Source organism: Onychostruthus taczanowskii, unplaced genomic scaffold (assembly GCF_017590055.1).
Source record: "Onychostruthus taczanowskii isolate IOZ18803 unplaced genomic scaffold, ASM1759005v1 scaffold16, whole genome shotgun sequence".
In the NCBI taxonomy this organism is placed as follows: Eukaryota; Metazoa; Chordata; class Aves; order Passeriformes; family Passeridae; genus Onychostruthus; species Onychostruthus taczanowskii.
In genome coordinates, this window is record NW_024498795.1 from 6,376,893 (window position 1) to 6,499,009 (window position 122,117).

The window sequence follows — 122,117 nt, forward strand, 5'->3', positions numbered from 1 at the left end:
AAAGCTGACCTTTTGTTTTGTTCCTTCTTTTTGCTTTTAACTCAGGTCCCACTCTCAGTGCAGGAAGCATAAAGAAATGGTTCAAGGTGATATGAGATTTCATTTTCCCAACCTGCAGCACTGTACTTGCTGTACAAAGAGCTCCACACAATGTCCCGCTCCTTGCCAAATTGGCCTTTAGATGTGAGTGGTGGCAGGAGGCCAGCCTTTGAGACTGATGTCACTGCCAGTCTGTGACATGCCTGCAAGCAACATATTTTGTAAGGATACATGATCCTCACTCACCACTGAGACCAGTCCTCATTTGTGTTTAAATCCCTCTACATGGCAGAGTGCCACCTGCAACTTCCAGGAAATCCTCAAAAATGTCAAGTGAACTGAAAAGTATTTTCCATGATTGTAGGTAAGGTATGTGCATATTTCACGCTCTGGGTGCGAGGAAAACAGTTAAAATGTGGTATTTATGATGCTGCTAGTTTATGCTGTCCTTTTTGGCAAAAATGGGAAAGATAAATGGAGGTGGATCTGTGGATACACCCACTCGAGCTGCCCTGCTTATCTGGCTTCACTCTCCCTCGTGTGCCAACCATGCAGCACAGCAGTCTGGTGGGAGGCAGGTTCTGTCCTCTGCCTCTAGGGAGCTTGAGAGAGACAGCAGTGAAAGCCCATGGCCAGGATTCTTGGAGCCAGACCTGCTCTCTTTGTGGAGAAAGCCCAGCAGCGCCCAGAGTTGGTCTCTGGACAGTTTTGCCTTGAACAGGATGGTGCAGCCCAGAGGAATCCAGTCCAGGTCTACAGCAGCTGGAGGTCATGTCTGTGGCTGTAATACTCTGTCTGCTCTCACTTTAGGCAGTGAAGCTTTAGGCAGTATGAGATGAGACTCAGTAACTTCCTCAAGGAGCTTGCCAACTAAGTTATTTGGCAATGCTAAGACACCAGCTCCATAACACCAGAGGATGCTCTTCTCCTGCAGGTTCACCTTTTCTAGCCTGATGGCCCCTTCTTGCTTCTTGGAAAAACTCACAGACTCACAGGATTTGGAAACTTTTATTAAACCTTGCCATTGATCCACTGGAAAGGCAGTCTGGTGTACTCAATGCAGCCTAGTAAGGAACAGGAACTGGGTGTTTTCCAAACCCGAGTGCACCTCCGTAAATAAATTATTTAACATCTAAATACCTCAGTTTTTCAGCTGGAAAAACAACAACCATCATAGGAGAGCAAACAAACTTCCATACGTTCCCAAGAAGCAAATGGCTGTGTAAGCACTGCCTGAGCTCATATAAAATCTGAGCAGAGAAGCCAGCATCAAAATTCAGACAGGTACATGCCATGCAAAGCAGACTGACAGTCAGACACAGTCCTGCTGAGTTATTCACCTTGGCCCCTGGAATTTGGATGAGCAGCTGTAGTTTCTTACATCTGCTGTCACTTATTTTCTCTGTGGTGCTGCCTGACCCCTCCCGCTCAGGCTTGCTGAACTCTCTGGATTAGCACCATTTCCACTGCTGGATTTTCCATCCAAGTTAAAAAAATACAAATTCATCTGCACAGAGAGCACGCCCATCTAGAAAAATGGGCAAGAGCATTCCTGACTTCAGTCATGGGACACAGCCAACTAAAGGCCACACAGCCTGCATTATGACAATAACTAGAAGCTGATAATTTCTTGCATAGCATGGCTACTGCATTAATGTATTTCCTGAATGGCTATGGATATTTCCTATTCAAAGAGGCCAGGTTCCAAAAAGCTCCCTGTAAATATATTTCTCCTGCTGCCAAAAACAGAGAGACAAAGAAATTCCTTTCTCCTGCCTCTACTTGCTTAAATTTAATTAGTACCAAAATTTCTTCCTGTACTAAGGAAATGGCTTCTTCTTCTCCAGGTCACTCCAGCACAACAGACACTACTATAAAAACAAATTCCCAGTAAAATGCTATAATATAGAGAAAACTCCTCAAGGCTGGTAACTGGTATATGATAATTGGTCAAGTTCTTTGGATCCATATTACCAGGTACTGTATGTACCAGCTATGGCTAAAACTCATGTAAGACTCCAGATTTTCTGTAACCACCCAGTCACACTGGTTGTTTATGCTGCTAAAGACAGTGAACACCTTCCTGACACAGCTGTGGTGTATCCAGAGAAGGATGAGCTGTGTCCGGGCAGCCCCTTCTGGGGGTCCTCCTAAGCCTCAGCCTCCCCATTCTTTCCAAGTGAACCCCAGCACTCCCTGCCCAAGGTATGAGACACGTTTGCTTTCATCTTCCCCTCTCTGCCAAGCTCACATGGACGTGTGTGTGCTTGTGTAATTGCGTATTTTTCGGTGTGCATGCATAAGAAAAGCAGTCTCCAGTGCACACGGGTCTTTCCCGAGGGAGATGATGGGCAAATGCATTATGAGACAGATGTTAGTCATGCTGCTTATTAAGCCACACATGGTGGTGTTCAAAAACTGAAGCGGTAAGAGTGACAGGACTGAGTAGAAGAGGGAAAATTATTTTCAGGTGTCTGTTTCTAATAACAACGTTTTCAGAGGGGATGAGCACACAGAACCTCTTTGATTTCATTTGGGACATAATGTTCCATTCCCATTGCTCATTTGGAAAACACTGGGATAACTGAGGGTAGCTCTACCTCAAGTGATGCCTTCCCATGCAATGCAGTTGTTCCAATCAGGTGCCCCTTGAACTCTTCAAAACCTCCCAGTGAACACTAGTGCCTTCTTAATATTATTTTTATCTTGCCGCTAAAACTAGTTGCCAGAAAATTAGTCAATAATATAAACTCAAGTTAACTTGGTTTAATATGAGATTTATGCCCATTCCCTCTGCTTTCTAATCCATAAAGCATTGGGACATTTAACTGCTGTTATTTATGGCTTTTGAATATACAGCTGAGGGCATAGGTGTTCCAGGGAAGGTTTTGCAACCTGTGAAAGCAATGCCGGCCTGTTCTGAAGAGCCATCGTGCCATAGCCCTACAGAATTTGTCAGATGTTTTACATTTTTACAATCTGATGGCACGCTATAAACCGTGTCTTTGGTGGAGGAGGGTTTGCATGCTGTTTGATGTATGTGCCAGCTCGTGGCCTGCTGCTCCCTAAAGCAAAGGCTTGTTTACATAAAACATGCATCAAAATGAGGTTTGCTTACGTGGTAGCACACTCAGATGCCTGCTGGAGAAAGGGAACTCACGGTGATGGTGGTTGAAAACCTACGTATGTATCTTTTAATTGTGTCTGTATGCTCCACCTCATCAAACTGATACAGAAAAGAACCCAAAATTTATCAAAGTAAATGTTTTAGAAAGAAAAGAGAAAACAACAACCCCAGCCATGGCTTATGTTCTATTCCCCAGACATTTCTTCAGTGACCATCTTAACTAGTCCCTCATTAGCACAGAAAAAATTGCTAGACTTTAATCACAAAGACTTCCTAAGTAGATTAAAGGCCAATTTTCACTGTCCATTTAACTTATCTTTAAAGCTCTGTATTGTATTTCTCTTCTTAATCTGAGCTGAGTTTTTGCACACAAATGCTGCTTAAAAACAGCAGAGCAAATACTGTGTGGTGACTATTTCCAAAGACCAGGTTTGCAGCAGTCTGTGGTTAAAAGTTTTGTGATGCTGATATGGGATAAAAGACAATACTAAGAGGGCTGGGAAAGTCTATTTGGTCTAAAGAACATCTCCTCCACCCTTTTGTGGAAAAGGCCACTTCATAGACCTTGCAAAGTGTCTGTTATTAGGGGTCTGGTGCTATTCCTGTATATACACATATGCATTGCTAGATATAAAAAGATAAGAGGCTTTCTGTTTTACAGATAGACAGACATAAATCGATACTTTTTTTCCATCTTCCTTTAGGAGACTGTTTTCAAGATATATATTTAATTGTGCTATCTTCTGTGACTACATCAGCTGTTGGTCTTTAGCTGATGTACTTTTAGAAAGATTTAATACCCAATGTGCTGCCTGATGTGTTTTACTTTTGCATAGTAGCTGTGGAGGCGCTGCCTCGAGGCAGCTGCAAATGAACCTTCTGCATGTGATACATTATTTTCTGTTTAAATGATTGTTTCCAGGCTGTGATTACTGTGTCTGCACTGCAATATGCACCAAGCCTAATCAGTTCATCAGCATTGTCTGCTACCCTGACAAGAGACTAAAACCATTGCAGGCCTGACCTAATAGATGCCAAGGTTTAAACATGTCCTACTGCTTCTTCAGATTGACTGTTTCTGCTGCAAGGTTAGTGGAGGCTTCATAGAAAATGTGTGTGGATTTTTAAACTAGATTTTACTGAGTGACCTGACTCCCATGGAAAGAAGCATTTCCACATATCCAAAGCTTTCTAGTATGTAGGTCACAATCAATTTAGTTACCTTGCTAAGTGGCTCAAATGATAATTTAATTTCGGTGTAGGGTGGTGTGTTTTCTTTTTTCCATTCAGGTCAGAAGTGGCCTCAGGTAACAGTGGTCTAGTTCCTCACTCCATTCTCCATCCTGGCTCCACTGGAGTTTCAGAGTTGCCTCTGCCTAACCTGAAGAACCAGCACCAGAAGAATATTCTGTGCTTGTGCTGGGATGATTTCAGGGTAGCTAAGTCCTCTTGGAGAAACCAGAAACCCTGGTAGTGGGACTAGCTAAATAAACCAGCTCTGGTTCTGGGAGCTGGCAGGGGCTAAGTGGTGCTTGTGAGGGGGTCCATAGCAAGTGGAGGTTCTCCCAGTACTTCATGGAAGATTGATGTTGGTCAGAGGGGCTGCTGGTCACCTTAACCAGGCCTGCTCACCAAGAGTTCAGGCAGACTCTTCTAAGTGGGGAAATTCTAAGAGCTAAATTATTTAGCTCTGTTCTAGGAAGATGCACTAATTATTTGCTGAATAAAAATAACCCACACACCTGAGGAGGTGTTATCCCATAGTGCTGCACTTTCTGAGTAATTTTACTTCTGTTCTTGATGTGAAAAATGTTGCATAATTCAGAGAATAGTGTCCCACCATATCTCCTCCACTGAGTGTCACTGTGTTCTTCAGGACTCATGGCTTGGCAAGTCAGTCTGTCCTGCTGAAGACTCCGGGGCTTTTTGAGAAAAGCACAGCACAGTGCAGCTCATCAGATGGAGTTTCCCTGTCACTCAGATGTGGACTGCTGCTGAGAGATGCTGTCAGTGTTATAGACAGGCAACGTTTGTCCCTTTGTGTGTCCTCCCATGAAAGTGACACCACTCAAGGTTTGCTAAAGCCAAGGCACAGGTCAGGGGCTGCTCTCCAGAAAATCAGAGTGAGACTCATTGTTTACCAAACACAGTTCAGGGTGTTGGTTTCCAGGGCTCTGTCTTTCCCAACTTCTTATTGCTGTTTTCCTTCCAACTATTTAATGGTCCTATTGCTCAAAAAAAAAAAAAAATCTTTAGTTCGAGTATACATCAGAACCTACTTGTAATACATCTAAGATGCCTGTGCAACATTAACTTACATTTTTATGTGTACATTATGAAACAGAGGTGTTGTTTGTCAGAAGCATCACAGACTAAGAGGAACACAGATAATTTGTGAAGCCAGGGCTTTGTTTTTTGCTTAAAATGTGATTTCCATGACAAACCACAGTGACATTGTAGTAAGAAAACTCCCTCTCAAAAGTCTTTGGTTTTGTCATGGAAATTGCTGTGACAAAATCATGGCCTTTATTGTTCTTCCTCTCATTCATATATGCAAAGTGGATTTTTTTTTTCAGTCCTGACAATGCAGAATGCAGAAAATGCAGTGAGGAACAACACAATCCATGTCTTCTCCCAGAAAGCATCAGGAATTGAGGCTGTATTTTAAAGAAAAACACACTGAGGCTGCAATCAAAGATTTGAGATAAAAGTTCTCCCAATGTCTTAAGTTGTTTAATTCTCTTCCCTGAGCAGAAAATCAATGAGATTTATGTTCTAAATTGCTAAGCACTTAACATTGCAATTCTTAATAGCTAAAATGTAGGCACTGCTCATCTCATATTTTAAAGGGGTAATTTTTTCAACCCCAGAATGATGCCCTATTCCATTATGGCAGGGCTTGATATTTTTGAGCCAGGTGGGTTCCAACCAGCTCAGTGAGAAAGAGGTACCTGCTGCGCAAAGCCTGTGGGATGAGCCTATCCATTTGCACTCAGCACTCTCCTCTGCAGGCTAATCCAGACAGATCACAGTGGGAGACAGGAGCAGGAGGAGGATTAGGAGAGTACCTGAGTCCATGGCATTTTTGTGTGTAAACGTATTCTAAAGTCTTACTGTAGAAATTATAAAATATAATTAAGGTATACAAAAAACCCCAAACCCCAAACAAACCACCTAGAGATTTAAAAGGACAAACCAAAATTTGCTATTTGCTGTTGCTGAGATTTAATAAGATTCACATTTCATGACCTAACAGCACTCTTCCCTTTTAGTGCAGTATCTGCTTACATTGCAGGCTTGTTCCCATCTAGAGAATCACATAAAACTCAATATCCAAACACCTTCTTTCTTCTCCTCATTGAGATATCCACCTACTTGCAGCTGCAAAGTACACTGATTTTTTCTTTTTCTATGACCTTCTCTCCTCAGATCTCAGACTATCACCCTGGGCTCCCTGGCCCTGTTCCCAGAAGGGGAACATTCTGCCACCCACCTCTTGACCTCCTGAAGCTCTAACCTGCAAGTGATGGCTGTCAAATCAGGGACTTGGCTGCCAAACCAGGAACTTCTGAGTAGCTACTCTGGGCCTGTGCAGCCCCAGCCCCAGCTTTGCCTCCAAACACTTGCTCAATATGGAGCATCACCTTTCTTCAGGCCAGCTTCAGGATGAGAGTCTGCAATACCTTTGCTGAGCAGCCCATTGATCCCCCCTCAATGGTGAAATCCTGCCCAAATCACCAAGTGCTCTCAGGATTTCTCATGTGTTTTTTCAGAGGATGACAACACTGGCCTCCAGAAAGTGTTGGCATGCAAAAAAAAAAAAAAAAGAAGATTGAATAATGAGAACAGTCCTAAATCTGCTCTGATAGGGAATAAAAAGTGATTTTCAGCAACAGGTGCTAGTCTTTTATTCTAGAGACATCTATAGCAAAGCAGTAACATCTGCCACCCAAACCTGATGGCACAATGTCTCATATTCCCACAAGATGAATAAGGGGATGATAGCAGGGAAGGGAAGCAGACTTTGCTCAAAGCTATTAAGCCTCTCTGTGAAGCAGGCTGGGCTGTGTGGAGACTGAAGACATTAGCTGTCATTTTGTATGAAAATTATATGTACTCAGCAGCTTAATAATATGCCAGCAGGTTACAATGTTTTACATATAACAAAGTAAAAACTGGGGAACAGGGAGTGAGCAAGAAATGGGATACCTCCAAAGAGACCATGGAGGAGCTTGGTGGTTCAGATACTCAGGAAAGGAAGGGATGAGGGGAAAATTCATACTATGGGGTAATGTATGGTCATGGAAATTCCCTCTGTGCAGAGGAGGATGTGAAGGGAAAAGGGTAATGGGGAAGGATGGTCCAGGACTGGTCATTTTCCAGGCACTGAGGCACAACACAGGTGAGGTGTTGCCAGGTTGTGCTATTTTGGGTATTTCCTTGTGAACTTGGGTCGGTGAGTTAAGAGGCTGTACACCATTGCCACTGGTATTTATCCACTGCTATTGTCTCCCTGGCGTGCAAAGCGGAGGGCAGTGTGCCATGAGCAGGTGACTGTGAAGAGGCAGGAAGAAAAGTGGGAGAAAGGGGGGACTTCTCCTCCTCATGGTACCCACACAGACACAGCAGTGTTGTGACATGAGGGATACCCCATCACCCTGGGGTGCCACAGCCACCTCGAAAGCTGTCTGGACTGGGAGGGATGCCACAGGTCACAGTCCTGCTTCTGATCCACTCTGTATTGCAGCAGCAGGCGATAACCCAAGGGCACTGTCTCTGGCACCACAACCCCCTGGGTGAAATCCAGCTATTTCAGCCCTACCAAAAAAAGCTGTGACACATGTATTCACATCCCCTTACACTAACTTGTGTGCTAATCTGTAAGGCTTTTCCTGCCCTGATTATTCATGAGGCAATAATTCAGATACCCCATAGACACTGAGCTGCAGACTTTCTAAAAAGGCTTTTTATTTTCCCTCAGAAGATTGTAAAAGGGCTTCAGATGGACTACAGAGTTGTCATTTGTTTTATGATTTATGCAAGCAATTATGGAGCATGATGGAATAATGTGAAGGTGGGTAGGAATGTCCCAAACCCACCAGCAGCTATACTGGAAGAGAAAATCCCTGTTTCCAAAGAGTCAGTAGAAACATGGGATATTTGTTGGTGTCACTGTATTCACTAATTAGACTAGAAAGAAGATTATGCTTAATTAATGTCATTCTTTTTAAGGTTGCCCACAGAATCTCTATTTGTGCTTAACCTTCTCCTTCTTGCCATTGCTTGCTCTCTCACTTTTGTTTCAGTGACTCCTGCTGTTTCAGAATCACTTTACCTGTCAAGCCACAGACAGCTGCCTATCCTCATGGATCTTCAGGATGGCCAGCAGCTACTTCTGCAAACTGGGGCATCCTTGACTTGGAAGGCAAATACCATCCTTTGGCATCAAAGTAACAGATTAGTGCCCTGAATTTTCTGGTGCATAATTAACAAAAAAATTACAGCTGTCAGAAGAAACAGATTTTTACTTGTTGGTTGTCAACATTGCTCATTCATTTGCATCTTCCAATTGCTTCAAGAAGGACAAATAGCTTTCAAGAAAGCAGTAAACTTCTCCTTATCCCTGCAAAGCTACTTTGAAAACAAACAAGGTTTTTTCAGTTGTGGCTTACTCTTCTCCAATAATCGTTGTGACTCTTGTGGTTCACCTCCAAAACCCTTTTTGCATGTACTCCTCCTTCCACTCCCAAACCAAAATTAGTGCAACAATTCAGCAATATATTGCAAGAGGAAGATTTTCAAGCAAACAGGGTGGCCACCACAGACAATTTTGGGCATTCAGACTTGGGGATTACACTTAACTCATGCAAAAGGCTACAGTGAGGCTTTGAGACAGCTGGGAAGGCAGCAATCACTAACATGGCTATTGCTGCTCCTCACTGGCACTGGACACCCCTTGCTCTCTGTGTCACCAGAGAGCCATCAGAGAGCAGCACTGTTCAGTCACTGCCCATTTTGGTAAGTGGCCATTTTTGCAATGATGACCCACAGGTGGACATTTTGACCCCAGGTCAATAGCCACAGCCCTACCTGACACGGGAGTAATCAGAACGAAATTGGCTGCGATTTGGGAGACAGAGAGTTTGTTCTTATCCAACAGCTGAATTAAACTTCCTAGAAAGCCGGCTGTGACACAGCAGGACAGGATGTGAAGGGCTTATTTCTTGACAGAGCTAACCAGGAAGGCTTCTAGGGAGCCCAGATGGTGCTCTTCAACAAATGAGCCTCAGAAAACCTCAGCTAAGGAAACAGAATGGGAATGAGCCAGTTCAGCAATGGTGTAACTAGTCAGAGCAGTTCTGGGGCTCCAGAGAAAGCATGTGGCCAAACAGATGGTCTTAGGCAAAGTAGCTTGAGAGGTTTCCACCTCTCAGAAGTGTGAATTCTTGGCTGCATTTACTTCTCTTTGTTAGCCTTCAGTTTTACAAAAGCCCTGTTTATTGGTCTCTGTGTGTAATGCAGATGGTATATAAGCTCAGATGAATACTGGATATGTCATATTTCTGGTGTTCCATTTAGCTGGCTGGTTTTCACTCCCATGAGTGAGAAAACAACAAGCCATAGGGCCTCAGAGAAACTGAGAAGATGGGTCCTACAATCCGTGTGAGTAGATATCTTGTGGAGTTCAGGGAGGGAATTTAGAAACCTTCCCATGGTCTGATCCAGTGCTCACAGGAGTCCGTGGAGCACAGCATAATATTTGGTTTTGCTGTGATTTATTTCATATAAGGAAGATTTTTTTTCTTCCCTTATGAATAAAGGAGGAGCTCAGGGGCTTTTATGTCCCCCAGTTAAATGAACCTGGGAACTACCATAATAAAAAAAACATTATGAAGCACTCGAGCAGCTTGTAAATACTGAGGGTTTTATTTCCACTTCACATGGTCTCAAACAGACTCTTAAACAAGACCAGTTACAATTTAGTATGCCCAGAGAATTCCATGGTTTTTCCAAAACAAAGGAAGTTCTCAGTAAACGCTGTACATAGCCAGTTGAACTGCTAACAATAATTTAAAAACTCTTTTTTGTATAGTCAATGCAAGAATACCAACAATAAAAGTACAGTACAGGTAAATTCACAACAATATTACAGTGAAACAGATTGACCCACATTTATGTGATGGTACAGTAGCAGTATGTACATGCACTAAAGTGCGAGGACCCAGAGGCATGCAAGTCAAGTATTGTAGGTGTATTTTACAGCTAACTCTGTAAGACTTTCTGAGGCATTCTTTTCTTTTTTTTTTTTACACATTTACTTGTGTTTACCTGTATTCCCCTCCATCTCAATTAATTACAAGTCTAGTGAATGAGCTTAATGGCTTTCTTCACTGCTTAAAAGGTATCGCTTCAGACAGTTGAAGCATCTTTAAGAACCTTACCTTTAAAAACTGATAACACTGACATTAAAATAGAATAAAATTAACTTAAGACCCTAGTTTTACATGAAATTAAAAAAAATACCAACCCAAAATACCCAAAACCAAAACTGAAAACGTAACAGTGCAAATTTAACCAAAAGGCAGTCAGTATTTGGAGAGAGCGCGAGCACGTATTCAAATTCCCTTAAAACTTAATTTACATTTTATTTTAAATCTTACTTTATATCATTTTAACCCCTTTTTTTTTGTTGTTTTTGTTAATATACTGTATGTAGAAAAGATGGAGACAAAAATAGTTTTCTCAGCTATGAAAAAAATTAAGTTATTACAGGCACATTAACTGTTTCATTCCAGAAACACCTCTGTTTCCCAGGTTGCACATTCAGCAGCTGTGTCTGAGAACATTCTTTGACCTCTCCAAGCGGACCTCGCTCCTTCGTGGCAGAGATGGCTGGCGGGCGACCTGGCGGAGGCGAGCGGTGGCCCGCCCTGTTCCCGTGCGGATTCAGGCCGGCTCGCCTCCCTGGCTGGAGGTCTCTGCCAGCAGCTCCTTGCTTCCGCACTCCTCTGAGGAAGTCAGGTCTCCGGTGGACTGCGACTGTGAGGCAGTAGGGGAATGTGAGGCCCATCGTGACGGTGGGCGCCGGTTCGCTGGTCTCTCTGGCCGGGAGAAGCAGGGTTGGAGGGACGGGGCTAGTGCAGAACAAGGCAGTTCCTTGGCAGCCAAGAGAGCAAAACAGCAGTTAGTGACTTGCGTTAGAGACCGTCGGGGTGCGCGAAGAATTAAGAAAGAAAACTGCCAGACTAAAGCTAGGGGTGTGTCAAAAGCAAGCAGCGAACACCCGGCTGCGTGAGGGCTCCAGGTATCTGCGTGTGTGTCCGTGATTTATGGAACAGGTAAGGAGACAATGAAAGAAAGAGGGTGAGCTGGAGTAGCTGACACACTTTCAACTGCTATTTTTCCTTGTGCTAGGAAGAGAAGAGCTGAAAAGTATATTTGCATAATAATTCAGGAAAATCCACTGTTTAACACTTAGTACTCTAAGTGCTGACTTGGCAAAAAAGGCTAGGTTTGGCATTTGCAAGACAGGTGAAAAATCAACAACTGCCTCCTTTTTTTCTCCTTCAGAATTCAGACTTGACATGCAGGAGACTTCTTAGCAAAGAATAATGACTACAGGGGTAGTTATGATCTCCAGCTGGATTAAAGATGAGGCTGACCTACAGATTTCATTTTCTGGAACACCACTGCTAACTGCCAGCTGCTGAAGCCTGAATTACAGGATTCAGAGGTACTCTATGTTAAAGGCAACATTCACAGAAACTGAAAAAATTGGAAATTTTATTCCTTCACTAAGTTTCCACTGATCTGGCTTAGTTAGTTTGCCTTTGCAATTAGAAACAAACTGCAGTTGTGATTTTTCACCCTGGCACTAAGTTGGTAATGCCTCTAATATTCATGGACTTTGCTCAAAGTACAGTTATTCTTCGTGCCTTGCTCTGAATGCTTCCTACATCAAGATGAGTGACTGTAGAAGCCAGTGTGTCTCATAGGGCCAAAGCCAAACTTCTGAATTTCACTACATACTTTGAAATTTATAAAAGCAAATCAGAGCAGTTTGCCAACACCTACCAATGTGTACACCAAGCAGCAGTCACTGAAATGTACAGGGGAATTAAAAAAAACCCAAGTCAGAATGCAAACCGGTGATAAATGAAGAGAGAGACCAGAAATGATACAATGCAAAGGAAAAGCTGGGCACAGTAAGATGCAGGGATACGAAGGCAGCAGGGAGGCCAGGATCCAGCACATTGTTTCTCATGGAGAAGGAGAATAGTCTCTAAAGGTGGAGAATACTGGAGTAGGTAACATGATGTGATTGACAGTGAACAAACAAAGTGATACGACACTGAACTTCTCAATTGCAGTGGAAGACCAAACATGAATGTCATAGGACAGGACCAATTTTGAAGACACAGAGCTGAGGTATGAGAAATGGAGCTGGTGACACCTGTTTTGGAGAGAGTGCATTGTTGGACTTGGGGAGGCCTCAGTGAAGGGTCAATCCAGGGTTTTTGGGCAGCATGCACCCAGTGGGGTGATCTAGAGGTGCACACCAGTGCTTGAGAAAGAGCTACGGCCAGCTGCCCTCGGCACTCGCAGAGCACCTCAGCCTGCACGCCCTCCTCTCTGCATCCTCACTCCCCACCCCATCTCTGTGTCATTAACTTCACAACCCTTGCTAAAACAGCAGTAAGGCTTAAATGGAAATTGGTGCTAATAAAAAAAGATTGACTGTGTGTCCTTACTTCACCTTATCCCATTGTGCTGGGGGCAGCATATGGTCTGTGAAAGCTGCCACTAGACTCAGATTTGTTAAGAGAAATCCATCTGCGCAGCAACAGTCACTGGCAGCACAACACAGTGAATTGAGGCTATGAGATTTGCGGGTTTTGTCTTAGTCTCTTTCAAAAAGGAGGCTTAAAATGATATCTTTATAGTGCTGCTTGCTCCTAGCTGCTTTATCCTAGTTTCAGAGCAGTAAATCAGAGTTAGCACAGCAATAACAAAATTTATTTCCACTGCTGCCTCCCCGTTCAAAAGCCTCTCTCCAGCACGCCTGCAGATGTTGGTCAGCTTTTACCAAACAGAAAGATTAAGCTCATCTTATCTGTGATGTACACATGTCCAGCAGCACACAAGGCTGTGCTGGTGATGGATGTTGCTCCAGGGCCAAAAGTGACTGGCAGCATAATATAAAGTGCTGGCTGCTGAGTCAGTCACCCCCACCTGCAGCGTGGAAATCCAGCCATGATGAGGAAACTCTGCAGAATGGTTTGTGAAAACCCCTCCTCCCTTACTATATGTAGCTGTCATAGCTAGAAATGTTGTTTTTTTTTTTTTTAATAAAGAACCTGTGGGCAATTTAGTTTGGTAGTTGCTCAGGGGTATGGGTGGATTGGCAGCATTTCTTAGCCTGAGCACTGAAAATGGGAAAGATGATTTTAGCTTCAGTTTCTAGCTATTTCCTAAAACAGGCTGTCAGCCACCATGGCTATGTCTATATTAATAAATAAAGAAAACAATTTTCTCTTCTCTCTGAGGCAGAATGGATGGTCATAGCTTATGTCTGCACAGTGTCTTCCCTCTACTGTGGCAACGACAGCCCCTGGACAGAACTGGGCCCAGGGCCCAGAACTCCTTAATGAGCAAAGGTGACTTTAGCCTTTAGCTCCAGGCTGGTGCTGAAGCCCCTTCCCAGCCCTCTCCACCTGCTGCTGTAGCCAGAACTGGAGGAAAGACATTCTGGGGCAGCCAGAAGACCTGCGCAGTGCTGTGCATTTGTCAAAAAAAAAAAAAAAAAAAAAAAAGGAAAAAAAAAAAAAAAAAAAAAAAAAGTTTGTCATAAATCTGAATCCCTCCCCAGCATTTTTGCATACCTTTGTGTCGGGCTTAAATTTTGCCAATTTTTAAAAGCTTAGCAAAAAAACCCCAGCAGTACACATTTTGACTTAAGTGTGACGTCTTCCCAGCCTGTGCTGCTGCAGGACACAGCAGATGAGCTCCTGTCCTGACCTCTTCCTGACTGCCCCATACAAAGAACCCCACAAGGATGTCAGGTGCATGCCTCTGGATACCTCTGGAGCTGTGGTCATTTATTTCCCACTGTTAACCCACGTGTTCAAGAATGACCGCTTTCGGAAACCTCTGGAAACAAGGTAGAAAGGACTTACAGCAGTGAGGCAGGCAGGGTTAGAGTCCCCAGGGGGTAGTTAATAAGACAGTTTGGTTCTGGACAGAACAGACAGAAAAGAAAAAGAAAGCAAGTAGGTTGGAAAGAACTGTTTTAATTGATTATTTTTTTAAAGTGAAGATTTCATGTCAGCAAGGAAGAAGTCTCCCAATGTTACTACTCATTCAGATCATGTTACCAGTGTTATCACAGGGAAACTAATAATCAAAAATAAAAGCCAAGCCACTAGAAGAAAAAGACTTAGAAAGAAAGGAAGCAAACAAACCAACCTTTTATAATCCTAGCACAGTTTCAGAAGTGGACATAGCAATAAACAAACCAAACATTTCTACTCAGCAGAGAAAGGTATCTCTTTTTCTTTGCCAACCTTGATTTGGGCTAGGGAAAAACCACATTACTATGAGAGGAATAAAGCTGTATTTTTTCCCCTTCATTTGATTTCAAGAGAGAGTTTCTGCTTAGGAAATATTTAACAAGCAAGAAAATGGCTGTTATTTTTTGTTGCTTACACTTCTATTGCTCAGGTTTCATGACAACTCTTTGCCTCACCTTTCTCTGTTGTTTCTCTTCAGCAGTGATGCTGGATGGGAAACTCAAACTTAACCAAAAGCCCTTTAATTCTGTCAACACCTTCCCTGATTTTCAACATTCCCCCTCCCGTGCTGAATGGTTCAGTGACAAGCCTGTGGCAATCACTTTGCCCTGGGGAGCAGAGGGTGCAGAACCTGCTCTCTCATCTGTGGGTCTGTGTAGATGGTCCTTTCACAGTGTTGTCTCCAGAAATGAGTCTGACTCCCAGTCCAGGACTGTTGTGTAACCTCCATGATCTACACCCTCGCTAGTCACAAAATCAAAATGTTCCTAAAGCTCTTATGTTGTTAGGTGATGCTAATGTGCATTTTTAATAGTAAAATGTACAAATCCTATGAAACACACCTAAGATAGGGGTTTAGTGAATTAGCAGGATAAGACACTAGTAGGCCACACTATGTGAATATGAATTTGCCTGTAAGCAGCTCTGGGCAAGTCAGAAAACACAAAGTTATTGCACTCTGTATGCATGTACACTGACATGCACATGCACTTGCACATAAATAAATAAATACATGAGCTAGATTTCATATTTGCAGCAGGAATATAGAAGGAAATAATGTAACTAAACAACTCAGAAGCTCAAATTGAGGAAAAATTACCAACAGGTACTGCATGCAGGTTTAAAAGTCATTAATATGCCATGGCTGCAGAACCCAGAAGGCGTTTGGTGGTAAGAAGGGCACTTGTCTTGGTCAGAAACCCACAGGTCAGAGGGAAGCAGAGCAGGGGTCTACTGGAGGGTGGAAGCATTGTGTCAGCGCTGCCCCAAGCACAAACCTGCCTCCTTCAAGATCATAATTCCCTGAACAGCTGTGTCTGGCTTTGTACAAAATGTGCTAAGAGAATTTGTACAAAGTGAGTGTAATTTGTGTGGTCAGGGTAATCCACAAATAACCCAAGGCACCTGCAGAGTCTAAACTTATTTGTGGATGTTTTTTTTTTCAGCAGTAAACCCACACTTCCCTTGAGTACATCTTCCAGAGCACCACCTCAGTTAGGAAAAGCTAAGCTCGTTGTGTGAATGCCCACCAGTTTCCTTTTCAATCCACATTCCTGAGAAATGCCAGGAGCAGCCAAAGAACAAAACCTTTGCGTCTAGACTACAGTCATAACAGTCATGCAGGAGGTTCAAGCAGAAACAAGACTTAGCTTTAAGGCTCATAACTCAAAAAATTAGGCAAAAGATACTGAGAATTCACAAAAAGGAGCAATTTTCTGCCAGTTTGATGGTCAATGGGTTTCTGTTAAATAGCATTGACCCAAATCTCTCTGTGCACCACACTCAGGTACTGTTGCTAGTTTGTGTTTTGCCAACAGCAATTTGTGATGATGTGGGATGACGTCTGTCTACCTATATTTGAAACCTATTGAGGCAGTTAAAAGTTACAGGAGGAAATCAAGAGTTTCCAGGGTTACCTTGAAGGCAAAGCTGAATTGAACTAGTTAGAGTACAACACACTTCCTAATACACACCAGTAGTGTATTCCCTGTATTTCCAACTAAGGACAAAATACAGAAATAGCTGAAAAAAGTCAAATTAATGAGGCTGCTTCTCACCTTTATTCACTCTGAGGTTTGTGGACAAAGACCACTTTCACTCACTGTATTTATAATGTGCATGTGGCTTCTTTTATTTTCCTTTTTTAATTGAAAAATTTCCCTGGTTATATCTGTTTAAACTGCACATAGGGAATAAATCCTTAGGTTTGGATTGTTTGTTAGGAAACAAAGATCATATCCTCTGAGCAATACCTACAAAAAAGAAACTGACTGTACATTGAGAACCACCCACTAGGGCAAGGCGAAGTGCAGACCTAAGGTTTCAGCACTCAGGTCCTTCATGCCAAATGTTGAGTTAGAAAACAGGGTTTAACCTTCCCTTTTGAGGTATCTGAGGCGGGGGTAGTAGGAGTCTGCCCAGTGAAGGCAAGGTGGATGTATGGGGTGTGCAGGAGTGTATGGGGTGTGCAGGGGTCACGGAGCTGCTTCCCTGGAGCCAGGGCTCACCACAAGACTAGGATGCTAAAGGGGCAGCAGAGGGGATGAGGAACGCTCACCTCTGCCCTGGGGACTGTCACCAGTCAGCAGTTCACACCCCTTTTCATGGCTGCACCAGAAAGGCAACATATGCATGTAAGAGCTGGGCATAATTCAGCTTTTCTGGGCTTCTTAAGAGTGAGTCTCAAGTGGTCTCAAAGGTTCACCAGAAACAGGAGGTTTAAATACTGGTAACTGAAAGCTTTCATCCATCATTACACCTTCTTTTTTTGTTGATTGCTGTTGCACCTGAGACTGGCCCCCAACATCTGGGCACACTTGCTGAGACAGATGATGACTTGACAAAATATCAGCAAGGAGTTCTTAAAGAATAAAAAATAGGTATGTGTCTAGATTAGTTGATTATATGTGTGTTTTTTGCTTTTTGTTATTTTTGTGAGGCAGCAGCAGTCAGTACCAAACATCATGCCATTCAATCACATTCACAGACCTGAGCCAAACTTAGTCAGATACATTCAGAAAAAATATGCTGAAGGCCCTGGAGTTTTGCTCCAGGGTACTTTAGAGACTATTTTTCACACAAACTTGTTAAGACCCATTCTTGCGTAGGAGAAAGAATCTGCCTTTCCATCCAGCATAAAAATTTATTCAGACCTAGTGTCCCTAGAGCACCTGTAACATGTTGTGTATTCTGTGACAGAAAACCCTTATCCCAGCCGTTCAGGGAAGAACCATTTTTTATCCCATAAAGGATAAAACTCTTCAGATGCTTTCAAGCCAAATAAGCTGCCAGGATAGAAATTCAATTCTTTCATGCATTCTTCAGTGACTAATCCAAAGTTTCATGCCTGGAAATTGCTGGTGGTACCAGGACAGGACCAGGATATTCACTGTAAATACTCAGTAGGACTGCAAGAGATCTCATAATACATTTGCTCAAAGAAGAGTGCACTTAGCTATAGGAGGAAAAACAAGCAAATTCATTACCTCTATGGACCCTGGATCTACTTTGACAATTTCTCCTGTGCTGTTGTCATTGCTAAGATTTGGTGGGCTGTGTGAAGGTAGCCTTCTCTCTTCCTTTAAGGCATGCTCCAAAAGTTTCTTATTCAAGATCCTGGCAGCATTTTCTGCAAGTGTGTACCCTGGAGGAGCAGATAAGTCCTGCCTGATACTTGTCACCTCAGATCCTTCTTCCTTTTGTGTCTCTGTCCCCAGACGGAGAGGACTGGGTGATCTGCCACGGGCATTTGTACATGGCTCCTGCAACGTGCCCAGTTCCGGTCTGGGTTCTGCTGACCTGGACCGACTGCCAGATCTGGGGCATTTTTGGAAGGTCTCATGAAAGATGGGGCTATGGTCAATGATGTTGAACAAACTGGACAGGCCATCGTTGATAGTGGTGTGGACAGGACTCTCCCGTGTGGTAGTTGATCGAGCCCAAGCGGACTCACTGAATCCTTTCTGAGGTGTGCCAGGCAAGGCCCGGTTATTTGGCTGGTCAGGTTTGGGAAGGGCTTTTCTTTGCAACTTTGGAGAGCCGTATTTGGGGGAGCAGCATGTGCGTTCAAACTTAGCCTGGACCTTTTCAATGACGGGGGTCACCTGCCTGCTTCTGAGGCTTCTGGATGGTGAAGAGACAGGTGTGGACCCCCCCTTTGGTGTCAGACACTTGTGTGGACTGCTGGTGATACTGCGCAGCGTTTCCGTCTGCAAGCCGACGCTGATGGTCTGGGTGGTCTGTGTCCCTGTCGTTCTCATGCCGTTGGTTTGGCACGCCGTGTCCTTGAACTGAGGCTCTGTGGAGTTGGAGCGTATTGTTTTCCGGACAGAGAAAGCAACCTCCTTCATGTCATCACTCATGTTCTTGGACATCTCCAAGCTGTGCAAGGGTGAGGCAAAGCCCACAGTAGTGCAAATAGGACGTTCAATGGGATGAAGACCATTCTCCAGAAAATCCTTATGGTGTTTGGCCAGGTCACAAGACCACCTTCCAAACATGTCCGAGGAAGAACCTTTTGTCTCAGTGACGTTCCCCATAGCTTTGGTCACAGAAAACAGGAAGTCTGGCTCAGCCTGGTTTTTTCCTTCACTGCCAGCTATCACTGGGTTATCAAACCTACGGACAACTGGTGGGCTGTGAAATACCCGCACTCCCATTTTGTCAGTAACACTGTGACTCCTCGTTGGCTGCTTCTGGCAGTGCTCTGGGCTGGTCATGGTGTTGGTGGTCATAGTGACACTGGTGGTGAGGTACCATGAGGATGCCTGGAATGGATCTGAAGCAGGATCACTGCCAGCTTTTCCAATTTCTGTCCTTTCTGCCCAACCCTCTGCAGGCTTCTCAGTTGCCCCACCATGGGTCCTAGTGTTACTGTAATCCCAGTTTTTGTTGAACTCCTCAATGTATTTCAGGTCATCAGGAGACAAGGGAGGTGTTATATCATCTTTGCTGCCAGATGAAGGCAAATTTTTTTCTGGTAGAAATGGAGAAATATCCATCAGGCGCTGAAATTCGGACATGGAAGAAACGGACATTGCCCTGGAGAGAGGAACACAAGAGAGTTGCTCATGTGCCTGGAAATTGTTGCAGAACAACTTATTTTCACCAGCAAATTCTGGAAACCCAACAATCACCATCTGCTTACATATAAAACCACTTCAATAATTGAATTGTGGACTGTCCTGACTTGGAAGGGACCCACAAGGATCATTCAAGTCTTGCTCCTGCACAGGATACTCCAAAAATGACACCATGTGCCTGAGAGAATTGTCCAAACACTTTCTGAACTCTGACAGGCTTGATACCATAACCACTTCCCTGCGGAGCCTGTGCCCAAGTACCCTCTGTGTGAAAAACCTTTTTGTAATTTTCTACAAAGCCCTTTCTTTCATTTAAGTCCCCTTTTATTATCTTTGGAATAGCTGTGAACACAAACATCTGTGATGTGCCATTAAAAGTACCAAATGGTTCAGTAGAGGTTCTTAATTTACTGCTTTCTCATTGATCACTGCTAGGCAAATATCTGTAATGTGGAGCAGTAGGATGCATCTCAGAATTATACCATTCACAAGAAATTAGTGTTTGACAACACGAGGCACCCTGTTCAAAGCAAGTGTAGAGTATTTCTGACCTGCTGGGAAATCATCAAGTCCACCCTTACTCCTGAGACTGCCCAGGCTGCACAGCTGGTGTGCAGTGATGTGGGACATCCAGCAGAAATGCTGCTACATTGAACTGCTTGGCAAGTTGAGCTCATGCTGAAACTCTCTAAGTGATAATGCTGAATTCTTGTCTCTCCCACATTTCACTAACTTGTGCAAATCACAGGCATTCAGATGAGTTATCGTACTGCTTTATTTTAAGAAAAAAAAATTGACTGGGACTAAATAAAAATGCAGATGAGTGTAGTTATCAGAGTTGGCTCAATGAGTTAACTCAAGCTGGATGAGGAGTCAGCAAAGAGTGGTTTTCATGGATCAGTGATCCAAAGAATACAGCCATGTCACACTGTGAGTTTTTAATCAAGAGCTCCTGCTGGAGTTTGGGTGTGTCTCTGTTAGGGATTCAGGTGTGTATGGTTTCTAAACGGATCTCCTAGTCACATGCTCCGGTTTGCATCAGGACGGCAATCTCAGAGAGCACAGGCTTTGTTCCTTTGGGATGAAAATGAGCTGGAAGATGCTCTCCAGAAGAACAACTAATGAATTCTAGGGTGAGGTGGGTATTCAACCCATGGGATAAGACCAGAACCAGTCCAAAGCAAAATATCCCTGACATGCAGCAGCATATCAGGCCCTCAGCACCGAGTGTTTTCCTTTACATATGGATGTCTGCAGTGTGTACTGCACTGCTTGCTAAGGTAGGCGTAGATTTCACTGTAAGCTGAAGCTTCATGTACTTTCATAGAGTTTGATCTTTGTGCATGACAGCTAAATGTGGCCCAAGTTAATCAGAGTAGAATTGAAGCATATTGAGACAAATTAATCCCTGGGTGAATCCATTAATCTGGCTTGCAGGCTGTTTAGGAGGAGGCATGGCTATGTCCTGGGCTTGTGGCTTGGACGCAGAGAGTCATACCTCCACCAAGTGAGTATTTGCTGGGCTTTCCTCTGTAAGTTTTACTCACCTTTGAAGATTTCCTTTGTGTGTTTCTTCCTCCTGAATGAAAACAGAAACAAGCAGGATAAGTTATTTCTAAAGGTGTTGGTGGCATTAGCTTATGGGTATTTTGTCATTCACTTCCCGTTAGTTGCACCAGTATCTAAAAAGTGTCTGATCTCCTCTCTGATATAGATTCTTAAAGTGCCAGTGGGAATATTCTTCACTTTGTACATAGGCAGGAGAGTGGGCAATCCCATCAGGATAACACACTGCACAGGTAAAGCCTTATGCCAAATCTACAACAGCTTAGAACTTTTATATTCCCATGCAATCACAAATAGAAGTAGGCCAAAAAAGGCTTTTTTTCCCCCACAATATTTTGTTTCAGACTATATATTTTTAGCAACTTTTTTTCTGTAAAGGCAATCTACTTTATACTAGAGGCCTAGCTGTGCTGAAATAAAAGATAAACTGAGTTTCTTTGACATAATATTTCCTTATACATTTTCTAGGACCCAACAAGTGGCATCAGTTGAAATTCCTTAAGCTTGATATATTGTGTGAGAAGACTTGCTTGTTTCATAGATGGAATACCTACAGCTTGCTAACAGCATTAAGATGTTTTTATGGCAGTTATTTCCCTGTGACAATTCCCATAATGAGTTGGGGTTTTAAATAGCTACTTCTGAAGCATTTGCTCTACAGTTATTCTAACTGCTTACTTATATTTCTAAGTAAACTACAGGGAATGCAAAATAGGATTGGGTGGGGGGGAAGGGCATTGGCACCATACATATTTTTACTTGACCTTGTGAAATCAAGAACGTCACCAAAAGTGCATTTCAAATTGGGACTGTATAAAAACAGCACTGCTTAACTCAGCAAATATCTTTCTGATATTTATCCCAGGTCAGAGAAAAAAATAGTAGTAAACCGATCCTCCTTGCATTCACTGTGGTATAATTCTAGAATAATATTGGTAACTTCAGTGGAGTTTACTGCAGAGTAAATCTGACCTAACTGAATGCATAATCAGGGTGAAGGCTGGATTGACTTCTACTGCAGTTAGTACCAAAAAGAAAATAGAGTGGAAGGTAGAATCAGCAAGCTGCAGTTGCCTCTGTGCATCCTCAGTTAAGCTACTCATTAAACTCCATCAGTCTCGCTTCAGCAAACCTTCTGAGGGGAAAATTACTTTGCCCAGGTTTCCCCAAAACATGCTTTGAAGGAAAGAAGCTATGCAAATATCACCAAGGACAAATTTTGGTGCCCACCCTTTTGCTAATGGTGGAAATATCTGAAAAACAGAAGAGGGAAGAGAGATTTTCTCTGAAAATCAGACTGAATTTGAAGGAATGGGAACAGCAATCAAAATTAAGCACAAAACTTAGTTCCCTGATAGTGTTACCAACATTCTTCGCTGAGCACTTGGACATGTAGGAAAAAAAGGCTAAGAAATAATAAATGTGGGACGGGATACCACACTGCCAGCACTTATGGCATCAAGGGAAGAAAATCTAACTGGAACACATAGCTACCTACAGCTATGTGACAAGGACAGTCACATCTCTTGCCTCAGTAAATCTTTTTTTCTCTTCTTCCTCTCAAGGAACTTGATTTCTCAATTCTTTAGTTTTTGTACCAGCATCTAGGGACAGGGATGCTTGGTTTCATTCAGAAACAATATAAACAAACTGTGAAGACCTGGAATTGATGAAACGAAGCCTGCCATGGCGGAGGACACAGACTTCATTCGCCGTTTCCTGCTGTCATCTTTTAGCACTGTGTTTTATATCTTTATAGCTTTATGGTGTGACTTCAGGGTAGGTACTTTGCTGATGAATAATATTATTTTTTTAACATCTCACTTACTCATGCTGATCTGTTCAGAAGTAACCACAGCAGAACGATCAGAAGTGCCTCTCTACAGCACTTACTTCTTTACTAACAAAGTAAAGCCCATGTTTCTTCATAAATATGTATCTACTTATAAATGAAAAGATTTAAGGCCTTAAAAGCCAATATGTGGTGTCAAATATAGTTCTCATACATAACATAAATGGCCACAGGATGAAGTAATCTTTGGGACCTTCAGGCCGGCTCCCAGTTTCTCAGGTGACTGAAGCTGGTCTAATCAGCTTCCAAGAAGGAATGAAAACTTGTCCATACCAAATTTACCACTGGGTAACTGTAAGCAGTGCCTGTGACACAATATCTCACTTCCTACAGCAGGGAAGCTGTACTGATCCTGACAGAAGAGATAACATGACAGCATGATAAAATGCAGAAGAGCTCATACTTCTGTTAGTCCAGTCAAGAATTTCTCCCGCTCCAGCTGCCGAGAGCGATGCTCATCAGGCTCGTCGGGGGAGTCGAGGGACAGCGATTCCAGAAAGAGGTTTTCCGTGGCACTGCACCGGTCGCTCTCCTTCAGCTTGGACAGTGAGCGCTCGTCAAACTGAATGGTGTCGGAATCAGAGTAGGACCTGGACCCCATGGAACGGGGCACGCGGAGGTTCCCCTGCGGCGTAAACGGCCGGCGGCTGCTCTCGCTCTGGTCACACATCAAACCGCCTCCTCTCCGTGGGCTCGCTTCCTTCTGGAGCTGGAGACCAGGCAGATCAAAAGGAACAGCAATTACTTCTGCGGTGTATGGCATTTGGCAGAAATCAGCCTTCCCCAGGAGCAAGGCACCCGTGCCCTGGGGATTACAGGGACACTCCAAGGGACAGTGGCCTTGCTCTACTGGTCGTTCCACAAAGGGAGACTTCTCCAGAACTTTGATGTCATTACTTATGGAATTTTGAATGACAAAATGTGTATATGCACAGTTTTGATTATTTACATGGATACATATATACACACACTGAGTATATATGTATATACAAAATAATGCATCTGTCTGTAATCTGGTTTTTAAAGAAACAAATCAACACAGACTGTTATTTAAAAACAATCTCGACAAGCAGAAGCTGATGGAAGTGTGAGTGAATTGCCTTCTCATGAAAACAAAGACATTTGTCTTCTGGTCAGCAACACAAAGATTGTGCTTTTATGTATATCACTTGTTTCCAAAGGTGGAAAATTATGCTTAAAAAAACCCAAAAGCTTTATTTTATAAATGGCCTAGCCTGAATTCATGGCTGGAAAGTTGAGTATTTGTACAGAACAACATTGCAAAAGGGATGAATTAGGCATGCAGAACATGTTCCAAGAAAATGCACATTTATAGAAGGGGCATCAAAGCCATTAACTCTATACTTTTCAAAAACTGGTGAAGAGAGGGTGAACCATTACTGAAATTGCCAATATTAAAATTAGATTATGTGATCAGATTCTCTTTTAATTGTAAATACAACAGGATAGATTAAGTAAGTGATCATTTCAAACATGATAAATGACCGCAGGAATCTAATAAGAACTCTGATGTTTTGCTAGAGCAGCATGTTAAGATTAGTGACAATAACTGAAAATACAAGTCATTCCCTAGGGCCCTGAAAACTGAGAATTTACAAAACATATTAATCTTGCTGTTTGTGTTTGGAAAAATAAACAGACATTGTATGGCTTAATTTAGACCAAACCATTTCAGGTCCCAAATGATTAAATTTACACTTGAGCTGAAAACAGTGAGATTTTTTTCTTGATTCAGGTCTACAAAAAGGGAAATGCATCTGCAGTGTTTTGCTCGTGACATGCAAAACCTGAAAGAGTTTTAATAAAAGAAGGTGTCCTATAAAGGCAGGGGCTGGAAGGTATATATCAAGAAATCCTGGAGGCCATTCCTGAGCAAATTAACAAGATTCAAAGGAAGGAGAAATGGCAGTTACATGCTTTCTTTATAGATAGCTTCAATTACAAGCCCTTCAGAATTTTAGGGATCCTATATGGATAATGTTCTGGAAACCTTTATGAGAGAACAGTTCGATGTTGCCTTACTCACTGAACTTCAGAGAGATGACAGGAGAATTAAAGTGACAAATATTGTCCTAACTTTTTAATAATGGCTAATAATTTTGAGTCCCCATGTGTTTGTACCTTTAAATACACAACTTTTCATACAGGTGATCTTGGGGGTTGAAATATTTGCCAGTGTGCTCTGTGCACAATTAGCTTTAGGAGCACAGGGGAGGGAGATTCTCTAAGGGAAAATGAAGTGACAGAGTACTTAAAAAGAAAAAAACAACTGTGAGCTCTGAAGAAAGTAGGTCATCATGGTTTTTTCTATGCGAGCAGTATTCCCATCACCATCCAGAGTAAAGTACTTTATATATTTTATACATTGGTGTGACTTCCCTCTTATCATACATGTATTATTCAGGAGCTGTGTGAAAGCAGACTGGCATAAAGCATTAGAATGAAATGTGGCACACACTCTTCTGCTATCTCTTGAACTTTGTTTCAAACATACACAGTGGTGTAGTCTCCTCATCCTCAGTGTATTGCCATACATGGAATACACATACCAAAACCCTGGGGAGTAGGACTTCAGAGATATACTAATTGTTTCCATATAAAGCAGGGCATGACTGCAAACTCAGAGGATATTCAACTAAAAGCTTGCAAATATTTGGAAGCTTTCTGTCACACAGGGAAATGTTTGATTATAAGCAAAGATGGACTTATGAAGTTTTGTAGGCAGGTAGCCAAGGCTTCAAATGCTATTTCTGGTCATTTAGTCCTCTGAAGTTAGCTTTGTATAATATTTTTTATTTTCCCTATTCATTGCCAATTCTGTGTACAACTCTGTTGGCACAGTAAATATATAGTTAAAGCCCAGAGGTTTCAGAAACATAACAAGAGGAATCAGTTCCAGCACCAGCTATGAGCTATTTTGTAGGGTCTCCCAGGATGACACTGAGAGGTTATGTCAGGTTTTAAGAGAATTAAAAGCTAGGTAAAATTAACAGAAATCTCTCTGTGGCTTCCTTCAATGTGCCCCATTCCCAGGGAATGGAAAAAGCAGTATTTAACCTGGTTAAGTCCCTCAAGCTATTGAGGATATACCTAAACCCCCACAATTAAGGACAGGAAAAGAAACATACAAAGAGATTCTAGTGACTCTCCAAAGAAAAGTTTCTGTCTATATCCTTAGGATATTGGAAAATTTTCTGAGGGTTATTTAACTCCCATTGTGCATGAAGAATCCATAGGAGGTGGTTTGGCCACTACAACCCAACAGTTAGAAACCAGTCCAGTCAAGCCATGGAGAACTAACTAAGCATCTTCTGCCACTGAACTCTGCAAGTTAGGAACTTTTCATGATGAGCTTTGCTATAAGGCTCACAGGCTCTGATGATTTTAACTTAGGAGATTAACTTAGGTTTTTAACTTACACTACTGTGTTGCATTATAATGACTAGCTCAAAAAGCTGCATGAAATACACACAAAACCCCTCAGATACATGGGAGATTTAAAAATCAGAATATAGTTTGTTGATATTTTGAAATATAGAAGCTCAAAAATCACCTTTCTTGGTCTATAAAACCTTCATGTTTGGCACTGGCCACCCAGACCTACACTTTTAGCATTGATTTTAGAAATAGCCACATGAGCTTTAGATTTTCCTATGTGCTTCTCTGTGGGTTTAATAGCCACAGCAAGGTTTAGTCTTGTACACATAATGCTTCCAGCCTAGTCTCTTTTCTTTAACTTCTTGTTGCAGCGAGACACAGACAATGAATCCTTTTCAAAAATTTGTCATGAATTTACACTGGGCTTTCGTTGATTTAAACCTGTGAGGCCACTCTGTGCTTTTCTCAAGTATAATGCTGTCTAAAGAGCATGCACAGGTCTGGGGTGGTTCCATTTCTGATGTCCTAAGGGCAGAAAGCATTCAGTTAGTTGAGGACCCACAATTTCAGTTCTTTCTCTAGCTTTTCCTGGAATGCATGACTCAGAGCTGAACAATGTTCAGTCAAAAGCGGTGTTTTATCTCCCTCTCATAAAACTTCATTTTTTGTGCTGCTTCCAGAGTAATAACAAATTTCTTAGGTATTATTTGTCGCTAATACTAAGCAGATGAAAATACAGATAGGCATGAAAACAAGAGGGTAGGTATGTGTTTCCCAAATTTGCAAATGATAACAGAGGTTTGAACAAAATTCATGTGGCCAATATTCGTCTGAATATTTAGTCCTGATTACTGTGTTTGTTATCAGTCAGGACTCTTCAAGTTAACACCTGTGCTCCTTTGCCAGAGAAAAATAATCCAGTTGAGATTGAATAGTTGCAGCAGCTGCATCTTTGGTGGCTAATTCACAGATGAACAGCCCCTTTTGGCAAAAAGCCATGTACCAAACCCTGAGTAACTCTGTGGGTTGAGTGTTCTAGCACAGAGATGCACTGAAGCTTTCAAACAGAATGTGACCATGCTTGTCCAGGAGAATTGAAATGAGGAAATGACCTCTAACCTAGAGCTGATTTCTCATAAGTGGTCTTTTACAGGTATTATGAGCATTTTACTTTTACTCCCTTGTGTATATAAATTGTTTCATAACATGAGAAACATTGACGTAGCCGAGGAAGAAAGGTCATTGCTGTGCTGCTTCTTAATGCTGTCCCTTGAGCTTGGCCTGAGTGTAGTAATGGTGCAATGGCCTGATTCTTTCAGACAGGCACTGCTCACCCAAGATGACTCCTTACCTGACAGCTCCTTACCTGCTCTATCCGCCTCAGCAGCTCTTTCTTTTGACGGTCCCATTCTCGCCGGTCTCTATCAAGCCTGTCCAAGAGCTCCACCTTCTCCCGGTTCCAGTTCTTCTCACTGTGCTGGATTTGCCAGCGGAGGTCCATCACCACACTGTGACTGTCAGCCAGAAGCTTCTTGTGCTCCTCTCTTTCCCTTTTAAAAGCTCCCTTTGCATCTGAACCGAGACCTGTTTCTCCAGAGGTGTTCTCACTTTTCCCTTCCAGCTGGCAATAAAGTCAAATGTTACTAGGAGGTTAAACTTTCTGCAATAAAAATCTGTGCCTGACAATAGATTAAAGACCTAACTTTACAAAGGTAATGGTAGAATAATAACAATTACAACATCTTAGGATCTCAATAAATGATCAAATATGTTCAGAGTGGAAAAAGTTTTAAAATTAGTGAAAGACAGTGAAAACTAGAGGGAATAACTCCTCAAGCTCTACCAGTTCATGCTCTTAAGGCATCAGCTATGATATTTCTGATGGGAATATAGGTACCAGTAATGAAGGGAACATGGAGATAAACTCCAATCTCATCATTATCTCTGAGACAATTTTCAGGACAATGTCCTCAGCTACTGCTCTGCTTTTGTGCTCTTGCTCAGTGCACCTGAAACCTAAGGAGAGTGAATTAATCTTCTGAAGAGGCCTATCCCACAACAACCCTCAGCAGTGGTGCTCTTGTATGACTTGTCCTACCTTCCAAAAAGAGAAGGTGTTAGCAGCAGCAGCAGATGCACCAAGATCATCCCCCTCATCTCAGGTTCTGGACTCTGAACTGATTTCAAGGGCAATTATCTGATGCCACCTCCCCTCCCTTCTTCAGTTTCATGGTCAGGGGTTAGTTTAAACAGATCAGAAGAGCTGGCCCAAGGTAATAGATTCACAGGAAAATACAAGCTTCATGGGGTGTCAGGAAATCTCTAGTTGAACCCTCTCCTTCCAGCCTGGTACACTCTGAGGTCAGAATTGGTTGCACGGGACTTTGTTCAGATGGAACCTGAAAAACCTCCAAGTGCAGAGATTGTACAGCCTTTCTGGTCAAGCTGGACCAGTGCTGGACTGTTGTCAGAGGAAAAAAAGTACTCAATTGTTTTGTGTAAGTTCAAGTGAGTGAAAAATTTATCCTTGGAATCTGACCTTCTGTTGACAGCTCAGTAGATGTGTGTGTGACTCAGAATGGGATACATCTCCATCCCCTAGCTCTGCAGGTGAAATGAAGTGAAAAGCAGCAAAAACTCATTTCCATCTCTGGAGTTAACGTTGTCCTCAAAAATGAGAGTCAGCAGGTCTGCTGGGAAGCATATTCCTCTAGCAGGTGAGAAGGACAACACCTTCACCTTGCCCTACGTGGAAAATAAGCCCACGGAGGAGTGATGCTTGACTAGTTTCTGGAACAGCCTCCCCAAACAATTGACTTAGAGATATTGCTTGAGTTATTTAAATTGTACTGGGCTGCAGAGAACATCCTGGTACACCCACTTGCAGTGACAGGGAAATCTTAAAAATACCAGCATCTTCTACCACTAATTTTCAGAGTTCAGTTGTTTTCTTTGAAATGACCAAACAACCAAGCAAAAAAAATCAATTTTGAAAGAGAAGCATCCTATTTTAACAAAGATGATATAATCTTTCTCACACCTGTGTACCATATGATATGATGTATGATATGATATATTATATTCCCCCAGGCATCCTGAAGCTGGACCATTGGTCAGAGTCCTAATGAGGGACTCCCATATCCTTAATGTGTCCCATGTCTTCAATGCAAATTCTCAAAGCATATGCAGGGTTTGGCCCCTAACACTAACTCCCTAACAAATCTCACCCATTGCCCAGAAATTACCAAATGTTGTATATTATTTCCATTGTAGCAGTGGAGGTAGCAAAAAGCCTGGTAAAAGCCCCAGAAGGAAGGGTGGAAAACGCTGAGCAGGAGTGGCAGCACTGTCCTGGTGCCAAACACCAGCCAAAGAGGCAGCCTGGAAGTTTGTTGCCCATGCAAAGGCAAAGTAGAAAAGCTTAGCAGTTCTGTGGTCAAAATTTCTCCAAGTTTCATTCTTTGTTGCCATCTTGAGCTTAAAGTAAATCTGTCAACAAGTTATTTTAGAAGGAGCCAAAACAGGAACTGATTTTGTTTCCTTTTTCAAGTGATGCAGTGTTCAGAAACGCTGGTGCACTGAGAAGCAGTGGAACTAAGAATTTGAATCTTCGGGGAGAAGACTCTGCTAAAAATGAAAGCTGCCTCCTTCATTCTGGGAAAGCAGCCTGCAGTACCTGGGCAGGAAAAGCAGTGCTCACATCTCAGCTCTCTGTGTCACACTGAGTCTCTAAAATTTAGTACATCCTTCTAAATGTATCACCCTTCCAACAGTGAATATTTTTATTATATTTTAATTCTGCAGAGAAGCTCTATGATTTTTCTCAAGATCAGAATGTAATTTTCCCACCCCTTCCCTCTTCAATGTGTAAAACAAGAGCTCAGCTTTGGAAATAAATTCTTGTGGGTTTTTTGCTGATTTGTTTTCATGCTGCTCCAGAGACAGTACATATTCTGTGAACTGCCATACATGACACTGAAGCACCTGGCACCAGGTTTTATACAAATACTTCTAACAGTATCCCATGGCAGGTTTAATATCAATATATTGATCTATCACTTCAGTGTTGTTGAATCACTCTTTTCTCTGCTATAAATCAAATACTGCAGTTGTTACATACCAAGGCGCAGTGATGAACTAATTGTGAGCATGTCAACCACAAGACATTTTTCTCTCCAATAAATACAGACACCCACATGTCTCATTACCACAGTTGATACATCACCACCCAACTCTGCTGAGAAAATACAGCAAGAGGTTCAGCTCCTTTGTTCTCACCTACGTCCCACAGTGCCCACTGCATGGGCCCTTGTACTGGGACTACTGGAAATCCAAGAGGAAATTCAAAGGGCAAAGCTTTGATCAGGCTTCAGGTGAGGGTTTTCAGACACCAGGATAAAATGCATGAATAAAGTCCCTTTTCATTTTGTCGTAAATTTCCTGTTTCATTAAGCACCTCAGCTGTTCTTTACAGGTCTTGGACTTGGGGCGTGTTACCTGTTGGAGGCGACACTTGAGTTCAGTGATCTCCACCTCCCAGGCTGCCTTGTGTAGGGCATACTGCTGCTGGAGCCCCTGGCGCTCGCGCTCCTCGTCCCGTAGCTCCGAGCGGAATTCATCCAGCAAACCCTTCAGAGCGTTCAGCAGCTTCCGGTTTTCACTTGCCTGACACGACAAAGCAGAAAAAATGCTGTCATTGGATGCTGGCTTTAATCCCCAGTTTCATTTTTTAGAACAAAAAATGATTGTGTGTCCACTGCATGGAAGAGAAAGTGGCTGGGTTAACTTTTGCATGAGAAAACTAAGAATAGCAATGTCTTGTCTGTCTACAGGCTGCTCAGGAAGTGGCTGAGTCACCATCCCTGGAAGTATTTAAAAGATGTGTGGATGTGACACATTGGGATATGGGTTAGTGGTGGAATTGGCAGTGTTATGTTTATGGTTAGACTCGTTGATCTGGAAGGTCTTTTCCAACAAAAATGATTCTATGATTCTGCTTCTCATTAGCCCTAGTGCTGATGCTTCCTGAAAGCCAAAGGTACTTAAGTTACTCTGAAAAAGGCACTAAGCATCTTTCTGGACTGAGGACATCATTAATAATTAATTTTTTTTAATACAGTAAACCAAAGCTAGAGTATCATTCCTGAGGTTTGTTGGGTAGTTACGTCTGTCTCACACATACAGTCGTTGCTCTGTATCAAATGCCAAATATTTGTAAACTACATAAAAAGAAAGGAGATAACTTTTCAATGCTTTTACATTATCAGATAAAATTGTTTGGGGAAATACAGTGAGGCTTTGAGCTGAGTATCTCTGCTAGAGATGTTTCAGTAGTCTGTAATTCATATTCCTGCTCCACTCCAGGCAGTTGCACCCAGGTTACCTTTGCAGCAGGACCCTTCTGGGTACCAAAGGCTTGAAGGCCAGGGAGGCCACCTTCGCTCTTGCAGAGGGGATCAAAGAGCAAACCCCCATTCATGTCTTGTTGAGAGTGTCATGGCCATGCTGAAAATGTTGTCCGAGCTCCTGTGGTAGCCAGAAGCCAAGAGCAGAGCTAAATTTAAAGTCTACTCCAGACCTGACACCACATATTGTTACTCAAATCTTATTTCTTTTTCCTTAGTTTTGGTGTTTACCTTCTGCACATTCTCTGGGCATTTGCAAAACCTGCCATTTTTATGTGAAATATCAAAAAACATTTTCTAAATACTCATTCTAAATTAGTAAAAGAAAAGGTTTCCTACAATTTTTTTTTGCAGTCTTTGAATCAGAAAACAGAAATATATGATTCATTTGTCCAAAATTTAAATCAAATTTTCCCAATGAGCCTCTCAAGCACCAGGGGGTAGCCAGAGATTGTATCTGACAAGCTATCCTAACTAGAAAATACCTTTATGAAAATTATACTTGACTAGGAGACACAGCAAGGGGCAGAAAAATGGGAAAGCTTATTCAAAAAAATATGCAGCATTTAATTACCTGGTTCTCAGGAAAGCATTAACTCCATTGGGAAGGCCTAACTCAAATTAGTTGTCTCCATCCTTGTATGATAGTGTAATCAAATTGTTTTTAAATTTGTTTTCTGAAGTGAAGGCTTCCCGCATTCCCTCTTATCTGGTATTTCATGAAGTAACTGCATGGAGGCTTCTTTGAAGACAAGTCAAGTAAACAGAAGTACACAAAAATCTAAATAATTGTCATGTGCTTTTTTCAACGGCAACACTTATAAAATTGCATTCAGACAACTAAGCTAACTTCATACGTTCATCAGATTTTTGGCATCACTGAACCCACCTCACCCATTTTTGTAATCACTAATTATACTTGCCAAGGTGCCTTTTTTCTTTAAAAAACAAACAAACGTGTTCTACTTTTCCCAAGCCATTTGATGTATCAGCAAAATATGCCAGATGTAGGGAAATAACTGCAGGTGCTCACTGACTGACCTATCTGCTTGGGCTAATGAAAAGTGATGGCGTACAAGATGGGGTTTTGCAAGAAACGCACCCACAGAAGCAGAATTAATTCCATTAACATTTAATGCCAATTAGCAGTTTCCTGCTATCCAGCAGCAGTCTCCATCATGCATATAAGATCACCTACTATTCAATATGCAATGAGATTTTATGTTTCCACTATGCATTTTCATTCTACTACCTAATTAAGGCTAAAGTCTCCAAACATTTCAAGCCCCTTGTGTAATAATCAGAATAAGAACTCCTTTGAAGTTTTGCCCTTAATGTCACAACAGGAGCTGCTGGGTATTGGAGGCATCAAAATCTGGCCTCATCCTCTTTGAAAACCCTGACTCCAAAAGTGTATGAAGTGCTTTCATTCAAGAGCCATGTTCTGTGTTTTCTGGTGCGCTGTACAAACCTTTCTCTGGCAAAGTCATCAAAAGGCTCCACAAGAGAAATGAGGCAGAAGAAAAACAAAACCAAATGACACCAAAGCAAGTTATAACTCTCATTTCTGTGCATACATTTGATAATTTTAGAGTTCTATAAAATTTGGTTTGCAAAGAAAGAAGATAAGGACTAGTACATAAAGTACATAAAGAAATAAGAGCCTCATTGCAGGTTTTTAGCCTACTGTGTTGAGGGCATTTCTTATTTCCAGAGGCATTACATCAATGTCACTATTATGAGACAAGTAAACCAGGTGCCCCCTGGCTTGCTGGGATTTTAATTACCTTGCCAATATAAATCCAATTTTGGTTGCATACTTTGTATTCCTGCAGAGAAGTCTCTTTTGCATGACTCTGTATTTATAGTATGAAGTTTGAGAAGTCTGTGAAATTATCTTTTCTGTTTTGCCAAACTGGAGTGGTTTTGGAGAACAGAGAAAGTATTTTTGAGAGAATGTGCTCTGAAATATAAGGTTTACATCTTGCCATGCTTTAGATTTTGTTGGCAAAACAGCTTATTCAAAAGACTAAGCCCTGTTAATACAGAACAAGTATTGTTATAATCTTCCCCTTCCTTTCAGACATGTTGCACAGCAGAAATTTGGCATGGCTGTGATTCTCTGGACAGTCTTCCATGCAAGGAGGTGGCTCTTTAGCACCTTAGTTGTTTCTAAAATTTAAAGCTTAGAGGAATGTCACTGATTCACAACTGATCTAAGACAAGATAATTACAAAGGCTTTACCTTTAAGTTTAAAGACTTAACCTTGAAGTTTAAAGTCTTGAATCCACAGCTCTGGATTTATAGGAAAAACAGCTGACAACAAACAAAACCTTTATGTAGCCTCCAGTGTAGGACAATGGAGCATTTACTAAGTTGAGCCAACCACAGAAGCAGGAGCATCCAGCTCTAGAAAAGTTTTGGACAAGGGCAACTTGCAGTTTGGTTTTCTTTAAATCACAATTCATTTTCCTCTGAGAATTTCCCTTGAGAATTTCACTAAAGACTTTAGCCACAGGCTGGTATTACAAGCAGTTTAGTGGAGCAGTCAATTAAAAACACAAGGTCAGGAGCCTAAACAGCGAACCAGAAAAGTGTATTTTTTCTAATCACAGATCTAGGCAAAAGATAAGATGGATCTTGGTGGAGCCCATTTCAGTATACTCAGGGTTTAATGACTATTCCTTTGAGCTTTTCTCTTAACTAAGCTTTGAATACAAACATTGTATGAACGAAAAGAGATCTAATTGGGGATTTTCTTGACACCCCTCCCAGCAACAACACTACTGTACTGTTTTTCAATGCTTTTTCCACTGGACCACAGATAAACTCTCTACTCCTTATTCCCATATCTTATACCATCTAACAGGCATCTCACCCTTCATACTCAACTGAAACAAAGCTCTTCCTTTATCCACAGGCTGCTCTCCTCTGCTGTGCCACCAGTTCAACTTGCTTATCTCCTAAATACAAACAAACTTCCAGCCTGGCTCTTAACCTTGCCTGACACTTTCTGCTGTGTCCCCCAGCCACCAGCCAAGGGACAATGTCATGTAGGGAAGGATGAACTGACCCCTCTCAGACCCCCCATCTACTCTGCCTCTTATCAGCTTTACTTTTTTCTCCCCTTTCTGCTCTGCCTTGCCTAGATCCCTCCACTCACTGTCCAAATAAAAATCCCAGACAAGACAGACAGGTGTGTTTTTCAGCCAGCTGAGTATCTCAAATCATAGCAATATAAAATGAAAAGCTGCATGTTGAAATTATGACCTTTGGGTTTATAATTCTTCTCAAAACAATTCCACTTTCCAGGCAGGGTAAGAAAGTCAGCAGCAAGAGTGCAGTCTGAAAACACAAGCTATTAATTATTAACATTAAATGTTAAAAATAAATATGGGTAACTTCAGGTTACCGTAAGCCCTTTCTTTTTTCTGACCTAGTTATCTCAGCCACTCCTAGACTAACTAAAAGTTTCATTCCTGATGTGAAGTGTGTGCTGATGCATTTAATCTTGGAGCTTGTCAGGCAGATCCAGCAACTTTGGGTTCTTCTGAGTGGGTGCAAACCTTGGAGACTTCCAGCTGCACCAATCATTCCAATTCCCTGTATAAACACTGTTTTTTCCAGTTGTTGGCTTAAGGAATCTGTAGAAAGCCCCTCAAAACTCAGTATGTTTTTCAGCAGGGCTTGTGAGAAGATGCCTTGGTGTGTGCAAGCAGAAGAAATAATAGTGATTAAAATGAGAAAAATTTAGCAAACTTATTCATTCTTGCAGTGCCAAAATAACACTTTTTTTCTGGCTGGGGAGCAAGGAATCTGTTTTATTCTGACAAGTTCATTTGGATATCATGCACCATTTTTCATCTTGGGGAGTATCAAGATGTGGTCAGTTCCTATGGATCAATTCTTCAAGCAAGATTAGCTGGAACTGCTGTGATGTATATAAAAATGAATTATAATCAATTTGCTGCCAATTTCTGCCACCTTAAATGAGATTAATGTCTAAGCAATGATTTCAAAGAGTACATAATTTATTTGAATGTTCTATTTTAAGAGCTCTATATGGAAAGTTAGTACACGATGGACTTTGTAAAGAAACAACACTTTGGTACATATTTATTTTACTAATTCCAGAATAAATCAGTGTACAGATGGAATGCAGTCAGATGGTGTGTTCATGAGCATCTCTTGATCATGCCTCCTACAGCCTTTTACCAGCAAAGAGCTTGCTGAGAGGAAGGCAGTGATGGGTCTGGGTGACCAGCAAGGTAGAACCTTTCCAAATGCCAAACCAATCAAATGAATACTAACTTGGTAGCACCCTCCACAGAAAATAATAGTAAGAGAATATCCTTTTTATAGGATGGAGACTTCCTGCTCCCTACTGCAGCACATAGGCAGTTAGTAAAAAGGTTGTCCATAATCATGAGAGTCTGGGGAATTTAAGGTGAAGAGCTCAGATGCAAAGAGACACAATCCCCAGGCCTGCAGTGACTCCAGCTAAATATTGTGATCATAGGGAGTATGTGTTTGCCTGAGAGCTGTCACTGTGGAGCAGGCTCCCAAGTCAAAGAGAAGGGACATCAGGCATGAAGACTGAAGACTTTTTTCCCCCTGAATTTGTTTTTCACATAGAATTCTTGTTCCATTCTATTTATGATAGCAAATAAATCCATGTAACAGGATGGTCTCATATGAATGGTTTTCATTTAAAAAATGTAACAAACCTGTCTTCTTTTTCTATTTGTGTTGTTACAAATATTAAGTTAGTATATTGAATGTACAAAGGAAAAAGCTAGGATACATGGCAGTGCTCTGACACACAGTCAGGGCCCAGGAGATGCCTGGGAAAAGTTAGTATGGTTTGATTTCAGGCCTTTAAATGCAAGGCCAGTGACAGGAAGGAACTTTTACATTGTTTTCCCATCATCTCTAATGAAAACATTAAATACATGTGCTAGTTTCTTAAATTATTTAAAGGAAACAAAATCACATGTTCTTGCTAAAAGCTTGACAGTAGAGTACAATAGATGTACTCAGACAAGAGGAGCCTGTAAATTCTGCAAACATCTCACAGTGATAGATGTTTCTGGGCAAACAGCCACAAGAGGAAATAGGATTTTTCACTGATAGCATCTGTCAACAGAAGAACAGTAATCACGTGGCTCGTGATTAAATTTAAATATAAATATAATGGATGAAATCCACTTTAATTGCTGTGTAGCTAGAAGTATTTACACAAGTATAATTCTAGGTGATTTAACACAGCAGCACAGAACCCTCTCAGAAAATCCACAGTTTCCATTCCCAGGGCAAGATAGACAAATGGTGTAGTACCTGTTTCTGCTGCTGCAGTAATTCTGCAGTCTGCAGCTGTGGTCCATGATCAGTGCTCTCCATGGTGGGATGCTGGGAGAAATCTGTCAGTGAAAACACAACATCCTCTTCCTCCTCCTCTCGTTCTGCATCATTTGCCTTCTGCTGAGGCTGAATGCTGAAGTCTGGGAGGGCCTCAGGGTGCTCGATCTAGAATGCAAGGACACAGGAATACAAGAACACAGGAACACGCTTTTGCCAGTCACCTCTGGGGCCAGAAATCTACTAAAGGTCTAAGGGAAGGGACTGCATCTCTGTGGTGGCATATATTGACTTCAGCTCAGGCTACAGAACTCATCTTTGAGTGCGACATCACATACTGCATGTGTGAACACACCACTATGCAGGCCTGCAACGCAGGGGATTTATGCAACTGAGATGGGTCCTAATGTCACATGAAGGATGTAATTCATCACACATTAATCAAGAACTATACAAAACACTGGTGTGCTGTGTGATGAAGTAATGGAGATTAGGAAGTATCCAAATCTATCATTTTATTTTCTGCAAAGCATAAGGAAAACATGGCTCCAATAAATCTGGGCCGGTAATAAATTAGCCAGTTAAAAAATCCAAACAGTCAAGAAATGAAAGCTTTTCGCTATTAGAAGATGAACTAATTTACACAGAAGCAAACTAACACTGCTGAAGTAAAGTAGAAGCAAATTATTTCTAAATAGGTACTCATCTCTTGTTTCTGACTCATAATACCAGCAGATGAATCTAAAAATGTTAATTCACTCTTTATCTAAGAAAACAAAACATTGGAGTATTCAGCTTAAGCACACTCTGACCAGACCTGAAAGATTACTTGTACTGCCAAATGCAGCAAACCTTGAAAAACACTGGCATAAAAGGACGAGAAATACTGAGAAAAATTGTTTTGTTGCTTACCAAATGGCTTCAGGTTTGCATGAACCTGCAAAACAAATCTATTGTTCTCAAGAATTTAGTGAACAATATCAGAATGGGAAAACACTTTATTTTTTTTTTCTTTAGCCAAGAAGCAAATGGTAATCCTGGCTGAGCAACTCAACACTTCCTTCCCAGTGCATGTTGGCTGGCAACCACACCCCTGCTGAGATGTGTCAGCTTGGGGATTCCAGGTTGTCAAGTACTTCTGAAATTCCTGGTCTTGATTTAGCCTCTACTTAGAAAAGCACCATGATGACGACTGTACTGCTGCTGACGGCGACAGACGTGTGTATGGAGAAGGGGAACAAATAAGGATGATTCACTGTAAGTTCCCACATGAAGCTGTATAATTCTCCTGCCAACACAGAAACAGAGCTTCCCTCCATCTGTATTGCTGAAGGCTTTGTAAGGAACACACTGTGCACAGGATGAGAAAAACAACAGCACTCATTCCATCTAAACAGATTTGACTCCCTCACCTTGCTAATGTGTTTTTTTCCTTTTTTAAAAATTACTCAGGAGTCATATCTTTGAGACCTAATTAATTTCTCATTTACTGTGTTAGAGTATTTTAGGACCAGCTGTTTGTACTAGTTAAGGGTTTCCCTTTAAAGAGGGGTGATCTGTAACATATCATACAGAATACACTTCAACACAAGCCAACACCAGCTTTCATGTTTAATTTGAATCCCCTTTCAACATATGTGCAGTTTGAAAGCTGCTGGTGCCACATCATATTTCAAGTCTACACTTAAAGAAGGGACATCACAGTACTCATCTGGGTTATCAAGGTGGGACCGTTACCTCTAATGTGTCCTCCCCTTCCTCCTCCATTCGCTTGCCTTGCCGCCAGTGTTTCAGCAGCCACTTCAGTTTGACGTACAGGAGAAAGGTGTCCTGCTTGAAATGCCTGAGTTCCTGCTGCAGCAGATTTTTCTCCTGACTCCAGGTCTTCTCCTCCAGTTTGTTCTGCAAAGTCAAGCTCTGCACTTCCAAGTCTTTTCTCCGCAGGGTCTGCATATGCTCCTCCTCCAGCTTAAATGGAATAACAGGCAACATGTCAACAGAGTGGTGTCCTGGGGCCGTCTCCAGGAGTTGTTCTTCACTGGGTGAGACAAACTGAAATCTCTAATTTTCATCAGTAGTGAGTTTGGCTCAGTCTGTTCTTCAGCAGTTATGACTGCTGATTAAATTAGAGGATAGCACATGATAAGCTTTCCTGAGATAACCATATGAAAGTAACTTGCTGTGGAAGCGGGTATTTACTTCAATGATGCACAAGATCTCTGAAACTAGTTAAACATTTTACACCACTCATATTTTCCTCCCTCTTTTGATTGTATCTCTGCAGCAGGTTCCCAGCAGAGCCACCAGCCCACACTGCTGCACATATCACACCTATTAATGGCATTTGCAGTCATTTGGACAAGGTGGGACCACAGCTGCCCTTCAGACAACCTGGAATATTTGCCTTGCAACTTCCCCCCACAGGCTCAGGTTCAATCTGTCCACAGTTGCTACATCTCCCTCTGCCTCTGGAAGGGCAATATTTCTGAAGAAAACACTTCCAGTACCTCAGATACCACTACTAGTCCCTCACTTCTTGCAGTTCATACTTGAAGGCATCTGAATGATACCACAGTAAACAGTCTCTCATTCTGGCATGATTTTATCTGGGACACAAGCAGGAACTGAAGAGACAGGAACAGATTGCCACTCAGCACTCGATGTATCTCAGCCTTAGTACTAAAATCACCAAGTAAAGCTCATTCCTTAGAGAAAATGAATAACTACACCTGTTTCAACGCAAGGCCACCTGAAACATGATTCTTTACACATGACCTCTCCCTCAATATATAAAAAACAAACCATGGCATGACCTGCAGCCAACAGAACTTGTACAAGTTAGTTGCACAGTATCTCATATTGTGCATAGATGAGAAAGTTTTTCCACTTCAACCAAGCTGTGGCTTCTTCATAGATGAAGAAAACGCAGATGGAAAATGAGTACAGAGTCACTGTTTAGAGGTGCCAGTTTCTATTTTCCATTCTGCAGAACAACAGCCTCTCCTTTTCCTGACCAGCTCCATAGATAAAATCTATGAAAGCCACAGTACACTTATGACCACAACAATCCAAACCATCGGAACACGCCCTGCAACAAACAATGCTCACATAAGAATAAAGAATATTTCAGGAATTAGCACTCCCTAGAAATAAATACTGCTAAGAAATATATGGTTGATTTTCATGGCAATATTCAGATGCTTCTGAAATAGGCTGCTGGTCCATATAAGACAGTTTCCTAAGGACTTGCCTGCCATCTAATTGATGTGCTTCAGCATAATGCACACTTTTAGCACCTATGCTGTTATGCCTTAAAAAGTTCCCAATTAAATTGAAATTATTTACAGTAGTGGCTAGCTTAAATGTGTTTAAATGAAGCTTAAAAGTAGTCTGGAACAAAATTAGCCATAATGGCCCAAAAAAACATACACACAACTCCTAATAACACTCATGTAGATTATACACTGCTAGCACACATTGATTTAATGTCATTAAACATTCCTAAAAATGAAAAAGTAAAAGAAAGCTGATTTTAAATTTAGTTTTTACTAAAACTAAAAGAAAGAAAGAAGTAGATTTGATGTTGATGACCATATTTTCACCAAATAAAGTTATGGCTAAATACAGCAAAAATCTGAGTAATTTCCACCAGAAATCCTGGAAAGTGATAAAAAAAGGAACATTATCAACAGAATGGGCATAATCTGGGAAAAAAAATGAAGAATCCAGAAGATGCTTTATTCTTCTATTTCTGCTGGCCATCAACATGAACAGCTAGCTTTGATTTTGGTGCATTTTTCATCATTTTGACAAGCTGCTATATTTCAAATCCTTGTGGTCATGAATTCTTGCAGAAGACCCTAGTGGAGGTAGATTCATAGAGTGCTATGCTTTTTCAATGGATAGCAATTGCAAAAGAAAAGAGACAGGCACAGCTTCCAAAAAGCATTCATAACTGAGGCAACTAGGACGGAAATCAATTGACTGCCTTCAAAAACTCCAGTGGAAAGCTCCTGTGGAGATCAACTGGAAATTAAAGCTAGTTATAAAAAACCAGAGAAATACCACTTGGGCATAAAGAGATTAGTTGGCACAAGGAAAAATTCTTTACAGTATGCAACAATTATGCTGAATTTAGTCCATGAAGTAAATTTCAAAAGAAAATTTAATTTAAGAGCCAAACAGCCTGCAGAAATTAGCAACAGATTTTTTTCGCTCTAGGAACTAGAGATCAGAAAACGATTGACTAATCTGTTCCAGCCTTCAAAAGAGCAGGAGGAGCTCATGTAAAAAAAAAAAAAAAAAAAAAAAAAAAAAAAAAAAAGATTTATTCACCAGCAATTAGTAAGAAGATTGGAAGCACTGAGTACTGAGAAATACAAGAATGAATGTCCTGATTTGTTTCTCAGCTTTGTGCGCATAACAACTCTGCCTTCAGAGAGGTGCTGGATTTTCTTTTGGCTAGGGGTAGTCAGAATAAGGTATGGAGCCAAACTGAGCTCCCAGGGATCAAACACACCCTTCCCCAGCTCACAGAGAGCTGAAGGGTGATAGAATTCTCCATGCAGTATTTCATACCTCTACCACAATTTCCCCTGCAGAGGGGAGGACAAAAATTCTCTCCACCAAGCAGAGAAGCCAGATTTGCAGTGGCAAAATGGGCTCGAGTTTCGATTTTCCCAGATTCCAGATTCTTCATTTACTCAGATGAGGTCACACAGGCACACCCATCAGGACACAAGTTCCCACAGTCCTGATAAACAAGGCTCATGTCACACATCATGGTCATGCGTCTCTCCCAGGTGGGTTTTGTATTTACCTGGATGATCCTTTCTGAAAACTTTTCTTGTTCCTCTCGGTGAAGTCTTGTCTCCTGCTCAAGCTGAGCCTGAAGCTCCTGTATCGATACATTCTGTACAGGTAAAACATGGGAATCCCTGAGCTGATCAGCAGGACAAAGGGAAAGGTTTAGCAGAAAATGTGTCTTGGAGGTGTAAAAAAAATGAAAAAGAAAAGAGCCGTGGGACAGACATCTGCACAACTCAAGATTATCAATAGTTAAAACCAAAGCACAGTGTGCAAATAAATAACAATGTCCTAAATCTGTGTGGGAATTTCCTGTGTGGCTTCTTCTGGAAACTAAAACTGGAATGCTGATGTTACATATTGGATATTCTCCTCAGGCCTCTGCTCTGGGTTTGGACTTAAATAGATGAGACTCCTGTTTACAGGATTATGTATTTGGTGGTGCATTTCTTCATCATAATCAAAGCTGTAAAATTTTAACACCTCTGCACAAGATGAATCTAATGCATGCATATTGAACCTAATTATTTATTAATTTGCAACAGTTTTGATAGGGCAGTTAATGGGATAGCATTTATTAAACCAAGTATACATCAGATCCCTTTCATCAGATACAAGACAGTCCTTTGCAAAAGTCAACTTCATTTTGTGATTTCTACTCAAAATAATTACAACAAAAATGTCACAGTGATAAGCTGTGTGAGCCTGAGATCTGACCAAAATAATTAAGTATCCCCCCCTTCAGGTCCAATACTGTTTTAATCTTAATACCTTCAGTTTTATGTTCTCATTAAGTTTGGCATCCCATCAACTTTACTCCTGAAAGTTACTTAACACAAAAATAAAGACCCAAGAAGGCAGAGTCAGATCTCATTATTTATACTACGGTAATTAATCTTGTGGCACTTATATTTCTGACCAGAACTTTCTGTGCCTTTCACTTTGTGTCTGTCACATTGGTGCCAAAACTGATTTTGTCTCTACAAAAGAGATGCTCAGCTGGATGCCATCCTCTTCATGTGTGCAACCACAGAAAGCACTACAGCACCAAACTCCTACTTCCCAGAGAAAAAAGGTACTTAATGACAGGGTTGCTTCAGGCTTCAAAGTGCAATCTCAAATTCTCAGCTGGCCCATGTACTGCATACTCCAGTCTCAGCAGCTGCAAGGACATAACAAAGGTCGTGGGACTGCTCTCCTGGGCTGTGGTGCCATTTCCCTGCCGGCATCAGCCCCCAGCATCCACCTCCTCACCATTCCTCCCACCGCCCAGAGCAAAGCCAGCAGCTGCTGCTGTTCGGGCCACACAGCCCTTGTTGGAACATTTTTGTTATTCAAAATGTATTTCTCCCTGGAACAGACACTCCTCACCCCTCCTCTAGGGAAAAATGAGAAAAGATGAATGGAAGTATCCCAAAAACTAGCTGCAGGACCACACTCTGCTGAAAACCAAAAGTGGACCTACACAGACTTTCTGGGCCCTATCAGTTCCTTTTTCACTTGAGTCATTTATTGACTTGTGCATGTCTGTTTTGTACCTGGGGAAAAGACACTTCCATCCCTCTGAAAGGTACACATAAAGTGACTAAGAGAACATTTCCTGCCTTATCAATTTTATCTGTCTCTGTAATATGTCTGCAGACATTATGTAGTGCATAAGGTCAAAATTTGGATTTGAAAAGAACTGCTTGTGATGGGATTTGTCAGTTTTGCACAATCATTTGTAAATTCTTTATTTAATTCTCTCATGCAGTAAAGGAAAAATTACTTTCATCAGGACTTTCTGCATTATTTTATTCTGATCAGGCTTCTTTAGGAATATAGCAAACAAAAACCAATGTATCAGTTCATTAATGTATAATTTTAAAAAAATCTGCTTCTTCCCATTATGAATTCAAAATTATTAGCCTATCCAATTTTTTTATAAATATGTAGCCCATGAAAAGCCAAATTTCAGGAAACTTCAGTGCTAGAATTATGTGGGAACTGCTGGAATTACTGAAAAGAAGTTGAATATATCGTGAAGGCATACACAGTGTTATATGGATGCTAAGGCAAAATCACATCACAACTGCTTTGCCTCTTTAAGGACAATATATTTTTGTAGGTCCTAACGTAAATTTAAGTTGGAAAGCAGCTAGTGCATGAATGCAGAGCTGCACACCTTTTCCCTTCCAATGCAACCTGAGAACTCTTCACAGTCCATAATTATATATAATGTCATTTCTAGCAGAGGTGTTGGGATAGCTCCACTGCTCAAATCATGAGAGGTAAGGCTGCTTACGTACCTAATAGAGTGCTGCTATATAATCTATTAGGATTGTAAATAAAAGACTTATAAATGTATCATGTAATATTCGTGTATGCAGTTCAGGTACCTGATACTGTTCTGAGGGATGTCTGGATGCTCATATGTGGAAATCAGTCCCCTATCATACCACCAGCAGGCTGTAGTCTGTGGCACAACTGTGGTTTTGTTTTGTTTTGAAAAGGAACATTACTACAAAATGGACACAACAGCTGATAACCTGTTATATTCCATTCTTTGTTTCCTTTGTTCTCATTAAGGAGTGTGCTACATGAGGAACAGAAGACACCCCGAATATGACAGCCACTGCACGATGTGCTGACATCACAGAAAAGATGCACACTCACTACAAGACATACAAACACAACCACGGGAACTACGAGCTACTGCTACTCTACCACAGCACCACGGAAACAGCTGCACTTCATGCACAGCTCAACACCGACTAACAGTGCCCCATTATCCCCGGTATTGCATTACCAGACACACTTCCACTCCTGTCCCCTCAGACAGGCACTGCCAAATCCTTCTGCTCAGTCCTTTTATCTCACCTGTTATCACTCCAGAACAAGCTAATCCATGCTGATGGCTTTACCTCAAGAGGATGCACAGAGAAAAATCATCCTGGGGACTTCACCACAGCTCCCTCATTGTAGTGACCCCTTTCCCCAGCTCTCAGAGTGCTGACAGCTTTTAAGGTTACTTTGCGGCTCACACAATCCCACATATCTGCCATGACTTCTTTTTACAGATTGCCATCCAAGACAAGGTATGGCTGGGTTTTATTTTTCTGCTTTCTCCATTTTACCATAGCTAATTGCAAACTCAATTTGCCTGCAAACTTAATCAATTTATATGCAACAACCGTGAACATGAAATTTCATGGAATCTTTCTCTTAAGCTTTTTTTTCGCCCCCCAGAAATGATCAAACAAAATAAGTCCTGAGGAGGCAGGGTAGAATGATGCTTTCCAGCATTTGCATGCAATTCGAAGTAAGTCAAAAGATTATTATTTTATACTGCTCCTCTAAAGCTACATTATAATGCTTTGATATTTGGACATTACATTTGAACACATAGTTTAAAAATTGCTACTTTTTCACAGACTGACAACTGGCCATTGCACGTGTCAGAAAGTTCCAGTGCCTTTTGTTATACCTTTTACATGTAATTCACATCTAACTGAATTTGCAGAGGCTGCTTCTGAAGATGTACTCTTCTTCTCACCCCTTAAAAATAGACAACATATATTTCATTTGCTAGTGTAGAATAGGCAGCTGTGTGGTTATTTGTCTCTGCTTATATGAAAAGTCTCTGAGTTTGGGAAAACACAGGACACTTCACTCCAAGTCTTTAAAAATCCATCTCATTGTATGGATAGTACACAAAGTCTCACCAAGTTCAGTTAGAACTCAAATATCCAGATTTACATCATAAAGGGTCTTTTAAGCCATTACACTGTCAGCCTCTACAGAATTTTACACAGCAAGAAAGAATACAATACATCAAAGTAAATTATTCTTGCATCCCCTAATCTTGGTGGGAAGGAATAATCACAGCATCAGTTTATCTTTCTTCTTCCCACAGCTTTGCATTGGAGGAATAATGAACATAAGACATACAACTTTCTATGTGGTCCTTGATTGTTGTTGTTGGGTTTTTTTGCCTTTTTTTTACCAGAAGAAAAAAAATCACAAAGTGTAAACTGTTCACTGTTTCCTTTCTGGAAAAACAAAACCTTTAACCAGAGAAATGCACGTGCAAATTTTCAGCACATGGCTGGGAGCTGCTACAAAAACCATCCAGCTGAAAAACACTCACATGGAGTTATGAAAATTGCACAGAAACAGCACCAGTCAAAAAATAGAATTGTCAAAATATAGATCAAGTTTCTCCCCATACATCCAAAACGGATCCATACAGAAGTTTTGATTCGAAGCAGGTGGTAAATTGACTTACCTAAGTTGCACATCACTGTATCTGGTTGGTCCACACTTAACCCAGTAATTAACTTAGAGTTATACATTTCTTATTGGCATGGTAAGTAAGGAGAATGGATAAACATATTAAAAGTGGCTCATATGCTATTCCTATTTTATTACTAGACCTCGTGGAAAACTTGTTGTTTAAGACATGCTCTCACCTTCTCCAGACTAGTTGTTTTTATTTTAAATCTCTAGTGACAATTCACTCCTTTTAAATTAATTCCCTTCAGTGGTTCTTTTTCCATAACCTATGAGTGTCAGAGAGTTTGTAGTACATTTCTACACAGAAATAAGTGGTAAGTCTTTAAAAGCCATGTATGAAAACAATCAAAATCTGAAATGCAAAGTGCTTTTTCCTTTGATATACACTTGTTCAGGAAAAAGCAGAACTGAGATCCTCTGAAGGAAGAGAACTAGGAGAACAGCTCAAATTTAGAGCATCAGGTATTAAATGGACCAAGCCATATCTGGTCATTTGAAAGAGAGAATTTTTTATTCTTCTGAATGTCTTCTTGCTTCTGAATAAACAGCAAGCAATTGCTTGAGGAGACTGCCTTTTGTTTATGGATATGCCATCGGCAGAAATCACCAGGTGAAAAATTATTTATTGTTTTTCCCATTGGTTTCCATTTGTTGCCATAAGATGTTTGCTCCATGTTACCTGTTTTTAGTTCTCCTGTTTATTTTAGTCAGGGCAATTCTTACTAGTTCACCTGCTTTTTCCTTGGATAGTAAAGAATGATTTCCCTGTCCCAACACAACAGAGCTCTGCTGAAATCATGAATAATGGATGGAACATCCACCCCAATGGGCTCCAGCTCCCACAACAGCAGCTGAAAGGCTTGTTTCAGCAAGAAAACAAAGCCCTACTCTTAAGGCAATTTCAAGATATAATTTCCCTTGGACTGGGACTCTAACCCACCTCTTTAACATGCAAATACATTCTAATAATCCTGTTGGACTAACAACTAAAGTGCAAAGCCCAAACAACAGCACATGTTTGTAGTTAGGCCACAGGGTGGTTTCAAGCACATGTCTGTCTGCATTTATTGTTTTTAATAAAACAATTAAGCTCCCATGGTGCTCATTTTTAAAAATAGAAGGAATCGCTAAATGGTAGCTGTGTGGCATTGCTTGTAAAAATTTTGATTTAAAATTCAGCTTGGAAAAAATAATTTAGACAAATTAGCTTGCTTGAATAAAAAGAAAACATTTTCCTCAGTGAAATGAAAGGCCAGTGCATATATTTTCACTTCTTAAGTCAAAGTAGATAAAGACTCATGTATAGCCATACCCACTGTGGGCATTTGAGTCTCCATTTGAAATTTTTGTGGTAATAAAAAGACACCTTCAGTATTTGAATAGTATTCTTTCCTGCTCATTCACCAGGAACAACAACAACAAAAATACAGCTTTTGTTAGTGCAGTGTATGAAATTAGAAAAAAAATTAAAATAAATTGAAATACTTAAAGTGAATAATAAAATTAAATTGAATAATGAAATAATAAAATGATACTGTCTAAAATTATTTTGAGAAATCTTCTCCTTCACTTGACTGCTACAGATCTTAAGATTTCAAGATTTCAGTGGGTTGCCTTCCCACTGAAAAGTTTTAGCATAAAGCAATAAAATATTCTTTTTTGCTTAAGGGATCATGACTGTAAAAACACCTTAGTCTTCCACATTTTCTCAAGTTAGACTATTTGAACCCCAGCCTAGGTCATGTTTTGAGCACATCTGGTGCTAAACTGGTTGTTCTGTACCTTTGATTATAACTACTGGTGTGTTCCTTGCTAGGCTATGGTGTGAAAACTTTCCGTTCTCTGTTCAAGCACAGTTTACTGTACATATTTTATACCTCATCCCATCCTGAGAGAGGAAAAAAAAAGGTGCCAAAAATTGCCAAATCCCTAATCCTAACAGAGGGCATACATATACAGTCCTTTATATAATAACAACACTGATCTAAGATATGGGAGGAATCAATGAATATGACAGAATTTAAACAGAAATATTGTAATATTGAAATATTGCTGGAGAAATTTTCTGACCCTATCTACCGTAACTGTCGAGCAATATCAATTTCTGGTTGCAAAGGGATCCATGCTGAACAAGAAGATTTCTCTACCTCACTGGCCCCTTTCAGAGCTGAAGAATTACTTTACCCTTCAGTGAGAAGCTTATGGTGTCCTGGATTTATCAGATATCCTTCCTGAGGTCTATTATCACTGTTACAAGTGAAAAGTTGGAAGAGACGCTGCTGAACAAATTTATTGTTCTAATCCTACCAAAGATCTGTGCTGTTGGGATATTTGAAACCAAACCAAACAAAACCAGCAAAGAATTACCTGTGTTAAGATGAAAGGCCACTTTCCCTTTCATATCCACATCATCATGCTGCTTGGCTACCAGCTGTCCTGAAGTTTTATCTTCCTACCCCTTCTTTCTTGGCCTTGCAATCGCTTACTTGCTAACCCTGCTGTCCTAGCCAGCCGTCCCCTTTCTCCAGACTGAGCTAGGGATAAGATCTATTAAGTCTTCTTCATGTGTCTATAGAATTAAAAGCACGTTAAAACTCATCCCTCACTAGAAGCTACTCTCACCAACACAGTTTCAAGAACTGCCTTCCTAGTGGCCAGCAGAAAAGTTCCTCACTATTCCAAGCCCACCTTTTTGGAGACAGATTCGAAGTTGTTTTCTTCATGACCAGTTGCATTGTCTGGACAATCTGTGTTCATGAGAAAGCAGCTAAGGAGATGTTTACTGAGGCAGATATGGCCTCTGCATGAATGAAGATTCAAATAAAAACTGATTGATGCTTTTGACAAATGGAAAAGTACTTAACAACTGAAACAATGGAGACCTATGCTTTAAATAAGCTTTTTTAGAAGCTGCAGGGTGCTGTATTCCTGCGTGGTGTTGAGAATCACCACGCACACCAGCATCTACTGACAGGCAAAATGCAAAGGATTCTCTGTCTGTAGACTTTCCAGATTTAAAATATCCAACAAGGTAAAACCTGGAAGCATAATCAAATATCAGGGATTGCAACCTCTTCTGGAGATCTTTCATTTCTCTACTCAGTTGTAAAGGGTCCCTGAGCTGTACTTTCCCCCTTGGCAAAGCTACTTGGAGCAGGGTGATGGCTTGAAAGTTAGGACAAATTTGCTTCTCTGAAACTGCACGGGGCAAATGATATCAACGACAAATTTCACAACAGGGGTGTTGTGTTTGGTTTAATTTACTCCCCCAACCCCTGGCTTCTGTTACTCATCTCCTGGCTAAGGCAGCAGGAGGCAGTGACTAAGATGGGCTGCTTTGCTGACCTCTAGACTGAAACAGCCCTTGTCTCCTGGCCTGTAGAGTTTAATGTCTCCATCAGCTCTGCGGTGTGGGTCGGTGGTGGCTCGCTGGTGGCGAATCTCTTGCTCCTCTCCACGATCTTGTTTGAGCTGCCACTCCATCTGATCCCTCAGTTTGGACTGTTAGATGCATGGGCGGTTTATAACAAAAAAACAAAAGGACAGGAGGGAATAAAGAAAACAAAAATGGGTAAGGTAGACGACTGAAAAACTACAAGACAAAGAAAAGCGTGAACAGAAAAAACAACTTAAATACAGTGGCATAAGAAAGTGAAGAGAACAAAACCAAAATGAGGATGAGCAAAATGATGGGCTGAAACATCTGAAAAGCAAAAAAGAGAAAGAGAGGAAAAAAGAATGCAAACACTGGTTATGAGGCGCATGCAATGAGGATGCATGAGTCAAACCAACAGCAAGCATACAAGTCATGAAGGATATGGGACACAAGGCTCTTCCTTCCTTACTTGTGCGGTGCAGAAAAGCCATATCCAGTGTGGCAGTTGTGGCAGTTTAGACATGCGCCCATGGGCAACGCTTTAGGCAAGGCAGTCCTTCGCTGGCTACAGAGCTTCTCACTCGCTGCTCGGTTAGGGGAGTGAGCTGTAAGCAGGCTTTTCAAAACACATCACTTAGAAAACTGCATTTGGTTGGGTTCTTTTGGCAAGGCTTTTGAGAACATGCCTGACCCTTTTACAAGACAGCATAATAAAGACCTCCTCACATTTCTTGGCAAGGCTTCTAATTTACATTCACCAGATTTTTTTTTTTTAATTAATCTCCTTTTTTCATGGGGAAACACTGCTGTTACAGACAAAAACAAGACAGATCTCTTTAACACCAATGGATTAGCCTTTTTGCCACGAGGAACCGCCTCTGAATCAAAGGAGTTGTGCAAATAAATAAATGAAAAAAAACTATAAAGTGTTTGTTTAACATTACACACTTAATACACTGCGGGTCTGAAATCATAACAAAGCAGCTGCGAGGAAAATTAGCTCTAAAGTAGCAATTGCCAGAAAGAAAGAGAAACGATAAAGAGAAAGGAGACAAGTAAGAGGCTGACCTACCTGGAAGTCAGTGATCAATTCCTTCCCCAGGTTACCAATGGGAGAGTCACGGGACATGGAGGTCATTGTGGATAGGAAACTGGAAGACTCTGTGAGATGGGGAAGGGGGGAGAGGTCCTCCATCTGCTCCTTAAGGCCCTCTCCAATGTGATCAACCTTTTCCAGGAAGGTCTGAAGCTCCTTCCGGAAAGCTTTCATCCTGGAGCTGACAGTGTCCAGAAGCTCTGGCTCATGCTTATCTTCTCCCCTTTCCTCACCACTTCTGAAATCCTGCTCGGGGGATGGGCTGCTGGTTACGTGCACCTTCGCATCATAAATCAAGCTGTCTGTATCAGTGATAAGGCGCTCCACAGTCCTTTCCAGTCGCTCAGCCTCACGTTTGATGTTAATTAATGACTCGGTGTCCTCTTTCACTCTCATCAGCTCAGTGGAGCACAGGTCGCTGACTTCTGATGGCTTCCCACTCCCAAAACCCGACGTCTTCTCATAGACTTCTTCCGAGTCGCTCTCGCCCCCAATGGGCCCCTCTCTCTTTGGCTGTGGTGGACGACCATCTTCGCTATCACTCTCTTTTTTCCCAGCATCACTGTCGGCGTCGCTGTCCCTGGGGCTGGAAGTGCGCAGGCCCAGGTGAGAGGCAAGATCGTAACGCTGGACGTTGGACATCAGGACCCTGTTCTCATACTGGAGCTTCATCACTTTCCCACTCAGCTCATTGATTTGTGACCTGGCCGACTTCAGCTCCTCTTGCAAGGTCCCACCACCCTTGGATGCTGCATCATCCAACCAGCCTGGCTCCTGGCCCGGCTCGAACTTGAATTTGTTCAGCTCATTCGTTAGCTGCTTGTTGTGATCCTCAATTTCAGAGATTGACCTCCTCAGCAGCTCTGCTTCCTCTTCCACAAACTGCAGGTGCCTGCGTAGCTCTGTGGCTGACTCCACAGAATCTCCGTAGGGCGAGGTAGGAATGCTTGAAATGTGGTCCCTGCTGAGACACTCTTTTTCATACTGGCACCTCATATCCTCCATCTCAGCTTTAATCCCCCTGTTCTCCACCTCCAGTTCCACTATTTTTCTGCCCAGTATGTTGGCTTCCTCCTCTACCAGCTTCAAACGAAGCTTCAGCTCAGCCTCCCTGGTGCTGGGTGGGCCCCCTGCTTCCCCAGTAGGCAGGGGACTGTCCACATCTCCATAGATGGACTTGTACTTCTGGAGCTCCTGCTCCAGTTCGTCCTTTTCCCTGCCCAGTTTGGCCATCTTCTTACGCATCAGCGCTGCCTCCTCTTTGGCAAACTGGAGCTGGCACTTCAAGTCAGCACTGTCCTCCTGCCAAGAATAATCACCCCCCCAACCCAAGAAGATATTACAATACAAGAACAACCAGCAGCTTATTTTCCAAAATCTCCACCTCCCCATCCTCTGAGCTGTATCTGTTAAGTATGCAAACGATCCACAGACAGAGCTGTGTAAACCACACAGTTGGCACGTTTCATGGCTTGGTCTTGGTTAAATTGGCAAAGCAGCTTGACCAGAGTTAAAGAGGGAGAACAAAAAAGTGTGCCTGTGCAAGTGTTCAGTGATGCAAGAGTGCCAACACAATGTTTTTTCTCAAATGCTGAGCAAACTTTGTGGAAAATAGTGACTCAAATGAAAAGGTTCCATGATTTGCTGGCACTTTTTGTTCCATTTACTTTTTGTTCCATTTACCTTTAGTGACACGCTTGTTCCCCTTAAGCACCATGAAATAAAGACTACTCAGATGAATTTGCTTATCATAATCTCAAATTTTGGGCTCCTTCAGCTAGAAAGCAGAACAAAAGTGTGCTAAACTGCATGGTTGCCTTGAAAAGTGAAGAGAGTGAAGATTTTATTTACTGTGATCTCATAATGCTGTGAAATAGACGAAGTTCCTAACTTGCTTTCCAAATAGGAAACACGCTGTTGTCTCTACTGCTGTTATTATTAGGACAGAGCAGATTGTGATCTCTGTTTCTGGGATGAACAACTGTTTACAAGGGAGATGGGTGAAAACAAGTGAAAAAGGGAAGAAAAACTCATTAAATCGTGTTTACATCCAAATCCATCCCATGTGAAAACCTGCATTTTTCAGGAAGTATCAGGGTATTGAACGACTGTTTGGGGTTTTTTGTGTGCGTTGGGCATTAAAAATACTGCATCTCGTCTCAAATGAAAACTCCAGTGTGTATTGTGCTGAAATAAGAGACAAGGTTAAGTAAATTCTAAGCCAATGAACAATTTCTTTGCATGAATCACTTTCATGAATTGTCATGGAGATACAGGCACTTGGCCTCAAAAGAGACACATTTATCAGCATTAGCAGTATAATGGAAGGCAGGCTTTGAAAGATGATCCCCTGAGACAGCAGATTTTATCGTTGTTGGTAGGCCATGTGGACATATGTGCAATTATATATGGAAACTTCATTTCGGTCTCCGGAGCACTGTTATCTTTCACAAGCACCATTTTGTTTTAATTCCTAATAATGGAAACCAAATTCAGAGGAAAACATGACAGACTTTAATTGTTAACACAGATCAGGCTATGAAAAAGAAAAAAAATTTACACAACTAATTATGGCTCAGCAATCTGAGGAAATTATTTAATTTGTATAGCACAGATCCTAGCACACTGGTCTTCTATGTTACCTAGATTAATTTTGCCACATTCTATTTGCATAAATACTAATTATTACTTAATTTCAGCTGTTAATGACTGAACAGACACAAAAGTGATTGGTTTTATACTTCTGAACACAGTTAGCTTTCTGACTTTAAAATGCTAAATAGAAAAAAAGTTAACTTATGTGTTAAAAACATGATAGAGGTAAAAATCAGTCAAACTTTCTGTTAATATGTGGTTTTAATTGACAACCAAGAGTCAAACACAACTGCAATCAGCTCATGTGTTGACTAAAATTTTCGTCATCTTGTTTCTGGCATCAGAAATACAAGTTTTAAATTAATTCAAGCAAGGTACTTATGATTGATTAGAAGCAGAGCCTCTAGGAGGTGGACTTTCCATCCTCTCTATTGTCTTCTTGCACACACATTTCTCTTTTTCACATATATATTTATAAATTGCTCTTCTCTTTATAACTCAGAAATGCAAATTAAGAATCAAATTAAAACCTTGCAAAATCCAATGCAGCCTCTACTGCAGTCACTCTGAACTTTGGTTGCTCTGGCTGGATAAGGCTGTATGATTAAAGCATCATCTTTTTCCAGGGCTGTGCAACATATTACCTCTATTTTTCCTATCATGGTGAATCAGTTTATCCCCAGAGCTCTAGGCTTTGCTTTTAGGGAAATACAAAGATCACAAGGAAAGTTACAGCCAGACTAGTGCTGCACATCAGAACCCACAGGTGGGATGATTACTCCTGGTTATTTATTTATTTATTTATTTATCTGTTAATAGCTGGTCTGACATTTTCCTTATTCTGTCTTTGTAATCCTGCATTCTTTACCCAACTTCTTGTCTGCCTGTGGCTTCAAGAGCCCAGCTGTCTGTGGCAGTAGCTGTGCCTTGCACCTCCCCAGCTGCAGGCAGCTGGAGCCATGCCTGAGTGAAGGGGCAGCCTGCCCATTCCTCTGCTCTGCCTGGGAGCACCAGGGGCCCGCTGCCACCCTCGGCTCAGAGGGACCTCCAGGCAGACACCCACTGCCCCTCAGACAGTACAAATAACAGCACTTGGGACAACACACTCAGAGCTTGGGAGCTTTTGAAGAAAAGGGAAAAGTTTTGATGGGTTAGGGTCAGGGCTCCAATGTTTTTGCTCAGCATCACTGCACGACTCAGTGCATCTCTGGAGTTAGTGTGTTATTACTGCAGGAGAAAACCACTTTTAACTCCTTTAATCGAGTTACTTTATTGACAGGTTTTGTCTTAGCTATTTTTTTTTAAAGGATCAAGTTTTCACGTTTTGGTTTTTTGCAAGAGCTGAAACAAGCAAGATTTTTTCATTAAACAAACACAAGCCTCATACAAAACAACAGAGCTGATGGATGTTAATCTTGCCTACTAAATATGGATCCCATCTGGAAAGGTGAGAAAGCTCTAGATCTTCCTCTCTTCCCTGCCAGGGAACATCCCATTCCCCTGACAGCATTTTTTCCAAAGGAAAAGAATGGTCAGGAGAGATTTATCAGCCAGATCTAAGCATGCCAGAAGGGTAGGACTCCAACCTTCATGCATCTGTCCCTCTGAAACTTTGTGCACAGAAATATCACTGACTTCTTGATCAGTTCAAACCAAGTAGAAACAGTGAGAGGGTGAGACACCCACACAGGCAAAGCAGAATTTTGACATATAAGGCAAACTAAAGAGAGGCCAAATCACTGAAACTAAGAATAGCCCATTATTAGTTAAACTGTGAATGAAAATACAGGAGAGGGGAAAAAAGAAAAAAGAGGGAGAATAGCCTTTCCGTGGTTTTGGAAGAATAAGAGGCTGGAATCCCAGGGGCTGAATACGGGCAATGGCCTCCTGACTGTATTAAACAGCCAGTATGTGGATGCTTTCCTAAAATGTGTACATAGGGCAAATCATAAAGAAAAGGAACAGCAGTGCAAAGATGTGACAGTCGCGGTGCTCGGTTATGGGCTTTGAGAGATCATTGAGGATAAATGGGAGTTAATGATTACCAATGGTGGTAATTTGCATGCAATTGCACTGTGGCTCTGCATGGCACTTCAGAAGGATGTAAATGGGTAAAAAAAGCAGAAGAGAAAAACCCAGATCCTTCCCCACATAGTCTGCTGTCTAATGTAGACAAATGCAGAATGTGGAAATAAAGAAATGAAATGTATAGGAAATAAATTAACTTAATTATGCAATGTAAATGCATAATGTGTGAGAGATGTAATGAGAATGAAGAGCTGATCAAAAATTCCCCAATACAATATTTCTTTTCTGGCAAGAAGACACAAAGCTAGATAGAGGCCAACACCATCTCCTCTACCACCACCACCACCAGCTCAAGGGAACTGCCAGGCAGAAGACTGGTAAGCAATTTTGGGGTTGCAAGTCTGATGACAAGGCAGTACAACCAGCACCCAAGCATCTGGCTGAGTGCCAGCACTCCTACCTTGCGCTGGAGAACCACTTTTCTTTGTGTTTTGCCTGGTGCCTGGTATTTTCCAAGAAGCTCCGTTTTGCAATTCTGCTGAATAAAAACTTTTTTTCTTCAATACTGCTAGAGGTGGGAGAGTGCTACTACAAATTCTGCTTTACACAAATCAACTTCATGTGTATTATTTACTCGGTGTGCATTGTGGTGGGTGTGAAGCTCCAGCTAATTTTCATGACGAGCCCTCAGTAAGTGAAAACACCAGTCTTGCCGCGTGCTGTGTGTATCTGTACACATGTGGGTGCACAGAATCTAAGTTTGAGGCCTTCTCAGTCACAAATTATATAATGGGCGCTCATTCTAGGTATTTAAGGTACCTGTCCCCAAAGAGCAGCCTTTTGTATCTCCTGAGCTGTGTCTGTACCAACCCTTTAGGGCCATGCCCAGGACCTGGCATTAGGTGTGATGTGCCTTGATGTCAACCAGCAAATACCTCTGAATGGATGCCTGGGTTTGGAGACAGCTATAGGTAATATCCTAGAGCAGGGAGAAAGCCAGGACATGTACATATAGGCTTGGCTATGTTAGTATATAAGGTTATTTCCTGGTCGTTTTTACCCTAAAGAGTTGCTGAAGAAAACTGAATGGCCACCTTGCGGAGTGCTGATGCAATGGTTTTCATTTCCAACCCCAAGTCCTTTGCTTGCAAGAGTTATGATGTGTGTGTAGAGGGTAAAAGCTTTTCTCCCTGTGTGGCTGCTGGGATCACTTCCCTTTGTTGTGAGTGCTGAGTTCACACCTGGTTACCCAGTTAATTTTGTGAAGTTAATTTTGTGAAGTTAATTTTGTTAATTTTGTGAAGTCCGTTTTAAGGCTTTTCAAAGCAAACTGTAGCTGCTCTTAATGCCTGGATTTGGGTGGAGGAAGAAAGTACAAGAATCCATTCTCTTTGCACAGTTCTGTATTTCCAGGAATGAGGAAAGGAAGGACAGTGCTGCTCACAAACCCCCATGGATACAATTGTGCCTGCATGTAGCTTCATCTGTAATTTGCATATGTGTGGTCATGTGTATATATTTCATCCATATATTTTACATACTTGCAGAAAAACAAACTCTGAGCTGACTGATGACTTAAATAATTCCCCATAACAAGTGCCTCATTTTAAGGTATGATTAAGCCATGCTTGTGTCATCTTGGCGAGGACGCTCAGTCTGCTGTGTCCTGGGAAAGCAGGCTGAAGTGCCCTGGCCACTGGTCAGTCCCCCAGTATGCCCACTCAGCTGCCTGCCCAACTCCCTCAAGTTCAACATATTGTAGTGATTTATTATGGTTTCCATTACAAATCAATGGATTTTAAGACTAGACGGCCCATAGGTCTCGGCTGTGTACGCTGAGCCTGCCGAGGGGGCAGCAGGGGAAGCGCATCCCTTCTCTAATGAAGGCACAATGTCTCTGCTGGCTCCTTTCCCAGCAAGGTGAAATACTATCCCCATCTCCCTGGCTATAAACAGTAACTGTGCGGCTGCTGGGAAAAGCTTTAACTCCTACAGTCAGCACAAAAAGCAGAGAAAACCAGGCAGACTGCTTTCCTGAGAAGGACTGACCAAAGAGATTCCAGTAAAACCCGTGTCCAAAGAGAGACTGAGTGGGCAGCTTGGGCTCCCTGAGGTACCTCAGCTTTGGGGAGCACAGGTTCCTGCAACATCAGGGAGATCAAAGGGGACATGAGAGCTTGTGAGGTGTCACTGCACTGTGTGAACTGCATTCCTGCCAAGACACTCATTAGCACAAAACCTTTGGCACAGTGTATAAATTTAGTTACTCCCTAAGCTGTGATCCAATTATTTTGTGAGGCAAGGTGATTTGCTCCTCTTGTAACAAACCTGCAGCCTTAACAAGCACAATGAGCCTGAGAAGCTGCACAGTTTAGAGACTGCACTTTTGTCCTAAATTGCTTCTACATTATCTCTGGGAGGTCTCAGTAGATTAAGGCCTAATTGCACTCAAGTTAATATACCTGATGGCCCTGTCAAAACCCATAAAAATAAATTTTGAGTTGTATCATGTGATTTTGCTCAAAGTTGCATGTTCATGGAAACCATACCTGGGTAAATGTCTTTTTTTCTTTGTGGATTTCTCTGCTGCCTCTCCTCTTCAGGGAACTCTGCAACAGAAGCAACTCTGTGTTATTGATAAGCTAAATACAAAGCCTGCAAGTCTGGCAGGTTTCACCACTATACAATTAATTAAGGAAACAGAAAGAAAGAAAGAATATTCTCCTAAACAGCTGGAGATTAAATTTTTCATAATACTTAAAAGAACAAGATAATCAGGTCCTTGCCAGTGAATCTTTTAATGCCCAAAATTTCCCATCAACACAAGGAATAAAATTAGTTAAAACTTCACAGAGGGAGGAACATTCCCCTCTCCCCCCCACCCCCCCCACCTTTTCTTCTATGAACCACCACAATTTTTTGCTAAACTTTCTTTTTGCATGGGGCAATGATTCATGTTTGATTAATCCAGGGCAGAAGTCCAAGAATCTTACTCACAGTCAATGTGAAACACGTGGTGGAAACCTCAGAGGAGAGCAACCCCCCAAAAAATAGGCAAGGACATGCATGTTTAAGCTATGTGGCATAACATTATTTGTTAATCCGTGTTAGCAAACATACTGAGGAGCCCAGATAAAGACCAGATAATTCTCCAGGTTTTTTGAATTTACTTCATAAAACAGATTTTATTGGTTTTGCAAATCTTTTGCAAACCTTTTATAAGCAAATATTTTTAAGTCATGGAAATGATGTCATCATCACTGCTTCACTGAGAAACTTCTCATTTCCCAAGTGGAAAAGCACAGTTTTCCTGAGAAGTGAGAGGTAGAGCACTATCAGGATGTTACTAATGTTTACTTGTGTGTCAAGACTGGTTTCCATATAATTGTGAGCTGGGCATATTTAGAAAAGGCATACATTGGACACTTTTCAGGTTGAGGCATCAGAGGGGATCAAAAGGTATCAGAGGAAAAAAAAAAAAAAAAAAGCAGAAAGCTGGGAACAGCAGAATTTGAATTCAAAGCAGGCTGTGTTGCTCTGTCTGTGCCCAGAGCCTGAAGGCCAATAGTTCCCAGATCACCCCGACATTCTGGCCTCTTTTGTTTATTACTTCTGGTTATATTTGCCCTATGGAGGCCATTTTTCAGCTGAGGTAAAGCCTGGGCTATCATGGGTTGCCCACAGTTGGCATGATGGGTTGCCCTCCTCCTCTGGTCCATGTGATGGAGCAGTGTCCCTGGACCAGAGCCTGCTCCCACGTCAGGTGGGTAAAGCCCAGTCTCTGTAACCCACACTAACCCAGCACTGCAAACCAGGAGCAAAGAGGAAGGGACAGGAGGGAGAGGCATCCTGTTAATTAGCTAAGTCCAGCCTCGTGCCCAGCCATGAGCTGGCAGAAAACACCATGTGAGCTCGGGGACCAGCACACACACCACACACAAATCTGAACCAAAAGCTTTCCCCGGCTTTGTGGTTTCTGCCTGTTCAGCTATGCAGCTACTGCACATTATAATTATTGCACACTAAGATAAATCTCTCCTTCTACTCTTTGTTATACACAGATAAGTAGTTAAAACCCATTCATACGCAGCACCATATGCCCAAGACATACTGCAGTTTATTTTTGCTAATCTGCTCTCTACTTTAATCCAGTGATTTCCTATAATTAATGAAGCTCAGTAGGAGAAATGTCTTTTTCTGGGTACTGAAACAGTTCAATAAAAAAAGACTTTAGACACTAAAATCATCGTATGAAAACCTGCTACACAAGCTTAGGCAGGATAAACATTTACTGTTTCCTTTTTTATTTTTTTATTTTTAATGTGGTATTATTCTGGAAGCAGATAAGTAACTGAAAGCAATCACCAGTCAGCAGCATCACTCCTGGGCACACAAGAGGGGTCATTCTGGTTGAAGAGAGATGGGGCATAGCCCTGGTCCTCACATTCACTTCTTTTCCATGTGACTTCAAGCAAGAACAACTTGAGTGAAAGGAGGTTGTCTGGATACTGCATTTAATTTGTGAGCCCTTAGAGTCAGGGGTGAGGCTATCAATTTTTGTAGAGGCCTCAATGCCCAGTGGCAGCAAATAGCTACTCATCATGTTAGAAATGAAAAGCCTTGTGCCAAATGTTAAAAACCTCTTGCTCTTACCTGTAGGCAAAAGGTTACACTTAGACACATCCAGTTTGAGAAGCTAGAGGATATAAACACATGGACTATGGTGGGCAAGAAAAAGTAATAAAGACTTTGCTGTGTAGTACGGGGCAATACTTGGAAAACAAGGAGAAGGGAATTAAAATTAAGGTAGATGACATGGATGACAGGCTGGGTAGCAATCTGGCTTTGGAAACTGTAAGCTCCACTCCTCACTGGAACAATGAATTTCACAGATCCAGACTAACAGGTTTGTAACATATTGCCCTAGATGAGGCCTCATTTGAAGCATTTTCACACTGTGCCGTTTGGATTTGCATAAGAACAACTTTGTAATCACTGCTCAGGTGGGAGCTTTGTATTTCCATAAGGCAGAGACTCAACCTTAGGCTGAGTCTGTCCTCGGTGTAAGAAAAAGAAAGGAACATTTACCTTTGGGGACTGCCAGTGGATTACAGGGAGAAATATCCCATACCTGTATCAGTGGAGGACTTGAACACAAGCATGGCAACGAGGCATTGCCTGCCCATAACCCCCTAAGCCCTACATGAAAACAAGGCAATATCTCCATTTCAGCACTATGGGACCAGGCTGCACATGTGTATGAAACACCAACCAACACAGCTGCTGTTTTAGCTGGACTAAGGGCAGAGGCTGCTGCTGCTAAAAGTAGGGGAATGTGCTACAAGCTTAAATTGTTTAAAATGCAAAAATGGTCCAATAAATGAGCATTTCTCTGTGATGTACAGGAGATTGGCATCAGAAGCTGATATGAATTAATGCTAGAAGGAATATTTCTATACTATTTTCTACACTCAAGAGACCAGCCAGGGTTGGCTGTCTACCAAAAAGTCTTTCAATGATGGTTAAACAAAACTTTATTAGTCCTTTGGTTAACAGAGTTCCTTGAGAAAGTGGTTACTTGTGCAGACATTTCCTACCTCTACAGTTTCACTGCAATTTTTTGATGGACCTCTTTGCTACCAAGGAGAGTTAATGTATGGAGGCCCAGTGTTTTAAAAGTTAAACTTCCCAAAAGGTTATTGGGTGTAGGGATTACAGTATTAACAGTGGGAAGAGAAACTATTACTTTCACTTTCCCTAGGAACCTAGCAGGGATGGGAAGAGGTAATTTGCATTTTCTGGTGAATTCCATTTTTACCAGGTCAAAGAAGAGTTCTGCAAACTGAGCAGTGAAACTCACATGGGGGACAGCATGCAGGAGTCAATGCACTGGAATTGGAGGTTGAGCAAAAAAAAAAAAATTTGAGTCAAGCGCAATTGTACATGTAAACATATGATAGACTCCAAATTTTCATACTGAAGTAAGTGCTGAGTAGGATGAGAATAGAGCTGCAAACAGGCATTTGCAGAGAAGGGTTTGGAAAATGAGAGAACCAAGAGTCCCTAAGAGCTGCCATCCTGTCACTTTATTCACTGCTGCTCAGAGGAGCAAGTAATTTGGGTGGCAGTCTGACATCTGCAGGCAAGCGTGGGCTTGCTATCATATGTGCATCAAACTGAACCTGTAAAATCCAGTAGCCAGTCACTGAAGTGACAATGTCTGCAACTCAGAAACAGAGAGGCTGGATTGGAAAGTCCAGCCCTGAAGGCAGTTTTTATTACTGTGATGTGTGAAGAATTATGCACCAGCATCACTGGCACTTATGAGCTGTATAAATAATGTTCTGTGCCAACGATGGCTTGCTACTGATTGCTTTGAAATGGATAATCACAATTTTCATTTGCATTCATTAGAAGATACTGCCTGTGAGGGACCTGACAGTATTTTAAAAAATTATGCACAATTGACCGAATCCACTTGCTCCAAATCCAGCAGTAGGTGAAGCAAACCACTTGCAGACTACCAGTAACTGCAAGGCTAACAGCTTCAGAGCTGCACATTGGCATTTCATAACAAGAGCTAAATTATTGCTAGCTGTTGGGGCCTCTCATGTTCAAGAATGAACGAACCATCCAGAGAGACACAATCTCTGCCCCACAGAATGTGACTCATCAAGAGATCCTGCCAATGGACCGACTTTTTCATAGCACTTACTCTCGAAGAAACACCAGTGGTTTAAATGAAGGTAATTCTGCTTGCCATCTATGAGAATCAGAAGAAAACCAGATCTTCCTGTTAACAGATGGTCAGAGGGTGGATTTATCCCCAGAAGATGTAAACCAGCGTTCATTAACTGCACCACTAATCAGGAACATTTCACTGCGAGCGTTTTCCAGGCACTGTGCAGGACTGCATAAGAAAATTCTGTCACGAGATGAAAAAGGATGAGGAGATCTTCATGTTCCTTCTCCAGCAAACCCCATCCACACAAATGAAGCTCTGCTGGCAACTGCATGCTGTTTCCCTCTTAACTTTTTGCAGCTTTGGACTTGCCAGGCCCTGACACTGAGGATGTGCATGATTGTCCTTCATCTCATTGTTTTAGAGCTCTCCCCGTTTGTCCAGTCTTGCAGATAAAGAAAAAAACCCTTTGTGCAGAGGTCTGCCACTCTTAAATCAGTGATGAATAAACTCTCTAAGAAGAAAAAAAAGTGTCCTGGACAATGACCAGAACTTGTTTCTTTAGAAGGGGCAGATTTCATCTATCACACTGCACTGTACTTTACTGTTACCTGCCCACTTGGGAAAAGGAAGCATTTCCCATTTCTGTAGCAATATCCTTTATTTAAGGTAGGACAGGGTGACTTTCCATTCTTTCTTAGGCCTGAAGTGTCTCTAAGTCCCAAGTATACGACTGAAGATTTGCTTTGCTGCCATCCCATTCTTCTCTATTTCAACAGCTGCACAGTGAAAGTACAGCTTTTTCATTGTGAACTCTTGTACATATCTACAGGATGGTTAATGCAACTGGAAAGTACAATGAAATTCTAATTGCTTTTCAATTGCTGTAGGCCCTTGAAAAAGATATCTCACCAACTCCTGATAAAGCTGGGCTTGACGCAAGTGATCTGTATCTCCATTCATTCCCGTGTACGTTTCCTTTACTGGAAACCTCTAAATACTGTGATATTCATCATTCACATGACCTAGCGAAGCAAGCTATGTCTGAAATATCATAAGCATTACAGTTCAGGATAAAAGGCATCCCTTGAGTAAAAGAGCAGCAAAGCACACTAGCTTTCAGCACCAGCTTAAATTTCCCTAACGCTGCATTACTCTATTGTGCTAAGCTTATGAATAGGAGCCTCTTTCTTTTGCCTCTCACTATGAACACATCGCACTGTCTGTCTCATGTGGCTTCCTGGTGCCCTTCACATGCTGGCTGTGATATTAGCTGCCTTGGTGTTGACAAATAATGTGGTGTGACAGGTCTGGGAGCATGCTGGGGAGGGAAGCAGCAGGGTTGCACCTGCTGTCTGAAGCCCTGGAAGGTTAGACGGCAGCTCTTGGGAGGATGGGAGACAGCTGGGCTGGCTCTGTGTTCAGCTCACAATACACCATTTCACTTAATATTTGGTCAGTGCAGGCTGATATGGGGATCAGAAACCAATATAATCTTTCTTATTAATAAAATAATTACTAAATAATTACAGAAATAATTGGTAAAAGATATAGCCCAGTGATACAGTAATTAATTATCAATATAATAAAATAAATCTGCAACAGACAGTTGAGATCCTAACCAACGTGTATTGCTGTCTTACACAGTTCTTCTACCCAAACTCTTCCTAGTAACTTGTTAAATTCATTAAAATATATTTTAAAAGTCCCTGTCTGTCCCATTTTGTTAAGATATAATTTTATATACATTTTATTACAATTTTATTACTTTTGTCACGATACATAAAGAAAATTTTAACACGCTGAGATCAGACTTTTGTTTCTTAGGGGGACTTCTTATGTCAGGTGAAGGAAACAGGAAAGAAGCCAGGCAGATGATTGCAGACATTGCTGCTTTTCCCGTCCTGCTACACTAGTAGAGTGACACTGATGTGCCAGGAGCAAACATCCCTCTGAATGAAGGGTGAACGTTGTCACCCTTCCACTCGTGCAGCTGTTAAATGTGAGTTCTGCACACTGTGCCCGTTCCTTCACCCCGCACCACAGGCACGTGTGCTAGCCCTCTGCCCGGGCACCACCTGAGCCTGAGGAGGAAACACTGCCACCACATCCCTCACAATCCTGCCAGGCAGGAGTGGCATCCCTCCCAATCCTGCCAGGCAGGAGTAGCATCCATGCCAACCACAGCAGCGGGCTGCTGCCAGGCCTCTGCTGCTCCAGTCCCACCACACTGTGCCTGTAATGTCCATGGTAACCATTGCTAGGACCATCCTCCCCCTCCTCCTCAATGGCACCGGGGGCAGGAGCAGCACCCCAAATTCCTCTTCATCAGCTGAGCTGCAGTGACCAAGCACCAGCCTGCAAAAGGGAGCCATGTCAACCTGCACCCCTTTGGGAAGGAACTTGTGGAAGAGTCAGGCTTAATCCGAGTGGTATGCGCTGTGCTGACACTGCCTGAGCCCTCCAATTACCTCGTTAGTGTAATCCCCTAGCAGACAGCCCGTGAAAAATGTGCTGGGCACTATGTACACACAGAAACACAGAGACAGACCTGTCCTGAAACAACTTAACAACAGGAATGGTGCTCATCGTCAGCCACGAAACCCCATGGAAAGACACATGCCTGGTGCTCATAGCCCAGGCAACACTTCAGCATGCCCAGAGGGAAACAGCATCTCTCACTGTGAGGGCAGGCACCCTGCCAGCCCCTTGGCCAGCAGTGGCAGTTTGGGCTCCCTGCTCCACCTCTCTGGACCAAACAACTTGTACAACCATTTTAAAGCCTTCTCCTTCTCTCTTGTGATGATTCTTACTGCAGTAGCCTGAGCAAAATAGCTGCTAGAAAAAGCCACCCCTGACATACCTGCCCTGCCATCCACCACCCACCTCGCACTGCTTGGCATCTCCTGCTCACCCAGTGCTACACGTAAACTGCCTGAAAACCGAGGTTGACTGTCCTCCCGTCCTGTTCTCCATGAAAAAAATGCTTCCCCAGAATGCTTTACTGAACGGGACTGCAGGCCAGGTAGTACTCAGAGATAGGATTGGGAGTTTGCATTCCCAAGGGAAGACAGTGTGAGAGCATCTGTTGCTGATCACTGCACACCCTGTAGCACAGCTGACCTATTACAAGCATAAATGTTTGTTTGTTTGTTTGTTTTCCAGAAGAAGGGTAAGTAAGCAGTATATACACAGGGAATAGACACCTGCTGTCTGGTTGCAGAGGCAGAGTCTACTAATTCTGTGCACCAAGGCCTTTTAGAAAGTAATACTATGTAGCTGGCAGTACCATTATCAAGACAGACTTCCTGAGGACGGGAGGAACAAACTGGAGAGCTTGACAGTGATGGTACAAAGCAGACTTAGACATGATTTGGACAGTGCTGTTAAAGGAGAGGAGAAGAAAGGAGAGGAGCTAAGTAGAGCTCCAAGCCCATACTAGGCCAGGAGGTTACTGCAACCATTTACAAAACTGGGAGACGGAGAAAACACACAGCTCTGCAATCTCTGTAGTGTTCAAGGTATGGGCCTAAAGAGCAAATTTCACATAACATATTAAAAAGAAGATCTTTGGAAGTCTTTTTGCAGGGAAAGATATTCACACCTGCACAACATCTGTGCTGTCCACACTAATAGATCAGCAGCCACGGGATTGTTCTTTACATTGGGGGTGGAAAGGAAAATTTTCCTTGAGCAGACAACTATGAGTACAAGCATCTTCAATCTCCCCTGGATTAGAGCAACTTGCTGTTTCTATGAAGTATTAAATGAAATTCTAAAGAAGCAGAGAGATTAAAGGCAAACTTCAATGATCCTCAACAAACATATCCCAGACAGTCTTTGTAATCCTCTATTATTGGTTGCCCATCTATTATTTCACAATTTTAAGGACATTGCACTCTGAAAAAGGGCCTTATAAAAATAGAGCACAAAGACAGCAGATTCACATTTGGATAGCTGGTGACATTTTTGAACTTTTAATAGCTGCTACCTGCAGTGCACTTTCCTATACATCATTCAATGCATACACCAATTTACTGCCAGGTAATGGGTCACCCCCAAGACATTCATATTCAGCAAGTCATAGGAGCCACAGTTCAAGCCCAAATAAAGATAGTTCTGCTACAATGAACAAGGCCATCAATTACAGGAATGAAATTCAAGCCAGAGTGTAGCACTTGTAGCTAAAAAACAGCAAAACCAGGGCAGGCACAAGAGACAAGAAGGGGACAGAGATCCTGCAAGCATGTCAGTGCAATGTCCACCCACTCTCCCATCATATTCTGTGAAGAAAGAGTTGCCCTCATAGGAGAAAAGTGCTAGGCTATCTATGAACCAAACCACAGCTGGAAATGGACAGGAGGGAAAGAAATTTTTAGGAGAGCATAAAATTGAAAAATACGTAGTTCCTTAGTGAAACCAGTCCACAAAGATGTGTCAGCAACAACCCTGTAAATATCAAATGAAAAGCTCTACATGATTGATATAACTTCACAAAAATGTGCTTAGAAAGGAGTATGACAAGCTCAAGTGGGAACACAGTGTTTCAAGCATAAAAATTAAAAATGCACAGAAAAATTATAAATATTCCATAAATGCTAACAGAGAAATAATCTGTTGTGAAGCATGATTCTGAGGAGACCTCAACCTGAGCAGGTATTTTAGTTACCCTTAACTATTTTGTCTGCTCCTGGGGCTGGCTGGGAATCTCTTCTGATTGCCTATGGGGAGCTGGGGTGGCTCTGTAAGTGTGCAGGGGCTGCACTCTCTCATGTTATTGCCGCTTTTAAGCCTAAAATGAGCTGCCTCAAGCTCCTTGCTGGGATTCAGGGTCTCTCCTTCTGAATACAGAAGGATGCTCTGACTCTGTGGACAAAAGCAAAAATTAGAGACAAATTGTGCATTACTGGGTGTTATGTGGGGAAGCGAGACTCAGGAGAAGGTCTCAAAGGTCCGAGACCTCTGAGAGATGGGTGAAACCAGGGCTTGGGATAATGCTTCTTGGTTTGCTCTGTAGCTCCTGGGAAGGACAGACAGCTTTTCCATGCCTTGACAGGGGAGCTGACTGCCCTGAGCCTCCCCATTGCACTGCCTCAGTGCTTCAAAGAGCTGGTTTCTGAGGAGGCAATGGTGCTCAGCGCTTGCCCAAAGGAGAAATTCACAGCTTCAACTTTGTTGCATTTATCCCTCTCTAACTGCATCCTATTGGGGGCCTAAGTCCTGTACTTTGATTTGATACAGATTTGTTACAAATGAAAATGTTTCATCTGTTTTCTTTTTCAGTGCATAACAAGGAAAAAGAGGATGACCCATTTATAGTCCCCTAAATGAGGAAGAGAATTAGTTTCCAGACTTATTTGAGAACTTATCCCACTGTTTTCCTCTCTGCCTTGCTAATTTCAAAACAAGCACAAGAAGCCTGAAATAGTAACATGGATGCACTTTAAAAAAAACCCCAACTAACCATACAAAACATTAATCATCCCACATTTGCATGCTCTTGTGTGGGATGAGCTGCAGTCACAGAGCCAGGGCTGGTTTCAGGAGCTGCTTCTGGATAAGAACCCTCCAGAAACCGTAGGATCCACCAGAGCAGCGCAAGGTCACCACAGCCACGGTCACCACAGTCCCAAGACAAGGCAGTGAGCAGGAAGGGACCATGTCTGCACTGTTAGGCAGCTTGGGAAAATTGTACCATTCCTCTTCTTTTGAGGGAATGAATCTGTAACCCTAGTCACAGTGCACATGGTAATTTTATTATGAAATTATTATGATAACAAATGAAGACTGACAGCTAACGAGTCCAACCCCAAGTATAGAATAAAATACGAAAAAGCTGAGCAGCACTGTTGACTTCACAACACTCCCTGAAAAATGATGGCAGTCAGTGTGTCCTTGGTTGTAACCACACACCAAAACACGTGGGAAGAGCTTACGGATCCTTTTGCAGACCTTGCTGTTGTTGCTGCCTAGCAAAGGAGGTTTCTGATTTGCAAACCAGCTTCTGAAAAGTAATTTTTAGACTGTAACTCCAAAGACCTTCTAATCTCTGTGCACTTCTCATGCTGAAGTACATCAGAGCAGGAACATCCTGATGTGCTTTGTGTTTGATTTGCTTACTCCTAAGAACCGCTTCATATGTGGAAAGTTTTGCAAAGCATTCAGGTAGAGCAAAGCAGCTCCTGCTGGGGACTGCAGGCTGGGAAGATAATCAGGGGAAATACCCTTTTATTATACTTCTTAACCAAAACATAAAGCAGCACTTTGATTTTCTTACTATAAATCAGCAAATGAAGCGCAGGATTTTACCACATACAAATGGGTAAATACCCGATATCAGAGTGGAATTTAATTCTGTGCCAAAATCATACCCATCTCTACTTCTTTAATGCCTTTTTTTAAAAAAAGCTCTCACATTTTCATTAACTTCAGTAAGACTTGGACTAAGGCCTCAGGGAGCATAAGGCTCTCATTGTCCCCACTGAAACAGGAGTTTGTAGGAGACCGGGCATCATTCAGGGGCTGCTGCAGAGAGGTATCTAATTAGGGACAACTAATCCACGATTACTGTTGTTCTGCAGTGATTAAAAGTAAGGCAGCAGGGATGCCTGATGAAAGGAGGCGATCAGGTCACATACTGAAGCCCTATCAAGGTCTGACAGGCGAGGATACAAATCTAGGATTATTCTACAAAGCCTGAAGAAAAAGCAAGCGCAGATTTGGAGGGGACTTGATAAATCTTCACCTTTTTTCTCTGACTAGCAAAGCAAAGCAAAAAGGGAAAAGAAGAAGGAAGACTTCAAACCATGAGCTAAATATTCTTTCTCTACCACTGGTCAATGCAAGAATTCACAAAAAGCTTTTACTCTCCCAGGAATGACAAAATGAAAATGCCTGGGCTAGATCAGTGGAAGAGCTTTTGAACTAAAACATGGCAGCTAATAGCAGAATAGGCTTTATACCAGCCTGGCTGCAGGAGGATAATGACTAGGAATAATATGTACGCATTAGCGTGAATAATGACAGCTCTGAAGAAGGACTGGCAGAGACCAACAATTTTTTTTAGATCATTATTTCTCAGATGACAGAAACTATTACCATGAGGAAATTATTGCACTTTTCATTTTTCTAATTAAAACACAAAAACTGTTTCTCTCTCTCACTCAATTAATTGCTGGCTCTTTCTTTCTGCCTCTTTGGCCACCTGGAAAAAGCATCTCCTCACAGGTAAGGTTTTTCTTTAGGCTGAGGGCCCAACCTATCTCAAAGGGTACTGCCCTGTCAGTGCTTAAAGTGAGGGCAAAAATAGCCATGTAAAGGATTTCCACAGCACAACAATCACATAATTTGAATTCCTGGTGGTTCTAAAGCAGGCATGTTAAGGTCGCTGCCTGGGTACATGCTCTGCCTACTGACCAAGAAGTAAGGGGAATAAAACTGCTTGTGGGACTGATCTTCCCATGTGCCTGCTCATTAACAGGGCAAATTTTACGTGATTATAGGTTTTATGGAGGATTTTGATAAAATGTTAATTCCTAGTCTGTTCTTAGAAGTCTCAGTGTGGTGATTTTTTGCTTGTTTGAGAAATCTGAAGTCCCTGGATCCTTTTGTAAGCTCTTTTCTAAAGTCCTACCAGTCTTGACACTTAAAATATTGGGAGGGACAGGCAAAATAAAACCACAGGCAATTAGCAGCTGGTCTCAAGCAAGGCATTGCTTCCACCACTTACTTCTCCTTCCCTGGCTGCCCTACTCTGGCAGACTCCCGAAGGGAGCTCTGAGATGAACAGAAATGGAGAAGCACGCACTTTTTCCCCCTGTAAATCTCTAAAGTGTGGAAAAGCCCAGGTGTCTCTCTCCAGACACTGATTCTCCCCCATCTTTCGCAGTGTTTTGCCTCTAAATGCAAAGCAGGGAGTAGAGTACTCTTGTCCTGAGGGGGACATTGGACTCTGGTTATTGGGATCAGTGAGTGAGGAGAGAAAGCCCTCAGACATCCATGGCAGCTCTTCAAAAAAGAGCCCAAAATCAGGAAAAAAATAGAAGAAGAAGGTAGGAATTAAATAAATGCTACTTGGCTCACCTGTCAATGCAGGAAAAGCTCTTCCTGGCCACACCAAATGCCCTGAATGACACCAAATTTCCTAATCTGGCTTTGTTATTTTCTCCTTATTTTGCATATAACTAGAGTATGAATTTATAACATGTTTTCATTTACATAGGAAAACTGGAGAAAGCAGTTTGTGCCCCAGAAGGAGACAAAGAAACTTGAAGTAAACGTAGATCTAGAATTACACAAAATAAAACTCTAACTGGCATAATTACTGTTAATGACTTGGAACTGAAACTCATTTGGATGAATCCTCTTCAGATTTTGCCTATTAATTTCCCTAACTGTCAACAAAAAGTGGCAGGTTTTAACCAAATAGTCTAGGCTTATAAGAAAATATAATAGAAATTACAGAAATAGAATGAAAGCTTGTTGCAGCCTTACATTCTAAGAGGAACCAATTATCACTTTTATTAGAAGGTATATACTTACCTGAAATCTCCTCCCCACTTTTCAGATAATAAATAATAGAACTACTTACACTTTAGAAATAGCAAATGATTGATTCTGACTGGTGCTTAAAGTAAATACTTCAGGTTTTTAACCTCACTTTCTGCCGCTGGGCTATCTACAGCCCAGCGTAGACTCTATCACTTGTTGCTATGATTGCAGCAGTGCCTTGCAGACATTGCAAGATGAAAAAAGTAGTCTCTGCATTCCTTCCAAATGGTTTAGCAGGGATTCTCCTTAAAAACAAAACTTCATGAACACCATTCAGCAACACTGAGACATAAAAAAGGTTCTAGCCACAAATGAGAGAAAAATAATATCAAAATAAAATGAAAAAACCTGATCTACCCACAACCAAAATTCAGTACCCATTTCAATTTCTGCAGAGAAAAGTGAATCTATAGCATTCACTGCAGCTACTCATGCTCCAAAGCTGTGCTGCACTATGATGTGAGCGGTTCATTATTCATCATGCAAGGCGTCCCACTGCCCTCACCTCTTAGGAACTGCAGAATCACAGCCCTGTTATGGGCAGGCCCAATATTTATGCACACTTGTCAGATTTCACACAGCTCCTCTGAATGACATGCTCTCCTCTGGTCCTGCCTTTCTTCTCTTTAGGCTCTTCTTTCTTTCCTCTGCCCTCTAACTTGTGTGTGGCTTTTCACAGTAAGTGTGAGTGTAACCAGCGAGCCTCCCCACAAGCTCACACCAGGATTGTTCAGTTCTCACAAGCAGCTCTGGACATATTCATTATGATCTGAGGCTGAAACATTCAATAAACCTGTGAGTGAGGCCAGCCAATGCTAAGGAGCTGAGCCCAGGGTAAGAGCTGAGGGAGTGGAAGACTTTTAAAACTCCACAATTACTGGCTGCAAATAGTCTGCAGAAAATACTCCAGGCCATCAACTGATTGTAGTCCCACTAAATATTTTAAAAAGCAGCTTTGACAAGATTTCCTCTGAACCAACTGCTCTTCTTCCTATTTTTTTTTTCTGGAAACAGTTTTCTCCATAGATGCCGTGGGCTCTGATTTCCTTAAGAATAACAAGGCTTTAATACCAGAAGATTGGAGATTAGAAGCAATGCCAGGTGTCCCTGCACACTGCATGCAGGGAGCAATGTCCCCAGTGCTGCTGTTGCATTAACACATTCCCAGCACAGAACAGCACTTCTGGATATATTTCACAGCAAGAAACTACATGGGGCCTAATGTGGGAATAAGCTCCAAAAACAGTATTTTCCTTTTGGCTGGTTTTTAACAAAGAATGCGAATGCATATAGGCTTTTATAGTCTGAATGTTTCTGCTCAAATTTTTTGATTCAAAAGCCTTTTTTTCTCAAACACTGATCATGAAAGCAGAACCTAAAACCCAACCAGTCCTTTTCTGAATCAATATTCTGGGTACAACAGTGCAATAATGTCACCTAAGGGGTTACAGTTTTTAAGAGCATCGCTAGCTTTTACATTGTTACTTGGTTATTTCAGTCTTTTTAATATAAAAACAAAATAACACAAAAAAATGCAGTTTTGAGGTGTTTCTTAGGATACTGGCTTGGTAGTATATAGTCAGATGGCTACACCCACATTAGAGACAGGGTGGTATTTTCAGCTTTTCTGGCAATTTTGTATTGTTTTATTTCCTCATGCTCTTTCTGTTGATTTTCTATCTGTCAGTGTTTCATCTCAGAGAGATTAACTGAAATTTCAGACTCCCTTGAAATATCTTTGTCCTCTTCCACATGACACATCAGCTGAATATTGACAAACAAAAAGGGCAACTAACAACAAAGTGGCCCTGGAGCCCACACTGCTGATGCAAATTTCTTCAGATCATGAGCTTTAAACCTTATTACGCTTGGATGTTTGTGCAAATGTGCCTGAGTCTTTGCACAGTTGTAAAAAGCTGCTAAATAAAGAAAAGTGATATTGATTTTTCTCTCTTTTCCCACAATTGGATATTTATGATACAAACAACCCCTAAAATATATAGACTTTCTTGAAGAGCCTTGAAGAGGCTGCACAGTCAGCAGAATCCCAAAGTTCAATTACAAAGGTCAGGCAGACACATAGAAAAAGGAAGAAAAATGTCCTGGGACTACACCCACTTTGGAGAAGAACAAGCAGTTTATTCTGCAAGAGAGGTCACAATTTAGATTTCTTTGCAGCCCCCCAAAGCAGCAGATGCAAACATGGATGTGGTGAACAAGAGTGCTGAGCTTTTGTCCAACACCAGTTTCTGTAGGGTGTAACTTCTAGCGTGCAGTTTGCCCATGTATGTACCTCACAGAATTTTTGCGAGGATTAAATCTTCGCAAGGATTAATCTTTAAATCTGTGTTTTGCATATCATATTTAGAAAAACAGCTAGAGTTAAGGTCACTTGATAACTTGCCAGGCAATAGGAATTAAAAGATAAACTGTTGTGTAATTATCTTATGCTGCATTTAGAAAAATTCTCTCTTATTATCCTGGGATAAAACCTGCATATAATTTTTCATGAATTAAAAACACACAGAAGTATTGAAAATAAATATACCTTAGACAGTTCCACAGTTCCACAAACAACAGGCACAATTTATTCTTTGATTCCATTTGATGTTCCACCACTCTGCAAACACGTATATCATTTTATGTTGTGGCAGTGTGATGGGTATCCTGGGAATGAGCCAAATTCAGCACCGGTGTTAAGGTGCAACCTGGCACAAGCCAGGCATGATGTGCACAGCTGCTGCCACAGGGATGGAGTTCATTTTGTTAAACTGGGAATGTGCCAGGTTTACACCTTTCTGGGTCAGTGTGTGCAGTTCTGCTCCTCTATGTAATTCATTACTGCAGTCTTCTTGAATGTGAACCATTAAATCAAAGAGAAAAGTAAAATGTGGCAGTATAGATAAGAAGTTTGCCACAAAACACTGCTGTTTTACAGCTCTGAGGGGCTGAGAAGTATCTCAGCTGTGGCTCTGAGGTCAGGACTGCTCAGCTCCCCCTGTTTTAAGCTCTGAAAAAAAAACAAGGACCTTCAAAAAAAGCAGTATGTTGAGGGCATTAAAAGAGGCAGGCACTGGTATGAAGACTCAAGCAGAAAAACAGGCATGCCACAGTGGAAAAGGAGCATGTTCTCACTGGGAGCTCTGTGCATCCTTGGTGACCTCCACTTTTTAATGTGAGACCATAAAGGCTGCTTTGAGTGGAGAATTTTTTTTCAAGTCACTTCTTTTAGTTATTACCAGTGGCTTCCCAACAGCTTGTAGGGTCCAACGCCCAGGGTTGGATGGGCTGCAAAGGTTAGGACACCCACAAAAAAAACCAGCTCTTAATGCATGGCAAAGGTGTAGCCCAGGAAATAAAAGGTCTGCAGTCTGGAAACTTCCATTAGGGAAAACCCCAAGAAGAGATCAGTTGTAAGGCAAAGCTAGTGACAAAAGCAAGAACAACCAGGGGTTTGTGTAAGTGGAAAGAATGGCATGACAGCAGTGAGGACTACTTGGCACTAAGGGAAAATAAACACTTAAACCACATTTATACTTGGAAGTAACACTACGACCAACCCTGGAATCAAGCTGCATAGGAGAAATTCAGATTGGACATTAGGAAAAGGTTCTTCATGGAGACAGTCGTTGACCCCTGGAAAAAACTCCACAGGGAAGTGGTCATGGCACCAAGCCTGTCAGAGATCAGGGAGCATATGGATGATACTTTTAGTAATAAAATTTAGATTTAGGTGGTCCTGTGAGGAACTGGGAGTAGGACCTGGTGATCCTTATGGATTCCTTACAACCCAAGATATTCTATGATTCTAACAATTAATGAGGCTAAAGCCTATCCCAGCTGCTGTTGATCTAGTCCATAACAAAATTCACACTTCCATGTCCTACCAGTTCTTCCAAGCCACTTCTGGAAAAGGGAGAGAGTGTGTTAGTCAATCACATCATTTGGTAGGGAAATGCACAGTCCTGTCTGTCTGTAATCTCCACATCACAAGAATAGCAAAACACTCTCCCATCTTATCTGCAGACCAAAATCTGACATTAGTCCCATGCTGGCCTGGGCCCTCGAAGCTCCCGCTGGATTCCCAGGGGTTTTCTGCCCGAGAGAAGATTGATTAATCCCCATCCATCTAACAGAAGGTCACCAGCTCACTCCATGCTCTCCTGAATACTGTGCAATCACAGGATTCAATTTAAAGTTTCTAAGGACAAGAAATTGGCTCCTCAGACACTGATCTACAAAACAGTAGGGTGCTCAGCTACAGAATAAAGGAGAAGCAGGAGAGGGCATTTCAGGAACCTATTGCTAATGAGTGAACCATCTGTCTGTCTTCTTTGTGAAAATTGGCTATTTATTCTGACATTTTCTTTTCCCCAAACAGTTTTTCTGCTGATGACCTTATTATTTTAAAGTAATGTAATCTAATTTTAATGCTAGTACTTGTCAGAATTATTTTAAAAAGCAATAATGATAATTGTAGCTATCTTAGCAAGCAGAAAAATAAAAATGTACAATGCCTCTGAGAGAAAAGGTGCAAGTCCCACCACAAACAAGCCTCACTGGTGATAATTATACTCATTATTCAGAAAGAAAATCATGGCCAGCTGTGAAATGAGTGGCCAACACCGAATTTTTCGTATGGGATCATTCTTCCATCACAAATGAAAAAAGATGATGAATACCAAAAAAAAAAAAAAAAAAACCAAAAAAAAAAAAACCAAAAGAAAGACTCACTACTGGCACATAAGCTAAGATGGACTCTCCCTGGTCGGCCTTACCCAATTTATATCTCTCAAAGGAAAGTGTCCATTTCAGGACTGCAGACTGTCCTTGAATGCCTCTAAAGGTGAACACCATTTTAGCAGAAATGTAAGAAGAGGATACAGAGACTAATCAAGTCGTCCATACATCTTCCCGTATTACATCTCTACTGCAGACACCACCAGCTGTTTCACAGAAATGGGCAAAAAGCCTGATGGTAAGTTAATAGCGATAGTCTTCTGAGCCAGGAAGTCTCCTCCTTATTCTTACCTGCTATAGATTTGTTTCAGACCTCAGTTATGAAACTGTGTGGCCCTCTCAGGACTTTCCTTCACAGCAGTTTTTTGGGGCCCTTTGGCCTGTTTTCAAGCAGTGCCATTACAATCCTAAATCTGAGTAGCTAGGCATTGCTTAGGCACATCTAATAAACAAGATATTGTAGAATGTAAAACACCTTCAGTATACCAAATTTTAAAACGACATCTGAGCTCATGTGAACTTGTCTCAAATCAGCAAGCATGGGCTGATTAAGTCCTCAAAAATGAAGTCACAGGGAAGGCACTTTCTTTGGATGGGCAGGTAGAACTTGGTAGTATTTCTCCAACCACTTTTTTGATATTAATTTTAATCTTAGCTGACCCTGTGTTTCTTTGTGCATGGTCTTATGCCAGGTGAAAAACACTGCATTTGGACTCATATTTTGACTTTTGGTGAGGCAAGCATGTACCCCAAATGAACACTTTGCTAAGGAGCCTTGTCAGCAGCAGCATTTTCTGATATTTAAACTGAAGTTTTCCAGACTTAGGGAGTGAAAGGAGAGATTTATTGAGAAAGGACTGATACATTCTGCTGCCATGAAGGTCTTGCAAGAACACACAACTCATAATTACATGTGACCCCTCTTTCTTCAGCCTGATGCCATTCCCATCAGCCTTTGAGATGCCTCTGACATACAACAAAAAGAGGGATAATGAGCCCTGAGCTAGTACTAACCTAACATCTTTGGGGTGCACACCAGCCACCAGAGATCAGCAGCAGAATAACAGAATAACTAAATAACAGCAGAATGCAAAAATCAAAGTGGTACAGGATCTATATCTCTTTTAATAATTTGTCTTTAATGAGTGCCATCCTAAGAGGAAGAAGCTGGTCATGTCTGGCTTGTACAATGTGCTAAAGCACTGCAAAAAGGTAACAGTAAGCAAAATCTTTCTTAAATCAATCAACAGAAGACATACAAAAAAGGAACTCTTAAGGGAAATCAAACTGGAACAAACTTCTCTTCTGATGGTAAAGATTGAGTGATTCCTGCTTATCTGGTGGTTTATCTGAAACACCTTGAGTATGTCCACTGGTCTCTAAAGGCACTGTGGACAAACAGCTCCAAGCAAAGTGGCTTCACTAAAAGGGGACTTCAAAAATCATGTTGTTAGCATTCATCTGTTCCTCATTACTCCAAGACAACATTAAATCTGAACAGATCTGGAAAATTGTACCTCCTACACAGACATTTTTTCCTCCTTATTGTCTTTCCAAGTCCTGAAAATGCAGCTGAAGGCATGAACAGCTGCAATACTGGAAGCTATGAATATGCTGCTTATACAGTAGTGGTGCTGGAATAACCAGAGCATGGTGCTACACTTTTTTCAAGAGGAAGAATTTCAAGAGTGAACTGGTAAAGCAGATTTTCCTGCTCTTCTAAGAAAAGAGACTGCTCCAGGGCCATGTGTTCATCAAACAACAGGACACATATTTCTGGTTTTACCATCTAGTAGAAGATGCTGAAGGCCTAAAACCTCCACAGTAAACCAGAGCATGTCTCAATATCTCTATTCTGAGTTTTTCCTTCTAGGAACATTAAAAACATGATAATTTGGTTTCTTTTTATTTGCATTAAGTGATGAACCCAAGTATAGTTGATAACGTGACTTGGGGAGGAAGACTTTAGAGAGCCTACTGGCATCCACTGCCAGATTGCTCATTTTGTTTAGTCTGAGAGTGACTGACTTGGGAATATAAATGCTGTTGTAATAAAAAAGCTACAGCTCAAAAAATGGGAGAAAAAAAAAAGGACAAAAAATAAGGGTACAAGGTTGTCTGACAAAAGGCTTTATCACAATAAGCATAGAGACCTGGAGAAGATAAGAGAAATGACAAAGGGTGGAGGAACCCAAGTGACCAATCAGTGAAATCAGAGCATGGCAAAGGATGTTATTAAACTGTTCTCCCTAGAGTGAAACCCATGGAGAGCTGGGGGGAAGAAACTTTCTTCTTGGACTTCCATGCAGAATATGAGGGTTACTGCCTAAGGGGACACAGGGCTAACTGTGGAATGTAGGAGGAAGCAAATTTGGGAATGGTGTAAAACTTATCCAGTTGGCAGTTTGTCACTGTAGGAAATGCTGTATTTTGCAGATCTGGTTAAAGTGGGCAGAGAATAAAATTAGGGAGAGAGATGGTGCAGTGAGACAGTCCTTACACTTATTTTCTTGTTCTAGTTGGCGTTGTTTATATATCTTCATGCATGTGCCCACAAAGTCATAAAGCACATAACAGCTGCATGTCCTCTATACAATACACCTGCATATTTTATTTATAAGGCTGAATAAAACAGCACAGATGCTTTTACTTATTGATTACAGTCTTTACTAGCTGTGTTCAATTTCACTTCAGCATCTCTTTTTGACATTAATGGGTGGTAGTCAGGCTCACCTTTTCCATGCTCACATTGATCAAAAGGCCTCATCATGTAGGTTTCCAGGAATAAGAATTTGTTCAGAGAAAAAGGATGAATGGGAATCGCATACCTCTTTCCAAAACTGGAAATCCCATTCTGAAGCTTCTGACATTCTGGACAGGAACCCAACAAAATCTAAGATTACTTCAAGCCACAAATGTCAGTGAATCAAGAATTGTTCCAATGGCTAAGAAAATACACAGCTCCAAAGGACTAATTGAATCCCTCTTCATATAATTCACCAGTATAGTAAGAACACGAAAATCACAGGAACTTAACCCATTCTGGCTTGAAATTACCCTTTCAATGCAGAGCACCAGGTGCAAATGGAAAATGTCTGGAACAATTTCTACCAGAATGTAAAAAGCAACTGAACAGAAGGAAAAAAACCAGGGTTTTTTCTTTTTGTATCTCATTACTCCTGTGCAGGAAGTCAGCATGAAATTTCTTGGTTTGCAGAGGTACATCATAGTCACTAAATTAAGAGAGTCTTAAGGAGAACAATTCTGCAGCCATGTTACAGAAGAAAACTGGAAGTGAAGAGACTGCAAACATTGCTTGTCTTTTCACAGGTGGCAATATCTTCTCCTGACTCATGCATATGTAGGAGACCTGCCCACAGTCTAAGTCTATGCAGGAGCTTCTCAGTAAGACCTTATTACAATCTCTTTCAGTGCATGCCCATAAACAAGTTTGTCTTCCTGGCATACGTCTTTTACATTATATTTATGCTCCACTTTATGCCTCAGGAAAACACTAGAGGGTTTATCAGCGCTAAAATTTCAGATATACTACAGCCAATGATTCAGAAAATTACTCATTATCTTGTAAAACTGTTAATGTAAGCCTCGCTTTTAAACAGCACATTCTTTATGACAGAGAACTTGTCTTCTGCCTTTTCTGTGAAGTATTCGGGATATTTTTGGGCCTCATAAAATTATAATAACACCCTCACTATCAAGGTAATGAAACTTGGCATTTTATAATGGTTTCTCTTATTGAAAACAGGTTTCAGAAAATCTTGGACATGCCTGTCTCTAACTACAAGTTTTAATTATTATAAAAAAAATGTTTCTAGTTTGACACTTCTTGATTTTACCCCTTTCTACTTTTAAACAGCTTTTCACTTTAAATCAGATTTTCAGAGGAAAAAATTGCTTCAAGTTTAAATCTTCTAAGTCTTTGATTTCAACTCTCCCTTATGAAAAAATACCATGGAAATAATGCAAACGTCAGCCCCCTTGCCATAGGTCAGAACCAGAAAAATGTGAAAGTCTTCAGTTTTTGTATAATACTCCTTCTGTCTGCTACATACATTAACATTTACGATGGAAAATGCTGAAGACCTCCCACCTCCAGTTGTTCAAGAATGTCTTGTTTAGTATCCACGGCAGACTATGACAGATTTGCTGGAATACACATCTCTGCATCGTCAGATGAATGCTCTGTGTGTTTGCAAAGGTCTACGAGATGGGCATGCCAGAAAGCCAAGCTTGTTAGCAGCTCCAGACAGTTCTCCCTGGAGTTTCTGTGTGCCTCTAATATACACCTCAGTATTCACCCAGAGAAGACCACATGTATCTTCTCTGCACACAGCCAGAATCTGTGCAGTGGACCAAAAGAGCCTTTGGTTGATATCAGTAATTTCCTGCTGTCCCATATCCTTGAATACTGGCTCAAAGGAATAGCCTCCAAGGAAGTTCAAGCCTTCAATTTTTCTGCCTTTCTCAACATTTTGGTAAAGAACTCCCCATATCACCTTTTGCATCTACCAGTTCAATTCCCGCAGAACACAATGAACGTGAGTCAGAAGGACACACACAAACCATACCAAATCCCTGAGGAACAACAAAACTGTATCTCACCACTAACCTGATGAATCTTTGCAAACCAGTGATTAAACCCCCTTTGTCTGACTAGACTCAGATGGATGTGTGTGATGTGAGGGACATACTTTCTTCTCAGGTAGATTTCAACTTCCAGCTCATTCATGGCATCACCTATCCTATGATATGTGCAAGGGTTTCTAAATCAGTCCTGCCCCCAAAGATGGCCACAAGGCTAATTTCAAGGCTGCCATTGTTCCCAAGTCCCCATCTAGTACTAAGAGAAATGGTTCCTGCCTGGGCTTGGGGCTGGTTTGGGTGCAAACAGCAATGCTGCTCCAGGCCTGGTGCTGCTAGGCTAAGAGAGCAATCCTTCAGGAAGGGCAGCATTAGAAGAAGGACACGATGGATGCCACCTTTGCAGAGATGGGTGCATAGCTGCTTCCCAGGGGTGCTGCGCAGTTTGGGATCAGGGGTGTATTGATACATTTAAAAGGGGGACCAATAGATTTTATATAACTTCTGTCCAAAGGATGTGAAATCTTGGAGGACATTTTAAAATATGTTTCAGTGAACAAAGAAAAGGACTACACAAATTCCTGCATGGAGCTTGACCCTTGCAAGATTCACCTTCTCCAATCCCAGCACAAAAAGCGATGCCCAAGGGGCTGTGCTGAGCTCTGTTCCACCGTGTCCCTCCCATTATGCCCTGGAGAAGGAGGCTGCCTGAGTCTGGCATGGAGTGGCAGCTCTTCCCCTCTAAACCCAGAGCCCAAATCCCCCAGCAATGCTGCAGCCCACAAGTGACTACAGATCTATTATGCAGCTGTTCCTCTCACATACCTACCCACACAAATCCTGGTGCTCCAACTTTGCTGGGAAGACACAGAGCACCACTAAATCCTATTTTATTACAGTCAGGATTAAGTATACTCATCCATGATGGCAATGTAAACCTTGCTAAAAGGACTTCTTAAAACCAAGCACCACCTAAAAACTGGACTCTCAGGCTTCTTAGAAAATCTGTAATATTTTCTTTGCTTGCCTTTGGGAGAAAATATTAAAAGTAAAGGCCTTTCAGTTGAATTACTGAGTAGATGGTGATCTGGCAATTTTCATTAAAAAATTCCATAAGTAAGCAGCAAGATGATATAGCCTACTGTAATTTATTTTGTCAGAGAAAAATTGCACAAGCAACTGCATTATTACAATGGACTCTTTTTAATTAAAGTTCCTGAGGAGAAGATAGGCATCAACTAAGAAAAGCCACCCATGTCCAGAAGCTATATTGAGAATAAAAAAACGAAAAGCCAAAACACATAGATAAATGGACATTTGACATGTGAATGAGGATTTCTAATAGCTCAGAGGAAGGAAGAATATGAAACTGGAATTTCAATTTAGGGCCAATTCAGATATAATCCCTTCTGTTAGGGATTTGGGGCTGCGAAGCTTCTCAACTTCAACGAGTATGGTTTTAGCATAGTTATGCATGTCAGACTGACAGACACCTGCAAGTTCCCTTTGGGAAGCAAGCTGGGGATGATCACTGACAGTGCCTGAAAGAAGAAGGTTCTGCAGGAAATCTCTTCAAGCTAATGGGACCCCAGGTAAATCTCAAATTAAATGCGTACTTAAATTCTAAATCAAGTGTTGCCTTCATTCCTAAAACTGGTGGTAATATTAGCACTTGTATGACAGGTCTGGTTGCTCACTTTATACAGATGCATGCCTAGTCTCCTTTGAGTCTTCCTAAATCCTTGCCCTTCAGTGATAACCATGTAGCAGTGAGATTCACAGACTGGTGACTTGTTTACGCTGTCTACCCAACAAGTTATTCTGTAATAGCTTCTGCCTCGGGCAACTCTCTGTGCCAGTATAAAAGTCACTTTGTCTTAGACTGGGGAAGCAAAGTCAGCAGCCAAAACACCTTTCCTACAGTAAACACCAAGGAGAAATGATGGGGGTTTAAAGATTGCTGTTAAGAGCTGTGATTTGGAGGGCAGCCAGTGGAAGGACACCCAACACAGACAGTAACTCTTTAGGCACACAAATATATTTCAATTCTAATCAGAAAAACAAAATAAAACCAAAACAAAACAAAGCTGCTTTCAAACATATACCTGAAAATACTACTGTAGTAGCAGTTAAAGAATAAGAATTCATTGCAGTTAGGCCTTGAAGCCCAATGGCCATCCCTACTCAAGACATCAGGAATAAACAGACAAAAGTTAGCATATGTTTTAAACGATCCTGTGCCTCACTTTCTCCCATCAGTAGACCTGGAGTAGATCACACAGATAAAACAACTCCATGATGTAATTTCCTGAAATTACAGTGAGGGTCTCTGACTAAAAACATTTAGATGGTCCCAAACACATTACTAAATGTCAGTAAACACTCTGAAATGCCTTCTTTTCATTTTTGTTATTATGAGAGAGATACTAGTACTTGAAGCAGTTATACTGGCTAAAAATTTGTTTAAGATTACTCAAAATCCTTGCACATACAACAGCCCTGCACATTCATGATTTTTTTTTTCTCAAGGACTGTTTTCTTTCTCGTATCTGTAATAGTAACCAGTGACACTTTAAATAAATTTTTAGCATAGTTTTTCTTTATTTATCTTTTCTCACTACTGTTTAAATCCCCCTGGAACTCAGTGGAAACAGTCCTCAAGCTCAATGGCATTAACAGGGAATCTGCCTTGCCTGAAAGAGTCTCAGGCTGGCATTAGATAGGGCTCCCTGGATGTGGCTCGCCAGCAGTTTGCATGTGGCTACTCCCTGCCACACCCAAACATGAAAACAAGGCATCAGTCACTGTTTACAACACTGCAAGAAATGCTGTAAACATAATGAGATCATCACAGGAAATTCACATGGTAAAAAACCTGGGAATTAATAATACAAACAGAGGAATGCTTCCAAGCAAATGGACATCATGCAAAATAAAGAAAGAGGGACAGTGTTTTCCAACCTCTGCTGCACCAAAGAAGAAACCCCAAGTGCAAATTAAAATCAGAGTGCTTGTATTTCATTAAGGTTAGAAAGGAAATTCTGTCTGCCCTCTGATAGCTGTTTGTGCCAGCCAAAAGTGAATTTATGGCATAATTGAAATTACATTCTTTTTCTGCTACTCACTCACTTCTGATGAGCATCATTATGCTGAAGCAATTTATCATGCTTTATATCTGAAAGAGCTGTTCTCTTTGCACAATTCTACCCTTTGTACCATCACTCTCTAAAAATCTGGGCATTATAATTTCCTTCCTCCTTCTGCTTCCCTTTCATGAAAACTCTGCTGACAATAGTGAGACAAAATACAGAGCATGCAATCTCAGATAACTATTAAATCTTCTGAGAACTAAGACATACTTTCACTGCCACAGGTGAATTTTCACTTTGAGTCTTTAGCTTCAGTCTCCCTCATCCAGCAAATGCTCCAAGGAAGAGCAGGAGACAGCCCCCTGCAGCTGGTGTGTCTGCAAGGAGGCAAGCAGCTGCCCCAGGTGCACAGCACATCAGGTGACTGCTCGGCAGGAGGAATATTTGTACATTGCAACTATTTTTTTCTATGATGGCCACAGCTTGGCAAAGGAAGGAAAGGAGACATGTTGTTTTCCATTCCTCTTGGCAGATGAACGAATTATCCCCTACCAAAGGCAGAAGCTGGTGGGTTGGCTGGTGCCCTCAGATGTGCAGTTGCAGGAGGCTACCTCTGCTTATCATAGCAGAGAGCAGCCAAGCCATGCCAAGGAATACAGTCTGTCAGCAGACTGTAGTCCTTTTTGTTACTTCTGTTTACAAACAAACCTCATTCCATGCTGAGATTTCAGCACTGGCAATCAAAAGGTACACTAAACAGATTTACCTTGAAGGTCTGCTTGACCAAACAGCAAGCCCCAGATGCTGCTTTAAACACCATTTGCAAGAACAGAAATACCTTTTGAACTTTTAACTGCTCAACCTCACCTAGTCCAGACTTTAGTTCATTACCTGTTGCCACAATGCTGAGCTGACAGTCTGGAGTTGACAAAATGCTACTACATCAGGGGAAAATGGACGGTGTGGTTGCTGGATCCCACACCATATGGGCAGGAATAGGCGCTCCACCACAAGACTCTAATCAAAGGATTTTTTATCTAACTTTTGAGAGTACCCACAGTTGCAAGATGAAGCCTTTAAATTTTATTTGGCTGCATCCAAAACACTTCATTAAACTTCAGGCACTTGTTTGCTGGAGGACATCAAACCAAAATATTGGGTGCTTTGATGTATACGTATTAGTCTAAAGGATTAATTAGGTCTGCAAGAATAATCAACAATTTGAGGCAGAAAAAAAAATCTCTTTGCCTGGAAGTCTGTCTCTGGAGATAGTCACTATTACCTGTGAAGGCTTGACTTGACCTCACCACACAGCCAGCTTCTCTTTAAAACCTGCACACAGAAATCAGACCTTGGACTCCTCTCAAGGTCCAATTCCCCTGCCTCCAATCCCTTGTAAATATGTAAGTACTGTCATCAGTTTCTTCCATATTTAAAAATTCCTATGAACTGAAAGCCAAATTCCTAGAAAGCTTAACATGGGCATATTTTTCCCTACCTAGGCAGTAATGGGATATTTTAGTTTTCGTTTCATCATCTCACTCCCCAAGGCTGTGTTTGTAACACACACTCAGCCACGATAAAATATCCAGTTCTAATTAAAGAATAGAAACAAAGTAAAAAGCCAAATTATTACCCCATGAGGTTAAAAAAAAAAAATGTCATCATGATCTTAGCTTAGGTAGCTAAGATCATGATGACATTTTGATATCTGCTCACTTCTGGTCAAATTCTCCATCTCCTATCACAGAGGAAAAGATAAGTTGTCACTGCTATGCATGTCATAATGGGAGAGACTGACTACCTGGCTATAGTAGTTAGGAGTGCTGTCAAAAAAATCCTTAAATGCACAGTCACTAATGATTTTATTGTGGTACATCTTTCATTTGAAAATAATAGTACTTTAATGGAGAAAATAGAAGCTCAATAGATCCTTAATGATGCCAAGTCTCTTTTATGCTAGCAGTTTTACATGGCAAAAACAATTTTTGGAAATGTCAACCTGCCAATCTGGTTTAAGGTTTTAAACCTTTATTATGAATTTCAGAGGTAGACTAGAAATATTTCTGTTAATGGCTTTGTTTGAAATGTCTTGACTATGGATAATCAGGTATGAGCAGCAGATTCTTGCAACACAAGAAGCCCCTGAATAGAAAATTAAAGCTAAATCAACATTATCCCAAGGCTTTCTATTCCTCATTCCCCATCACAAGGTTCCAAGTGGTTACTGCTGCATCCTCCTCACCCAGCAGGTCTTCAAACGAAACAGAAGTAAAATGAGCCTTTGGTGGTGGGCGATTTATCCGAGCTATTTCCTCTCCTAAATGCCCAAGAGGAAATCTCATATCCTTCCCCTTCTCTTCTCTGAGCTGCCAAGAAAAACCCAACTCCAGGATTCAGAGCAAGAGCTAGAGAGTCCAAGTGAGAAACCAAATCAGTTGCAGACCAGGAAAGGGAAGAAAAGATGGCTTAGATTTTAAAGCCCAGATTATAACATGACAAGAAGACAACCTGTGCATTTAATTAGTGCTCTTGTCCCCTTCAATTATGTCAGCTGATGACCTGGAGTAAAGGTGCTAGGATCCAATCAACACCCACGTTTAAAACCAGTTAACAGACTGTCAGGTTTAGTTGTGAAAATGCCTTTATTAGTAAAGGTTTGGTTTATTGGTTTTAGCAAATCCTGGAAAGCACTGTCAGTCTTCATACACCGAGAATTACATGCTGGTTGCTTGAGGAAACTGAAGCCTTCAGAAAGGCTTTCTTTTTTCCCTCTCTCTTGATTTATATTCACAGTGAAAAATCATGTAGTAGCATGACAAAGATCTTTCTTTCAATACTAGACTCTTTGAAGAGGTGTGGTACTTCTTGTGGAGCATTACATTGTGGATACCCGTGGTATATTGTGTCCAAAGCCTTCCTCTTGCTCTTACTTTTAAGGAAAGCATCCTTGAAAGCACAAAGCATGTGAGAAATGTCCATATCCAAATTGCTCAAACCCCAAAGGCTCCCTCTTCCTTCCCTTTGACTAAGAAAATTACTGTCAAATTTTCTCCTGATCATCTTGTAGCAGAGAAACAACAATGCCGAAGCTCTCCACAAAGTTTATTCATACCTGCTCAGAAGGACAGAAATTCATGCAATGTTTCTGTTTTTTGCAACAGCCTGAGAGCACAAAACCATGTTCAATGAAAGCCAGCTGCAGGAGTGCCAATGGTTCATCTTCCTGTGCAGAACTATAAGAACTCTTCTTATTTTTACATTCTCCCCCAAAAGAATACACAATTTCTTACATATGATTATTTTTGTAAGAGTTGTGTCCAAGAGAAGCAGGTGACATCTCTGAATTTGTGTTATTTAAATTACAGCCTCCTCTATGGCTGTGTGAAATGGTGGACTATTCACTTAAACAAAACTGAACAGATGTAAAACTTTACCCAAGAGTGCAATCAACACTGTAGGATAAAAACCACCCTGACTTTAATATTGACTGACATATTATTTTGCATTGTGTTTGGTTTTTTGCACTTACTACAGTCAGGCCCAGAATGGAAGTGAGAAATTATCCCACCACGGGAATGTTCTCACAGTATTTTCGGAGAGATTGAGAGCAGGTGGAACCATAAATAGCAGGAAAAGTTTCCTGTTTAAAGATTTTTTTCCTTGCCTGAAATCCTGACCTAGGGGAGCAGCTTTTGGCAGCAGCTGTAAAGTAACTTTCCAAATAGTGTAGCTCAGCCCTCAGCATCAGAGTCTGCTGTCCCAAGGTGTGTCTGAAGTCCTGCACATCTCAGCTGCCCCTAACCTTGAGGGCTGCTATGCATATACTGGAGAATTTTGTGTTCAGCTCAGCATCCATATCTGAAAAATGGTGAGGAAAAACCTAAGGTGAAGAAGAAAAGGAAGGAACAGAAGGTGAGAGAATCCCACCAAGGAGGAGCCTGTAGAAGGGGAGAGAGGAAAGCTGATCTGTTTGCCATCGCAGGAGATGGAGGACACCAAAAAGGATTTTTTTTTAAGGAAACCAACCCTAATTTCTTTTTCCTTTCTCTTGTGAGGGTAATCCAGAAACTGTAGTCACATAACCCAACAGCTCACCACAAGAGAGGAGAACATAGTAGCTGTCATTCTATAATTTTGATTCATGATGGTCAAGGTACAGCAATTAGTGGTTTTAATACAATGGTCAAGGAAGCTCCTTCCAACAAGTGATTCCCACCCTTTCACATCCTTATAAGTAATGTAGGACCTACATTTCAGTTCTCCCCCAAACTATTATGGGAACCTTCACCTGTAATTGCCCATAGTTTATGATACCTGTGGCAGTATGCACTACAACTTCTGGTTTGGGAATAATAAACAAATTAGTAAATTCATCTTAAAAGACACATGAGCATGGCAATGGAAAAGCAGAAGGATTCCTATAGAAAGGAGGACTTTGGGAATGACCAACCTGTCAGCCTCACCTGTGTGCCTGGGAAGAGCATGGAACAGATCCTCCCAGAAGTTGTGCTAAGGCACACGGAGGACAGAGAAGTGATTTGAGACATCCAGCACGGTTTCACCAAGAGCAAGTCCTGCCTGAGCAACCTGATGGTCTTCTACTGACTCCATAAGTGGGAAAGGGAAGGGTTAGCCCAGATTATACCATGGCAAGAACGATAAACTGAGCATTTTCTCCAAGCAAATCTTTCCTGAACTGGTGGGGGGTGGGGGAGGGGCTGATTGAATTTGCTTTCCAGAGGGACCCCATTTGGAGGTTTTGTCCCAAATTTGCCCTAAACCAGGACATCCAGAGAGGTGGTAGATGCCCCATTCCTAGAAACATTCAAGGTCAGACTGAGGCTCTGAACAACAGATCTAGTTGAAGATGTCTCTGTTCATTGAAGGTGGGTTGGACTAGCTGACATTTAAAGATCCCTCTATGCTATGAAGGACCAGACTCTTGAAAACTGAAAGAAGAGATTAAGAAAAAAATCCCCAATTATTTTTATAGAAAAATATATGAAAAACATTAATAAGGAAAACAATTTAAAGAAATTTGCAGATTTGCATCTGCTTTAGAATTGTTTTATCATATTATTTAATAACTTTATTCCCTCCTCCATCCCTTCAAAGTCTTTTGTTTTGACACAGGATGGGAATTTATCCTGAACTCGGCACGCAGCAACAATGAGGTGAGCTGCCTTCACCAATCTCTGCACAAGACCCACTTTCTCTTGGCACAGCTGACTGAGGCAAGAGCACGCTGAAGAGATTGGACTGTAACTATTTTGGAGTGATCCCTGAGAAAGAGGCCTTAAATAGACCAATACGTACATCTGCCAGTCTCAGATGGATCGTTGTGCTTCTTCTGCCCACGTAGGCATTATGCTGATGTCCCTAAATATCAGCACAGATTACCCTCCCCAGCTCTGGCTACTAGTTATGGAGCAAGACGTAAAATTTGGAATATCTTGTAATTTTTGTATTGATTTTGGCTAGAGCTTCCATCTTGTGACAAAATATACAGTACAGAAAAAAGGAAACAGGGAAATCACAAATAGTGTACCCATTAGGGGTAGACTGTGTCATTTTTCTAGAATGAATGAACCACCATGATGGGCATTTGAAGAAAATTCAGTATTTCTCACACCAAGGCACATGAAACCCAAACCCTAATCAAGGAAAGGCTTTGCCATGCCTCCTCCCACAGAACAGATACTGTCTCTTCACCAGGCATTTTCAGCAGGCTGAGTGTAGGAACAGGGTGAAAAAACATCTTAGCCTTGCAGCGAGCTCCCAGCTGATATAACTGCTAGCAAAACCAATGGAGGTGTGGGGATCACTCCTGTGGGGATGAGAAAGAGGCTGAAACACTGCACACACTGCCACTTTGGCATGGATTGGGTTTGCAAAGAGAGCAAGATAGGTGAAAGTATCCTCATCTGTGGATGCAGGTTATTTACTGAGAGCAGCAAAATGTGCTGATTACAAATTGCTTGAAGAGTCACAACTGCGTGATTCCACCTCTTTACCACTTAAACCCCTTTCCTGACCTACTTGCACCAGCTGACTCCATTTTTCCCTTTCAGAGGAAAAGAGAACTGCCTGACAGATCCAGGCAATGTGTGGCACTCTGCCGAGCCGAGCCGCACTTCAGCCAGCAAGGCTTTGGGCAGTGGAGCCACGCTTACCTGCACAGTGCCAGGCATAGAGAAGGAGGGAAGTCCAGTGCCGTGGCATGTGGCAATGGAAAACTTGCCAAGACGGTCAGATCTCTGCCCCTCATTCATCCTCTGACAGCTTGAGTAGCGCAACGTTAATAATTCATAAGTTATCTCTGCAATAAGTTACGTTCTGCTTTTAAAAATAGAGCTAGAGAAGCAAGTCTAAATAATTAATTTCAGAAGAAAAATAATCAAACAACCCTTTCAAAGAAGGACAAAAATCAATAGCTCTGGCTTTTTTTCATCTTGCTAAGCATTTCCGGAAAATACAGTCCCTATGGATGACAATGCCCGGTGTGACACATATTCCTAAGTGCAGCATCATCACAACAAAAACCACAGGCAATCTGCAAAATTCATTTAGAATCTATGCATCTCACAAAACTCCTCTTCTCACCCTGACAGACTGTCTCTCCCTCTTTTCCATCCTGCTACCCAGCGCTCCAGATGCTGGGATGAAATTACCGGTGATGTGAGATGAAAGCAGCTGGCGCCCGCTCACCGGGAGCCAGCCAAAGGGCAGGGAAGCTGTGCCTCCCTGGAGCGGTGGCACTGAGCTGGCCACCAATGCCAGCCCTGCACTGAGCACCAAATGAAGGGAGCTTCTTTACAGGGTTGCACACCGTTTCTCCTTCAGCTGGAGCTCCCTGATATGCACAAGGCTACATGAACTTGGGATCTGTGCGGGCTCCTCTGAGCCCTGGGAGGAAAGCAGGGCGGGCAGGGCATGAGATATCTCTGAAACTACAATGCCCTGGTATCCACCTCCCCCCAAACACTGCATGACACTTCCCACAGGAACAGTTGTCAGATGGTTGCTGATCTGAATTAGTTTCACTGGAGAGTGGAACGGCAAGGGATATACCTAATCAACTTCAGCATGAATTTAGCTGTGGATATTCCAGCTTTAAATCACACATTCTGTTCACAGAAACAGCAGCATGCTGTGACAATTTACTTCTCCTGAAATGAAGTCTTGTCCACAACTTGGCACCTAGGACTTATGCCCCAAGTGAAACACAATTTAGAATATGGAGAGCATGCACCTATTTTTCCCCCCAGAACAGCACTTGAAGGATTTGCTACCAATGTTTTGCAAGGGTTTGCTGAAGAAAACCTTTAATTATGTTAGGATATATTAAGGGATGGAATGAAAAGAAAAGAAGGTATTTTTCAAATTAAAATGTCACAGAGACTACAGTTTGTTTGCACTGTCACTGCTGAAGCCCATGTGACAGACAGCAGGATTATTTTTGGTAACTGGGTGGAGGATGGGAAGACTGATACACTATTTGAACTTCTCCGTGCCAGTCTCTGCTATTGAAAAAGTTACAAAAAGGCTTCCGCTATGTAGTAAGAAAAATGAGTTATCAATGGAGCACAGAGAAATTTAATTTATCATACAAAGAAGGTTTCCTTATAACTAACCGGTATCTAGACAGTCATGCAGCTATGGCAGGTCATTTTTCCTGCTTTAAATGCCATCAGCCAAACATAATTTCTCCATATGCAAAGGCCAGTTGTGGTTCTTCAAAGTATTTGGGAGTAATGAAGGGGGTGAGTCAGCAGAAGCCCATGCCTGGAATGAGAAACTCAGGCTGAGTAACAGAAGAGAAGAGATTTTGCATGAGACGGATCTCTGGATCTGATCAGCAGAATCACTGTTACTTTATCTCAAAATCACTCACTTCAAAAATTGTAATAGGATTGGGAAGTAGTGTCAGATGATTGCTGGCCAGTCTGGACAGATAGCAAATGCCTAGAAAATAAAGACTAATGAAGCTTGGTGGCAACTTATTTGTTAAATCATAAATCTTAATTTCAGATATAGATACTGCTCAGGAAGAGCATTTATAACATAAGAGAGTGGCACAAAATATTTGGAAAATGTGAGGGGTCCTTCAGTTTAAAGATTTTTTTTAAATTTCTAAAAATAAATGGGGACAGTGCATTAGAAGATGTATAATACAATAACTTAAAAAAAAAATCATGCTACTGAGTTTCCTTCCTAACTACTGTGGTTTTTGAGTCCAGAGAGGTCCATCCCCATGCATGGCCTCCTACTAAGAAGGAGCATTTCACTCTCTCTACAGTTCCTCAAATGCCATAACAAGTATAAATAATTCACTGTGGGTAGGTACAAATTTATTATTTATCACAGTGAAAAAAAAAAGATACTGGATACAAAATGGTGCTGTGGTAAAACTTTCATTCAGTTAATGGGTTTAGTTATGATTATTGCATAGGACTTCATTACTTAAAACTGTCACAAGCACTAAATTCTAAACAGGGTTATTGAGTCAACATATCGTTCTTGCTTAGTCCTTTTAGTGTTACTTGAATCCTGTCCTGTTCCTCATAAATTTCCCTTCAGGTAAACTCACTGATAGCTAAAAAAAAGGTAATGTATTACAAAAATTAAGGAATTTTCACAGCATATCCCTACTTCTGTGAGTAAATTTCTTTTGAAAAATGTCTGAAAAACATTATGTGCCAGTTTAATAAATATGTATAAATTCCTAGCTAATGAAAACATAGGGTAATGTTTTATGCAAACAAGTGTGTTTTCATAAATAATAATAACCAAAAAAATTCTTTAGCACTTATGTACCACTTCGCACCAGCTTTGTATTTATACCAGAGCAAAAAGACAGAAATGTGATTTCAGCTTGGAATAATCACACTTTACACACATGCAGCATGTGTTTTGTCCTACTTACGAGGTTCATGGCAATGAAAATCACTGTCACACTCAGCTCCAGATTTCACACACAGCAACCTCCAGATTTCATTTTGCTATGTTATTCTTATAGAGCTGAATTCCTCCATGAGCAAAATGCACTCCACCTCTATTGATGTTAAACAGAGTACTGCACTTGCACTTTGGAGCAAAACTTGTCTCAAAACAATATGTCTGAAAGACTTTTCAACTTAGCTGATATATTTCTATCATTTTTATAAGCTTCTGAATGTAGGTTTTCACTCTGTTTTAACAAATATTTTAACAGAAAATTTTCTTTGACTGTTAAAAGCAGCAGTTCTTGAACAGTGCCTCAAAAATCAGGTGCTGCAGGGGAGGAGCAGGGAATAAGCTTAAGCATTACACCATCCAAAGCAAGAAAAGCTCTTGGATGAAAGAGCATTTATAGAAGTCACTGCCCTAAAAAGCCCACAGGTAACCTGGGAAAGCCCATTTACAGTAGGTGCTGGTTCCCATTTCAGTCCGTGTCCTGAAGAGACACGTTGGAGGCATTACTATGGGCCAGAGAGGACTTGTACTTCTTCCCTCTTCAGCAGAAATGAATGGAAACAGGATTTCTTGCCTTTTGCCTCTACTCTTTTTTGTAAAAACACCACTGAACATGAGCTTCACCCATAGCCCTCTGTCAGCTGGAATGGTTTCCTGAGTGAAGATGCCCAGGGAACAGCACTTGGGTCTCTGACAGTCCCAACAACCTGAAGGGCTTGAAGCATTTCAACTAAAGTTAGGAGCTGGCCAAGAAAACTTCAGTATCACATGGGAGGCTGCTGCTACAGCAGAGGTCCTTGCAAGACAGAAAGCAACACCTCCAGTTGCTCCCACTCTGGTCCTTCTGCTTTCAGTGGCCACAAGAAAGACTGTCACCTGCTCAGTACGACCAACACACAACCAGTAAATTCCCCTTTCTTCCCAGTTACACAATTCTCATTCATTTCTTGCTAGCCCATTTCACAGTACTCACATCAAATCTTCCAGCAGCTGCTGCCCCTGACCTTATTCCTCCCCTCTTTGTCTGCTCTGACGGGGCTGCCCATCCCCAGCAGTGTCAGGGCTGCCACAGCTCTGCCTCATTCTCTACCCTGGCTCACCACAACAAAACCAGACAAAGGGAAAATACACATTTAGCAGCTGCAAACAACACTTGCCAAGCATGATTTCCTAGTTGTTTACACTTAGACTAAAAACAGATCATCCTTTTGTGAAGTATTTTCCTGAGAAAGGATAAGGAAGAAGTTCCTTCAAGATGCCCGGGTGGCTCCAAAGAAATGAAGTTTGGGGTGAATTAGATGTCGAGTGGAGAAGTTGAGTTTTCAAAGAAAATCCACTTGCTATTTTCAAGTCTTTTAGAGAAGTTCTGATTTGTAGATGCTCAGAAGAGAATTGGTAAGGGCTTTGCATTGCTGCAAAGGAAAGTAAACTTTGAGGAATAAAAGTGTTCTGAATGCTTTCTGGTTGATTGATTGAGAAAAATTCTTAATACACACCAAAATTTCTCATGAGGTGCATTAGGATATTAGGAAGGGGGAAATGACAGCTGCAGGGATGTTGCTGAGGTAATTTGTTAGTGATGGAGTCATTTTTTTCTGTCCTGGCAGCCTGCTGACTCAAATGGCAATGTTAATAACCCAGACAACATGAGGAAAAAGCAAGCAAACCTTGGCAGGGATATGTGTTCTTATCAAATCTGTGAGGGCACACTGCCTTTGCTTCCAAAGCTGTAAGGAGGAAGCAGCTTTGTTAAGTCACAGAAAATCCTAGCAAATTCCTAGAAGGGACACAAACATCCCAGGATGTTAAAAAGAAGTGTTCGCAGCAGTAGGAAAACTCTGCAGCTCTGATGGAGAATGCCACAGAAAAAGGTATCAAAGGGTACTGCAAAACCAGTTGAAATGTTCACAGTAAAAAGGATAGAAAGGCGAGATTTGAAAAATGAAAAATGAAAAAGTAGGTGAGTGTAATCATGGAAAAAAATTAATGAACCACAGTGCTTCAGCAGCTAGAGAAGACTGACAGAAAAAAAAAAAAGATCTTGCTGCAGTCAGTAAAGTTAAAAAAACATTCAGTGAGAAAACATTATTAACCAATGAAAGAAGTATCTTCAAAAGAATCAGTGACAGCATTTCAGGCAAGAGTAGCAGATGATGATCAGTGATAAACGAGTAAAATCCAAAAAAAAATAGGAAGTATTATGGGAAAGGAAAGAACTATATTATCTTTTGGCTAAGAGAACTGAAAGCAAAAAGGGAAATACAGTGGCATGAGTAAGCAAAGTGAATGCCAGGATACTGATGAAGACATTCAGAGAAGAATAATGTCTAACTGGAAGACATAGGAATCAGACAAAATTCACAAGCATTCATTAAATATTCTTATCAACTCATATCTTAGCTCAAAACACAGGAAATGCAGCAAAAGGCTGGTGGGATGGAGCACATTTATGGAAAAAAAGAAAAAGACAAAGGGAAAGAAGGAGGTGGCATCCTAAAAACCTACAAGGGACTCACCAGTTATCTGAGAGTTCCACAATGAAATAATCAGTGAAAATCGGAATATTTTGTTGATGGGGAGCATTTGGCAGATACTAGAACAGAACAAGGGCTTAGATTCTGTTTTGGTAGATTATGCAAAAGCTTCTGAAAATGTGTCATGGAATGGGAATCCAGAAGCACCTGGGACTGGGGAGGGAAGTGCATTAGCAGCAATGCACAGGGAGAGAGGAGAGGAGAGGAGAGGAGAGGAGAGGACCGTGAAGGATTATTTTCACAGTAAGACACATTGAGAAATATTTTTTAGTGACAAGAGAGGAAAGTGCCTCTCATATGTACTTAATAAAACAACTTGAAACTACATGTTCAGTAGGAGGCAAAAAAAATTGCCAGTTAAAACTGTAAGGTTTCTTTCTTAAGGAAATAAACATTTTATTTAGATAGAACAAGCCCATATACCCAAACAGTCCTGTGGAAAATATCACAGGAGATCAAAACAGGTATTGGTGCAAAAAAAAAAAAAAAAACCCAAGAAAAAAACAGAACTAAACATAATAAATGTTAGAAATTCTTCGAAAGATTATGATAAACACCAAAGGTGGCTTTAAAGAAAGAGTGCTTTCAGAGACATGTACAATTCCTAAAGGTATTTCAGCATGCAAAATACATTAAAGATAATCAACATATATGCCATCTACTGCAGTGAGAAATGGGAGCCGAGGGAATTGCACGGCACGCCAAAGCAGAAGCGAGCACTGAATTAAGCAATAAATATGAACATAGATGGGAGAAAGCCGTTCTGTTGATCCAGTGATAGAGAACAGTCAAGGATATTACAGAGAATGAGCATATGGTTGCAGGAAGCTATATCAGAGAGTGAACACTGTCTAACTGAGTCTCAGGCAACGCTCCAGGACCAGATAGGAAAATGCTCCTTGTAACTGTCAGCCCTTAGATAGACAAGATGCAGAGTCAGGGTGGACTGGGAAGACGCTACATGGCTTTGGGCTCACTTTTGTCCTGATATATAAAGAACCAGCTTTCCCACTGGCACGTCTATAATACATTCCCTGCACACATTAAATGTTCCTAAGGAGGTGCCACTTCTGGTAGTTATTTGAACACATCTTGAATGAAGAATTTTTTTTTTTAGCAATGTCAACAACACTGCAAACACACTTATGTGACACATGCGTAGCTGTGTTTCTCCAGCTTTTGGCTCATCTGTCCTTGTGTGACCTGCCAAGGACTCCAACCTCATCTTCTCACCTCCAGTGACCTTGTGAAATTGTGACTGCCAGAGAAACCACAACTCATGGCATGCAAAACCAGACTGTCTCTACTACTACTACTACTACATCTCATGATCCCTCTTATGCCCTGCTTTATCTCCAGATCAGCATTAATGCATCCCATCATTCTACCTGCTATCTCTCCTTTTCCCTAGCTCCCCTCCAGCTTTTGCCCCTTACGGGCAAGGAATACATACAAAGTAAGGGTGCATTCACCTCATCTTGCAATCCAGCAGAGAGACAGCTGACTTAGCAGCGCTTCCCAGCACAGCTAGGCTGCAGCAATCTAAGCAGCAAGGTAAATTCAGCCTGGTTAGCGCTAGCTTGAGCCTTCAGCACTGCTGGACCATTTTTTCCCTCACTTCTCACCCACAATTTAGTTTCTGCTTGAACCCCAAGACTATCAAGCAGTACCCAGTGGGCCTGCATGTTAATCAACAACAAGCAATAAATTAGGTACTGTTGATGAGATGGCATTTTTTTACAGAGCAGAGACTGCAGGCCCTGTAACATGGTATCATGTCCACTTAGCACAGCATTCACAAATAACATTGAGAAAGGAGAAGAAAGCTAAAACATCATGCAGACTTTATCTTTTGTGTCAGGTTCACAAGTAATCTAAGCCACACTGATTTGTGTACCAGCTGATGATCTGTTCTGTTAGGTACAAACACTCCACATCTCCTGCACTGGACTACTCATAACTCAAACGCACAGAGAAATTAAACAGGGGCTGTCCTTATAAGACTGAGCCAGGATTTGTGCCAGTTGACTCACAAGTAATGTTGGAAAGATTAAAATAACACATAATTGCACCAGCTCTCTAAATCTGACCAGGGCTCAGAGGATAAATGTCTTAGCTCATTACTTTTAAATGCTCTATCTCAATCTGGTTTAAAACAGAGCAGGGGCTGTGAACTGCCAATCTGCTGTACTGTTAAAGGAACAGAAATACCACTGCAGATTGGGATGTAGGCTCCAGCAAAGAGCTGTGCTTAGTATTTGGCTTCCCTTTATGGTCCCCTGCTCTTCAGCTCACTTGCTTCCAAGGATCATCACTTCCCCCAGTATGACTCTGTGTCAGCACCAGTTGAAATGATCCCTTTTCTCAAGAGACAGCATTTCTGTGTCTGAAGTGCAGTGTTATTTATACTTTACAGACCACACTCCGGCTGCCCAGCTCATGCTGATGGCTCCACCACCATCACCACTGAGGAGTACCAGCCAAAACAGCAGCTTACCTATCTGAACCCTGCTCTCAGAGACAAATCATGCACACTTCATTTGACTTTCAAGTAGGTGGAAGTCCCAGTCTGTGTAAAGAACAGCCAGAGCTAGCTGGAATCAAATCAGAAAGGGTTTTGCTCCAGCAGGAAGAAAGTTCTTAAGGAGACAGTTTAAAATGGGACAGAAGCCCTGTGAGAAGCCCCAGACAAAAAGTGGAGCATCACTCATCTACATCTCTATTGATTCTCAATTACCGATGACCTATCTGGGACATGGAGAGACCTTTGGGGCAATTGTACAAGCAATATTAGCAAGCATTTCATGTAAGAATCAATCTAAGACACCTCTTTGCAAAATTTCTATTCTAACCCCATGCTCTGCATGGTTTTTCTGACAATTGCTTACCTCTTTTAACTTGTCCAGCTCATTTTGCAGCGTCTGCTTGGATACTTCCACCTCAATGATTTGCTGCCGAAGGACTTCGTTTTCATCTTCTGCTTTAACTCGTTTCTCCTCCACACTCTCCAGCTCATGGTGCAGTCTGACAGAAACATCTTTGGCTACCTGGTCAAAAGAGCACAAATGCATGAAGATCATCCATGATCAGCAAAAGCTATGGTATGTCTCCTACAGTAAGGAGCATATCGCAGCCCTAGGCAGCCAAGAGATTTTTAATTCAATTATGACACTGTTGATGGAACACTCCAAGCCTTCCAAGTACCAAAATGAATATTCATTTCTAATAAAGGAATCCAGAATGAAAATATATTTGATTACCCATCTCCAGCTCCCTCTCCACCTTATGCTAAGGCAATGTCATGAGCAGCAGGAGGAAACAAGCAGGCACCAAAGCTGCCCATCAAAGTCCCAGCACATCACACAGATAAAGGCAAAGACAAGGAATTGTGCTGTAAAGCTGATGGGCCATCGATCAAAGCAGCGTGTGCAGCAGTCACAGCCACATAAACCTGCTGCTCTAGCAGCAATCACAACTAGGCAAGAGTGATATGAAAGCACAGAAATATATGCTAGATTAGGTTTTCTGAGCCCAGCCTAAGAAGAATAGATATTTACTCCAAAAACATTTGTAAAGGTGATACATCATACAACACAAAGAATTATGGAATTACAAGAAGTCAGTAATAAAAACACTCAATATCTCTTTCATTGAAATCTAGGCACACGATTTTTACTGAGTAATGTATCATTGCTATTGTTATAAGGTTATAATTAGGTTTCCATCATAACAGAAAAAAATTAGATCTGACATTTTAAAAGGTTTGATGACTTGATATGTTACTCTCATTTCCACTGCTGACAACAAATCATTCTGGTTTCAGAAGGTTTTATGTTTTGCATTTTTAAGAACAATATTCTTAATCATTCTAGTTGCAAGCAGTCCCTCTCTACAGAAGATATTTTAAAAACAGCTACAAGATAGCAATACCAAGAAAGAGGAGTAAAGCTAGATAAACATCATGTCTACACAAAGATTTACTTGGTCTTGATGGAAGCATTTCTGAAAGATACAAAAACTCTTTCAGTATGAATATAATTTTGACAGGTATTTGTGTTTGTAGGGAATGAGCATTTTGATTCTCTATCTGCCCTGCAAAAATATTATAACACTGTTCCTCTTACAAGTAACTCACTAGACACTAAGAAATGCAACTTAGACTATTTTTTCCCAGTTACTTTGCATAAGCAAGAAGTGAAAAGGAAGGAAACAGCATGAACTGGGAAAAGCATATCAGGTTTTGTTTACACGGTATTGCAAAGCTAAGGTTTTCAGTAAAACCAGTAAATCAAGACCCTTTAAATCTTTCAAATGCAGAAATGCAACTTGAATGTATTTCTTTCATTTTGAATCTGAACACATGTTTTTCTACTCACTGACACATCTTTTTATGGCAATGAGCTGAGTATTTGTTCTCCACCACAGCAGAAGGAAATTGGTTGTGACGTTTGGAGAACTACTGCTTGTTTCATGTGTCACCCTCACTTCCACTGCAGAGAGCCACATCACAGTCTGCTCTCTTTTGCTGTGAATATGAATCTCTCAACCCACCTTTAAATCTTGTTCCAGGCTCCTAATGAGCTCTCCATCCACATGGCCTGTTTGTGCAACTTTCAAGCTTTTCTGTTCAGCTTTCCTGAGACGATATTGCAGAATGCGGCAATTCTTGTTTGCCCGGTCCAGCTCTCGCCGGAGTTCCTGCAGCTGGTAAACATCTTCCTCTAAATAGCTGTCACGCATTTCTTCCATTTCAGCCCGAAGTTCATCCAGCTCATCCTGTGAGAAGTCAAAACAGTGCTCCATCATACCTCTAAATCTCACCCATGGGAGCAAAATAGGAAACATGCTCGCTAGGATACCACATTAATGAAATGGTACAGACTGCAACACGCAGCTCCAGAAGCCACAGGAACAGAAGTTTTAACCCAACGCTGAGTAATTATGCTGAACTAAATTAATGAATACTTGTCATATTTCTTTCAACTGCTTTGATAATTAAAAACAAACCAGATGCTCATGTCTCCTGAACCTGGTAACCTATATTTTACAATCTCATGTTAAAAGTAAAATTGCACAATACTTTACCACCATTTAAACTGATTCCTTGCTTTTCTTAGACAACAGTAAACCTACTTAATCAAGCACCTCAACATCTCTGTGTGGTACACCTTTTTAACAAACAACACCTCCTAAAAATGAATTTTTTTAGGAAAAAAAGTCTCCTACATGAAATACTGCAATGCTGCACATGGAAATGCTGTCCCATCTGAGCCTAACACTGTGCACTGGCGTAATGACACGTGGATTGTGTGCGGGAAAAAGGGAAGTTTTGTTGTGTGCACACACATCTCAATAACAGGACCACAGCAACAAAACAAAACCTGTGCCCGTGGGAATAACCTGCTCGTTCTTTTCTGGGCATCATGAACTGTCCCAGTTCCATGTTGTACCATGTGTAGCACTTGCTCTCTAAAGTCAGATTAAAGATTTACAGATGAACAGGATAAGCTCTATCATTGCCATTGGTTTAATACCTGTGTGACTGAAGTTCCAAAGCTAGAACTGTTGTAAAGGTCTTCCAGGCAGAGGGATACAAAGTATTAAACTACTGCATGAGAGAAAAAAAAATGATTCTACAAACTGAACAAAACTGAGAGGGAAAAAATCAAGAAAAATAGGCAGGAGGAGAATATTTGAAATTAACTAATTCTTTTTTAATTGGTTTCCCTAAAATTGTATTTGATAGTATAAAAACCAAATTTTCTGTGGAAAACTTTGCTTAAATAAGACTCCAGGAGAACTTGTACTGGGACTAGCTGTGCTGTAACCCCACTTCAGATCTGTAAATCATTCTAGAAATACCAAGGATGGCTGGAGACTATTTCACACTTGAAATTCCAAGGGTGGCCAGAGAATATTTCACACTTGTCTCAGGTGAAGAGAGCACTGCTATGAAGTCAGTACCCTTGACAAATTCCCCCCTGTCCCTGGCTGAACCATCCCTGTCCAGTCCCTGCAAGAACACTCTCCTGAAGTCCTCTCAACCACTCCCCTTCCCATGGCATAACCAGACTGACATATTAACCTTGCTTCATTGGAGCTTTGATAACAAATGCAGGGCAGGTCTTGTCCCTGAGCTCAGTCCTGACCAAAGGAAGGTGGGTTGATGGGCTCTTTAGCCTTCTCATTTATATTAGAATTACAGCGATATTCTTACCAAAATCCCATCCATGTATAAAAACTCCAGTATTTACACAGTTATTGTTTAATTTCAATTAGTTGAGCCAGCATAAATTTTGGGTACGCACAAGGCCTGTTATTTCCAAAATTACAGCTCTGGGCTCACCAGTGAGGCTTTGCTCCACCAATACAGCCCACTCAGGACCCTACACCATTCTCCCCAGATCTCACAAGCCCACCCTGTCACTGTACATTCTCAATATATTCAGATTTCTGCTGCAGCAGCATCCAGTCCCACAGTCTCTCTGGGACAGGGGCAGGATCAGGATATTTGTGTGGATGGATAAACTCAAGGGTTACTCCCCAGTGAGCTGGATCATGCTCACACCATACACTGCCTGGAAAGGAGTAGTGTGAGCACAGTCATTGAGGTTACCCTTGCAGCAATAACATCCTCAGAAGTTCCAAATACATTAATTAAGCACAAACAGCTGACTTCAACGAAGCAAATGAGCTCTGCAGACCAAACCCAGCAGGACTATTTCAAAACAATTTAGGATTCAGGCTCCATCTACTCCTCCTCAGGACACAGCCAAATACTCTGGCCAGTTTACAGCCGACGCACGGGTGAAGTTTTGATAAATGATGTATATTTTTAAAAAGAAAAGCATAGCAATGCATGCTTGGTTGGATTGGGAATGAGACCTGCTTTTCTTTCCTGTGTACACACTTATCACTACACTTCACATTTATAGACACTTTCAAGCGGTAATGTAAAAGTTTACACAGTGAAGATAAGAGATGCAGAAGAAAATGTCAAGGTTTTAGAAACTGATTAGAGAGTAGCAGTGGCTTTTGAAACTAAGAAAGGGAGTACACTTGTGCATTATCAGCTTATTATTGAGGTATTTTGGTTAAGGTACTCATACCAAAAGTAGAGTCTTTACCAGCCAGAGCTAACACAGCTCAGTGGAATGAACAGGACCAGAGTTATTTCTTAAGGGTTGTCTGCAGACTCAGGTGCTGAATTTACCTCAACTAGATTTAAGTTCAATTAACTTTTTAATGTCATCTTCAGAATGCTAATGTTAGATTAGTAATTTGGTTGTAAATTAAAATTCTGAAACACAGCTCCACAATAAAGAAAAACAACTGTCATCAACAAATTAATGTGATCTGGTTTATAATCTGCTGTTTACATTTAAGAACTAAGCAATGGCTTTCATGTATAAAGTAGCCTGCAATTATAATGTCATTGCTCATCTCTTAAACTTCCTTCTTATCTTCATCAGGTTTTGTTGGTCGTAAATTTGGTTGGTTTCTAAAGACAAATAATAAACAATATTTTATTTCAAAGCATTTATTGCAACCAAATTTGGAAAGTGAACCTCACATAATTTTAAACAACCCAGCCCCTGAAACACTCAACCCATTGAAACTGAATATTTCCAAATCCCATCTGTGGGCATGAGAATTCTCCCAGCTGTAAAAGTCAATCTGTCTCTGTTGGAGACTTCAAACCAATATCTTTCCTCACAACAAAGAATTTCCTCAAAGAGTTGCAATCATTGACATGAGTTATGTTTCAGGAGATAGAACTGTCTTTAACTTCCGAAGTTTTCTCCATCTCCATTATCAGCACAACTATGACTTTGTAAGGCAATGTTGTGGGGTTTTATTTTGTTTGGTTGGTTGGTTGTATTTTTGTTTTGTTTTTTTCTTTGCAGTATGTTTTTGTTTATTTGGGGATTTTTTGTGTTATGCTTGCCTCTGGTTTTGGTTATAAATACAAAGTTTGCTTTTCTCTTTAAGTTTGCAGATAAATTAAAACTTAGAAAATAATGAAGGAAGTTGTACTTTAAAATCTCATGCAGTTCTCCTCTGATATTTTTGACTGACACAATTTCTTTTCTACAATTAATTCCTTTTCTACTCCCAAAATTTTCACACAGAAATCAAACTGTGTCCTGACTTCTTGTATTTAGAGATAGAGCACCCTTTGGATGAGCCTCAAAACGAGGCAACATGAGACCACAAACAGTTTTGACTGTATAAGGAGCAGAAACCTCACTGCACAGGCTGCATGCAGCATCAGCCCATATTCTGCTGTATTGCTGCAGTGCTTGGGGCTTGATCCTATGTAGTCTGTCCAGCCCAGAGAGGAAAAGAACCAGATTAAATCAGACAGATTAAATCTTTTTGAATAGCAACATGAAGTCCTATTTTTATATAATAAATATATAGAGAGGATCATGTCACCTCTGGAAAATCTGGCTCAGATTTTGTATGTCAGTCAGCACACAATTATAGATACTGGGATAATCTTAAACCAAACCATAAAAACTTAACTTTAGTTACAATAAAGACACAATCTTGTTTTCAATACAGGTCACAAGGCCAGTGACAAGTGTAGATGCTTTAATTTCCTAACAGTTTATTCTTCTTGGCAAGTACTTGTGATTCTGCTGTGGACACTGAAACTGTATGGTGAAAGATCCTAAGTCACAGCTGTTACGATTGCACCTGGAAAATCAGAACAGCTTTAACTCCTCTTCTAAAGTGATCCATGCACAGACAATGAAGGAACATAAGTTAAAGACCTATGGAAGGGGAAATTACAACTGAAACTATGATGGTCCTACTTACTAAACTGGCAAACTACTGCTTTGAAGGAAAACATGTCAATCATTTGTGAAATCAAAGGTAAATGTAGCAAAGCCAAAATTCTCAGCGTGGTGGTTTGCAAAAAAAGGGATGCTCTGGCTGCAAGGCAGATGGAAATAACAGATAAGCTTGACTTTATTAAAACCTATTGTTCTTATTACTCTTATTATTGTGAGTTAGAATTAAAGCTCTTTCTCCCAGGAAGTATTGAGCTTCATACTGTAGACTTTAATATTGTAAAACTGAAGAAAGAGATCAGAATAAGTACTTAAAAGTAATTAAAACAAACAGACAAGAAAGCAGCCATCCCTCTTTGTCCATCTACAAATGGAGAGCTGTTCCCTTCCTTAAACAGGGAGGACCTGCTCCAGCACTCCAAAGTGGCAATTGAAATTGGGAGGTTAAGTGCTGGCATCAGAAGCTTCACTTTGCTCTGCATTCCTGAAGGGGATGAAAGCCTCCTCTTGATCCCTTTTAATTTAATGGTAATTATGCTATTACTTTCAGTAAGAACAGCACGAGGCAGAGAGTCCTGCAAAAAGGAATATAATTTAGGAAAAGCTAAACTGCTTTTCTTTCCCTATGTTACCCTGGTCATCAGAAAAAATGAATGGAGGTGTGTTTTCTAACTGGCATCTCTTTCCAAATTTGCAGTAGAAATCCAAGATCCACCAGCTCCTGAGCCTTTCAGCTTATGGTTTCACTTGTTCCAAATGAGTTCCTAAAGGCCAGCTCTTTGGGGTCTAATAGGAGTTACCCATCTGAGGGTCACAGGGTGGCTGTATGGACTCAGGGCCACATGCAAACAGCCTCTCTGTCTGCAGGAGGCCCCGTTTGCCTGTCAGTGTGCCAAGAAAATGTGAACTGGCTGAGAAGGGGAAAGCCTTGTGTGCAGCTTCCATCACTGTGTAGCCCCAACACGTACTGATAGGTCATTTTCTGTCTGTACTGTGCAAATTAAACACTTGCCTGTCAGAAGAGAAGCCATTATCTCATTAATACCTTTACTGATGTCATGTTTGTTTATTATTGATTTAATTACAATGAAGTATGATTAAGAACAAATTATAGGAATATGCCTTGTTTATGATTCTTTTTTAAAAAAAAAAAGGACAGAGAGAGAGAAAGAGAGAGAAAGAGAGAGAAAAGGCCAGGCCATGCAGCTACTACACTGAGTAACCCATACTCATCTGAGTCATTCCCACTGAAATGACCAGGAATACTTGCATAACTTATGGGCTCTGTCCACCCAGCCGGTCTGGTTATGGTCTGTAACAAGGTTTGAAAATGAATTTTCCAATCATCTCCACCAACTGCACACTCATACTGTCCACAGAGCATGCAAGAAACAGATTCCTTCCAAAATAAAACAGAGACCTACACTCCAAGCGTGCCACAAATGTCCTCCATTACTTGAGTCCTCCGGACAGCTTTAAAACATATGCATGATGGGGATGCTTTGTTCAAGGGGCCAGACTAAATGCAGGCCAAAGCAAGACCACTAAACTGCATATAAATACAGAGGAAGGGTCATCTTCACCACTTGCGTTTAGGTCAGCCTGCTGATCTACCTTCACTGAGATTAATTACTGCCTAAAGTAAAAAAGCTCTTTTCTCAGAGCCACTAAATAGTGGAACACAACCATGAGTCAAAGAAAACTTGGAAATTATTATTAGGGAGAAATTACATGCAAAAAAACCAGCATAAAAGACACATGAATATTGAATTCATTACTCAGTGAATACACTGGCAAAGTCTTTAGGTTCCAGTGAGTTAAAACACATCCATATCCAGAAGTGATATCTTAGGTTGAAAATACCTGCAAACTACGAAGACAAAACCATACAAAATCAATAAATTGTACAATATTTAAGAAAAATGCAAGTGAATCAGGAAATTCAACTGTCTGTGTAAAAAATATGTTTATTAATTTACCCAAAAGTCATATTTATAGATTTTCTCAGTACTCTTTTCTATATAGCATGTTATTTAATATAAATTAAATCAAATGAGGGGAGAGTGGGGAAGGGAGGAAGGGGGGCAGTTACAGGGGGTAGCTGCTATTGCACTGGTGAATCCAGAGCTTCTAGAAAATCCTTGTTAAATCTAAGATTCATGAACCGTGATTTTACATAATCTCTGTTTTCATGTTTTAAATATCTCAAACCGTCTATATGTAGGAGATGCTGCTGCTGCTGCTGCTAAGGAATATACACATCCCCCATAGCATTTCACAGCAGAACTGCAGCAGGGATAAATATGCTCTGAAAGGCTTTGATTGGGAAGAAAGCAACAACAATTATTTTTGCCTCTTGCAAAATATGTTAATGAACCCGAAGTCCCTGGGCCCCTGATGTTATTATTTAGCTCTCAAATCAGACTGCTTTACAAGTCATGCACCAATCCAACGTGTCTGAAGCTTGTGCACAAGCCAAGATGTGAACTGGAAAGTCATAGGACCGTGAACACCTGTTGACTTCGGGGCTGGTTTAACTTTGCAGGATCTGAGGGCAGCATCTGGCAGCTTTTCTGCTTCATTCAAGCATTAGCTACAGTATTGTTCCGCCACCTATCCTTGACTGGGGCTGATGAAGCAGTTGGAGCACTCATCAATGGCATCACCGATAGCATTTCTTGTCGGCCACCGAGGCAAGCTATTGCCCGGTGCATCACCGAGCTCGTCCCCTCCAGGCAGGGAGGGGGCTACCAGGGGCTCAGCTGGAGCTAGCAAGGCACATGGCCTCGCTATTCTTCCCCCAAATGACATCCTCGCTGGCAGCTGACCGTCCCTCCGGCTGAGCCCGGCCAGCTGGGGTTTGTGCCCCGGGCAGGGCTGTCACCTTCCATTCGCTCCGGGGCCACCGCTCTCCAGGTGGGAAAAGCAGCGCGTCAGGCAGGGATGTGCGACGAGCTTTATTCTGCTAACCCTGGCAACCCCCACTAAACGGAAAAAAAGCTGGTGCCGTCACTGTGCATCATTTTTGCTCTGCAAAACCCTTTGACATCCAGAAATCCCTGCAGGTTAATAAAAGAATCGGTGGAATTACTCCCCCTGAGTTCAGCGCAAGGCTGCAACTCGAAGAGCTACAGTTTCGAGTGAGTAAAGAAATACAATGTAACCTCATACAACACACATTGTGATTTTAAACAAAAATTAACATGGTTTAGATTCATCAGAGTGGCACACAGGGCCTGAAGCGGTCCCTTAGTCAATTTATACCCAGAATATGCCACTTACAAATAAATACAGAAAGAAAAAAAGACAAAGCAAGACCAAAAAAAGACAGTTATCTAATAAATCCAGGATAGTATATTTTCTGTGCTAATCTACACCGCAGCAGCATTTCCAGCATATTGAACTTGTACCAACACAGGCACAAAGAGAAGGGCAGGTAAAGAAAAGCACCAGTTTTATTTTAAGGGCTGTAGGAAGTGTCACGCCTCGTGTAGGAGGCTGCTTTCACATTACGGCCATGAAGGGTGCAAAGAGAAAAGGGCGTGTGTTGTGACCAAAACTCTACTGCTGTTTCTGCTAGCAGTTTTATTTAATTAACACCGTCTAAATTAAAGTTGGGCTGAGGCAAAGAAAAAACATGTCTAATTGCAAAAATTTGGGCCCTCTTCCTTAAGATTCCTCACCCTTCAGAGGGCTCTACACCACAAAGGGCTTCTTTCCAAGTTTCCCAAGGACTCACACGGTGAATGACACTTCTCCATGTGCTGGACACTTTAAAGCAAGCTTGAAAATCAATCATTTGTGCAGGCAGTGTTTTGCTACTACTAACAGGACTGACGAGCAATAACTAAAACTGTATCTACTACCAGCAGTTACCAAGGATCTCCTGGTCCTGCAGAGTCAGGCACCATGACAAATTTTCTCTTTTTAGATATCAACAACTAAGTGATATATTTTAAAATGCTGCTGCAGTATTACAGTCTTCCCCCACAGGTAGCTGAAATAAGGTCATGCAAGGAATACATGAAACTGAAATCAAGGATGAAACTTCACAGAAGTAGTAGAAGAAAGGCTTCTCAATGTAAACACGTCTCCTCATGCACTTCACCTACAGGCTTAGCTTTGCAGCTAGTTAGCTATGGCTAGAGCCAAATTCTTACCTAGGGTAAAGTCCTGGAAATACATAAGGTGGAAACTTGATACCAAGTTAAAATCTGGCTCAGGGTATAAGAAGTCTGAGATGTTTGCAGAAACAGCAGCTTGCTCTGCATTCTGGGAGATTTTCTAATACTTCATGTGTAGAAACAAAAACAAATGATTGGGTTTGTTTTGGGTTTTTTCTTTCTGATAACATTTTAATCTCTGGTAATCTTTAGCACTAAGTCTCTGTGTGTGTGTATGTGTATCATCTATAACCTGTTACAGACTCATGAAAGACCTTCCTATGTGAAAGATAAAATTCCCTGAAAAAGACATTATTATGTGCACTTAGGGCCTCACTCCAGCTGCAGGGAGGGATAAGGAGGAGTGAAAACCACAAAATTTGGCTTGTGGCCATGCTCAGGAAATTAACAGTTTCTTCTGGGATTTGTCTAATCATTTGTCTATTTACAGTTGACAGCATCCCTGTTATCCCTTAGCCCCCTCTGGAGAAACACAGCTCACTCCAATGCCAACCAAGAGAACTTCATTGTAAAAAACACATGGAACAAACCCACAAGTAAACAACTCAGACAGTGATGTGGTTTTAATTTGCAGACTTTTTAGAAGGTTTTCCAAGGAAAGGTGAATAATGTTTGGGAATTCTCCTGATAATTTTTGCACCACTGGGCTGTTTCCAGCCATTTTGAGAGAGGAGCAGAACTAAGACCTCACACACCAAGGTCTTGTACAACCAAGGTGGCCAAGCAAAGCAGACAATGTACTCATTTCCCTCAGAAGAAGAGGCAATGGTGTTAGTTCATGGCTTTCCAGGCACCAGGACATGCCCACCAAAGAAACCAGTCTGTACTATCCTTCCAGACTCAGAAATACTTTTAACATGATAAAGTCACAATCTGAATCAAAAAAAGTGTAAGGAAACAACTGCTGTAGATGATGAAGAAATCAAGGTAAAAGATCTGAAGACATTGTTGCACAGGGTGAAAAATTGGGAATGAAGCAGAATAAAGTTCTTCACCTAAGACTTGCCATTGTCAACCAGGTCCCATGATCACAGGGTTCCTCAGGTGGGACACACTAACAGGGGTCTGTCCTAGACAATCCAAACTCACTCTTTCCCCCTCCCCCCCCCCCCCCCCCCCCAGTTTCTCATAGTTAAAAATCATTTTCAATATAAGGAAAGAGAGCTTGACACACACTTTGTAATGGGCTTAAGTATATAATACTCATATACTTGTTCAAACCCTGTAATGCAGAAGATGCTCTTGGACTTCATGCCTTCTAATGGCAGTGCCAGTTAGCTAGTCCTTAAGCAATTCCCATATCAATTCTGATTTCACTACATCTCCTCCAGCTTCTAGGCTGTCAAATAAAACAGAAGCTTGTGATAAAGCTTCTCTGTGCTGCTCATCTTTTTATAGACTATTACATTTCCCTACCACACTGTAGTATCTCATCCAATGAGTGCTATAAAAGCTTCGCTACAAGCCAATAATTTTTATTGGTCTGGTTTTGTATTATCCTTTTCTAGATGACCAGCAGTGCCCACAGTATTTCAGGTACACTCACTGACCTGTGTAACAGCTACAGTTCTATAAAGTATTGCCAGATTTTCTTTGTCTCTGTTCAGTTCCCACTGTAATCTAACAATGTTTGCAGATTTTCATTTCTCCTTCTCTCATGATGCTCCCAAGTTAACACAATACACTTAAACAGAAAAGTGCATACTTATTCCCTCCAAGTACTTAAGATTTTGAATATTAAGATTTATTTACCATCCTCTGCCTTAATTTTTCACACGTTCCTCAGGGGTCAGCTTTATGATTAAGTTCTGTCTGATCTTTGCTGGACTTGACTTAAGCTAGAAAAACTTAATGTCATCTGAAAATTTTGCTGTATCATTGCTCATTCCTTTTTCCAGTTCACTAAGCAGCACCAGACCTGGCAAAGAACCTTGCAGCACCCCTGCTGCTACCCTTTTGCTATGCTGAATATTGTTTCATGTACCTTAGCCAAAATCCCTTAACGAGCCTAGTCTGTATCTTTATCACTCTTGTTTCCCAAAGTTATAAACAAAACTGCAGTTCTTATTCGAGTAAGAATCCTAGATTTACATGGATTTCCATGGTTATTTTGCTTGACAACAGGGAGTTCCAACAAGGGGAACAAAGATTGTTTTCACCAGAGGCAGAGTCAAACAGTGGCTGTGGTTACAGGATTATCTCAGTTTATCTTATTTATAGATCTTTATGGATGTACCTTCTTTGCTCTGCCAAAAGATCAAATTGTAAGTACAAGTCCAACTAAAGGTTCCCACAGGTCAACCCAGCTCAGAGCTCGCCTGAATTTAGCTTTCCTGTTTCTCTGAGGATGGATTCATACTGATATACTTTTCTACCTGTACAAGGATGCAATGACACTTATTTCTTGCTGCTCTTGTTGTTCTATTAGTATTTCACAGCGAGTGGCTTCACTTTCCAGTGATAAAGTAACACAATAACCAGAGCACATAATGCTATTATCCTTTCCACATCAAATGAGGGAACCTGTTCCTTTGGCTTTTCCTAAAGAGTGATACTGAGGAAAACAGTTCCTGGAAAGCAAAGTTCTGCTAACCAGTAGAGTGTTTGCGGTGCTTTAAAAAGAGTCGGGGTTTGCTGAGCTACCACCACGTCAACGAAGCGCAACATTGCCACGGTACATGTTGCATCGGACTGACGTTCATCCAGCGCCCACAAATCGGGCTCTGCAGGGAGCCGCGATCATACGCTGAAGTCCCTTAACTGTCCTTAAGCCGCGCCTCGGTCCCGCTTCGTGGGGCGGGGGAAGAGGGGGAAGAGCCGAGGTGCGCGGCTGGTTCTCCCTGCCCCTATTTCTCTCCTGCGGGTAAAATTTGGCATTTGGTCCAGCGGGCGCGGGGCTCCCATGGGAGGTGACTCCAGGCAGCGCGAATATTCTTTCCCCCCTTCCAAGCGCGGTCCCCGCATTCCCGGGCAGGAGGGGGCCGCGTTTCTACCGCTGCCGCCTCCCGCCCTTCCCTTCCCCGCCGAGGCCGGGCTCCGCGGGCGATGCTCACCTTGAGGTACTCGTTCTCCGAGCGCAGCTCCTCCACCTCCCGCTGCAGCTCCTCCGGGGCTGCCGGCGGCTGCTCCCCGCGGCTCGGGGCTCTCCCCCCGCCCGTGGCCGCAGGCAGCGCATCCCCGCGGGAGCCGAGGGCCGGCGGAGCTCCGCGCCCGGGGCCGGAGCCGTGGCCGGCGCGGGGCTGCTCGGCGGCGGGATGAGCGGCGGGATGAGCGGCGTGCGGCTCCCGCTCCCGGTCGCTGGAGCCGGTGCCGGACTCGGCGTCGCTGCTGGCGGCCGGGGCCAGGCGCTGCTCGTCGGAGAGCGGCTCGGAGGGGCAGTCGGAGAGGTCGGAGCTGCTGTCCGTGTGGCCGACGCGGGCCAGCGCCGCCGCCGCATGGCCGCTGCCCGCCGCGGCTCCCCGCTTCGCCTTCCTGCCCTTGCCGGGCGGCGGGGCCGCCTCCTGGTGGACGCCCGGGTGCGGCGACGAGGGTGCCCGGGCGGGGAGGCCGGGGGACTTGGGGGGCGCGGGCGGAGGCTTGGCGGCGGCGCGGGCGTGCAGGTCCTTGAGGAAGGGTCTGGCGGGCGACGGGGCGCGGTGCAGCCGCTTCTTCTCGGCGTGCGGGTGGTGGTGGCCGGGCGAAGGCGGCGGCGGCCGCGGGGGCGCCCGGCGGCGGCAGGAGCGGCGGTCCCCGCGGGGCGCGGCGACAGGACGGGCAGCCTCCTCCAGCCTCCCTGCTCGCTCTCTCATCACTTCTGTTTCTCCCAGCCACAGCCCTCACACTTTTCTTTCTCGATCCCCCTCTTCCTGCCCCCCCACCCCCACCTTCTCCTCCTCCTCGCCGCTCTCTCCCGAGCACTGATTTGTTTCAATAAATCGAGCCCAAATCCCCCGGTGGCAGCCGTCTCCTCCTCCTCCTCCTCCTCCTTCTCCTCCTCCTTCTTCTCCTCCTTCTTTTTCCCCTCCCGTTCCCCTCTCCGCCTGGCTCAGCTTGATGCTGCTCAAGTTGTGATGCAGCCCAAAAAACCGATCCTTTTCCCCTCCATCCGAGGCAAAGGCGTGTTTTACCGGCTGCCTTCCCCTCCGCTTGCAAGCCCCCCGCTCAGCCCACCGGCGCCGCTAACCCCATCACTGCCCCGGCTCCAGCCGCCGCCTCCGCCCGGCTCCTGAAATAGCCCCGCGGCTGCCGGGGCCGCTCCGACTCGGCGCTGCCCGCCCGTGCGCAGGATCCGCCCCCTCTGTCAGCCAGCCAGGCAGCTCTCCTCCCGCCCGGCAAAGTACTTTCCTCGCACGCTTTATTATAGGGACGCCTCTGCCAGCCTCTTCCTATCAGAAAGCCTCGTTTAGGGAGAAATTTCGATTTCCCAGTCATGAGCTATATAGCGTTGCCCGTTTTGGTTGTTTTGTCCCCCCCCCCCGCAGCTAAGACTTCATGGAAACGGTCTCTCCAGGGACTGGCAGCAGCAAAACAACAGCCACCGCATTATCTCCCTGCTCAAGGCAGATAGAGGTTCACCTAGAGGCAGAGCCGAGTATCCGAGGATATCAGCAAGTTCCTGGCTCCGGCTGAGCTACAAAAGGCACGGACCCGTCCTTTTGGAGCACGGGGATATGAAATTGCAGCCCTTACATTTGCAAAGCACCCGGAGAGCAAATGAAAGGGAGGAGAGGCTCGGGCGTGGGAAAGAGGCACAGCCTTAATGGGGAGAGCGGAGCAGCACCAGCCGGGATGTTTCCGATTCTTCCGCTGGGACACAGCGGACCTTGGAGAAGCCGCGGTGGCTGCCTTATCTGTCAGACGAAAGTAAATGCTTGCCTAGATTCTAAAGTCCTTGGGAGGCGCGGATCACCCACGTCTGGATGTCAGGGACTGCAGCGCGCTCGGTGGACGATAGTCCCGGACGTTTCGGGGGGCATGGGAGGGTGGGCAGCATCCTGCGGCGCTCCAGGACCCCGCTCCGCTCATGTGGCTCAAGGCATTACCCCTAAAGGCAAAAGCCCAAGGTCTGCTGGAGCCTGGGGGCAGCGGGCACCTCGGGGCGGGTGGCCAAGGCGAGAGCGGGCAGCTGCTTCTGGCAGTGCCAGGCCGGGGCCGCAGTCAGGCCACGGTGTCCGGGGAAGAGACGGGACTGCTCGGGCATCCCCGGGTCCTTTCTCCCGGTAAACGAGGGGAACACTGATTTATCCTGCGGAATAGCGCTGCCGCATGAGTATGCAACAGGTAGTTCTTACTTTGTAAAGACTGCAGAGGTGAAAAAAAAAAAATTCAAATCAGAGCTGCATTTACAGGTCTTCAGGAATTGGGAGCAGCCCCACGACAGCGCCCCGGGCAGCCGGCGTGGGCAGCGCCAGCCGGGAGAGCAGTGATGGGCGGGATGTCGGCGGGGCAGGGGGAGAGGGCGGCTCCAGCCCCGGGAGAAAGCCGGGGCTTGGAGAGGCAGCGGAGGGGGAGGAGGAGGCCAGGTCCTCTCGACAGGGCGGTGTGCTCCTTCCGCGAGTGGGCAGGCGATGAAGGCTCTGCTCCGGGGCAGCCAGCGGTGATGGCATGCTGTGTTGAGTGGTTTCTTAATCTCTTGAAAATTTCTCTTCTGTTAGTGCTCTTTATTTTCCACCCGTTGGCCTCGGTGCCAGACGACTGTGTTCCCGCATCCAAATGTGCCTTGCAGGTCACACGACAAAGTACCTATTGTGGCAAAGATGGCACTGGCCGGTATGTCCACCTACTACAGCTACCGGCAGGACTTCGTGGGGCCAAACCCTTTAAAAAATACAGACAACACTTTGAGGCGAGTCAAACACAACAAACCCACTCGCAGGTGTAAGTCCCCTTATTCTCCTCGGTGTAAAACATTAGTAACTTGTTTGGTGAGACAATCAGTTTATGGAAGCATATGAAGTGGCTCAGTTGATCTAGAAAAATGGCTTATAAAATACAAACTACTGTTACATTTTAATGACATTGCATTTCCATCAGGCCACCACATATTATCAGTGTTCCCTATGGAGCTGTTGTGTTCCTAGTTGTTGTTGGGGTTTTTTTAAATTATTATTTTAATTTTTTTTTGTCAGTACACTGCTGAACAGTTCAAGGACTTCTCCTTTATGGGAATGTGTAAGAGAGTGAAAGAAAGTGAAAGAGATGACAAGTGATGTATTTCATAATGAGAAATAGTAATTATTATGGAAATACTAAATATTATAGATGTTGCCCCACATGGGAGATATCAGAACGGTTGTTTTGCACTACTATGTCATCCCTCTCACTTGGTTTTGGTTATAAATTCCAAGAATAGATGGGAATTCCAGCTTCACCCACTATATTTGCGAAGTGTTTATGCCGGTGATGAAAAGGGAACTGCTCTGTGAAAATTTATGAGTGCCCTGTTTTGACTTCGCCCCATTAACAGAATGGTTCAATTCAGAAGGAAAATGAAAGGAAAAGTATGGCTCAAGATAAGCCACTTTTCTACAAACAATAGCTGAGGGACACTGCCAGGCTTCTTTGCACTGGAGGGGAAAAGAATTAGGGATGTGAAAAAAAGGAGCACATTCACAAAAGGCTGGGAATTGTCTGGGAGAATTAATCTGAGACACTTAAGTGCCTGACAGAGTCCAGTTTCCTGTGGTTACCTTGTAAATTTTACATTGCAAATACAAGAATAAATATATATTTTTTTCTATCTTACTTATCTTTTTCTCCCTCACTAAATACTTTGTTTCCACTGCTAAATGTTTTACGTTTAAGATTGTCTTTTGTGTCGCTGTGCATCACCGACCACAAGCTCCTGCAGGCAAAGAGGACTAAAACTCATCCTGACTTCTGAGGAGGTGCCCTTGACAAACAGAGACTGAGAGTAATGAAAAGCCCATGACAAGGCAGGGTGACCTCAGATCGGGAAGGAGACTGGAGAGCAGATACCTCTGTAAACTCTCTGTATCTTTGTGTTCTGTGCACCTTCTTCGCATTGAAAGATACAGTAATGTTCACTATCCCAGGCAGCACCAGTTCAACCAGGCACCTTAATAAAGTGATTTATTGGCATTAATGCTCAGACAAAGTCAGGCTGTGCCACTGAAAAGGTGCTGCAGCAGAACACGTTAGAGGGAGATGCATGATCAGTCACACCAAGATCCCTTTCTGATGTGCTGGCAGTATAAAGCATTTAATAACAAAGAAATGCAGCCCCTCTAGCCCTCCCTGGGCATGTGCCTGGCTGGGTGCAGATGGCAGATCTGTGTGGTATGAGGCCAGCTGTAGGATTTTGGCTGTGTTCCTCTGTCCTCTGCTGTCGTGCAATGCCTATTGGAAACCCCTAGGAGAATGGTGTAAACAGGCATGGCATGAATGAGGATAAGACCCTAATATGAAAGCTAAGTACATACCACAGAAATCTCCACTGGGCTAGGCAAATGCCTGGTAAGAATTACTGGTATTATATTACTCATTTATTTATATCAAAACTTTTTTTTCCCTTTACTTAAAACTCATTATTGGGTCTTACAGGAAAATACAGTCACAGACTACCATGAGCCCCTAATTCTCCACTCTCTTTCTTTTTATTTGCTTGTTATGTCCAATTGTTTTCTCTTATCGTAAATTAGTCATGCACTCCCTCCTGGTGGAATGGCTGCTTATATGCTTGTGTAGCTCTTAACATAATAGGACATCTGGGTGTTGGTTGAATAATACAAATAATCAGACACAACACTTTTGTGACATGTTTATTTTGGCAATGCTGATATCCTTTGTCTGATTAATGCTGACATTTGATAACTGAGCTGTATTTGCACAAATAATTATGAAAAGTGGATGCTAAGCCTGACTACTTAGATTAGCTATCACACATCTTACAAAGCATAAGACAGTTTTTGGCAGTGCAGGACTGCCTAAATTCTTTTCTTGGGCTGAGGCACGAGAGAGTTTACAATTACTTAGAGAAGATGTGAAGCGGCTCAATCTAAATGTAAATTTGCCCCTCAGCCAGCCCAGCTTACAGTAGCCTAAGTCTAAGCTGTTATTTTCTCCTATTTCAAATCCCTATTTGAGATCTTCTTCAATGACACCACAAGAGCAGCCAACTTCTAATGGCCAGGCTCAGAGTTATGAGGGAGCACTGGTATTTACAGAGCTAAATCAAAACAGTAAATGAAGACACAAATGCATCCATACAGGCCATGTGTACGGATAACCCAGCATAAATCTGGTTGAGTCTATTATTATTCCACCTTTATATGTTGCAGATCATGAGCTGTAATTTCTTTGTGGCCACACTGTTCTCTGTGATTATACCATCCCAGAGGAATTCCAATCAGGGCCAGCAGGTGTTACAGTGACATGTTAACAACAGCAATGGGACATAGCTTCAACAGAAAAATGCATGACATTTTCAAGTTCACAAATTCACAAATCCTTTTTTTTTTTTTTTTTGCAAGCTCTCCCTCAACTGCTCTTTCTCCCTGAGGGATTGATTCAAAGCCCCAAAGACCTTTTTTAAAAGATTTATTCCTGCTCCCAGGAGTCATATCTAGACTGTCTAGCTCTTTATTTGTACAAAACCTGATTATTAGAGGTCTCAGTTCTTCACTGGAGCTTCTGTCCTACAGTAATGATATTACTAACTGCCATAACTCAATCAGGGAATGGAAATAATTGCATGACCAGCTCCTGTAAGGGACTTCAGCAGTAGAAGAGCATGAGGAGATGTTCGGCACATTCATCTAGAACTGTGATGCTTCAAAACACATTCAGTCAACCTCACAGTCTCCTAACTCCTGGTAAACTTCATTTTAGCCATAAAACTCCATGGATGACCAGAGCTTTTCCCTTGTCCATGCCTGCTCATTCAGAGCCAGCAACGGAGCCCCTGGGCATTGTGCAGCTATCACCAATGTTTTCTAAAGGGATTTTTGGGGTCCACACAAAACACAGAGGCAATCAGCTTGGAGGGGATAACAGCAGCACCTCACCTCTTGCAGAGGTGGCCATGTGTCAGGGCAGCAAGTGAGAAGTCTGACTTTAATCTCTGCAGTCCGAGGAAGCTTCAAAGACCAAACCCTGAAACACCAAGGGGCTGATGGGGCTCGCTGGCTGCTGTCAGTGATTCCTGCTTGTGCTGAGCCTTTGTGATCTCATGTGAGAAACTCCTGGGATCAGGCTGGGAAGCAAACATGGCCCTTGCACCCTTGCTGGGAGGAGCTTGTGGCTCCCTCTGCCAGCAGCAGGTGGTTCCCATAGGTGAAGCCTCTTCCCAAATACAGATCTACCTCCTCTCCCAGTTCCTCCAGCCCTGGGTTAGTCACTGCTGCCCAGGCTGAAATCTACAACCCTGTTACAGGTGGGTGTTCCCAAGTGTGCACTGTTCCTCTTTCAATATCCAAGGAAATGTCAAAGAGACAGAATGTAAAGTTCTTTATGTTCACCACCACAAAGGCAGTTTTTCCAGTCTGGTGCCTTCTTGAGGGTCACAAAAGTTCATGCTGAGGACTGACTTGGTCTTACCCACAGTACCATCTCTGCAGAGTACAGCCAACTGTCACTTCCAGTGGGAAAATAACCTCCAAAATTATACATCATGCTATTGTACTAAGGAGTATATACCCTGCTGTTAGAGTTATTGCCTCTTTTAGAACTAAACAAAGAAATTGTGGTTTCCAATATTAATAAATTTTTACTTTTTCTCCTTACTAACTACCTGTGATGTCAATAAACACCCACATGCACACTTAAAATTTTACCATCTGCTTCCCATTGTGGGCACAAGTACTTGGGATCTGCTATTGTCTGTAGCACACCACCGTGTGCCACTCATTTTCCAGCTCCCTAACTTCCAAAGGATCACTTATGTTTGATAAGATGCAACATCTGGGAGAGACCAAATAAGTCAAGAACCATTGAGAATAAAAGGCTGTCTCTAACCATAGACACCAGAGGAGGAACAGCTCATTTTGGGTCTTCCTCCACAGACAGGGTGCATCTGGCACAGAAAGGTAGCATTAATTTATCAGGTGTTCAATGAGAAAAAAGAAAGATGGGTCATATACTTGTTACTTACTGAAGATGGATGCTGTTCACAGTTTCTGGTTATTGAAATTGATATGCATTTCTGGATACACTGTTTGTAAGATGCAGTCTGATAGAATCTCAACACCAGAAATATTTCACAGAATTATGAGACATTTTAAAAGCCAAGGAGCCAGACTAATAAGATGCCTGTTGGTTGGCAGTATGATTAGTTTGGATATCCTGCAAGGAAAGTATCACCTTACACTGGGCAAAACATCAGTCTTAGAATATTACAAATTATCCATTTCTAATGGTACAGTTGGCTGAAGAAAGCTACAGAAAATATAATTCTGCACACACACATACCTCTGATAAGGAACCAATACCCCAATATAGCAAACATTCAGTAGGATCAACTTCCTAGATATATCTGTGCCAAATTTAGCAATTAGAGCCAGTATTTTTCCACAGTGCTTCATTCCGACTGTATTATTTCCTACCCTTAGCAGCTCTTCAACAATTTTTTTCTGACCATGACTAAGGAGGCTGCTCCCAGAAGAAAAAAAAAACCCAAATTTTTATTCATTCACACTTAAATTCCTCTTAAGATGCATGGGCAGACATGCTGTATTTTTTGTTTTACCCCTTTTTAGTAATTTCTATAAATCTACTTCCATTTTATCCCAAACATTTAGGACCTCCAGCTTTAGTTCCAGGTCCCTTCAAAGCCGTAGCCATTTTGATTTAAGATTGTTTTTTGAGACAGCTGTTCCGTAGTTTTTTTCCTGCCTCTGAAAATCCCAAACAATTGCTTCTTACAAATATTCTGACTGTGATGGTTTAGGAGTTCCTTTGCCCTCAGTGCATCTGCTGTTCTGCTAGGTTTCAGAAAAGCTGATTGCCAAAGTCTGCTTCACAATTCCTGTGTTTCCACATGGAATTTCCTCTCCAATGCTCCTATCCAAATTTGGGGCATGTCATTGCTTTCCCACATGACACACAAGCTCTCAGTTTTGCAGCACCTTTGGGACAAGCACACAGTTAGCTCCTGCAGTTTAGACTCAGCAGAGAAGGCTCTACAATGAGTCGAGGAATCAGGGATTTTTAAGGAACATGCAAACAGTGTTTAAGGAACAAAATTAAAGGCTCAGAAGAAGCAGGGCCAATGAGCAGGAATGCACTATTGTGACATAAAGAGAAGTATTAGCAAGTAAGACTGATTTCCATTCACTGGAGGAATGTTTGGAAGATGGACTACTGATCGTGGGAAACGTGGAAGAATAAAATACCTACAACCTCAGCACAATATAACTCACCAAGAATGGTATTAGGGGTATGTTCAGGGTTCAATGTTCTTTTAGTGTGTAAGTCATTGACTATAATTTTTGAATTTAATTTCTAGCACCTCCTATTCAGAAGTCAAAGAAGCAGCTTTGCTTACTTTCTTGTCTTGTAGGGTATTACGGTTTGTTTCTTATCAATAGCAGAAGGGAGAATGGTGTTTCCCTTCACCTGTAACAGAAAGTTCAACAATAAAGATGTTCACTAAATCATGGAATTAATATTCACAGAAAAATATTTTTAGATCAGCAGACACTTGTAGCACATCAAAGAGGTGTCCTTAGCACTGAATTATTAGAATTCAAAAGAGGCTAAAAACTTTGACATGTATCTTTAAAACACTTTAGAGGTTTTCTTTTTTGAGGCTAGATGAAAGCAGTGCTTTATATAATTTAGTATTAGAAATGATGGTGTTTTATAAAGAATAAGATACAACCTGATAACTAATTGATTTACTGCAATTCAGGTTGTAGAATCGAGCCCTGAATGGAGTTGAAGTTTCTTGACAGGGCAGGAAAAACAAGGAAGAAGAAAAGTTTTCTAGTTATCTTATGTTGTAAAAAGCTTAGAATCTGTACTCCAGTTTCTGAGGGAAGAAATATCTCTTTGTCAGCTTCTTACTTGGCAATGGAATTACAGCTCTTCTAATCTTTATTTAAAATTGTGAGGTGACAGCATGGTGCTAGTACTGACCAGCCTTGTGATGTTAAATGTATTTAAATGCCTCACCTGTGCAATAATTAGTCCAACAGTCATATGAAGATCTTTTTACATTAAAGAAAAGATAACCCAAAGCCTCAGTTTATTGGATATATATCTTGGTCTGGGATTGACTGCAATTTCACACTGCTGTCCTTACACTGATGCTGCAACTTCCTAAATTAATTTTATCCCGACCCTTGTTCAGAACAGGCACTTGTTGGAGGGATGCCGCAGCAGTGGGTGTCCCAGGAGCGTTGCTCACATCTGAGCCCAGCACCTCAGCCTGTGCTGAGAGGAGATGGGACCTGGGTTTGGTTTTCCACCCTTTCTCCCATCTGTGCTGCTGTGGCTTGGCTCTCTGTCCCAAGGGCTCGTGCTCTCCATCCCCAGGGAGGGGCTGGAGCTGCGTGGTTTGGAGTGTGGGCTGGAGCCCTGCACGTGCTGCCTCTGCTGCTCGTTTCCCTGGAGAAAGCTAAATCCACTGACTATGGCAGCACAGCTTGTGACTGCTTGGGTAAGACTAGATTAAGCCCAGAGGAAAAAAAAGAGTAGGAAGATATGCTTTCCAAAAGGGGATGTCAGCACAGAAGTGAAATCACAAACCAGCTGCCGCTCTGTGTGAGTGCGGAAGATGATTCAGCATTGGATGCAGCACAGGCATTAATTAAAAATAATAAATTGAAGCCATTCCATAGTAAATCTAAGAGTCTTCTAAACACCAAGAGCTTATGAAGTGCACAATGAACCCTTTAGTTAAAAATTTTCTGAAGAGTTTTGATAAAATCTGACTTTAGAGGTTCTTGACGGTTCATCTTGCAATGAGCTAACAATTTGCTGCAATGTGGAAAGTATGTAGGGATAACTGAAAAAATGGAAAGCTGTTAATGATTGAACTTGACAAGGAATATCACAATACAATTGGCATTTTCAACCTGTTTATTAGCAGTTTAGAAAAGACAGGGAACATCTTCATTCAGCAAATTTGCTCATAGCAAAACACTATTCTGGTGGCTCAAGACTGTGACAGACTCTAGGAAAACCTTAATTAAATTACATAATAGAAAATTTTATGGTCAACTAAATTTAGACCCATGCAAGACTGGGAACTACAGATGAGCAAATAATTCTTTCTAAAATACATTCAGCATATATAGCTTTTGTATGTGTTTGAGAAATGCTGAAGACATTTATGTGAATATGATAAAGAGAGGTTTCCAAAAGTTTAGAATTCACTGAATTGAGTGACGTGAAAAAGAAATGCACATTAGAGTTGAAAATGTGACAGTTGAACACAGAACGGGGATGAACTTTTCTTCACCAGTTTTGTATAAGAGGGAACTCTGCAGGAATTTTAAAATATAAGCAAAACCACATATTCTGCATCATAGCTTATCAGCAATAAGAAAAACTAAGCTAACAAATATAAAATGAAGTTTAGGATAACAACAGGAGTAAATACAGAATGCGGGAAAAAATTGTATTTTGAACTAAAATGATAGAAGGTCAGTAGAGAAGCTCAAAGAGTTTGTAGACCCAAAATGATCAGTTGATTATCACAGGAACATCTTTAATGTTTTCTCTTTATTAGGACAGTCAATAAATATTTCAGTAGTTAAAAACATAATTTTAGTTGGCTTGGGAAAGGATTTACTCTGTGGGTTAAAAGTAAGAAATGTGTTGCCTACATTATCTGAAGCCCCATCTAGCAGTCACTGTAGTTGTGTGTGCTGAGAACAACTCGGAGATGGGAACTGGATTAACCTTTCATCATTTTATGAAGATCTGTGCTGAGCCTGTTTTGGCACACCTTACAGAAAACTAGCATCAGATTGTAAGTTACATTGCACCCACAGAATTCTGCAGATTTATCATCATCACAAAGCAAAGTGGAAAATTTGGTGGGAAGGAGACAAAATATGTATGAGGAGAAAAAGAAAAGCAAGGTTACAGATAAAATTACCTTCCTACAATAATAAAATACTCCTAGGTCTAGGACTTACTTCCTGTTACAGCATATTTGGAAAACTATCCCAGTGCAGCCTGACAATGACCTGTACCTCCCTCTCCTTCACTTGTCACACACCCTTTCCTAGTGGATGAAGCATATGGAATATGGGGAGGGGGAAAGGACTGGTGGAGGCTCCAAGAGGCACCGTGGCTGTGCACAACACCTGCTGGCTGCGCCTCCCTCCAGCAAATCCACCCCACACACCACAGAGCTTTCTTGCACGAGGATGTCCCTCAGTTTTCTGTGTTCAGTCATGCAGAGAAGCCTTTCACCCCTCCAAGGGGCAGCAGCTTTGCTCTGAGGAGTCTCGGAATAATGTGGCAATTCATGAGGAACACGGCAGTGCAATTCCATTTCAACAGCAATGAGTTTATGTTTGTGCCACCTCTCATTTTTAATTCATGAATACATTAATTTTGTATCATTTGCATCATAACTAGAGCCTTTCCTGCAAAGGAACACTAAGGATTCGTTATTTTTTTGTCTTTTTTCCCTGATATTCTGCTTTGCTCTTAGTCACCTGCTCTACATATTACTTTTCCCAGAAAACAGGCATGTGGGATTTATTCAGGCAAAGTGCTGGTATTAAA

General features: G+C 41.9%; 1 protein-coding gene across 9 annotated transcripts; it reads right to left on the reverse strand.

The window, feature by feature from the left end:
- Positions 1–10,074: 10,074 nt before the first annotated feature.
- MTCL1 (microtubule crosslinking factor 1) lies at positions 10,075–111,738 on the reverse strand. Of its 9 annotated transcripts, none has more exons than XM_041399437.1 (16): positions 110,489–111,738; positions 99,002–99,226; positions 97,339–97,497; positions 57,845–57,904; positions 55,756–55,830; positions 50,649–51,974; positions 49,546–49,701; positions 41,939–42,031; positions 38,857–39,087; positions 37,099–37,287; positions 30,853–31,020; positions 27,722–27,976; positions 23,360–23,665; positions 21,086–21,117; positions 17,943–19,497; positions 10,075–11,206 (listed from the first exon to the last, which is right to left on the reverse strand). In XM_041399437.1, the coding sequence occupies exons 1-16, from the start codon at positions 111,221–111,223 to the stop codon at positions 11,114–11,116; spliced, it is 5,658 nt and encodes a 1,885-aa protein (XP_041255371.1). In that variant the 5' UTR covers positions 111,224–111,738; the 3' UTR covers positions 10,075–11,113. The 9 variants fall into 9 exon arrangements, with proteins under 9 accessions (XP_041255371.1, XP_041255368.1, XP_041255367.1 ...); XM_041399434.1 differs by having other exon boundaries at positions 10,075–11,323; XM_041399433.1 differs by having other exon boundaries at positions 10,075–11,323; positions 55,756–55,833.
- Between the last annotated feature and the right edge of the window lie 10,379 nt (positions 111,739–122,117).

Coding starts and splice junctions, on each gene's coding strand:
- MTCL1 (XM_041399433.1), bottom strand. CDS start 111,223: ATGAGAGAGCGAGCAGGGAGGCTGGAGGAGGCTGCCCGTCCTGTCGCC. Junction 57,905..97,338: donor AGCTGGACAAGTTAAAAGAG/GTAAGCAATTGT, acceptor CTTCTGTTGCAG/AGTTCCCTGAAGAGGAGAGG. Junction 49,702..50,648: donor AATTGATCACTGACTTCCAG/GTAGGTCAGCCT, acceptor TGCATCTAACAG/TCCAAACTGAGGGATCAGAT.